This window comes from Bos grunniens, chromosome 19, assembly GCF_055505025.1.
Source record: "Bos grunniens cultivar Pamir isolate PY7600 chromosome 19, Bosgru_T2T1.0, whole genome shotgun sequence".
NCBI lineage: Eukaryota > Metazoa > Chordata > Mammalia > Artiodactyla > Bovidae > Bos > Bos grunniens.
In genome coordinates this window covers 7,685,477-7,797,210 of record NC_141183.1, presented here as the reverse complement: position 1 = coordinate 7,797,210, position 111,734 = coordinate 7,685,477, and the positions used below count along the sequence as shown (strand labels likewise).

The 111,734-nt window shown below is 51.3% G+C and overlaps 7 protein-coding genes, 1 long non-coding RNA gene, 1 other non-coding gene and 1 pseudogene across 52 annotated transcripts; 7 read left to right on the top strand and 3 right to left on the bottom strand.

Moving 5' to 3' along the window:
• Positions 1-762: 762 nt before the first annotated feature.
• EVPL (envoplakin) lies at positions 763-19,026 on the top strand. The gene is made up of 22 exons (XM_086356186.1): positions 763-1,092; positions 3,430-3,529; positions 4,118-4,272; positions 4,387-4,513; positions 5,509-5,634; positions 5,836-5,874; positions 5,976-6,137; positions 6,224-6,331; positions 6,507-6,602; positions 7,919-8,044; positions 8,926-9,072; positions 9,378-9,532; positions 9,698-9,795; positions 10,088-10,260; positions 11,518-11,696; positions 11,785-11,923; positions 12,052-12,245; positions 12,595-12,745; positions 13,909-13,992; positions 14,121-14,231; positions 14,330-14,422; positions 15,335-19,026. The coding sequence occupies exons 1-22, from the start codon at positions 995-997 to the stop codon at positions 18,773-18,775; spliced, it is 6,102 nt and encodes a 2,033-aa protein (XP_086212312.1). The 5' UTR covers positions 763-994; the 3' UTR covers positions 18,776-19,026.
• Positions 19,027-19,627: 601 nt separating this feature from the next.
• Positions 19,628-24,018, bottom strand: CDK3 (cyclin dependent kinase 3). 3 transcript variants are annotated; one of them, XM_086356230.1, is made up of 8 exons: positions 23,889-24,018; positions 23,129-23,259; positions 22,742-22,819; positions 22,541-22,661; positions 22,258-22,428; positions 22,073-22,174; positions 21,598-21,801; positions 19,628-20,353 (listed from the first exon to the last, which is right to left on the bottom strand). In XM_086356230.1, the coding sequence occupies exons 2-8, from the start codon at positions 23,242-23,244 to the stop codon at positions 20,228-20,230; spliced, it is 918 nt and encodes a 305-aa protein (XP_086212356.1). In that variant the 5' UTR covers positions 23,245-23,259; positions 23,889-24,018; the 3' UTR covers positions 19,628-20,227. The 3 variants fall into 3 exon arrangements, with proteins under 3 accessions (XP_086212356.1, XP_086212357.1, XP_086212358.1); XM_086356231.1 differs by lacking the exon at positions 23,889-24,018 and adding an exon at positions 23,476-23,543; XM_086356232.1 differs by lacking the exon at positions 23,889-24,018 and having other exon boundaries at positions 22,258-22,413; positions 23,129-23,391.
• TEN1 (TEN1 subunit of CST complex) lies at positions 23,990-44,472 on the bottom strand. 6 transcript variants are annotated; one of them, XM_086356237.1, is made up of 5 exons: positions 44,314-44,472; positions 39,459-39,516; positions 35,906-36,002; positions 32,223-32,380; positions 23,990-24,327 (listed from the first exon to the last, which is right to left on the bottom strand). In XM_086356237.1, exons 3-5 carry the CDS (start codon positions 35,992-35,994, stop codon positions 24,206-24,208), a joined length of 369 nt encoding a protein of 122 aa, XP_086212363.1. In that variant the 5' UTR covers positions 35,995-36,002; positions 39,459-39,516; positions 44,314-44,472; the 3' UTR covers positions 23,990-24,205. The 6 variants fall into 6 exon arrangements, with proteins under 6 accessions (XP_086212363.1, XP_086212362.1, XP_086212361.1 ...); XM_086356239.1 differs by lacking the exon at positions 23,990-24,327 and adding an exon at positions 30,477-30,669; XM_086356236.1 differs by lacking the exon at positions 39,459-39,516 and having other exon boundaries at positions 44,311-44,472.
• Positions 44,473-44,567: 95 nt separating this feature from the next.
• ACOX1 (acyl-CoA oxidase 1) lies at positions 44,568-68,611 on the top strand. 4 transcript variants are annotated; one of them, XM_086356223.1, is made up of 15 exons: positions 44,568-44,727; positions 45,019-45,178; positions 49,005-49,165; positions 55,660-55,820; positions 58,375-58,482; positions 59,818-59,937; positions 60,079-60,194; positions 60,600-60,769; positions 61,732-61,894; positions 62,418-62,608; positions 62,875-63,054; positions 63,186-63,291; positions 63,418-63,561; positions 63,732-63,938; positions 64,791-68,611. In XM_086356223.1, the coding sequence occupies exons 3-15, from the start codon at positions 49,101-49,103 to the stop codon at positions 64,836-64,838; spliced, it is 1,779 nt and encodes a 592-aa protein (XP_086212349.1). In that variant the 5' UTR covers positions 44,568-44,727; positions 45,019-45,178; positions 49,005-49,100; the 3' UTR covers positions 64,839-68,611. The 4 variants fall into 4 exon arrangements, with proteins under 4 accessions (XP_086212349.1, XP_086212347.1, XP_086212348.1 ...); XM_086356221.1 differs by lacking the exon at positions 49,005-49,165; XM_086356222.1 differs by lacking the exon at positions 55,660-55,820.
• On the bottom strand, positions 68,608-73,700 carry LOC147351100 (uncharacterized). Its single transcript, XR_015147179.1, has 3 exons — positions 73,130-73,700; positions 71,636-71,721; positions 68,608-70,121 (listed from the first exon to the last, which is right to left on the bottom strand). It is a non-coding gene; the product is annotated as an uncharacterized LOC147351100 (long non-coding RNA).
• FBF1 (Fas binding factor 1) lies at positions 69,712-91,038 on the top strand. 31 transcript variants are annotated; one of them, XM_086356206.1, is made up of 33 exons: positions 69,762-69,845; positions 70,246-70,311; positions 71,049-71,132; positions 72,171-72,198; positions 72,804-72,845; positions 74,354-74,447; positions 74,579-74,747; positions 75,073-75,133; positions 75,736-75,786; positions 76,403-76,541; positions 77,053-77,130; positions 77,692-77,811; positions 78,132-78,270; positions 78,388-78,521; positions 79,525-79,624; positions 80,833-81,282; positions 82,294-82,392; positions 82,736-82,824; positions 82,988-83,046; positions 83,821-83,961; positions 84,070-84,170; positions 84,286-84,492; positions 85,212-85,319; positions 85,409-85,548; positions 85,636-85,754; positions 86,688-86,810; positions 86,895-87,080; positions 87,500-87,676; positions 87,756-87,893; positions 87,996-88,113; positions 89,287-89,396; positions 89,469-89,562; positions 89,948-91,038. In XM_086356206.1, exons 9-33 carry the CDS (start codon positions 75,781-75,783, stop codon positions 89,968-89,970), a joined length of 3,198 nt encoding a protein of 1,065 aa, XP_086212332.1. In that variant the 5' UTR covers positions 69,762-69,845; positions 70,246-70,311; positions 71,049-71,132; positions 72,171-72,198; positions 72,804-72,845; positions 74,354-74,447; positions 74,579-74,747; positions 75,073-75,133; positions 75,736-75,780; the 3' UTR covers positions 89,971-91,038. The 31 variants fall into 31 exon arrangements, with proteins under 31 accessions (XP_086212322.1, XP_086212326.1, XP_086212325.1 ...); XM_086356196.1 differs by lacking the exon at positions 74,579-74,747 and having other exon boundaries at positions 69,712-69,845; XM_086356205.1 differs by having other exon boundaries at positions 74,579-75,133.
• Positions 86,066-86,168, top strand: LOC147351099 (U6 spliceosomal RNA). The gene has a single exon (XR_015148540.1). It is a non-coding gene; the product is annotated as a U6 spliceosomal RNA (small nuclear RNA).
• A 5,206-nt stretch (positions 91,039-96,244) lies between the features above and the next one.
• On the top strand, positions 96,245-100,790 carry MRPL38 (mitochondrial ribosomal protein L38). 2 transcript variants are annotated; one of them, XM_086356229.1, is made up of 9 exons: positions 96,245-96,340; positions 96,475-96,654; positions 97,599-97,733; positions 97,813-98,021; positions 98,515-98,587; positions 98,755-98,800; positions 99,700-99,858; positions 100,104-100,240; positions 100,451-100,790. In XM_086356229.1, the coding sequence occupies exons 1-9, from the start codon at positions 96,274-96,276 to the stop codon at positions 100,585-100,587; spliced, it is 1,143 nt and encodes a 380-aa protein (XP_086212355.1). In that variant the 5' UTR covers positions 96,245-96,273; the 3' UTR covers positions 100,588-100,790. The 2 variants fall into 2 exon arrangements, 1 of the variants encoding a protein (XP_086212355.1); XR_015147178.1 differs by lacking the exon at positions 98,755-98,800.
• Positions 100,791-102,225: 1,435 nt separating this feature from the next.
• TRIM65 (tripartite motif containing 65) lies at positions 102,226-107,163 on the top strand. Of its 3 annotated transcripts, none has more exons than XM_086356226.1 (6): positions 102,226-102,640; positions 103,628-103,723; positions 103,960-104,193; positions 104,279-104,453; positions 104,593-104,658; positions 105,236-107,163. In XM_086356226.1, the coding sequence occupies exons 1-6, from the start codon at positions 102,245-102,247 to the stop codon at positions 105,913-105,915; spliced, it is 1,647 nt and encodes a 548-aa protein (XP_086212352.1). In that variant the 5' UTR covers positions 102,226-102,244; the 3' UTR covers positions 105,916-107,163. The 3 variants fall into 3 exon arrangements, with proteins under 3 accessions (XP_086212352.1, XP_086212354.1, XP_086212353.1); XM_086356228.1 differs by having other exon boundaries at positions 104,593-104,695; XM_086356227.1 differs by lacking the exon at positions 104,593-104,658.
• Positions 107,164-109,942: 2,779 nt separating this feature from the next.
• LOC147351095 (small ribosomal subunit protein eS27 pseudogene) lies at positions 109,943-110,342 on the top strand (annotated as a pseudogene).
• Positions 110,343-111,734: the final 1,392 nt, after the last annotated feature.

Here is a 111,734-nt window from a genome sequence, read left to right as displayed (position 1 = left end):
CTAGAGAAAAGTCAGGTGGCAATGAAAACCAGCACAGCCAAAAATAAACAAAATTATTTTTTAAAAAGCAGTGGGTTCCCGGGAGGCTCCGCCAGACCCTGGACTCAGCAGCACCCGAAGGCTGGGTGCTGGGGCCCTTGGGGGAGTCCCGGCCCCTCTAGAGCTGGTCTGCAACTCTCTGAGGATCCCAGCAATGCACATCTGACTGCATCTGGCCTGGGAGCCACAGACAGATGGGAGAGCCAGCCGGCCAGGAGAAGCGTTCTGCAGTGCGGTGGGTGGGGCTCCAGGGAGCTGGCTGGGTGGTGTCCACGTTTAAAAGGTACTTGTGCCGGTGGTCCAGGGAGAATGCCCCCTGGCTGCCCCACCCCGTCAGTAGAGGACACAGAGCAGAGACCCAGACGCCCTGGGGGTGAGCAGAGAGCCCGGGGTCCCTCCGCCCACCCTGAGCTGGCAGGGAGCAGCCCCCCGGTGGAGAGTCCTGGGTGAAGAGGTGTGCCTGATAGCAGGGTGTTCATTAACCCCGAGCTCTAAAGCCCGGCCTCGATCTCTGAGCCTGCGTGTGCACACGCGCGTCCGTCTGTCTGGAGCCCTGTCTCCCCTGGGCCCGGCTATTTCCCCGTCTGGGCGTGATCACGGCTGGCTCCCTCTGGCTCTGGGCGTTGGGTGTAACAAGTCTGAACCTTCTCTGAGACTCAGGCAGGCTCGGGCGCCCCGCCCTCTGGGCTGTACCCTTTCCTCCCAAACTGGTTGTGCAGGAGCAGGCGAGAGTGTGGTGTGGGGAGTGGGGGTGCATGTGCGCAGCCCTGGCCCCCTCACCGCCTCACCTGCAGGGAGGACCCGCCCAGAAACTGCCCGCCTGGTGCCCAGCCGCCCCACCTCGCCAGAGCCCAGCTGAGCAGCCAGCGAAGACGCACGCCCGCTGCCCACTGCCCGCTGCCCACCCGCCCTCACTGGCCGAGCCCAGCCCGAGCCTGCGCCTGCCTTCAGGACCATGTTCAAGGGGTTGAGCAAAAGCTCTCAGGGGAAGGGGTCCCCCAAGGGCTCCCCGGCCAAAGGCTCCCCCAAGGGGTCCCCCAACAAGCACAGCAGGTGAGCGCGGCCGGGGGTGGGGGCCGGAGCCAGGATGGCTCCAGACCCAGGGGCTCCAGCCACCTGGAGGCAGCCGGCCAGAGCCGGGGACCAGCCCAGCGCTGGCATTTGGTGTCCTGAGGCTAAAGAGCCTGGGGGTGGACTCTCTTCCTGGCCCAGGCCCAGGTCCAGCCCTGGCAGGGGCCCAGGCATGGCCTGGAGCTCCCCATGTTCTGGGGGGTGCAGCCTGAGGGCTCTACAGACATGCTAGGCAGGGGCCTGAGCTTTCCTCCTCTGCTGGGAGGTGAGGAGGCTGGAGGGCACGGCTCTCCACCCACGGCTCTGCCCTCTAGGCTCCACTTATCCTGAGATGACCCATGGGACCTGGGCACAGGGTGGGCAGAAGGATTGAGGCCAGAGAAGCCAAGAGGTGGGCTGCGGAGTGCCCAGAGGCAGGGAGGCGGGGCTGTGCTGCTCCAGGTCCAGGCTGCGGCTTTCCCCACCGGCTGGCACCTTGGGCCTCGAGAGCTTTGTTACGGAGATGAGATGATTCCTTCACCGGGTGGGTGTGTGGAGGGGTGCTATGGGGAAGCAGTAGGGGCCCACGGATGTCTCAGAGCCTTCCTCAGTTCACCCAGCTCTCTGCAGGGTCCCCAGCCCGCCGCCCCCTCCCAGAGCCCCACGCTCTGCAGACAGGCTCGGGCAGCCTTCTTCCACTCACTGGCTGTCAGCCCCCTCTGCTAGGTGGAGGCAGCAGTTCGCCCGGGGTCCTGGGTGTGAAGGTGGGGGCCGAGATGAAAGGCCCAGCACCCGATAGGGATCAGGGCGAGGACACAGGCTGGGCTTCTGGGCGGACAGGAAAGATGGTGGCTAAGACTCTCACTGGAGTGACCTGTCCCCCCTGGGGCTTGGGCCCTGCCCAGGGCGGAGTGGGCTCCTCCCGGCGGGAGCAGCCCTCCCAGGATTCCGGACCTGGAGCTCCCAGCCCCAGGGCGGCTCCCGGTCATCTCCTTCCCCTCAGCCCTGTCCTCGGGCGGCGGCCCCAGGAGGGCACATCAGTCCCCTCCCGTGCAATCCATTTGTTCAGCACATATTTATGGAGCACCTACTGTGTGCCTATTTATGGAGCACCTACTGTGTGCTGGGGCTGCTCTAGGCCCTGCGGATGCCATCGTAAACAGAATGGACAGGTCCCAGCCTTCAGATCCCTTTAGAGGAGTAAAAACAAGCACTTAACGGGAGCTGACAGGACGCTAGTTTTCTTCACAGTCACACGGTGAGGAGGTGGATATACTAGAGCGTTGGCCTCTAGGTGAGGAGCCTTAGGCCCAGAGAGGTTAAGTAACTTGCCCAAGACCACACAGCTGCAGGGATAGAGGAAGATAAAAGCCAGGCTGCCGGTCAGAGTTCTTTCAGACTGTCTCTTTGTGGCACGGCCCTTCTGCTTGGAGGGGGCTTCTCCTTGGACCCCTGGTTCAAGGCCCAGCCCGTGTTGCCATCCCTCCGCAGGGACGGTGACCTCACAGGGTGCTGTGCTCCTGAGGCTTAGACCACATTCTTATTAGGTCTGCTTGCCCCTCTAGGCCCCAGAGAGTGAGCTGGAGCCCACAGCTGGCACCCTGTAGAGGCTGGGAGACGGCCCTGGGAAAGGACCCCGGTTCAGGCTCATCCTCTGCTCCTCCTGGCTGTGCCACCTGGAGCGAGTCAGGTCCAAGCTTGGGCTCTGAACCCCCGAATCTGGAAAGTGTTGGGGTTCCCTGGCAATCTCATGGCCCACCTCCTCCACCGGGTGCTGTGTGTCTCCTCTGCAAGCTTGCTAATCCCGGGCAGGCCCTGCAAAGCCTGGGGCAGTGGAGGGGGACGGGGCTGGCGTGGGAGGAAGCTGAGCCGGGGGACTTGGTGCTGTTCCCCTGCCCCCAGCCAGCTCACCCAGCCCTCCCAGGATCCAGCTGTCCGCCTCAGGTATTAGGGGCTGAGCCAGTGAGTCATGTGCTCCCCTGCGGGCTGCCTCCCCTCCAGCCTGAAGCAGCAGCAGAGAGCAGGGTGGGGTTGGGAGGCACTTCCTTGATGGGGGGAGATGGCAGCTCCACAGTGCCACCCACACTCAGGACCCTCATTTTCTGAACCCTCACTGAAGGCAGAGCTCCCCTGCCCAGGACTGTGTAGCTCACAGAGATTCCTACCGAGAGGCCAGGGCTCCCCAGGTCTTGACTCCACCCTCCTAGGCCACTGAGCTCAGCTGTAGGGCAGGACAGGGCGGGTGCAGGCAGGGGATCCCACCTAGGTGGGCAGACCTCTGCCCAAGGGAAACAGGGAACTTTGCCAACCAGGCTGCCCTCTGTCTCCACCCCTCATCAGAGCTGCCACTCAGGAGCTGGCCCTGCTGATCTCCCGCATGCAGGCCAACGCCGACCAGGTGGAGAGGGACATTCTGGAGACCCAGAAGAAGCTGCAGCAGGTGAAGCTGGGGAAGATGGCAGGGCGCGGGGGCGTGAGAGACTTGTTGCCATGCCTGGTGGTCCCAGAGGTGCCCACTCGCCTTGGTAAAGATACACAGACAGTCCTGTCCTTCCCTGGTCACTCCCCAAACACAGTGGAAGCGAGGGCTTGGCGCACCTTCTCTGGTGGGTTCCCACCGCCATGCCCTCCCCTGTCCCTTCATCGTCATCACGGCACCCCTTCTATAGTGACGTCAAAGCAGAGCTCTTCACCTGATGTTCCGGGGGCCCTTGACCTGGTTCTGCCTACCTGCTCAGTAAACCCCATTTTCCATTTCTCCCCAGGCTTTCTCTAGGCAGGAACATCTGTTCCTTTTTTCTGAAATGTGCTGTCCTCACCACTTCACCCCATCCCCCAAAGCCCTCCCACCTGCAGGAAGGCCTCCGTGATTGGTTCCTGCAGGGGGGTCAGAGGACCTCCCCTGTGTCCCTGAGTCCGCCTCACTGGTGCTCACACTTCGCTCTCTCCCGGTGTGGGCGCCAAGGTTGGCCAGGGTCCCTGGGATGGCAGGGGGGCTCGAGCAGCAAGGATGCCTTCCCTGCCTCAGGACCGGCAGCACAGCGAGCAGCGCCAGGCCCTGCAGCACCGGCAGGAGGTGGGCCGCAGCCTAAAGGAGGCCGAGGTGCTGCTGAAAGACCTCTTCCTGGATGTGGACAAGGCCCAGCGGCTCAAGCACCCACAGGCCGAGGAGATCGAGAAGGAGTGAGTGTGGGGCAGGGGGTGGCAGCAGCAGGAGCTGGGGTCCAGGATGGAGGCGCCGGGGGTCCCGGGGGAGCCCCAGACCCGGCTCCGACCTGCTGGCCACTTCCTTGGCAGCATCAAGCAGCTGCACGAGCGGGTGACCCAGGAGTGCGCCGAGTACCGCGCCCTGTACGAGAAGATGGTGCTGCCGCCCGATGTGGGGCCCAGGGTCGACTGGGCGAGGGTGCTGGAGCAGAAGCAGGTCAGGGGTCACCCAGCAGCCATCAGAGGGCGACACAGGGCTGCGTTTCGGCAGGGGCTGATGCATCCTTGGACCTGGGTGGGGGCTGGGTCTCTGAAAAGGGAGGGGGCAGAAGAGACCATGCAATCATGGAGGGCTTCCTGCAGGTGGGAGAGCTCGGTTGGGATGAGGTGAAGTGGTGAGGAAAGGATATTTCAGAAAAAAGGAACAGAGGCTCCTGCCTGGAGGAAGCCTGCGGTGTGATGGAAAAACGTCTTTTCTGGGCAGGGAGGGAGAACCAGGTCAAGGGCCCCCGGAACATCAGGTGAGGAACTGTGCTTTGCTGTCACGACAGAAGGGGTGCCGTGATGACAATGAAGGGAGAGTTCAGTTCAGTCGCTCAGTCGTGTCCAACTCTTTGGAGGGACAGGGGAGGGCATGGACAGGGCAGGGTGTGTGCAGGCTCAGGAGCCAGGCTGCAGGTGTCCAGGCAGGAGGCAGGGCAGAGCAGGGAGATTTTCAGAGCTGAGCCTTGAGACTGGGGACCAGTGGGATTCAGGATCCACAGTCACGTGACCCTGAGGCCTCAGCCAGGGTCACTGGAGACTAGCATGTTCCCCAGGGTGTCCCATGTGGGCTAGAGGTAAAGAACCCGCCTGCCAGTGCAGGAGACATAAGAGAGGCAGGTTCAGTCCCTGGGTCGGGAAGATCCCCTGGAGAAGGACATGGCAACCCACTCCAGTATTCTTGCCTGGAGAATTCCATGGACAGAGGAGCCTGGCGGGCTATAGTCCCTGGGGTCATACAGAGTCGGACACGACTGAAGTGACTTAGCACGTGCCCCAGGGTGAGCTGCAGCCATTCACCCAGGCAGTGCCTGGCCTGTCCACCTTCTGCCCAAATGACCAGCTCCATCCCCTGCTGATGGGGATGCTGGGTGGAGGGGGATGCTGGGTGCGTGCAGGGCTCCCCACCCCAGGCCCTGCGCCAGAGCTGAGTGGCCAGCTCTTCTGCAGAAGCAGGTCTGCGAGGGCCAGTACGGGCCGGGCATGGCGGAGCTGGAGCAGCAGGTCGCCGAACACAATATCCTGCAGAAGGAGATCGAGGCCTACGGGCAGCAGCTGCGGACCCTTGTAGGGCCGGTGGGTGAGCCGTCGGACACACGCCCCTGTTTGGCCCCAGCCCTGGTTCCCTTTCTCCCATCAGAGCCTGAGCGAGGTCTGGCTGGTCCTCGGGGACTGGGGATGGAGGAGGGGCAGGGGAGGCCCAGGGATGTGGGGTGCGTTCTCCCCTGCACCTCATCTCTCACTGGGCCTGTGTTTTCTCCCCCTTGGTCGAGACAGGACGCGGCCACCATCCGGAGCCAATACCGGGACCTCCTGGTGAGCCCCAGGGCGGGCTGGGTGGGCTGCCTGCACCGTTGACGAGGCCAGCCTTCCTGGGAGCAGCCTGACGGTGCCTCTCTCCCCACATCCGAGCGCAGAAGGCGGCCTCATGGCGAGGGCAGAGCCTGGGCAGCCTGTACACGCACCTGCAGGGCTGCACGCGCCAGCTGAACGCCCTGGCCCAGCAGCAGCAGCGCATCCTCCAGCAAGACTGGAGCGACCACCTGGCCGACCCCGCGGGCGTGCGGAGGGAGTACGAGGTCAGCGGGGGCGGGTGGGGGTGGGGTGGGGGGACAAGGCCAGCCTGGTCCTCACCGCCAGCGCCCCCGCCTTGATCCTCTCCCAGCACTTCAAGCAGCACGAGCTGCTGAGCCAGGAGCAGCGCGTGAACCAGCTGGAGGACGACGGGGAGCGCATGGTGGAGCTCGGGCATCCGGCCGTGGGGCCCATCCAGGTGCGAGGGCCGGACACTCCCCGCTGCCTTGGGGGCTCTCGGTCAGGGAGCTTCCCGGGGAGGCTGGGGATACCGGGCCGGGCCAGCAGGGGCAGTGGGCAGGGCCAGCTGAGTGGGTGGGCGGGTGGACGGACGATGTCGGGCGCGTCTGAGAGCTCCACACTGCTGCCCCCAGGCCCACCAGGAGGCCCTAAAGGTGGAGTGGCAGAACTTCCTGAACCTTTGCATCTGCCAGGAGAGCCAGCTGCAGCACATGGAGGACTACCGCAGGGTGAGCCGGGCGGGGCTGGGCAGGGCCGGGCGGGAAGGCACGATGGGCATCTCGGGGGCCAAGGCACCTCATAAAAACGACAGAGGTGCATCGTTGTGACTGGGTCCCAGAGGAAAACGATGTCACCCACGAATTCGCGACAGGGTGACGTCACTCCTGGGGGTGTGAATGTTTGTTCTTGAAAGTGAAAAAAAAAGAACTTTTTTTTTTCATAAAAAATAAGTCACAAATATGCATATGTAAATGATATACAGAATATCTGTGATATTAACATTTCATGTCAATGATGGGGAAAGTAAGGACAAAAAAAGGGAAAAGTTACTCAAAGGTACGTCTCTGGTGCCCCAGCAGTTAAGACTCTGCACTCCCAATGCAGGGGGCCCGGGGTTGACTTTCTGATCAGGGAACTATGTCTCATGCAAGTAAGAGTTCTAACGCTGCAACTAAAGATCCCACATGTACAACTAAGACCCACACAGCCAGATAAGTAAATTAATTTAAAAAAAAATTTTTTTTTAAAGCTCCTTAGAAGGTTCAATAATGAAACAAGGGTTGAGAAACATTGATATAACAGACTATAATAGACAACAGTCCTGTCTATAAAAAGACAATTTTTGGTTGTTTTGAAAACAAAAAATATTAAAAATATATATCCACAATGGGGACTTTTTTTTTTTTGGCTGTACCACACAGCTTGTGAGATCATAGTTCCCCAACAGGGATTGAACCCAGGTCCATGGCAGTGAAAGTGCTGAGACCTAAGCACTGGGCCGCCAGGGAATGCCCAGTAGGACTTTTTTTGGGGTTTTTTTGGTAGTTTCCAAGTAAAATGGTTTATAGACTTTGAGGAAAAAAGAAGCCAAAAGTTTTCCCTTTTTTCTTTTTTATTAAGGACATTTTCCTATATATCCACTATACGTTAGCACATCCACTGAGGAGAATCCCGTGGTGTCACCCAACTGTGGGCTGTCTCTTTAAAGCACACGCGTAGCTTCTGCTCAGAGACGCCCTGGGCACCCACCCCTGGATCCCAGCCAGGACTCCAGGTGCTGGAGCGAGTCCTCCAGGAGGGGCACTGCCCGTCATCTGTGCAGGAAGGACGAAAAACAACGTGTTTTACGACACTAAAAGAAATTAAGTTCAGTGACCCCCAAATACCTGATTTGCCGAGCGCTTCAGTTGGAAGGTCCCACTGCCTGGGTAGAAAGGCCGACGGCGAGTGGCACTTTGGGTTCAGCCAGTTTGGGTTTAGCTGGTTTGCAGGGTGGTGGGCAGTAAGTGCCCCAGCTCCGCCCCTGACCACCCACCGACCTCAGTTCCAGGAAGAGGCGGATTCTGTCAGCCAGACCCTGGCAAAGCTCAACTCCAGCCTGGACAGCCAGTACAGCCCTGCCCCGGAGGGCCCACCTGGTGCTCTAATGGAGATGCTGCGGCAGCTGGAGGTGAGATGGCCCCCGGCCCCTCCCCGTAGCCGCTCCTGGGCACCGGGCGGGCCTGGGTGTCTGGGCCTCATGCCTCCAGGGTGCTTAGTCCTGCCTGGATCCCCTGCCCTGAGGGCGGGAGGAGGGGCTTCACTGCAGCTGGAGGAGCCTGGTCTGTCAGCTGCAAGCCCTTCCCACCTCTGGATCTCAGTTTCCTCGCCTGTAACGTGACAGGGCTTCCCAGGTGGCGCTAGTGGTAAAGAAAGTGAAAGTCATTCAGTCGTGTCTGACTCTTCGTGACCCCAAGGACTATACAGTCCATGGAATTCTCCAGGCCAGAACAGTGGAGTGGGTAGCCTTTTCCTTCTCCAGGGGATCTTCCCAACCCAGGGATGGAACCCAGGTCTCCCGTATTGCAGGCAGATTCTTTACCAGCTGAGCCACCAGGGAAGCCCTCCTGCTTGCCAATGCAGGAGACATAAGAGATGTGGGTTCGATCCCTGGGTGGGGATGATCCCTTGGAGGAGGGCATGGCAACCTACTCCAGTATTCTTGCCTGGAGAATCCCGTGGACAGAGGAGCATGGCAGGCTACAGTCCACGGGGTCACACAGAGTCAGACACGATGAAGTGACTTCGCACGCATGCACACACAGTGTGGCAGGGACTGCCCAGAAGAGCTCCGACACCCCTCCAGTTCCCACTCTGCTGGCCTGGGGGTTGGTTGCTGGGCAGCCGCCTGCCCCACCCCAACCAGCAGACTCTAGGATCCTGGGTGCCTGGGGAGGGGCTCGCTTTACGTTGCTAAGAGACCCTGTCTTCATGACGGCCAGGACCCCTTCCTGGCCCTCCTGGGGGGCACAGGGGGGTTGGTCTGAGCCTCCACTGCCTGGGTCACTGCAGGCAGAGGAGAAGCAGCTGACCATGGCCGAAAAGACTCTCAAGGACCTGCAGCTGCAGAGCCAGGGGGTGGCCCCTCTGCCCCAGAGAAGGAACCTGCCCCTGCAGCCCCTGCGTGTGGACAGCATCTGTGACTGGGACTCAGGAGAAGTACAGTCTCCACTTGGATCCTCCGGGCCCACCTGCCCCACCCCTGCCACCCCCTCCCTCCCCTGCCCCCTCTTACCCACTCCAGCCAATGCCCTGCCCCACCCCTGCTCCAGCACCACCCGCTCCAAGCCCTGTCCAGCCCCTGGCCCGTCCCTGTCCTGACCCCGGCACTTCCTGTCCCTCCCTGGCCCCGTCCCTAGCCCCTACCCTACTGGCCTCTGCTGGGCCTCGATCCCTTCTCCAGCCTGGCCCCTAGGCCTGCATGGCCCCTCCCCCACCTCCCCGCCCCCTCCGTGCCCCAACAGGTGCAGCTGCTGCGGGGTGAGCAGTATACACTGGTGGACAACACTGACCCACACACCTGGGTGGTCCAGGGCCAGGCAGGCGAGCCCAAGCGGGCCCCAGCCGCCTGCTTCTGCATCCCAGCTCCGGACCCTGAAGCCGTGGCCAGGGCCTCCGGGTGGGTCCTCCTGGGGACCCAGGGGGGCAGGAGGCAGGCTGTGGACCCACCCAGACCAGGCCCTGCGGTTTGAGGCCGTCGCCTGCCCTTTGCCTAAATGTGTGACTGCGGGGGCTGGGGGAGAGCATGGAGGAATGTCCTTCTCTGACCGCCCCCTTGTTCCAGGCTTGCCTCGGAGCTGCAGGCACTGAAGCAGAAACTGACCGCAGTCCAGAGCCGCCTGAAGGCCAGTGCCAAGGAGCCCTTACGGCCCAGCCAGCAGGGTACTGAGGGATGGCCAGGGAAAGAGGGAGGCGTTGTTGAAATAGGAGTAGATGCCTACTCTGGTCACCCAGGGGCTGCCACGGGCAGGGGGTGACCCTGAATTAAAGGCTCTGATCTGGGGGTTCCATTCCCTGGGTTGGCAAGCCTGATGTCCCTCCCTCAGTGAGGCCCTGCCCACCACCCTCCCCCACCCGGGACCCTCTGCAGGGGCTCATGGAGGGGCCCAGCAGGCAGGCAGGCAGGCAGACACGAGGCAGGCCCTGGACCCTCAGAGGCACTCTCTTCCCCCAGCTCCAAGCAGCTCGGGCCCACCCGACCCACAGGCCCAGAAGCTCCTGACACAGATGACCCGGCTGGAGGAGGACCTGGGGCAGATAGAGAAGCAGCTGCTGGCTTGGGCACGGGCCCCGCTGAGCCGCACCACACCACTCGAGGACCTCGAGGGCCGCATCCAGAACCACCAGGTGGGTGAGCCAGGGCAGCTGGGATAAAAAATGGTCCAGCCCTGGGGAGGCAGCTGTGGGGGCAGCCGCAGGCCCCCGAGGTGGAAGAAGTGAGCAGACAGTCCAGGGCTCCCTCAGGCTCCTTCCCATCCTGGCTCTTCACCTGACCTGCTCTGTGACTCTGGGCAATTCGCTTAACCTCTCTGGGCCTTGGTTTCCTCATCCCTGAAAATGGGCTTGCAGCATCCTAGGGGCGGTATCTCCGGGGTGGCTGACGGGGAGCCTCCCTGGAGAGAGTGCAGGGGTGTAAACGCGGTCACAGAAGGACTCAGAAATGCTAGCGGTGAAAGCCACCCCTTCCCCACACCCGGGGGTGGGGGGTCGGGGGGAGAAGTTTGGGTTGTGTCCTTCCAAACCGGTTTCTACTCAGATATATTGTTTGGATTTGGCTTTTAAAATGTGAAGCATGTTGTTCATGATTGTGCACCTCGGTCTTCTTCACTCCGCCACGTTCTGGGGTGTTTTAGCTTGGTCAGGGGCCCGACCAGGGGAGGCAGGGCTCCAGAGGTGGGAGAGGTGTTTCAGCTGGGGTCCTGGGGGGCCAGGCAAGGAAGGAGGAGTGGCAGAAGGAGGCACTGTGGGGTGACAGCCTGGACAATACCTCTGCCCATGCTGGGCCCAGGTTACCACTACCCTGGGCAGGACCTTATTTCCCCGACCAGGGAGCGAACCCATGCCTTCTGCTGGGGAAGCGCAGTGTCTTAACCACTGGACTGCCAGGGAAGTCCCCGGTCCTTGGGTTTTGAAGGTCCTCTTCCACATCAGAGGTGTTGGGGGTCCAGTTAGCCTGGAAGGTGGGCAATATGTGGTGTGGAGCCAGCACTAATGGACCAGGGAATCGATGAGTGAATAACTGATAAAAGAATTGACAAAATCATAATCCCAAGTGGGTGGAGCTAGGGCTTTGCTGCTTGACTGGGGGGAGGGGGCAGGGAACTGAAGGTTTTGAGAACAGGACAGTGACGTGAAGACCAAGGTGGGCGGCAGCTCCTGACTCACAGGGTCTCATTTCATCCTCCCATCAAGCATTTGTAGATGAGGAGACTGAGGGTCAGAGAGGTTGACCTGCCTACGGTCATCTACCTGGAAACTGAGCCCGAGCATGTCCATACCACATTTTGGAGGCCTCGCAAGCAGAGTTAGGTTGACATAGCGGGAGGGCTGGATGGAAGCCACCTGCCCAGAACCAGAGATCCTGAGACCCCTGATGCACCCCAGGGCACGGCCCAGCGGCTGCAGAGTCTGGGAGCCGAGAAGGAGGCAGCCCAGCAGAAGTGTGAGGCGTTTCTGTCGGGGCAGCCCTCAGGGCCCACTGCCCTGCATCTGCCCGTGGTCCTCAACAGCGTCAAGAACAAATACAGGGATGTGCAGGTTCTCTGCAGCCTCTACGGGGAGAAGTGAGTGCTCTGGAGGTGGGGGCCGCTGGGCAAGGCCTCGGGGGTGCGGCCAAGGAGGTGTCCGACCCTGGGCCTCCTCTTGCGACAGAGCCAAGGCCGCCCTGGGTCTGGAGCGGCAGATCCGGGATGCAGACAAGGTCATCCGAGGCTTCGAGTCTGCCCTGGCACAGGAGGCCCCCATCCCCGCAGGCCCGGGTGCACTGCAGGAGAGGGTCAGCGAGCTGAAGGTGAGGCGCTGGGCGGCCTCCTGGCAGGAGTGGGGGTGCAGGCTGACCCAGGAGCTGGGGGGTAAGTGGAGGGTGGGCCTGGCATCCAACCGAACCACAAAGGTACGTTGTGTCCCCTCCTGCCTCAGCGCCGGCGGAGGGAGCTTCTGGAGCAGCAGGCCTGTGTGCTCGGGCTACACCGCCAGCTGAAGGCTGTCGAGCATATGTGCAGCGCACTGCAGAACAATTTCTGCGAGTTCTGCAAAGACCTGCCTCACCAGCAGCGCCAGGTGCGGGCCCTCACCGACCGCTACCACGCCGTGGGGGACCAGTTGGACCTGCGGTGAGTGGCCGGGCTGCTGGGGCTCACAGCACAGCCCTGCAGTGCGTGGTGGCCGTGGCTGACGAGCTGTGGGGCCTTAGACGGGTGAGCGCACCTCTCTGAGGCTCGGCTTCTTTCCTCTAAAATGGGATGATAATGGTGTCAGCCTCCCAGGTGGTGCCTGGTACAAAGTGTCGGCCCATCTCTGAATGGCCGGCTCCAGCCACCCAGCCAGAGTTGAGAGGATCAGCATGGCGAGTCAGTCAGGCCTTCCGACCTGTCCCAGGGACGGAGGAACTCACCAGCCTCCTCCGCACACCCCTCGCCTGCCCCCCGAGGGCCGCTCTCACCTCTGCTCCTCCTCCTGCAGGGAGAAGATGATGCAGGATGCTGGCCTCACCTACCAGCAGTTCAAGAACTGCACGGACAACCTGAACGCGTGGCTGGAGCGCCTGCCCCACAACAAGGTGCGGCCCAGCGACGGGCCCAGCCAGATCGCCTACAAGCTGCAGGCGCAGAAGGTGAGGAGCTGGGGCTGCAGGGGGTGTGGGCCGGCCTCTCCCCTTGCCTCTTACCCAGAGCTGAGCCCTCAAGCCAGGCCCAGTTCCCTGGCCGCCTTCCTAACAGGGAGAGCAGCCTGTGCGCGTGTGGCCCGCCCTCTAGTGGCCAGTGTTTTAATGACCTCAAAGCTCAGACCCCAGAGGCTTTGCTTCCTTCACCACCACCCGCGCCACTCAAAATGCTACACTTTGTCCACGGTGGCTCAGACAGTAACGGGTCTGCCTACAATGCGGGAGACCTGGGTTCAATCCCTGGGTCGGGAAGATCTCCTGGAGAAGGAAATGGCAACCCACTCCAGTATTCGTGCCTGGAAAATTCCATGGACGGAGAAGCCTGGTAGGCTACAGTCCATGGGGTCCCAAAGAGTTGGGCACGACTGAAAGACTTCACTTTCACTTTCACTTTGTCTAGGAAAACAGCCAGCCCTTCTCTGTTTGGCCCGAGGTGGGCAGTGGGCTTTGTGTTCCTGGAGGTACCAACTCCTAAGCATCCTCTTCCTCATACCTCCTTACTATTGCTGCTGCTGCTGCTCAGTCACTAAGCCATGTCTGGCTCTTTGTGACCCCGTGGACTGCAGCACGCCGGGCTTCCCTGTCCTTCTCTATCTCCTGGGGTTTGTTCAGACTCATGTCCATTGAGTCAGTGATGCTGTCCAACCAAATCATCCTCTGTTGTCCCGTTCTCCTCCTGCCTTCAGTCTTTCCCAGCATCATACATGCTGGTAATGAAAAGGGGCTGGGTACAGCCTGCCCTCAGGCAGCCTGCAGTTTTGGGGGGAGGCCAGTGCGTCTCAGGCCATGATGCTGATAAGTGCTTTGGTGGAGAAGCCAGTGCTGTGGGAGCCCTTTGTAAGGACACCCATGGGGTCAGGGCAAGTGGTCTGGAAGGAACTGACACTGAGCCTCAGGCCTAAGGCCTAAGTAGTGTGACCAGTATGTGTGTATTGGGGGTGAGATGTTTCGAGCAGAGGCTGCAGTGGGTCACGGCTGGGGGTGGGGGTGGGGTGGTGGAAGGCAGCTTCCCACAGAGCGCTTGCTGCCCCTGGGTGCTGTTTGCTGCCCGCGGGCCTGGAGGCGAGCCCAGGTGAGCGGGGGTCCCCTGACCCTCCCTCCTGCCCTGGCAGAGACTGCTGCAGGAGATCCAGGGCCGCAAGCAGGACAGGGCCACGGCGTCCCGCCTCTCCCAGCACCTGCAGGTGGCCCTCCAGGTAAGCAGTCCCTTCAGCTCCTCCCTCTTTATCTCCCCCTCCCCCTCCCTCCTTCCGCCAGTCCCCTACTCCCCCTCCCCTAGCTCCCCCCACTGACAGCCAGTCTATGTCCTTCCCCACCTGCTCAGGACTATGAGCTGCAGGCAGACACCTACCGAGGTTCCCTGGAGCCCACCCAGGTGGGATCAGCCCCCAAGAGACCCCGAGTTGCGCCCCTGCAGAACAGCATCCAAGCCCAGGTGAGCCGGGCTCTTTGTTCCTCATTCCCGGGCTGCCAGCTCTGCAGCCTCTGAGGGAGGAGCTGACGCTGGCGCACCCCCTCCCTTGGCCTCTCCAGGAGAAGAACCTGACGAAGGCCTACACTGAGGTGGCAGCTGCCCACCAGCAGCAACTGCACCAGCTGGAATTTGCCAGAAAGATTCTGGAGAAGGTATGGGGGTGATGCCCACCCTAGGCAGCCTGGGCGGGTGGTTGACCGGGCAGACTTTCCTACCTGCTCACACTCAGCCCCGGGACAGGCTCAGCGGCCTGAGGGAGGTGCGGCTCTCTGCCTCCCCCAGCAGCCCTTCCAGGCTGGCTTCCATCTCAGAGTTAGTACCAGGAGATGTCACTCAGTGTAGTCACAGCTTAGCCCCTGGGCAGCACCCCGGTGGGGACAGGAGAAAATCCCGCAGTCTTCAGCCTCAGAACCCAGCCCTCATGGGCAAGAGGCCACCTAGGTCTCCATCCCTGGGAGACCAGAAGCTGGGAGCTCTCCACGACTCTTGGTGAGTGGCCAAGGAACTGGCCAGCCTCCTCCCACCCAGAGGTGTATCCCAGGATGCCCCAGAGGAGCACAGGCCCATTTCTGGGAGCCTGGGAGGAAGGGGAGCAGGGAAAGGTTGGGAAGGGAGGATCTTCTTACTTTCACATTCTCGTGCAAATGCAGCCTAAACACTGCCTTATATCCTAGCACACTGGACATTGATGAAGCCTCGTAAAAATCCTACCTTCGAACACCTCAGATCTCAGTTCCACCTCCCAGGACCTACTGGGAAGTCTCAGAAAGCAGGGAAGGGTCCTGATCTCAGGAGGGTGGGGTGTTGTTGTTCAGTTGTTCAGTCGCTTAATATCGGACTCTTGGTGACCCTACGGACTGCAGCATGCCAGATTTCTCTGTCCTTCACCATCTCCTGGAGTTGGCTCAAATTCATGTCCATTGAATTGCTGATGCCATCCAGCCATCTCATCTTCTATCGCCCCTTCTCCTCCTGCCCTCAATCTTTCCCAGCGTCAGGGTCTTTGGGCAGGGGCTTATCCCTTTCCTCCCTTTACCCCAGGACTCTCCCCTCTTCCTCTGCAGAAAGAGCTCAATGAGGACATCCAGGTGACACCTAACGCCCAGCAGGGGTCTGAGAGCCCAGCCCGGGGGGGCAGGAAGTCAGAGGCCCTGAGGTCCCAGCTAGAGGAGGAGAGGAAGCGGGTGGCCCAGGTACAACGCGAGCTGGAGGAGCAGAGGAGCCAGTTGCTGCAGCTGAAGACCCAGCGGCCCGTGGAGAAACTGGAGGAGAAGGAAGTGGTGGAGTTCTACCGGGATCCCCAGCTGGAGAGCAACCTGTCCAGGGTGAAGTCCCAGGTGGAGGACGAGGGCAAGAAGCGGGCTGGCCTGCAGGCAGACCTGGAGGCAGTGGCCCAGAAGGTCATGCAGCTGGAGAGCCAGAGGAAGGCCACGGAACCTCACCTGCTGACCAAGGAGGTCACCCAGATCGAGAGGGACCCCGGCCTGGACAGCCAGGCAGCCCAGCTCAAGAGTGAGCTCCAGCTCCTGCAAGAGGAGAACACCGCCGTCTTGGCCCAGCTGGAGGCACTGAAGGCAGAGCTGCTGGCCCTTGAGCAGAAGGAGGTGAACGTGAAAGAGACAGTCGTGGTGAAAGAAGTGGTCAAGGTGGAGAAGGACCTGGAGATGCTCCAGGCAGCCCAGGCCCTGAGGCTGAAGATTCAGGAGGATGTGGCCCAGCGGAAAGGGGCGGAGGATGCCGTGGCCAAGCTGCAGGCTCGAGTCGTGGAGCTGGAGGCAGCAATCCGCACTGTGGAGCCCAAGGTGATTGTGAAGGAGGTGAAGAAGGTGGAACAGGACCCCAGGCTCCTCCAGGAGGCATCCAGGCTGAGGAGCCTCCTGGAGGTGCAGAGGAGTGAAAACGAGGTGCTGGCCAGGGAGCTGAAGGAGCTGCACAGCAAGCACAGCGCGGCGGAGAAGCAGAAGCCCCGGGTGGATCTGCAGGAGCGCGTACAGGAGACCTTCCGGGTGGACCCGGAGACAGAGCGGGAGATCGCACAGCTCCGGGCTGAGCTGCAGGAGACTGGCCGCAAGAGGAATGGCACGGAGCAGGAGGTGGAGCGACTGCTCTCTGAGCTGGTGGTGCTGCGGGCCCAGAAGCCCACCGTGGAGTACAAGGAGGTGACGCAGGAGCTGGTGCGGCACGAGAAGAACCCCGAGCTGCTGCGGGAGATCGACCGCCTGAAGGCCCAGCTCAATGAGCTGGTCAACGGCAGTGGACGGGCCCAGGAGCAGCTCATCCGGCTGCAGGGGGAGCGCGACGAGTGGCGGCGCGAACGCTCCAAGGTGGAGACCAAGACGGTGAACAAGGAGGTGGTGCGCCGTGAGAAGGACCCCGTCCTGGAGCAGGAAGCCCAGCGGCTGCGCCAGGAGGTGCGGGAGGCCACTCAGAAGCGGCGGGCGGCCGAGGACGCGGTCCACCAGCTGCAGAACAAGTACCTGCTGCTGGAGAGGCGGCGGCCTGAGGAGAGGGTGGTGGTGCAGGAGGTGGTGGTCACCCAGAAGGACCCGAAGCTCCATGAGGAGCACAGCCGGCTGAGCCAGAGCTTGGATGAGGAGGCTGGCCGGCGGCGGCAGCTGGAACGGGAGGTGCAGCAGCTGCGGGCCGCCGTGCAGGAGGACGAGGGCCGACTCAGCTTCCGGGAGGACCGTAGTAAGAAGCTGGCTGTGGAGAGGGAGCTGCGGCAGCTGACCCTGAAGCTCCAGGAGCTGGAGAAGCGGCCTCCAGCAGTGCAGGAGAAGATCATCATGGAGGAGGTAGTCCAGCTGGAGAAGGACCCGGACCTGGAGAAGTCCACGGCGGCCCTCCGGCAAGACCTGGCCCAGGAGAAGACCCAGGCGACCGAGGTGCATCGGGAGTGCAAGAACCTTCAGGTGCAGATCGACGTGCTCCAGAAGACGAAGCTGCAGGAGAAGACCATCTACAAGGAAGTGATCAGGGTGGAGAAGGACCCCATGCTGGAGGGAGAGCGTGCCCGGGTGTGGGAGGCGCTCAACCGGGAGCGCGCGGCCCGGGAGAGCCGGGAGGAGGAGGTGAGGCGCCTGCGGGAGCGGGTGGAGCGGGCCGAGGCGCTGGGGAGGACCTGGGCTCGGGAGGAGGCCGAGCTCCAGAAGACCCGGGACCGGGCAAGCCAGGAGTGCAGGCAGCTGCAGCAGGAGCTGCGGGAGCTGGAAAGGCAGAAGCAGCAGCGGGTGCTGCGCCTGCAGGAGGAGTCCAAGCTGCTCAGCCAGAAGACGGAGAGCGAGCGGCAGAGGGCAGCCCAGCGGGGCCAGGAACTCTCGCAGCTCGAGTCGGCCATCCTCCGCGAGAAGGACCGGATCTATGAGAAGGAGCGGACCCTGCGGGACCTCCACACCCAGGTGAGCCGGGAGGAGCTCAACCAGGAGACCCAGACACGAGAGACCAACATCTCCACCAAGATCTCCATCCTGGAGCCCGAGACGGGGAAGGACATGTCCCCGTACGAGGCCTACAAGAGGGGCGTCATTGACCGAAGCCAGTACCTCCAGCTGCAGGATCTCGAGTGTGACTGGGAGGAGGTCACCACCTCGGGCCCCCACGGGGAGGAGTCTGTGCTCCTGGACCGCAAGAGCGGGAAACAGTACTCCATCGAGGCCGCCCTGCGCAGCCGGCGCATCTCCAAAGAGGAGTACCATCTCTACAAGGATGGCCAGCTCCCCATCAGCGAATTCGCTCTGCTCGTGGCCGGGGAGACCAAGCCCTGCCCCTCCCTCTCCATCGGCGCCATCATCTCCAAGTCCCCGCTCGCCTCCCCGGCCTCCCAGAGCACCAGTCTCTTCTCCCCCAGCTTCTCTCTCGGGCTTAGCGAGGACAGCTTCCCCATCGCTGGCGTCTATGACACGACCACAGACAACAAGTGCACCATCAAGACGGCCGTGGCCAAGAACATGCTGGACCCCATCACCGGGCAGAAGCTGCTGGAGGCTCAGGCGGCCACAGGGGGCATCGTGGACCTCCTGAGCCGGGAGCGCTACTCCGTGCACAAGGCGGTGGAGCGGGGGCTGATCGAGAGCGGCTCAACCCAGAGGCTGCTCAACGCACAGAAGGCCTTCACGGGCATTGAGGACCCCGTGACCAAGAAGAGGCTGTCGGTGGGCGAGGCCGTCCAGAAGGGCTGGATGCCCCAGGAAAGCGTGCTCCCACACCTGCGGGTGCAGCACCTGACCGGGGGGCTCATCGACCCCAAGAAGACCGGCCGCATCCCCGTGGCTCAGGCTGTGCTCTCTGGCATGATCAGCGAGGAGCTGGCCCAGCTCCTGCAAGACGAGGCCAGTTACGAGAAGGACTTGACAGATCCCATTTCCAAGGAGCGACTGAGCTACAGGGAGGCCATGGGGCGTTGCCGGAAGGACCCCCTGAGCGGCCTGCTGCTCCTCCCAGCCTCGCTAGAGGGGTACCGCTGCTACCGCTCGGCCTCCCCCACTGTCCCGCGCTCCCTGCGTTGACGGGGGCCGAGCAGTCACGGGGAGTGATTGGGGATGGGGAGGGGAGGATGCACGCACCCCCGGCCCCCAGAGCAGCTTAACCCAGGGGAGTGGGTCTTCCCTCTGTCTCGTCGACGTTCTGTTTCTCAAACGTTCTTGGTGTTGGACTCCCTCCCGTAACTCTGGTATCCCCTGACCCATCCCCTGAGCCAGCAGCTCTGCTTTCCCGGCTCCTCCCTCACCCTGTGCTTCCAATAAACGAATTCTCCTGGTGTCTTTTTTTTTTATTCTCTTTTAGTAAATATGTAAAAGATAGTAAGATATGTTTATCAGTTATTATGTATTTATAGTAAATATGTAAAGAATAGTAAAAGATGTTTATCAGTTTTCACAATCAATAGCCAGATCAAAAAAAAGATAATTCCAATTGCAAGCCAACATTGAAACATGATTAACCTAAGGGTATAATATAATTACATACAATTTGAGGGGGTTGAGTGAGGTGGTAAGTGGAAGTACACATTTTCATCTGCCCGGTCAGTCTACATCTTTTGGCTGGTTTCTCCTGGTGTCTTGTTCTCGTTTGAGAACAGAGTCGATTTTTCTGGGGCGTGAGCAGGAGGGATGGCACTCCTAGGTGGGGAGTGGACACACCCAGCTGGCCCTGCTGGGAACGGGGACTTTCAGAGGACAGTGGCTCCTTTCACTCCGGGAAGGACCTGACAGGGGCACGTCTTGGAGGATCAGGGCCTCCCCACAGCCAGCTCAGGGCCACCCAGTTCAGGGCAGAAGCTGTCTCCAGCCCTCTGTCAACCTCCCCCTTGTTGGCACGTCCCCAGCGTCCCCCCAGAGCAGAGAGAAACACTAGAAAACTCAGGGATACATCACTTTTATTTTCTGTTCTTGAAGCCAGAGGCATACAAACATAAGCATATCCATGGTGAGAAGACAGCTACTTAGAACATCCGACCTCCCCTCGGGACAGGAAAAAGGCCTCTCCCCCTTGCTCCGCCTCCTGTTTTAACCTGGGACTCTTAACTGGAACTCAGCTCTTCCCCCATAACATTTTAAATCTAAAAAGAACAGCTGGCGGGGAACCCCTTCCTTGGGGGTCTTGCTCTGCAGCTGAGGGCAGGGCGGCCGAGGGGCACTAGGAGGGCCTTGCTGGCGGCCCAGGGAGGCTTTCTGCTCTCCTTGGCACCTGCCAGTCTGGTGCCCAGGGACCCCGCCTCTAACGGACCTCCTCAGGCAGGGGGCTTCTGTGCCCCTATCTTGAAAAGGGAAACCCAGCAAACAACACAGGAGCTTGCTAGCCTGCTGGCAGGACTAACCCAAACTCAGCCCTCGGACAGCTGATGCCAAACTGCTCTCTCCCCAGGTGTGTCCCCTTTCTTGGGGAGGGAATAGGGAGGCGGTGGGGGGGCGGGGGCAGCAGCTGCAGAGGGGCTTTGAGGCGGTGGGCCTCGCACGTTCTCAGCAGCAGAAACGCTCCAGCATACACTGGTGGGGCGCCGAGGAGGTCTCGGTGGACGAGAAGTAGGGGTGCGCCAGGGCGGCCTTGGCTGAGATCCGCCGGCTGGGGTCGTACTGCAGGAGTTGCTGTGGAGAGAGGAGGAGAGAGGCTGGGCCCCGGGTGTGGCCAGGGCCCCACAGCCCCAAAGCAGCTGCTTTCAAACCCAGAACCGCCCAAAGCCACTACCTCCCAGCTGGAGAACCAGTTCCAGACACTCCCGGAATCTGGGGACAAAGACTTTGTTCTAGTCCAGCCCTGTTGAGTCACCCCCTGTCTCCTTCATGCTACTGAGGCTGAGTCAGTCTCTCCTCGTCCTTAGAGAGCTTTCCAGGCTCCAGCCCACTTCTAGTCAAGACAGATCTAAGTTTCAGGAAGAGGGGCCAAGCACGTCCAGGAAGTACGCTTGAGAGTGGGGCAGAAACAAAAGTCCCTAAACCCAGCTGGGGGGTAGAAGGACCTCCCCACCTTAAAGCAGCCAGGATGGAGGGTGAGGAGTCTTGGTGGGAAGTCCACTCTGCCCCCCAGCACTGGGTTGGGAGGCGCACACAGCCCTCAGAAAAGCTGGGCACACAGCATGAAGATAAACTTGCTGCCCTGCCTTCCTGTGACCCAACATCAGACTCAAGAGAAAAACGTGCTCTGAGTCTTTGGGGGCAAGAATGGATGCCTGGACCCCTCTGGGCATCCTGACCTGGGCCAGCCCAAGGGGTCAAGACGGTACACCTGGAGTGGTGACCAAAGCCTGTGGCGGGGGCTGAGGAAGCGGGGAGGCAGCCCGCTTTGAATAATATCCACAGGAAAAAATTACCAAAACACAGGCCAACCAAGAGAAATGGCATATATCACAGTACAGGGCTTCCCAGCGGCAAAGAATCCGCCGGCCAGTGCAGGAGACGCGAGAGACCTGGGTTCAATCCCTGCGTTGGGACAATCCCCTAGAATAGGAAATGGCAACCCACTCCAACATTCTTGCCTGACGAATCCCATGGACACAGAAGCCTGGTGGCTACAATCCAAAGGGTCACAGAGAGATGGACACGACTGAGTGACTGAGCACACACATACATCACAGCGTAAAAACAAAGCTAACTGGAAGAGAGCAGTTTTAAAAAGGACGATGAACATTGGACTTATTGTGGGAGAGGCTTCCAGGTGCAACTGATACACACAGGGACAAGCCAACTGTGTACAGAAGTCAGAAAAGAGCCCGGTTTTGCCCCAGAAGGAGCCAGGGTTACATAAGAGGCTGGATGACAAAGCAGACACTTCTAGCGAGAGCAGCAGCTGGCATGAGGAAGCCTTGGCCTCCCTGCCGCCTACCTGTACCTACCAAGAGCAGGTCCTGGCCCTCGGGCTCCAGGTTGGGCACGACCTCCTCCAGCCCCTTACTGGTCCACTTGGGGAAACTGCCCTTATAATCAGGCAGCTGGGTGACTCCTGGCCACATGGCCTCACTGGGTGTCCCCAGGGTCCGAAAGATACGGAAGAGTTGGTCAATCTCAGAGTCGCCTGGAAACAGGGCTCTGCGGGTCACCTGGAATGGGGAAGGGGAGAAAGCGTGGGGTCTGTTCCCTTGTCATACAGAACCCAGTATCAGATGAGAAGCCAGACCAGGGAGGCACCTTCCAGACATTTTTCCCAGGGCTGTGCTAAAAATCCTGACCTTTTCTGGAAAAAGACCTTTAATGCAATCCCAAACACCCCTTAATCTACTTTTAATAGGAGATTCACAGCCCCCACGTCCCCCCACCCCAGGAGGACCCTGCCTGTGGCCTCCCTCTGGCCATGTTTATCCCTCTGTCTACCATCTCTGCAAAGATGCAACCGATGCTCCAGATATCCACAGCCGTGGAGTAGAACTTGCAGCCCAAGAGGATCTCAGGGGCACGATACCAGAGTGTCACCACCTGGGGGAACAAGAAAACAGTATCATTCAGGGTGGCTGGGTGCACAGGTGACCTCCCTTCCCTCCCACTCTGTCCCCTGGTACCTCATGGGTGTAGGTGCGCAGAGGCACCCCGAAGGCTCGAGCCAGTCCAAAGTCAGCCAGCTTGATGGTCCCCAACTCACTGATGAGCAGATTCTGGGGCTTCAAGTCTCGATGGATGACCCGATGCGTGTGGCAGAAGTTCACCCCCTGCAGCAGCTGGAAGAGGTAACTCTGGAACAGCGGGCAAGAGGAAGAAAGAGCTGGCAGAGCGGAGGTGGGCGGGGGCTGACTTGCTGGTCAAACAACGGCCCCCTTGCTGGTCAGCCCGTCCTTCTCCCGGTACCTTGACTAGGTGCAGGGGGAGCTCGGAGGCTGGGGTGGAGTCCATGTACTTCTTCAGGTCCTGGCTAAGGAACTCAAACACCAGGTAAAGCTTCTTCTCGCTGTGAACCACGTCCAGCAGCCTGGCCAAGCGGTACCAGTCAACACGCGGTTCCCAGTCGGGCTGGGACAGGCCCACTGCCCCATCCCCTGCCCACCTCACCTGACGATGTTGGGGTGCTTAAGCTCTTTGAGCAGGGAGATCTCCCTGATGGCAGTGCTTGGGACCCCCTCGGTCTCCCTGGAGGAGAGGAGGGTGCAGCAGTGGAGTGAGAAGCTGGGCAGGGTGCTTCTGCCAGCGGGCTGGGGAGGGTTGGGGGGCTGTTTTATATATAACATAAGGATGGCCCACCTCCTGGGCACGTACTTATCACCCCCAGAGGCCCGGGGCAAAGCCTGGGCAGGGTGAGGATGAATGAGGGCTGCACCCCCACTACGTGAGTGAGCAGCAGTCAGAAAAGGAGTCGAATACAAGACTCTGAGATGAGGGTCAGGCGGATAGCTGGGTCACTCCAAACCAGGGGGTCTCAGAGGCTACCCCAGCACTCACAAATCCAGCCTGATCTTCTTGAGGGCCACGAGCTGCCCGGTCTCCTTGTTCCTGGCCTTGTACACCACCCCATAGGTGCCCTCTCCGATCTTCTCCACCTTCTGGAACATGTCCATGTCCGCAGAGCTGCCCTGGAAACAGAGGGTGCCTGGGGCATTCCCCCCTGTGCCCAGCACCCCTGCTGCCCCTTCAGCCTCATGGCACACCCTTGCTGGGCCCCCCCACCCAGGCGCCCGGGGTTCCTGAGGCCTGTGGCCCCCAGGGCTCACCCTGCTCTGCCGGCCAGGCAGACCAGGTCCAGGCCCGGCTCCCACCCTTTACCCCAGCCCCAGCCCATCCCCAGGAACCTGTCATGGAGGGAGGCTGCAGCCCAGGCCAGGCAGGAACCCTCAGGCCCCAGGAAGCAGCTGCCCCAGAGCTGGGCTACAGAGCGCAGGAGGGTCCAAACTTCCCCTGCCCAGCACCCGCCCCTGCCTGGGTCCCGGCCCCAGGGTGGGAGGCTGCCCAGAGGGGCTGCCCTGGGGGGCCCAGGGTCAACTCGGGGCGGAGGTCAGGGGTCAGGAAGGGCTTCAGAAGTCACAGCGCCGCACTAGGCCGTGTGGCCAGGGTGAGGGGCTGAGCCCTGCCTGTTTGGAGATGCTCGGCCTCCTGAGGGCAGAACCTTGGCAGGAGCGGCCCCCGCTGAGTCCTGGGCCCCTCCACCCGGTCCTGGGCCACCCACCACAGCAGCCTCCCCTCAGGCCCTCAGCCCAGAATTCACCAGAAACCCTGCGATCCTGTGGCCTCTCTGCCAGGCAGGCTGCCTGCTCTGAGGCTCCCCCTCCTGGCCCTTGCCGGCACTGCACCACGTGCACACACTGCTCAGTCACACCACTAGGCTTTATTCACGGGGACATTCTGGAACTCTCCAGGACCCACACGAGGCCCAGCGCCCGGCCTCAGAGCTCTAGGCTGCCCTCCCCTCGTCTCTCCAGACAAAGGCTGTCACTCGGGGGACGCTCCTGCATCTTCTCTGCAGCAGCTCCAGCATCTGGCCGGGCGGGAAGGTGGCATTCCCAGGAGCTCCTGGTTTGCTCTCTACTGGCCGCTGTCCCTCTCTTGCTGGTACAGCCTCTGCTCCCGGATGGCTTGTTCTAACAAGGGGAGGTTCATTCCTTCCACACACGTCAGCACCCGGGCCTTCACCACGCAGCTTCCGTCTGAAACACACAGACATCAAGACTCAGGCAGGGTCAGCAACGCACCCTTCAGAGGCATTCTGTTTCTCCTCAATTTATCCTTGGTCCTGAGTTTTGACAGAGAGTCTGACAGGGCACAGCTGAGAAGGATGGATACTGGCAACTTGTCTACCTGGGCCTCAGAACTGTTGGGCCCGCCACAAACTACAGACATGGAACTTAGGTGGGTGGCCTGAAAAGTCCACTTCTCCTGGGAGAAGGCCCAGAAAGATGTGGCCGCTGCCCCCCTCTTTTGTCACGCTAACTCCCGCCAGCTTCTCTGCAGGGCTCAAAGGCCCAGATTGAGGAAGGGCGTCTATCACATCCTAGTCCTCCATTTGTACCAGAGGGCCCCTTGGCATCATGGGAATCGAGGCAAAGAGAACCCCACACTGAAAAACAAATTCACCTATTTATTTGGCTGCGCCGGGTCTTGGTTTCGGCACATGGGATCTTCTATCTTCTCTGCGGCGTGTAAACTCTTAGCTGCAGCATGTGGGATCTAGTTCCCTGACCAGGGATCGAACCCAGGCTCTCTGCATTGGGACCGTGAAGTCTTAGCCACTGGACCACCAGAGGAGTAGCCCCGTATTTTTGTTTTTTTTTTTTTAATGAATACAGTTCCCAACAAACACAGAAGACTTTTAATGATATTAATAAAGCTCCTTAAGTTGTTGTCCCCCTCCCCACCCCCAGCCATGTTGCACAGCATGTTGGATCTTAGTTCCCTGATTAGGGATCACACCTGCGCCCCCTGCATTGGGAGCATGGAGTCTTAACCACTGGACTTCCTGAGAACCCCATATTTAGTCAATCCAAGGGGAGAGTCTAGCCTAACAGGGGCAGATCATCCCACCCTGGACAAGCGGCAGTGGGTGCTTCTAGGAGATGCTGTGGTCACCCAGTGGAGAGGTTTGTCAACGTCCAGGTGACACCAAACAGGAAGGACATCTGGAGTTTGTCCTCCTAACAGTTTGTTTTTGTTTCCACTACGTTCTCTCTGCTCTCTGAGCACGTCAGTGAATACGATAAATGTTCTAGAACATTCTCCAGTCTTCTTTGATGCCGTTTTGAGATAGGAGCATTCTGTGGTTAGAGTCTATGCCTAACCTTCCTTCTAGTCTAGGCCACTTTATTGATTTAACACAGCCCGAGGGCAGAATTCAGAGGCTTCAACTGTCTACATTTCAAACTTTAACACAGTTAAACTGTGTTAGAGACGAACTCGTTTGAAACAAGAGGTTGCCTGTGTGTCATCAGCTTTTGTTGCCCCAGCACTTGGACTGCAAAGGCTGCTAAGCCTAGATCAGGTGGGCATGGGGCTGTCCATCTTTGAAAGGTCTATATAAATGGAATAAAAGAAGAGCATCTTAAGAGCAGGGGTGAGAGAAAGGAGCTGATGAACCCAAAGAAACAGTCATTTAGGGTAATCTCTTCTTGTAAAGATAAAAAGAACCCACAGCAAAGGAAAAGGGGCAGATAAAAAGAGCAACCAGAAGCCAGTGGGTTGAGGTGTGAGTCTGAGATAAGGAAGGGATGATATGGAAAAAACAGACCTTCTTTTAGGAAGTTTGACTGTGGAGGGAGGAGGGTCATAGCTAGGTAGATATAGAGCCAAACTTGATCGCTTATTGTTGTTGCTATTATTTTAATACAGAAGAGACTTAAGTGCTTTATATGCTGGAGGGAAGAACCAGTGGTAACAGGTTAAGGGTTCAGCTGAGAAAGCAAAGCCCCAGCAGGAGGGCCGGTGTTCATCACAGCACAGGGGCGCTGCGCCCCAGGCAGGAGGGAGCCCCCTCTCTCCCAGACTGGAGGAAAGGAGCTACTGATGGGTGCGGTTGTTGTTGTCCTTCAGTCACTAAGGCTCTTGGCAACCCTATGGACTGCAGCACACCAGGCTCCTCGTCCTCCACTGTCTTCCAAAGTCTGCTCACGTTCGTGATGCCATCTAACCATCTCAACCTCATGGCGCTGATGCATATAATTATAGGGAAGACTGCTGCTGTGGCCTCAGTTTAACGTGGGATGTAGGAGGTGAGGAGATGTACTGGAAAGGACCAGGGAGGTGATGATGTAGGGGTTCCTGTGTGACAGGTGAATGCCTAGAGTAGCTGTGGCCCACTGGGGGTTGGGTGGGGGGGGGTGGGGGGGGAAGGGGACTGATCACGACACGTGGAAGAAATTCTAGGCAGGTTCCAGCCAGAGGAGATAACAAACCTTGAAACCAGGGGAACCCCTGGAGCTTTGTGAACTTTCTACATCAACAGTTAGGTGGGACCTGAGACAGTGGCAATCAAATTGCCAACATCCGTTGGATCATTGAAAAAGCAAGAGAGCTCCAGAAAAACATCTACCTCTGTTTTATTGACTATGCCAAAGCCTTTGACAGTGTGGATCACAACAAACTGTGGAAAATTCTTAAAGAGATGGGAATACCAGACCACCTGACCAGCCTCCTGAGAAATCTGTATGCAGGTCAGGAAGCAACAATTAGAACTGGACATGGAACAACAGACTGGTTCCAAATTGGGAAAGGAGTACATCAAGGCTGTATATTGTCACCCTGCTTATTTAACTTATATGCAGAGTACATCATGAGAAACGCTGGGGTGGATGAAGCAGAAGTTGGAATCAAGATTGCTGGGATATCAATATCAATAATCTCAGACATGCAGATGACACCACCCTTATGGCAGAAAGCAAACAATAACTAAGCCTCTTGATGAAAGTGAAAGAGGAGAGTGAAAAAGTTGGCTTAAAACTCAACATTCAGAAAACTAAGATCATGGCATCTGGTCCCATCACTTCATGGTAAATAGATGGGGATACAGTTGAAACAGTGACAGACTTTACTTTTTTGGGCTCCAAAATCACTGCAGATGGTGACTGCAGCCGTGAAATTAAGACTCTTGCTCCTTGGAAGAATAGTTATGACCAACCTAGACAGCATATTAAAAAGCAGAGACATTACTTTGCCAACAAAGGTCTGTCTAGTCAAAGCTATGGTTTTTCCAGTAGTCAGGTATGGATGTGAGAGTTGGACTATAAAGAAAGCTGAGCGCTGAAAAATTGATGCTTTTGAACTGTGGTGTTGGAGAAGACTCTTGAGAGTCCCTTGGACAGCAAGGAGATCCAACCAGTCCATACTAAAGGAAATCAGTCCTGAACATTCATTGGAAGGACTGATGCTGAAGCTGAAACTCCAATACTTTGGCCACGTGATGTAAAGAACTGACTCATTTGAAAAGACCCTGATTCTGGGAAAGATTGAAGGTGGGAGAAGGGGACAACACAGGATGAAAAGGTTGGATGGCATCACCGACTCAATGGACCTGAGGCATTGGTGATGGACAGGGAGGCCTGGCATGCTGTGGTCCATGGGGTCGCAAAGAGTCGGACACGACTGAGCAACTGAACTGAACCGAACCAAGAGGGTGGAGACTGGGGCTTAATCAGGAAGGAGCAATAGAAGGTGAGGGGCTGGAACTTCTGCTAGGAAAGCGATTGAAATGATAGCAAGGTCCAGCTGGAAGGGAGAGGAGGTCGGAGAAAATGGAGTCCAAAGTCTTCAGGTCCTGGTGGTGACGAGGCAGAGGGCAGAAAGATACCAAGGGTGGAACCCAGTTTCAGATGGCACAGGCGGGTGGTTTTGGGTGTGGAGGAAGCATGGGGTAGAGGTGCTTGGAGGCAGAACTGGTCACCGCAGGGGCGGAGGGGGGAGGTGTCGGTGACAAACTTGAAGAGCTGGCTAGACTCTGGCCCTGCCTCTGGGTTTTGGGACACGGGAGACCTGGGAGGCTCCGCGTGGGAGGGGAACTGCTGTCTGGGACAAAAGCTAGGTTTCCGGAAAGTCCCAGAGAAGACAAGAGCATAGGAAAGGGGCTGGAAATAAAATAGTGACAATATAAAAAGCAGTAATTAATAAAGACAAAACAAAAATAGTAAAATATAAAAACAAACACATGCTTTATAGACCCTGGTAAAAAGATTTTTCAGCAAAGTGCAAACATGGAAAGCATTCCTCTCTTTAATTTGGTAATTCTTTACTGCGGAAGAGCTCAGAATGTCACTTGTGTCTTAAATAACAGAACTGGGTAACTGAGCAAGGAAACGTCATTTGGATTATAACATTACGAAGGTTCGAGAGGACACAAGAAAGGCCTACGAGGGGCAGGAAACCAGAAGAGGTGGGACTTATGATGAGAGCCCCAGGGCAGCCTGCGTCCTCACCCCTTAATCACTGGGCCAGAAGCCCTGAGCCCTGCAGGCTGTCCTGGCCTGCTCCAAGGGGCAGGCACTGGCATTTTCTCTCTTTTGCCCGCAAACATTTCAGAAAGATGACCTGAGGCAGCCTCCTATCTCTCCTCAGAACTGCAGACCTTGCCATGGGGCAGGGCCTGCGTCTGATTGACTTTTGTGTCCCCAGAGGACTTTGGACCTGGCTGGGGGGGCCAGACATGCCAACCCAGGCTGAAGGTCAGCGGCCACGGCAAAGCTCAGCCCACACTCTGCCCTCCCTCCTCACCGTTGTCTTTCTTCCCTGTGTCAGTCTCGAATGATGAGTCTGTATGCCTCAGAAATTAGAAACCGAGGGAAAATTTTTTTAGGAAAGAAAAAAAATATACAGATTGTGATGAAAAATGATGAGAAATGTGAAACTAGTTGGAGCCTAGGAAAAATGCTGCTGGATTATTGATTATAATATTGATTATTAGTCAAGCTGCTGGCTTGACTATTAAGCTTCCTGGGTTTGTTTGTTTTTGTCAAGCATACAGCCCAGCAAGGGACTTCCCTGGCAGTCCGGTGGTTGAGATTCCTCACTTTCAATGCGGGGGGCAGGGGTTTAATCCCTGGTTGGGGAACTAAGGTCTCTATGCCACATGGCATGGACAAAAAAATTTTTAGAAAGTAAAAAAAAAACAAAAACAAAAAATGAATACATCAGGGCGGTACTGTCTTTGTTCTCACCAGAGGTCCACAGTTGATGGGTCAGCTATTTGTAATGTTTGATCAGCAGGGCAGGCCCGACTCCTGTGCTACATTCCCCACAAACTTCCACTTACAGATTTGAGCAGCCAGTGATAACAACTGTCACCTGGGTTTATTCTTTCCTCAGGGCTAGAATTTAATGGTTTCTCCTTATTCACTGTGATACTTCACTAAAGAACTTTCCCTGAACTAAAATCCATTCAGAAATAGGCGGGATAAAATCAAAGGAAGGAGGAGCAGGTTTAATGCAAGGAGGAGGAAGCCAATGACTAATCCCAGACCCATGGTCTCCAATAAATGGCATTTAGAAAAATAAAAAAGAAAGTAAGACAGAACTGTTGTAAAGACCTGGGATATGTAACCCAAAGGCAATGCGTGGATTTTGTTCAGCTCCTGCTTTTCAACTTAACTTTTTCTAAAAAGCCATTTTGGGACCAAGGAGGGGAATGAACAGGGACAAGCTATGTCCTAGAGTATATTAAGGACTAGCTATTAATTTTGTTGGGCGCAATCATGATTTTGTTAGAGATACACACTGAAGTATTTATGGATAAATAAAACAATGTCAAATTTGCTCTAAAATACACCAGCAACATAAGCAGGTAAGAGACTTCCCCGGGGGTCCAGTAGTCACGCTCCCAACGCAAGGGGTGAGGGCTTAATCTTTGGCCTGGGAGCTAAGATCCTACATACATCACAACGCAGGGAAAAGAAGGAAATGGATGTGGGCGATGAAGACACAGACCAGTGGAATGCAGACCTCTGCTGAATCTGGGCGACAGGTACATGGAGGCTCATTCTACTTTTGTGTATGTTTGATTTGAAAATGTTAAATTTTAAAATGTTATTTGGGTTGAATTTGGACTTTCCAGTTTTTTCCATTTTTCTTTCCACAAATAATTCTAAATGTCCACTCCAGGCCCTGGTCCCACCTTTGTTTCAACCTCTATCTCTGTATCTGCAATCAGACCTTTGAGTTCCAACTCCTAAGAGCTCCCAGGACTCCCTGCTAGGGCAGCCTCGGGTGATGTGGGCTGAGGTCAAACTGGAAATCGTTTATTCCAGGTCCTTTGTCCTCAATTCCACCCCTTCTCCTGATACTTCGTTTCAAATCAATTAAGAGGGCAAGGACTCTGAGCTCAAAGGCTTAAGCCTGAATAAAGATTAACTTTTATTAAACCAAACATAATTAAAGTAAGCTCCATTTAATTGCTTTCTTCTAGTACATTTCATCCAGAGTTAAAAACCACTGAAACTTTCAGAAAGTAAGTTGGCAGTGTAAATCAAGAGACATATCCTTTAATGGAGCAATCCCACTTTTAGGAAACTACCCTGAAGAAATAATCAGAAAATGAACAAAAATTAGAACACAAGAGTATTAACTGTAGCGTTTTTAATATATATCGAAATAGATTTTTTTTAACTGGATTCCGCTCCCCCACCCCCGCCAGGCTATAAAGCAGTATATTTTCATTGTAAAATGCTAATAAAAGTATAGGGAATCCTACAGTTCTACCACCCAGACATAATTATTCTTAACATTTTGGTAAATGCTATTTCAAACTTTTGTATGTATAAAAATGTCCATCTAACAAAAGTGAGATCAAATGATACATGTTGTTTTATAAACTGCTTTTTCTTTAGTAAAATACTATGAACATCTTTTCATGTCAATAGATGTTTATAACATCATTTTTGGTGGTTGTATAATATTCTCCAACTGAATATACCATAGTTTTTTAATGAATTAATGTACAGTGTGCTTATAAGAGCAAGAAATGGAAACAACACTGATGTCTAATGTTTGTGTGAATTAGTGCATGCGTGTGTGCGTGTGTGTGCATTCGTGCTCAGTTGCGTCCTACTCTGCAACCCCATGGACTATGGCCCACCAGGCTCCTCTGTCCATGGGATTTCCCTAGCAAGAATACTGGAATGGGTTGCCCTTTCCTCCTCCAGGGGATTTTCCTGATCCAGGGGTTGAACCCAATTCTCCTGTGTCTCCTGCATTGGCTGGTAGATTCGTTACCACTGAGCCACCTGGGAAGCCCTGTGTGAATTAGTATATACATCTAATCTGATGCTGGGAGGGACTGGGGGTAGGAGGAGAAGGGGACGACAGGGGATGAGACGGCTGGATGGCATCACCGACTCGATGGACATGAGTTTGAGTGAACTCCGAGAGTTGGTGATGGACAGGGAGGCCTGGCGTGGTGTGATTCATGGGGTCGCAAAGGGTCGGACACGACTGAGCGACTGAACTGAACTGAATCTATAAAATATTATATAGCCATTAAATACTTTAGAAAAAATTTCAAGACACAGAGGAATCTTATGAAATAATGTTAAACTAGAATAACCAAATACAAGAGGTTATAGTTATATAAACCATAGGACAAAAATGGCACACGGACGGCCAGAGAGGGAGGCAAAGAATCCAAGTATCCAGGTTTTAAAGTTTTGCAACCTTCTACTCCCGATGCCATGGAGATTCTCCCAGGTTGCTTCTTTTCTATTTCTCTCACCCTGACTCCCTGGCCTCTTACTCTAGCCCCTCTTACTTCTTGGCTTCTTACTCCAACCTCTCTGGGTCTTGGTTTTCTCATCTATGAAATAGCCATAAGATAACTCAGATTAAGGGCTTGTGAGTAGATTCAAAAACTTTTAAGCAAACCACAAGCCTGGCACATTCTAGACCTTCAGAAATGAAGGCTTTCTCTCCCTGCTTTCTCGCTCCCCTATGGCAGGTCCACTGGAAAGGCAATCACATCTCTTTCCCTTGAGTCCCTACTGATATGGAAGGAATGTTAACCTCAGTGAGGGACCCACGCTGGGTTAGAAGCCAGGCCCAAGCACCCAAGAGCCTATGTGAGGTCAAGGCTTACCCTTCTGGTGCTCCAGTTCCCCAAGGACAGTGTAGAGGGAGCCCAGCTGGGCTTGGAACGGCTCCACCAACTTGGTACAGATGAGGATTGGGTGCTGGTCAGATCTGAGTTGAGCCATCAGGGTTACTTGGGACTGGGTCATGTCGTAGCTGCACAACCTGCAGGTCAGGGTACATGGGATCATTTCCATCCCTTGACAGAATCACCCCAAGGCTCAAAAGGTTCTGGGAGGCCAGGATGTCCATGGGAAAATGTTCAGCCCCGCTCGGATCAGAGAAATTAAAGTGGTAGCAACAGAAAACATTGTTTTGGCCCATATAATTGAAGTATAAATTACATTCATTAAAAGACATCTGTTTGAGACTTTCCTGGTGGTCTGGTGGCTAAGACTCCAAGTTCCCAATGCAGCGGCCCAGGTATCAATCCCTGGTCAGGGAACTAGATCCTACATGCCTCGACCAAGAGTTTGCATGCCATGACTAAAGATCCCGAGGGCCGCAACTAAGACTCAGTGCAGCCAAATACATAAAAATTATTTTAAAAAAAATTTAAGGGACTTGTTCATTGACTGTTGACAAAAGTATCCACTGTGCAAGGGAGAACCCCAATCTAGCTTTGGCACATTTCCATCACCCACCAAAATCCCCTTGTGCCCCTCTGAACTCAGTCTTCCCATCTCCCACATCAGGCAATCACTGATCTGTTCTTGGTCTCCACAGATGAGCTTTCCTGCTTAAGCATCTCATGTGAATGGAACCCAAAAGCATGTATCCTTCTGTGTCTAGCTTCTTTGATTCAGCATAATGGTTCTGAGACCCATCTATGTGTTTCATAAATCAGTAGCTTGCTCCTTTTTGTATTGCTTGTTAGCACTCTGTTGAATGGACTAATACATTATTATTATCCATTTACCAGCTGATTTAGTCAGCTTATGAACTTGTGCTGAACATGTTTTCATCTCTCGTGGGGAAATACCCAAGTGGCATTTCTGGGTTGCATGGTCAATCTGTTTAAAGGAAACTGCCAAATTATTTTTCAAAGTGGTGGTGTCACTTTACTTTCCCCCCAGCAATGTATGAGGGTTCTAGTTACTCCAAATCCTTGTCAGCACTTGATATGGTTCGTCTTTTAGCCACTCTAGTGAGCATGAGATGCCATATCATTGTCGTTTTAATTTGCATTTCCTTAATGACGCATGATGTTGAACAAATTTTCATGTGTTTATCTGTGATCTGGATATCTTCTCTGATAGTGCTTGTTGAAATCTTTTACCTATTTAAAAATTAAGTTATTTATTAGGAATTCCTTGGTGGTCCAACTGTTAGGACTCTGCACTTACACTGCTGAGGGCCTGGGTTCAATCCCTTGTTAGGGAAAAAAGATCCCACAAGCCACATGGTGTGGCCAACAAAATAAAAAATATATAAATAAAAATTAAGTTCTTTATGTTCTTATTATTGGATTATATGAGTTCTTCATATATTCTAAATACAAATCATTTGTTGAATATATACAATATACATACACACATCACTCCCAAACATCTCCCTGTTTGTGGCTTGCCTTTTAATCTTCTTGATGGTATCTTTTGATGAGAAGCTTTTAATTTTGTTGAAGTCCAAATTTATTCATTATTGCTCTTTTATGGCTTTTGTTTTCTGAGTCCAGGAAATCTTTGCCTGTCTCAAGGTGTATGTGAAGATCTTCTATTTTCTTCTAAACAATTTTATAGTTTTATCTTGTACATTGATGATCCAGTTAGAATAATTCATGTGTGTGTGTGCTGTGGGGTAGGGATCAAGTTTTCTTTAACCTCCATAAGAATAACCACTGGACCCACCAGAGAAGTCCCATTAATAAGTTTGGTATCCATGCTCCTAACCATCACTCTTCTTTGGGGCCACCCAGTCCCCAAAGTACTTCATGTACTCAAGCTCTTGGAGGTGGAGGCAGGGGGGAGGGTAGACTCCCATTTCCATACACCTGCTCTGATTCTGTGCTGTTGGAGAAGACTCTTGACTGCAAGGAGATCCAACCAGTCCATCCTAAAGGAAATCAGTCCTGAATATTCTTTGGAAGGACTGATGCTGAAGCTGAAATGCCAATACTTTGGCCACCTGATGGGAAGAACTGACTCATTTGAAAAGACCCTGATGCTGGGAAAGATTGAAGGTGGGAGGAGAAGGGGACGACAGAGGATGAGATGGTTGGATGGCATCACCGACTCAATGGACATTGAGTTTGAGTAAACTCTGGGAGTTGGTGATGGACAGGGAGGCCTGGAGTGCTGCAGTCCATGGGGTTGCAAGGAGTTGGACACGACTGAGCGACTGAACTGAACTGAACTTATATGTCTCCAAGACAGGCCCCAATGATTCTATTTTTTTTTTTTTTGGTCACACTAGGTCTTTGTTTCGGCACGTGGGCTCTTCCTTGTGGTTCTCAGGCTTAGTTGCCCTGCAACATGTGAGATCTTAGTTCCCCGCCCAGGGATCAAACCTGTGTCCCTGCATTGAAAAGTGGATTCTTAGCCACTGTACCACCAGGGAAATCCCTCCAGTGATTCTTATCTCCTGGCATGCACATCCCTGTGCAACCTCCTATCATCCTAACTAGTGCTGACTTGCGTGTAACCAATAAAACATTGCAGAGATGACTTAGAGTGATTTCTGAGATGAGGCCATTGATACTGTGGCTTTATCTTTGCTGGCTCTGTTGAGTTACTCCTTCTGGAGAAAGTCAGCTGCCAAATTATGAAGACCTTCAAGCAGCCATATACTGAAATCCATATTTTTGAGAAAGTGAGCCTGCGTGACGAGAGGCAGCACAAAACTGCCAAACATGTGACTAAGTCCCTGTAGAATCAGATCCTCTAGCTGCATGCCAGCCTTCAGATGCTGGCAGCCCTGGCCAACATCTCAATTATAATCTTCAAAGCCAGTCTGAGCCAGAATCACCCAACAAAGCCATTTCCTAATTCCTGACCCACGGTACATATGAAAAAGATAAACTTTTGTGGTCATTTGAAGCCACTAAGTTTTGGGGCGATTTGTTACCCAGCAATATGTGACTAGGGGCTTCCCTGGTGGCTCAGAAGGTAAAGAATCTGCCTGCAATGCAGGAGACCAGGGTTTGATCACTGGGTTGGGAAGATGCCTTGGAGAAGGGAATAGCTACCTAGACTAGTATTCTTGCCTAGAGAATTCCATGGACATAGGAGCCTGGTGGGCTACAGTTGCAAAGAGTCAGAAAGAGTCGGACATGAGTGAGTCACTAACACTGCACTGAAATATGTGACTAACACAGTATATATATTTATACACATATTGTGTGTATACACACCCACGTATACACATACATACACACATGAAAAAGCATATAATCAACAAAAGGTTAATGGTCGGTGATTTTTGCTGGCTTTCTTTACACGTTTACAGATTATCAACATTTCTTACATTGAATATACATTGATTTTTTTAGTATTTTTTAAATAATTAGATAAAATTATAAGAATTTTGCTTTTTAAAACAATTTTGAAACTATAATAAATTTAAAATATAAAATAAATCATTTAAAAATAATTAAAAACATATAATTTAAAAATAATTTTAAAACTATATTAAAAGACTCCATTTTTTTTTTAAACACTCCCCCCAACACCACATGAAGAAAAACATTCTCACCTGCCAAATGTCCTCAGTGTGTCCCCATCAGGAACCTGGCCAGCACTGACCTCCCAGGGGAAGAAATAGGTCCCGGGTTTGGGCAGCATTACTGCTCCTGTAACCAAATAGTTGACATAGACTTTTGAAGATAATGACAAACTAAGCGAACCATGAGATGGAGATTAACAGAAGTGAGACCAGCAACATGTGAAAAGCTAGTTCCAGGGGGAGGTGTTTCAAAATTTAAAAAGATTTTTTGATAGATCTGTGTGGAAAGTGTATTTGTTGTTGTTTAGCTGCTAAGCTGAGTCTGACTCTCTTGTCACCCCACGGACTGTAGCCAGCCAGGTTCCTCTGTCCATGAGATTTCCCAGGTAAGCATACTGGAGCAAGTTGCCACTTCCTTCTCCAAGGGATCTTCTCGACCCAGGGATAGATAGAAACTGTGTCTCCTGCATTGGCAGGAGGATTCTTTACCACTGAGCCACCTGGGAATTCAGAGAGTGTATTATTCCCACTCTAATTCCTATGCAACCGTTTCCCTCCTCAAGCCCCTAAAAGGGTCAGTAAAAGGCAGACAGTAATGTGACTTCTGTCACTACTGACCTCTGCCATCCTAGTATGAAAACTCTCGTAGCCAATACATAATGAATAAGTGTACTTTATTTCCTGCCAACTTGATTTACAAAAACATGCAATGGGTTGGCTTGGCCCATGCTGATGTTTGCCAATCTCTGCCAAGGTGAACCTGTTTTCATAAAATTTTTATCTTTTCATTATTCAAATAAAGACAAAGATGAGTGTATCTTTATTTCCCATCTATACTATAGTATACATGCTGTTCTTGATTTTTTTTCACTTAATATATTTTGACACTTTCATAGTTGTAATAAAGGGTGTCTTCACATTTTTAAAACAAACTTTTCATTTTTGAATGATTTTCATTTTTTTCAAAATGTTAGATAAGCGGGGATTCAGGACTAACTAAAGGCATCCTGACTAAAGGACTTCCCTGGTGGCTCAGATGGTAAAGCGTCTTCCTACAGTGAGGGAGACCCGGGTTCAATCCCTGGGTGGGGAAGATCTCCTGGAGAAGGAGATGGCAACCCACTCCAGTATTCTTGCCTGGAAAATCCCATGGACAGAGGAGCCTGGGAGGCTACAATCCATGGGGTCACAAAGAGTGGGACACAACTGAGCGACTTCACTTTCACTTTCAAAGGCATCCTGAAAGCGTTGGTCTTCAACTGTTTCTGGATTGGGCAAGCAAGTGGAGATCTGAGCCAAGAAAATAGTAAGTAAATAATTTCAAGATCCTTCTGAAAATCAGATGACACAGCTCTATTCCCCAAGTTTAATGTAATCTAGACTCTTGCACAAGTGTTTGCAATATCCTCTAGCAAGGCGGTCATAGGGGATGGTTGTTGACCCATGCTCCATGGTCATGTCAGTATCGTGTGCCAAGAATGAGTTTGGCCAGTGTAGCGGAGAAGCGACTTACTCAGGGGTTCCTCCAAACACAGACATCCTTCATAGCTGCGACCTTTGAGAGAGCTATCTGGCTACCAGAGACGGTCCCCTAATCATCTCTGGCCTGAGAGAGAAACAAAAAACAGAACCAAACCCCCAAAACAGTCAAGAGAAGGAAAAAATATAGTGGTTGCTGTTGTTGATAATGGGGACAATCCCACCCAATCTAGCAAAATGCTGAAACTTGAGAATCTTTTTTAAAGTAATTCTTCTACTCTCAAGTACCATGTATAAGTTAAACTATAATTAACTAGGTCATTAATTTTAATTTTTAAAATTACCATGCAGAAGCACTGATTACCATGGAATATGAATAATGGAATAATTACCATTATTAATGGTAATGGTAAATATGAATAATTACCGTGGAAATCTGAATAATAGTACAACGTGTACTTCAAGCCTTTTCATTCCTCAAGGTAAAATATCCACTTCTAGGAGAAAAATCCATGGTATGAAAAATATTCTTCTTTTTAAATGGTAATTATAGTTAAACTATAATTAACTAGGTCATTAATTTTTATTTTTAAAATTACCATGCAGGAGCACAGGCTCCAGGCATGTGGGCTTCAGCAGCTGCAGCACACAGGCTCAGCAGTTGTGGTTCCTGGGCTTAGTTGCTCCTCCTCAGGCGGAATCTTCCCAGACCAGGGGTCAAACCTGTGTCCCCTGCATTGGCAGGCAGATTCTTATCCACTGTACCATCAGGTAAGCCCTCTTTTGTACATTTTAACCTCAATTTTTTCCTTCAAACAAAAGTTGCTATGTGCTTATTCAGATATTTCTGTTGACTTAATAAGCACAGCTGGCTCCATAAATCATTATCCATATATTATCACACATTCAGGAACATTTCTGTGAAGATATATCAGAACAGGCTTCTCTCGTGGCTCAACTGGATTTCAAACAATCTCTCTAGAAATCTGAATAATGGTACAACCTGTACTTCAAGACTTTTCATTCCTCAAGGTAAAATATCCACTTCTAGGAGAAAAAATCCATGGTATGAAAAATATTCTTCTTTTTAACGACTGGGAGGTTTGAAAATACTGTTCAGGAAGGGTGGTGACCCAGTGACTGCTTCTGACTGCTTCTTTCATCTTTTCTGAAGGAACTGCCCAGGTTTCTTCAATGGGATTGAAGATCAGAAAAGAAACACTTATAACTAAGTTCATCATAGCTTTTGTCGGCTTAGGACTTGTTTCTTGTGGACAAGAAACTGTATCATACACGTTTACCACTCCACAATTAGAACAGGTTACTGGTTTATCACAAAAAGGTAAGGATATAACTCAGGAACAACCAAAAAGAAGAGTCGCATAGAACACAGGAGGCGGGGTGGGCTGTGGTGCTTCTATGCCCTTTCCTGTCACTTGCGCAGCCAAGCCCTGTGTTCACCAACCCAGAAGTCATTCATTCATGTGTTTACAGTTACAATTCTTTGTTAGTCTTATAATACACAATGAATCGCCATTGTTAAAACTCAAGTTACGTCACATGATTTGACCTATGGCCTCAAAAGATTCTATCACATGCGGATTACTTCCAATTTAAGTGTGATCTCAACTAAATGAATTTTACAGTGACAAAAGAAAATGACTACTTCACTATGCCTTTAAACGTTCTGCAATCACCAGAGTAGAAGTAAATTCAGGGAAGAATCATCAACGGATGTGAAAAGTTATTGGGTAAAAGTCTGAAGAACAGGTTATTCAGGGACTTCCCTGGTGTCCAATGGCTAAGACTCCACACTCCCCATGCTGGGGGTGCCAGTTCGATTCCTGGTCAGGGAACTAGGTCCCACGTGCTGCAACTAAGAGTTTGCGTGCCTCAACTAAACAGCCTGCAAACCGCAACAAAGACTGAGGATCCTGCGCACCGCAACCATGATCTGGTGCAGCCAAATAAATAACATCTTTTAAAAAGATAAAGAACAGGATATGTATGTGGTCTCAACATGTATCTCCCACAGACTACTTATTTATTAATTACAAAGGGGAAAATAGTCTAGTTCACAGTGAAGAAAGTGAGCAAATACAACCTTCATGTGCCTCCTGGATGTGACGCTCAGAGAAGGACACGTTGCTTCTGTGATATTCCTGTAGAAAATGCATAATCCGAATCTAATCATGAAGAAATATCAGACAAATCTGAATTGAGAGACTGTCCACAAAGCAAGTGTCAAAATCACGGAAGACAAATCACTCTGGTTAAAAGAGGCTCAAGTGATGTTAGATGGCATCACCGACCCGGCGGACATGAATTTGAGCAAACTCCAGAAGATAGTGAAGGACAGGGGAATTTGGCATGCTGCAGTTCACGGGGTCACAAAGAGTCAGACACAACTTAAACAACAACAACAAACTTTTGGACGACTGTTACAGGTAGAATTCCTGCCCCCGCACAAAAAAAAGTAAAGTTGAAGTCATAACCCCCAGGACCTCAGAATGTGACTTTCTATAGAGATTCTTCAGAGGTAACTACGTTAAAATGAGGTCATTCCTGAGGGCCTCATCCAGTATGACTGGTATCTTTCTAAAAAGGGAAAAGTCTGAACAGGGACGGATACCCACAAAGAGAGGAAGCCAGGTGAAGATGAAGTCAGAGATACTACACAAGCCAAGGAACACCGACGATTGCCAGCAAGCTATCAGAAGCTGAGAGGCATGGAGCAGGTACTCATTCACAGCCTCAGAAGGAACCACCCTGCTGACACCCTGACTGTAACTTCTGGCTTCCAGAATCCTGACACAACAAATCCCTGTTGATTAAGCCACTTGGTCTGTGGTGCTTTGTTATGGTAGTCCTAGCAAACTAATACAGCTAAATATAATTCATGATCCATGGACCTTGGTTGGGAGGAAAAAATTGTGATAAAGGACTTCATTGGACAATTATAAGTCTACAGAAAGGTTTGGAATAGTATTGTATCGACATTACATGTCCTTAATTTGATAACTGCCGTTTTCCTGTTCACTGTGACCATTTATGTCCTCTCCCAGGGAAAGGAAATAGACAAAAGAGGACAATGTTTCAACCAGAACCAAGTCCTATGGCTTTAATACTACCTACCAGCCACCCTCTCTATCTCTTAGAGCCCCTTTGTCTTCCATATGCTTAAGCCAGGAGTCATTCTTTTTGATATCTACTTATGTATTTATTTATTTATTTGGCTGCTCTGGGTCTTAGATGCCACATGGGATCTTTGCCGTGGCCTGTGGATCTAGTTCCCTGACCAGGGACCTGACCCAGGCTCCCTGCATGGGGAGCTTGGACTCTTAGTCACTGGACCACCTGGGAAGTCCCTTGTTGTTCAGTGGCGAAGCTGTCTCTGAATCTTTGCGATCTCATGGACTGTAGCATGCCAGGCGCCTCTGTCTTCCACCATCTCCCGGAGTTTGCTCAAATTCAAGTCCATTGAGTCCGCGATGCTATCTAACCATCTCATCCTCTGCCGCCTCCTTCTCCTTTGCCCTTTTCCAGTATAGGAGCTTTCCCAATAAGTTGGGTCTTTGCATCAGGTGGCCGAAGTATTGGAGCTTCAGCTTCAGCAAAAGTCCTTCCAATGAATATTCAGGGTTGATTTCCTTTAGGACTGACTGATTTGATCTCCTTGCAGTCCAAAGGACTCTCAAGAGTCTTTGCCAGCCAGTTTGAAAGCATCAGATCTTTGGTGCTCATCTTTCTTCATGGTCCAACTCTCACATCTGTACATGACTGGAAAAACCACAGCTTTAACTATATGGACCTTTGTCGGCAAAGTGAGGTCTTTGCTTTTTATTACGCTGTCTAGGTTTCTCATAGGATTCCTTCCAAGGAGCAAGCATCTTTTCATTTCAAGGCTGCAGTCACCGCCCTCAGTGATTTTGGAAGTCTCTTAACCACTTATTAGAACTGTTAAAATTACAAGTCTCCATTGGCCATAATGCCACGTGGGATCTGTGCCTGTTTTGCCATCACCCCTCCTCTAGCTCATCTTCACCTCAGAACTACACATTTGCTTTGTCGCAGACTTGAACAGGCTTCCCCAGACTTTCACGCGGCTGGGTCTCTCCCGTCCTCAGCTCTCAGGCTGTCTATCTCCTCGGCAAGACCAGCCCTGTCCACCTCATCTAAAATGGCATTCTCACCACCCCCAGTAACTCCATCCTCAGTGCAGTCCACTAAATAAAAGAATTTCAAATAATAAGATCTGTTTACTTGGTTAATGTTGACGTCTCCCACTAGCTTATCGGTTCCTTGAGGGCCATGACTCAGCATACTCCCCGGTATAGCCCCTGTGCCTGACAGTGTCTGGAAAATTATTAAATATTTATCAGATGGATGGATATATTCATGAAGAAGAGAGTGAAAACCAAAACCATTTACCTCCCCCTACAATCAGACCATTCACAGAGAACCCAAACTACATCTTACTGCCCACATTAACTTAACTTCGCGATGCTGGTTCTTCATCAGCATCTTTTACTATTCCCAACTGTCCAGTCCAGAAAGCGGGTTTGAATATCAACAACTAGCTTGTTCACTGAGATTTTTTGAGTTCCCCTGCCTTGCCCTTTCTGCTAATTTTGACTGTTGTGCAGTGGTTTGTATCAAGTCTTAATCAAAACCCTGAACTAAGAGACTCATCTTAAACCAAACTTCCAATTCTCAATAAATTGTGACCTTACTGTCTCTCTGAGGCACTGCCCAGGCTTTGCCAAGCAGCAGTCACCCTTACTGAGTAAGCAATCAACTCAGATTTGTTTAGTCAGCAGATTATGTTGGTGATATTAGACAGCCAGCTTTGTGTTTTTTTTTTAAATAATTTTATTTTTCTTTTAATTGGAGTATATTGGCTTTATAATGAAATGTTAGTTTCTGTTGCACAAGAGAGTCAGCTCTCATTTTTTTTTTAATTGGAGGCTGATTACTTTAAAATATTGTGGTGGTTTTTGCCATACATTGACATGAATCAGCCATGGGTGTACATGTGTTCCCCATCCTGAACCCCCGCTTCCCACCTCCCTCCCCATCCCATCCCTCAGGGTCATCCCAGTGCACCAGCCCTGAGCACCCTGTCTCATGCATCGAACCTGGACTGGTGATCTAGTTCACATTTGATAATACACATGTTTCAATGCTATTCTCTCAAACCATCCCACCCTCGCCTTCTCCCACAGAGTCCAAAAGTCTATTCTTTACATCTGTGTCTCTTTTGCTGTCTCGCATATAGGGTCATCGTTACTATCTTTCTAAATTCCATATATATGCACTAATATACTGTATTGGTGTTTTTCTTTCTGACCTAACCTGTCTAAAATAGGCTCCAGTTTCACCACCTCATTAGAACTGATTCAAATGCATTCTCTTCAATAGTTGAGTAATACTCCATTGTGTATATGTACCACAGCTTTCTTATCCATTTGTCTGCTGATGGACATCTAGGTTGCTTCCATGTCCTGGCTATTGTTAACAGTGCTGAGATGAACATTGGGGTACAAGTATCTCTTTCGATTCTTGTTTCCTGGGTATGTAGGCCCAGCAGTGGGATTGTTGGGTCGTATGGCAATTCTGTTTCCAGTTTTTAAGGAATCTCCACACTGTTCTCCATAGTGGCTTTGAGAGCCTGCTTTTACACAAAAGGAATACACAGTAGCCAGACTAAACAGTGTGATGCCTAGGGGCATAAAAAACAGCAGGGGTTATCTGAGACTTCTGCCCAGGTACATTGGAGTCTGAGATAAAAGGAACAATCAGTACTCAAGATCTTGTCTCTACTTAAAATTTTGCTATTTTACTCATCGCAGATTTTCCTACATTTTTATTTTTTTAATGTCTTATTATACTACTACTAACTGTGACTACGGAGCCATGAAATTAAAAGACGCTTACTCCTGGGAAGGAAAGTTATAACCAACCTAGACAACATATTAAAAAGCAGAGACATCACTTTGTCAACAAAGGTCCGTCTAGTCAAGGCTATGGTTTTCCCAGTGGTCATGTATGGATGTGAGAGTTGGACTATAAAGAAAGCTGAGAGCAGAAGAATTGATGCTTTTGAACTGTGGTGTTGCAGAAGACTCTTGAGAGTCCCTTGGACTCCAAGGAGATCAAACCAGTCAATCATAAAGGAAATCAACTCTGAATATTCATTGCAAGGACTGATGCTGAAGCTGAAGCTTCAATACTCTGGCCACCTGATGTGAAGAGTCAACTCATTGGAAAGGACCCTGATGCTGGGAAAGATAGAAGGCGGGAGAAGGGGAGGGCAGAGAATGAGATGGTTGGATGGAATCACCGACTGCATGGACATGAGTCCGAGCAAGCTCTGGGAGTTGGTGATGGACAGGGAAGGCTGGCGTGCTGCAGTCCATGGGGTCGCAAGGAGTCGGACAGGACTGAGCGACCGAACTGAAGCCCACACCCACAACCCATAATAAATGCGGGGTCGGGGGAGCGCTAGCTATCTCACACTCTGCTTCCCCGCCGCCTTCGCCTTTGGCAACAGAGATGCTATTATCTTAACAAGTGATGGCTGGAGCCTCTCCTCAGTGCGACCTTTTGTCCCCGTCCTTTTGGTTCCACTCTTGGAGGGTTTTGGGAAAAACCCTACAACCTCCCCGAGCCATCTCAAGAAGGCCCGGGTCACCCGCTGCAGCCCTGGAGACCCCCTCCCCCTCTCACGTCCCGGGAGGACACGGCGCGCGGACCCGGAAGCGACGGCGCGGGCGGGTCCCGGGGCGCAGGCGCAGTCGTCCTCAGACGCGTGGTCCCGCCCCTTCCCAACCCCCCGGCGAAGCTGTGTGGGCGCGCGGGTGGCCGCGGGCGGCCTTTTTCCCGCCCGTGGGACCGCCTGAGGAGGAAGGGCCGGGTTGCTGAGAGCGTCTCGGTTCCCCCCGCACCACCACCACCACCTGGGCAATTCCTTGACCTTCTTCCGGGGTCCGCTTGTCAAGGGGCTGCTCTGAGGCGCCACTGGCCGAGAATAGGGGACTCGCCCGCCCCGGCGGCGCCCACAGCGGCAAAGCCGCCGCCTCACGCCCTGTCCGCGGTCGGTCACGCGCCTTGGGGCCGCGGTGAAGGAGAAGGGGCGGGCCGAGGCGGCCAGGGGGCGGGGACCCGCCTTGTACTGGGGCGGCTCTTAGTGTCGGCCCCGCGCAGGAGCTGCGGACTCCTGCTGTCGCCGCTGCCACCTACACTGCCTCAGCCGCCCGTTACCATGAATCCAGACCTGCAGAAAGAGCGGGCCGGCGCCAGCTTCAACCCGGAGCTGCTCACGAATGTCCTGGACGGCAGCCCCGAGAACACTCGGCGCCGCCGAGAGATCGGTGAGGGCAGCTGGCCAGGCCTCCTCCCCGCCTTTCCCGAGCAGAGCTGGCGGTTCCCTCCGGGAGAAGTCGGGGGTGTGGGGGCTCTGTAGGGCCTAGGCCACAACCTCTGGCCCGGCTTTAGGGGAGCCGCGGGACCCCCGCACTTCCAGGGGAGGCTGTGGCGGGGGCAATCGCCCATCGCGAGGGAGGACCTGTGCCCGTGAGGCTGAAACCTGGTGTGATCCAGAGAGCTTTAACGGAGCCGTGAATTTTTTGTCTTCCTCTTGGTACCCTTTAACTCCCTACCAGAGAACCTCATTCTGAACGACCCAGACTTCCAGCATGAGAACTTGAATTTCCTCAGCCGTAGCCAGCGTTACGAGGTGGCTGTTAAGAAGAGTGCCATCATGGTGCAGAAGATGAGGAAGTTTGGCATCGCAGATCCTGCTGAAATCATGTGGTTTAAAAAGTAGGTATGCCTTAGCTTAAGAGCAAGGGCCTAAGCCTGAACCTTGAATTCGCCATCTGTGGTATCCTTTTTCATAGTGTTTCGCGTTTGAAGACTCAAATTCACATCTTTTCATGCCATTTTAAAGTTCTATGTGTGGACAATGATGTTTACTTTGATTTTTAAGCCTTTTAAAGGGCTGATGTTTGTAGAAAGCTTGTTGTGGAGATGCTGTAATTTTCTTTATCAAGAATCATACACATGCGGTCCAGACCTCTCAGTTTTGAGCGATTTAAATGCAGAATGACTTGCTTCTTCTAAGAAGGAGGCCTGCTAAATTCAGAAGCTGAATTTAGAAGGATGTTTTCCGTTGCAAAGACCAAACAAATATTTTGGAGCAGTAACAGATTGTATTTTCATATACTAATGTAGCTCTGGAGTTTAAAATAATGGAAAATATGAGGAAGAACTTTAGTCAAGCCTCAGAATGGATATGAAGTATTCTGAGAACCCCCAGCTTTGTTGAATCTGGTGAGGGTATTTAAATGGCCCTCCTGTGCATATGAGACTTCATAAAAATATGCCTTGGTCCTACTGCTGACAGAGTATGTTCTTTGTTCAGACCATCTTTTTGTTGTGTTTTTGGTTAGAAATAAGACACACACTTTTTTTTGTTTTTTTTGCCTTTATGTAAATATACACTATAATTATGTAATGTTAGTGTAAGATGCCTTTGACTTGCAGCGTTTCTTCTCATTTATTACTGGGCATTTCCTGTTTTAGGTCTCTACATTTTTTAAGAACGCCAATATTTTCATCAATAGAGGGTAAATTATTTGGATGGTACATGTTTAAGAGCCAAGAAAAATGAAACAATGAAACATGTTACAGGCTCTGTCTTTATGTTGCAATAGGCATTCCTCTCTTATACAACTGCCAACTGATATATTTGGTATCTATTTTCGAGTTTGACCTGGTTATTCTTGTCAGGAGGAAATTTACTCCAGCCCACACTCAGAACTTCTTTCCATTTTAGTTATAAAAATACAGTTAATTTGGTAGTCCAGAGTACTTACTAACTTCCAAATGCTCTTTTATTTTTTAAAATTTGTAACTTGTGGCTGTGAGGATATTGAGGTGGAGTAACTCCTAGAAAATTCTGTTTCTGATTTACCTGAATTGAGTTTGTGAACTTGTAAAGTTAGTAAAATTAGATTTTTCCTTAAAACAAGAGGTTTGTTTTGTTTTACTTTAAATGGCTGCGGCCGTGTGTTTCAGAGTTAGTTAGATTTCATAATCTGTGGTGGTGCGCAATGTGTAAATAGACTCCAGTGAAGTCACAGTGGCATAGAACACAGTCCTTCACGTCAGTTAAAAACCAGGGGACACCAGCCAGTTTTTTTGGTTTTTGGTGTTTTGTTTTGTTTTTTTTTTTCTTTTTTTTCTGTAATGTATTTTATGACTCAGACCTCACTATTTGGGAAAAAGACAAAATACAACCTGTGGCAGGCCCTTTGACATCCTTTCAGTATTTCTGGGCTATGACAGGAAGATCAATGTTTGTTAGAGAATGTTTCATTAGTCTTGGCAGTTACTGAACACTGTCGATTGTTACTCACATCTATGTTTTATGTATCACTAAAAAACTCAACTGTGACCTACCATTAATTGTCAGATACATTGAATGTCTTAAATGCTAAAATTGGCTTTGGGGTGAGGGATGCTATGATTAATGAAATATAGTAATATTTCTGGTCCCTTTTATATCCAGTTTCCCTATCACAAAATGAAACATGAGAATATTTTGAAACTGACTAAAATATTAGTAAAATACTTTGAGTTTTCTCAACTCAAGCAGTAGAAGAATTCTTCTCTCCATTCCTTGAGAAAGTAAGACTTTGCTGTTTGGGGAATATACAAATTCCTTTCCTGATCTCCTTTTCTGTAATGTTGTCTTTTAACTATACTGTTTGTTATGCAAAAACTAAAGTATTTTTAAAGTAACAAAATTCTAATGTGAACCAGTCATTTTTTTTTTTTTTAATCCTTCTTAGGTTTTTAAAGCTAGTTCCTTGAAAAGAGTCGTCGGGGAGGATTAAACATAACTTAAAACAAGTGCTCAGATATTGTTCTTTAGTTAACTTCAAGAGCCCTCAAAAAAAAAATCTCAGTATGTCAAAAACATAAGTATTTGACAGTCTTTATTTTGTGTTACATATTTTTTCCCTGTTGCTAGAATTAATTATTTTGTGTCAGCATCAGCACTTTACCAACCCAGAGCCTTCTCATTTCCCATAAGGGAATGGCTGTGTCTTGTATTGCTTCCGTTTTTAGCAAGTGAATTACTGCTTTTATTACTCAGAAAGTCTTGCAGGTTCATTTCCTCCTTCAATGAAAGTGACGTCGGTCAGTCGTGTCCGACTCTTTGCGACTCCATGGACTGTAGCCTACCACGCTCCTCCGTCCATGGGATTTTCCAGGCAAGAGTACTGGAGTGGGTTGCAATTTCCTTCTCCAGAGGATCTTCCCGACCCAGGGATTGAACCCGGGGCATTGCGGGCAGATGCTTTACCGTCTGAGCCACCAGGGAAGTCAATAAAGCGTGGCTGTTAGGGAGTGTTATGGTGCCCTTGCCTTTGAGAGGCCGGTTTTTATATTTACCTCCACATTATCCCACCATAATGAGATGGGTATGTTTTTTGCAAAATGTCTTACGTCTCTCTCTAGAACAGCTTCTGTGAGACTTACCTAGAAACTCACTCGACTCTTCTGTTCTCCGCCTCCTTTGCCCTCTTTCTCTCCTTGGAGTCTGAATTAACCTTTAGTATTTGTGTGAAAATCAGAGAACCTCAGGGTTAAAAAGCATTTTTGATGTTGGCTAGTCCAGGCACTCCTTGAATGTTTGAATCTGTCCTCAGCACCCCTAAAAGGTAGTGGAATGGTTTTAGGGCATCCCCAAAAGTGAGTTGGCAGCCTACCCCCTCTTTCTCTTGAATTTATGCTCTGCTTGTTCTACAAGCCAGGACAGGGTGGTGACGCTGCTTTCTGTCCATCCCTTGAAACATCATGAGGGTCAGTTAGATAATACTTTGTACCTTAAGCTGTTTATATAGATAGAGCTGACAGAATAGACCCTGTAAAATCTCTAACTTGGCATGGCTGAGGCTGACTAGTGTATATAACTTGTATTGACTACTTCACAGATTCTTTTAGGGGAAAATCATTAAAGACTGAATTTCATTAAAATTCCCTTAATCTGGACTAATTTTCAGAGACCCTTTGTGATTTTTAACATATTCACATTACCTGCTTTACCCATCTGTAAACTCTGAAGATCTTTATAGATTTGTGCTTTGGCCCTAGAATGTATACATACTATCCTGGACATTTGCTTTGGTTACTAGGGAAAAATAGTTTAAATTATTCTTCTTTAGGACATTTTGTTAACAGCTCAGCAAATGTAAATGTTCTGTGGAGTTTCTTTTGATTTTCAAGACAAGTAAAGCCTAAAAATAAAGCAAAAACACACACTCATGTTCCAAGAAATCAAACCAACAAAATAATAAACAAAAGAGGTCTGAGGCTAAAACATGGGTAGAATTTGCTTTCTGGATTAAGTGTGAAATTCAGAATCCTGGCCCTGACATGACTAGGAGGAGAAGAGATACCACTAGATTCTGCCGTTGGCTTTTTAGGTAGTGTATGATAAGTTTGAGTCTTAATTTCGTAAGAAAGGGGTTTAAATTTGTCTAACCTTCATCCTCAGGGCCAAATGTGTCTGGCGAGAATGGTGGTAGAATCCAGTTTCTAGAATAAGGCTGAGACCCTTTTCTTTTCTCTCCTGTAGACTACATTTGGTCAATTTTGTGGAACCTGTGGGCCTCAATTACTCCATGTTTATTCCTACCTTGCTGAATCAGGGCACCACTGCTCAGCAAGAGAAATGGCTGCATTCATCCAAAGGACTCGAGATAATTGGCACCTACGCCCAGACGGAAATGGGCCACGGTTAGTCCACATTTGAGGGTCAGTGGGTAGCCCAGTCAGGTCTTCATTTAACAAATCACTCTGGGCATTTGACCTTTTTTTTTACCCTCCTGCTACACGTTTGGAATTTTATTATTAAATTGATAAATCTTAAAATTCAACCTGTTTCTTCATAGTTTATTTCCCTATAAACTGGTCCAAGATTCTGGCCTGAAAGATGTATCATTGTTATTTTTTACCGTTGCTGTGTACACCCAGTTAAAATGGGTATCGAGCAGTTTGGAAAGGTGGGGTTGAAAATATGGCAAAGTGCTCCATTGTGTGGGTGTCTGATTTAAAAGACCTAGTTGGAAGTTCTTAAGAGGCTTCATGCCTCAGCAACACGTGGAAGATGCTTTGCTTTAATGAAGTTAAAAATGTGGATTTTAATGAGACAGGGGGTTAAAGTGGTGAAGGCTGCTAGGGGGTTTGGGAAAAAGTCCATGATGCTCTTCATTTCGTTTCTTTTTATTCATTTTTCTGTACCTGCCCATGGACTTTGAATTACCAGGAATTCTTGGTTAAATTGTTCTGAAAACCTTTAAAAAAGTTTTTGTGTTTGGTCTTGTGGAGCAAGTTTGTTTTCATAGACAAGGCCACTGATGGGCTTAAGGGTCTTGAATTTGAGCTGCCCCATGTCATTCCTAATTATCAAAATGTTTCCCTCGTGTAAATAAAGCAAAGCAAAGGAAGGAAGAAAGGATGCAGATTATCAGGGACATTCCTCTTTTGTGTTTCATTTGGTGCTTTTTGGCTTGTGAATTGGTTTAAGTAAATGTCCTTTCTCATAATGCCTATGGGCACTGCAGATCCTGGTCATGGGACAGTTTTATGAACACCCCACCAGGCACCCCAGGATGGTCAGACCTGAGGGAAGGTGTCCTAAGGGAAGAAAGATTGCATTCCAGCAGTGTTCCTCTCCTGGAGTGTGTGTGGGTGTTTTGTGATCTTGAAATAGCTTTGTGGTACAGAATCCTTTTTTGTTTGTTTGTTTTCAAATTCATCATTGAGTTGATTTGACTTTAAGAGGTATACTGTTCTCGGGAGACATTAGATGTAAACTATTGTGAAACTAAATGAGTCTGATCTGTTTATCTTTTGTTGGTCTGTCTTATCCTTCTGCCTCTATTTTTGAAGTATATTTCCCATGTATATTTGCAAGAAGAGAGGAAGAATTGAAGACTTAAACTTCATTGATTTGAGGAGTGCCGAGGGTTGGATTAAGGTCCTGTGCTGCTTTGGGCAAGATTGTATTTGTTAGTTTTCTTTCTCTTCTTCCTTCTAGTTTCCAAATTTTTCTTGTGTTTGAAACCAACTTTGTCTTGATCTCTATGGTTTTTTAGAGAACAGAGTTTTAAAATTAGGTCTTGTTTGTTGCTGGAACTTTGTCAGTTCATATTAGTTGTGTTTCGCTGAGTGCTATTCTTTTCCTAAAAAGCCAGTCTGTTGGCTAATTAACATCCAATGAGAGTATAATCTTATAGAGAATGTATAAAAAGTACTTCAGCATCAGCGGGACTGGAAATAGAGCAACTTGTACAGGATGACGATTTGACTACTTAAATTCTGAGACTTTGGAACATTGGTCAACAGTGATTATCTCACGTTCTTACAGAATTAGCTGTAACTTCCAGTTTGGGATTCTTTCACTTCTAGGAAGCCTCTGAGAAGTGAAGAAATTAAAAGTGCTCAGTCTTATTCCAGGATCCTCAAGAATCTTAAAATTCAACCACCTGCAGAAAGTCTAGCTCACCAGTGTTCTCTCTTCCCTCCTTTAAACACACTTCTGTCTGTACGGGCACACAAGCCCAACACATACTGGGTCTGTGGATCTGCGAGCCCTAATCAAAGGCAGAATCCTGGACCAAGGAGGGCACCCTCTACCCGGGGCTCCATTGTTAAAGAGACTGTCTGGGACATGGTCTAGGGTTAATTATCTCCAGACCATATGTCTCTCCAGGTCACAAAGCAGATAGTGTCTTGGTCATCATGGTTATTTGATCATTTCAAGTTCTAGCCACTTCATAGGGATTCTTTTTGCCTTTTCTGTTATTATAATTATTCAGGAAAATAGAGCTTCTGTAGTACATACTTATCATCTTTGAAGATGCTGCAGTATCATTGCAGATTCCCATCTCTAATACTAAACGGTGAAAATATTCTTCCTTTGAAGCTTGAAAAATAGGTCATGCACTTGATGTTGTAAGTCCCTAATCTTCCTCTTCCTGGATCTCACTGCTCTGTCTCTCCGATAGCCTCCCATCCTCTTTTTTCCCCAGAGTGATTCTCTTCCCTGTTGGCCTTCCCATGAGACTTGCTCCCTGGATATTCTAATTTCCCCACTGTTAGTAATAACAATATAAACGTCTACAAAAGCTGTGTTCTTTGGGTTATGCCTTTGAAATACCTTCCTCAGAGACGAATGACTACATTTGAAGAGAATGAGTACTTTATAGATGTTGTTGCATAAGACATGGAGTAGGTTTTGATGTATTTAGTGTACTCGTGTCTCCTTTGTCCCATCAACATAGTCACTTTGGTTTTTTGCTACTTTTATATCTAAGAATTAAAGTTTTCATTTACCAATGCTAATGAGCCTGGATATTACTCTCTGCATTTCATATGTATGAACTGGCATGTTCTCCTTTGAGTGTTGGATAAATAGAATCTGCGTGTTGATCTTAGAACATTATATTGTTTTTATTGGCTCTGTTTCATTAAATATTTTGGCCTCAGTGCATCTGTGTCTGACTAGGTATAAGTTTTCTTCTCATATCTTGGGTAATTAGCTTCCATTTTATTCCCATTTTTGTTTGTTGAATTTGTGTTTAATGTTTTTACTTGTGTATGATACAGTGATCAGTCTCACATACAGTATTCATGTTTATTAACTAATAGCTCTTTCACTTTATTACGTTCTTTCTAGTTTATCTTAGACTTTTGTAATAGTTTCAATTTATTTATGGAACCTTAAATATATTACATTAATTTGTTTCTTTCTGTTTTCTCTAACATCATAAGCTTTGGCTCATTGTTATTTTAAAGATAGTTAAAAATCTGATAGAAAAAAAAATCTGATAGGATAAACTTACTATTGTTACAGCCTGTGTTTCAAGATATTTGTATTTAGTGTTCTTGCATACTTATTCTTTTTGATAAATTCTGATCTCAATTTATCAAGTTCTAAAACATATTCTATAGGAATTTAAAACCTGTGTTACATTAAATCCCAATATTTTCTTGAGAAGTACTAATTTTCCTTCATACTGTGAGCTCAGAATTAGCAATTTCTTTTCTGTTACTTTGATCTTTCATTCATCCTAGTAGGTATTTATGTGTTTTCATAATTAAATATTTAATATTCTGAGCTAACTTATTTAAAATATAAAAATATTTTGTTGCTGTTATAAATCACCTTTCTCTTTAGTGGGATTTCTATTTGAATGGTTCTAATGGATAAGAATGAATGATTTTTTAAAGCCTATAGCTTTGCTAAGTTAATTTATGATTGATGGTGTTGGTGTTTTGTTGTTGATTTCCAAGGATTATAATCATGCTGTCCACTGAGTTGCTATTTTGATTTCTTCCTTTCTCAATATGTTGTTAATCTAATCATTTGTCCTCACTACTGGCCAGCCTTCCCTGCCCTGTATCATGTAGGAGATACAGGGAAAGCCTTTTGGTGTTGACGCTTTTGAAAGAATTGACTGCAGCTCCTTACCAAGTAAAATGTTGGTGCTTTGCAATTATAAAGTAAATTAATTTAAAATAATTTATGATCTTTATCATGCATAAAGGTTACAGCAAATATCAATACTTGATTTAAATCAAAAACTATCCAGGTAACTTTGTCCTTGTAACGTTTCTACATTTCCTTCACTTCTGAATAATCCTTACCCTAGTTACAAGAGACATTTTACTCCTGGGAACAACTTTCAGCTTCAGAACAGTTTGTGATGATAGTAGTTTTCCCCTTGCCCTTCTCAGTGTGCTCTGCGGTAACCCTTGGTATTGGCATTATTCCCTGATACACACCCGCCCACGATGAGTCTGAAGGGCGCCTCAGAGCGACCTCTCCTTCACCAGGAATTGCTCTGGTTTCTAGCCATGGAAAAGTAGGCTCTCGGCACTGACAGTGGTTGGCCTCAGGCCACAACTTTTGGCCGTAGTTCAGAGTTCTCTTCTTACAGCTCCTGCTGCTGCTGCTAAGTCGCTTCAGTCGTGTCCGACCCTGTGCGACCCCATAGATGGTAGCTCACCAGGTTCCCCCGTCCCTGGGATTCTCCAGGCAACACTGGAGTGGGTTGCCATTTCCTTCTCCAATGCATGAAAGTGAAAAGTGAAAGGGAAGTCGCTCAGTCGCGTCCGACTCCTAGCGACCCCATGGACTGCAGCCTACCAGGCTCCTCCGTCCATGGGATTTTCCAGGCAAGAGTACTGGAGTGGGGTGCCATTGCCTACTGGAGTGGGGTGCCATTGCCTTCTCTGAAAGTGCGCCCAGGAGAAGGCAATGGCACCCCACTCCAGTACTCTTGCCTGGAAAATCCCATGGACGGAGGAGCCTGGTAGGCTGCAGTCCATGGGGTCGCTAGGAGTCGGACTCGACTGAGCGACTTCCCTTTCACTTTTCACTTTCATGCATTGGAGAAGGAAATGGCAACCCACTCCAGTGTTCTTGCCTGGAGAATCCCAGGGACGGGGGAGCCTGGTGGGCTTCCATCTCTGGGGTTGCACAGGGTCAGACACGACTGAAGCGACGCAGCAACAGCAGCAGCAGACACACTTTAATTTTTCTTCCTGCACACCATTCCTTTAAAAACAGGACAGTTGGCATTTCTGTTTGTGAGTGAAAGGTACTCGCTCATCCCAGGAATGTTGTTTTTCCAAGGATTTTCACTATTTATAAAAAAAAAAAAAAACACTTTATTTTGAAATGACTATAGATTCATAGGAAGTTGCAAAAATAGCCCAGAAACATCCCATGGACCTTGCACTCAGTTGCCCCCAGTGGTAATATCTTACAGGATTTCCAGTTTGACGCTTCCAAATCTTAACTGATTTGGCAGGTCTTTCTAATGTCCCCACCGTCATCCTCAGCCCAGATCGCACTAGAAGACATGATTAGGCAATGAGATTCTTGTCCTTGTTTTGCCATGGTCTTTTTTTTTTGGCTGTGCTTTGAGGCCTGTGGGATCTTTAGTTTCCCAACTAGGAATGAACCTGTCCCCCTACCCTCATTGGAAGCTTGGAGTCCTAACCACTGGACCACCAGGGAAGTCCTGCCATTGTCTTTCTGACCTGAAAACACTTAATTCACCTCAGCTTTAATTTCTTTGTAAAATGAGGAAGTTATTCGTACATTTTTTGATTTTCATGTGATTGGTTAGCTGAAAGCTCAGCTCACCCCAACCCTTGTGGAAAGACAGTACAGATCAGCCCTCACCTACAGCACCCTCCCCCTGATTATTTTCTTCCTCAAGTGGAACAAATGGAGAAATTTTGAAACTGAAATGTTTAGGCTCATTTCTAAGATAAAGAACATAGTAAGAGCAATATAGAATTGATTAATTTAGAGCTGGAATTTAGATAAAAATGCCGGTAGCATGCAATATTACAAAGCTGTATAGCACTATTTCCTATTAGAAATAAATTCACATAAAAGTCTAGGGCACTTGCAAATTTTAAATGGAAAAGAATGACTTTAGAAATTGGATTTTAAATGACAGTTAACATGTTTATTATAATTTTGATAATTCCCATATGATTGTAATGGAGCGATTGTTATGCATGAATCTGTTATTTGTGAATATTATGATCTTCACTAAAAATTGCATGTCTTTTTATTTCTGAAATTAATTACTGGAGTGAAGAGCACCGTCAGTTTTTGTATTAAATTGTTTTAATAGCATGTGGCTGGATATTTTAATGAATCCAAATGAAATGACCAAAATTAGGTGAGGAATGTGGATTAACACTGGATGTTTTATAGACAAATAGAAAAGTTTTCCAACCCAGAAACATTAGTATTAGATCCTGGAAAAATTTTTTCCAAGAGAACTTTTGTGTTTTCCCGTCTCAACTTTTCATTAGAATATATGTCATTGTACAACTTCAATTTTCCATTCCATCAAGCCTCTTCAGAATTTTTATTTACCTTAATTGCAAGGCTGTAATCCTTTGCCTTGGTCACATAGTTTTGGTTGCACAGGCTTTGGAATCAGTTCCCAATCCCTGCCAAGTTATTTTAGAAATGAGTCGCATTAGAAAATACTTCTCACCAATTTAAGAAAAATGGAAGTAACCAAGAGTTATAATGTGATACAGAAAGGGGCAGTGCTCCCATCCATGATGAAGTCTGCTCAACTGATTCATACTTAACAGAAGGTATTTTTTTTCTCCTTTCCTTGCTGTTTGTTCAAATTGCTGATCTCACACCTGATGACTCTCAAATGCCCATCCTTGGTATTTCTTTGAAGCTTTGTGAATCGAGGGCGGCCTGGGCCTCTGGATCTTCACTTGGGCATGTTCCTGCCCACCTTGCTGCACCAGGCAACCGAGGAACAGCAGGAGCGCTTCTTCATGCCTGCCTGGAACTTGGAGATCATTGGCACTTATGCCCAAACAGAGATGGGTCATGGTACGGTGCATTCAGTCTACCTTCTGGGTTGGGTGGGGCTCTGCAAGCCTAGGGTACATGGAGCGTCCATCATGTGCCAGCGGTGGTGTTTCCACGTGCTGTGTGGGATCTGTTTAAATGCAGTCTTTCTGCAGCGCTCCAGGTTTTCACATGTGGAAGTCTTGGCGTAGACAGTGCCTTGGTCAGTGGAAATTAAAGCTCATGTTATCACAGATATACTGATTACTTATTCACGGTTCCCCTTCAGCAGATCAAGAATTAAGAGTTAGGTCTTACTTACTAAGTGGTTTTTCAGGTTCACTGCTTTTGTACAGAATTTGTATGGAGAGTCTGAACCCATCTCTTTTTCTTCATTACTATGATTCCCTTTTATACTGATACCTTAATGAACTTACACAGATTCCAAAAGAAATAGATGTTAATAGCATGTGTGCTAAAGGGAAGTGAGTGGCCTCTATAACCAAAACATGCAGGATTTTTTACCTTGACATTATTTGTGTTGATTCACTAAATTCAGTAGACTTCTAAAGGTGGCTTTGGCCAAAGTTTAGTAAAAATAAGATAAGTTGTACTTCCAGGTAATTGATTTCACATTCTGTATGTACCACTTTTCTTTTTTTCTTTGCATCCCCGACCTACCTTTCTCTGTGAACTGGATGGGGCTCAAGCTGGTGGCTATTCCTGGTAGCACGCGTTCTGTATTGGTATTTGTGTTTGAATGGTACCCATTCATCTACTTCTGGCTTCTGTTAGCCTAATCAGAGGTTTCAGAACAGCTGGTCTAGTGTGTATTTGCTTTTTGTTCCTTATTCCTGTAACAGCTTTATCTTAATTTGATTGCTCATTTGACTTTCAGCTTCAATGCTAAATAGTATTTTACAGGATGTTCCTAAGACACAAAGTGGAATACTGTTTGGTTCAGTTGTGCGTTTGAAAACGCTCTGTCATTACCTGTTCTATAAAAGTTTCTTCTTTGGTGAAAGGGGTCTCACTGTCTGATTCCTTGATTCCCATCTGGGGGAAGGTTGATCACCCATAAACTGGCCATTTCTGTTATTCAACTTGGAAGTTTCTGAATGTTTAACAATTAATTTTAAGTGGTGAATGAAATCTGGCATTTTCAAAGCAATCTGGTAAAAAGTTCTCATCATTGACTTCAGGATAGGGAGAGGGTCACATAGAACACTTTTCTGTAACTTTTTTCAAAGAATTTTGGCACATTTGTATTAGAATTTAAGGGCTTGCCTGATAGCTCAGTTGGTAAAGAATCTGCCTGCAATACAGGAGACCCCACTTCGATTCCTGGGTCGGGAAGATCCACTGAAGGGATCGGCTACCCACTCCAGTATTCTTGGGCTTCCGTTGTGGCTCAGCTAGTAAAGAATTTGCCTGCAATGCAGGAGACCTGGGTTTGATCCCTCCTAGAGAAGGCAATGGCAACCCACTCCGGTACTCTTGCCTGGAAAATCCCATGGATGGAGGGGCCTGGTAGGCTGCAGTCCATGGGGTCGCTAGGAGTCAGACATGACTGAGCGACTTCACTTTCACTTTTCACTTTCATGCATTGGAGAAGGAAATGGCAACCTACTCCAGTGTTCTTGCCTGGAGAATCCCAGGGACGGAGAGCCTGGTGGGCTGCCGTCTATGGGGTCGAACAGAGTCGGATACGACTGAAGCAACTTAGCAGCAGCAGAGAAGGAAAAGGCTACCCACTCCAGTATTCTGGCCTGGAGAATTCCATGGACTGTATAGTCCATGGGGTTGCAGAGTCAGACCCAACTGAGCAACTTTCACTTTTTCATTAGAGTTTAAAACACAAATCCCTGTCCATCTCCAATGAACATGAAAGTTGTGAACCAGTCAGGAATAAGTGAAAGCCTAGTGTTGGAAGCCTACAGGGTGAACTTGGACCTTATTGGGACTTTTAGAAATTTTTAAAAAGTCACCATTCCAGGTCTTCTTTTCCCTAAAATGGTTATAACTTTTAAAGTTTTAAAACTTGTTTTCCTTTCTAGCATTCATTCTGAAATAAATTCTCAGTTTACAAGAACTTTAGCTTCAGTCTCTTCTGTCATGTGTTATCTCGTTCTTTGTTATAATACAGAATTCCAGAATGTTGAATTGGTGTGGTGGACACAATACGAATGAGTTGAAATTAGCACACTAACAACTTAGAGATGATTTTAAAAGGGCAGTTAACTTCCATGTTAAAGTCATAGCCTGTGATCTCAGGCAACTATGATTCTTATCTGTCTTTACATTTTCTTTTGGTTGATGTAAATAAATGTTCCCTATCTACTGCTGTGCAGTAAATCAAATACAGAAATGGAACATGCTTGACATTTATATTTTCAGCTTAATACGAACTATCTGATTTAAGCATCAGAAATTCAGGATCTTGGTTATCAACCATTTGTAGCTCATCTACAGATGTTTTATTGTTAGATGTTGTTACTCTCTGAGATGCTAGTGCTTTAAAGGAACTGGGCAGATTTTACCCTATACCTGTTTTTTCCCATATTCTATCTGAAGTAGGTATAATTCATTTCCTTAGGAACCCATCTTCGAGGCTTGGAAACCACAGCCACTTATGACCCTGAAACCCAGGAGTTCATTCTCAACAGTCCTACTGTGACCTCCATCAAGTGGTGGCCTGGTGGACGTAAGTGAATTTTTTTAATAGTAACTGAATGTTTTGAAGACTTATAGAATATATAGCGTCTATGAGAATATAATTTTGAAATATAGAAAGAACTCTTAGGGCTTAAACTATGCTGAGCTTTTCACATTCTCTTGTGTTACCTGTTACAGATGTTTATACACTTGTAAAGTGCAGAGGACAGCTGTCAATTTTGCTGCTTTTCATAGATTTTTATCTTAGCATTCCATGTGTTAGCATAATTTCCATAATCATCATTTAAAGTAATTTAGTATACCTAGTTTGGTTAGTCATTTATGTATTGGAAAGTATTTGAGAGACATCCCTGGTGGTTCAGTGGCTAAGACTATACCCTCCCTATGCAGGGGGCCTGGGTGCAATCCCTGGTTAGGGAAATAGATCCCACATGCTTCAACTAAAGATCCCGTATGCTGTAACTAAGACTTGGCACAGCCAAATAAATAATCAAAACAGAAATAGAAATGAGTATTTTTTAAAAAAGAAAAGTATTTTAGTTTTTAAATTTTTGTTATAATAGCTTTGATGTGAAATTTATTTAATATTGTCTTCTATTCTGAATTATTGTTTTAGGATACATAAATTTCCAATGAAGGATTTTGTTATCCACATTATATATTTTAATATGTGGTATTACATTTTGATAAGGAAAAAAACTAGCATGCAATAAAATGGAAATATTTCTGGATGCATTAACCAAAAATCTCTTAAAGCAGCTGTATCCTATAGTACAGCTGAAGTATTCTGAATACCGAATACTGAAGTATGCAGAATACTGAAGTATTCTGCAGTGATGGAATATTCTCTGTCTTTGCCGTTCAGCGTGGTAGCCACTGGCCACCTGAACACTGGAAATGTAATTAGCTGACTGAGGAACTGAATCTTCTATTTTATTTCATTATAATTAATTTAAATGTAAATAGCCACATGTGGCTAGTAGCTACTGTTTTGGAAAGCCCTGCCTTAAGGGAGAAAAAGGAAGTAATTTAATGTTCTATGATTATCCTAAAAATGTCTTTATGTAAATGAATGAAAAATAAGTAAAACTATCTTCTTCTTTAAAATGCTATCAAATTAACATGTTGTCTACCCTAAACTTAGATAATGTTATATGTCAATTATACTCCAGTAAAAATACACACACACATATATATGTGTGTTTTTAAAATGAAGGCTTACTTTGCAAAAATTTAATGAATTTTGCTATTGATGGAATCTTAGTCTTATATTTAACATATGCTTTTCTCTCTTTTGTTTCTGTCTTTTGAAAATGTAAGAACATTTGCTCACTTTCCTCTCTCGTTCTCTTTTATGTTGCAGTTGGAAAAACTTCAAATCATGCTATCGTACTTGCCCAGCTCTTCACTCAGGGAAAATGCTATGGATTACATGCCTTCATTGTACCTATTCGTGAACTTGGGACCCATAAGCCTTTGCCAGGTTAGGATTATCTAATGTTGAGATGGAAAATTAAACCAGTCACTATCTTCTGCAAAAAGTATAATATGTAACTAAAGAAGAGGAGGGAGCCAGGAATCCCAGAACCTAAATACCCTGTGACTCCCCTTTCATCTGCGGCAGGTATTACTGTAGGAGACATTGGCCCCAAGTTTGGCTATGATGAGATGGATAATGGCTACTTGAAGATGGACAACTATCGTATTCCCAGAGAAAACATGCTGATGAAACATGCCCAGGTACAGTGAGATGGAAAATACGAGCAGGCGTGTCAGACATGGGGGTTTCAGTGGCCATTGATAATCGTAGGATTGGAATGGTCTGTTCGTTTAGAAGGTAATAACAGATTTTTTACTTCTGATGATGCTTTTATTGTGACCATGAAATCAGATGAGTTGACAGGTGTGAAGGGCATGTCTTGGTTTGCTAAACCAGTGGGGCTCCCACTTTAGCATACATTAGAGTCGCCTGGAAGGCTGCTAAAACCTAGATTACTTAGTGCCCAGAGTTTCTGATTTAGGAGGTCAGGGTGGGGACTGAGCATCAGGTGGTGCTGATGCTGCCTTTCTGGGGACCACACTTTGAGAATAAACTGCCACTTGGGTTTAACAGAAGGAAGCATCCATCTCATGTTCTTTTTCCAGGTGAAGCCTGATGGCACATACGTAAAACCCCTGAATAACAAGCTGACCTACGGGACCATGGTGTTCATCAGGTCCTTCCTCGTGGGAGAATCCGCTCGGAGTCTGTCTAAGGCATGCACCATTGCCGTCCGATACAGTGCTGTGAGGCATCAGTCTGAAATCAACCCAGGGTAAGGGTAAAGTCTGAGATGAGCTCAGTACTGAAGTCTGGCGTGAACCCCATCCAGGTATCAAAATTCCCAAATGTGATGTGGAGAAAGTGCATTTGTGATAAAATTAGCTAGAATGGCAGTGTACTGGGTCTGCTACTTAGAATCTAAACTTCCTTAAGTGGAAGGATGAGAATAAGCACCTAATTATTACTTTTAACCTTCTAAGAAAAATGATAATATTACTAGAGCTTTATAAGTGAAGTGTTCAAAACACTGAAGGTGTGGTGTGAAGGTTCTAATTGCTGCTAACAACTACAAATTGGGTATAGTGAAAGTGACATTAAACTCGGTTCCCTGTTGTGTTCCTGGGCATAGTTTGTTCTTATTTCCACCTACTAATTGGGCATGACTCTTTGATAAACTTTTTACTCTTAAAGAAGAAATAAAGAAATTGGTAAGAGCAGACTCTTTTGCATGCTCAGTGGACCTTCTTAGACTTTAAATATTAAACTTAGTACACTGGGTCTTCTCATATTAGTGGTCACAATATAGTTTATTCTACCAGCTACACCCTTTAACATTGCCTTCCTCCTGTGAAGTTAACGAAGTTTGGTTCTTTATGTTGCCATGAGATACTATTTTCATAGCCAGACTGGAAAGATTAAGAAAAATAGAAATGTCAACTAGAAAATCCTGTTCACGTGTTCAACAGGGTGGTTCAGAGTGTGGTCTTCTGTAGCCAAATAGCCTAGATTTCAATCAAGAATCTGCCACTTACTAGCTCTGTGACCCCGGGTAGGTTCTTAACCTCATTTTTCCCATCTGTAAAATAGAGCTATTAAAAATTACTTCACAGGGTCTTTGTGAGGATTAGATAAATTAATCTATCAAAGTGCTTAGTCCAGAATCTGGCACGTGAGCTCTGTATAGGGATTGATTGATTGATTTTTGTTTGTTTTTCCTTTTTTCATATACTTTAGTGAACCAGAACCACAGATTTTGGATTATCAAACCCAGCAATATAAACTTTTTCCCCTCCTGGCCACTGCCTATGCCTTCCAGTTTGTAGGCGCATACATGAAAGAGACCTATCTTCGGATTAATGAAGACATTGGCCATGGGGACCTGAGTGAGCTGCCTGAGGTCTGTGTCTGGTCTCTGTCCCTTGTGGGAACCCTTCTTGTTCATACTTCCCTGTGGGATCATGTGCAGAGAAAATTAAACATTGGGATACCTTGAAAAGAATCCATATTTTTATGGATTTATCCATGTTTTTAAATTTCAGAATTACTGTACTATGTTGGTCCTTTATTGAGCAAAAGAACCTAAGTGGTACATTTTTTTGCCACATAGAACAGTTCAGAAAGGAATGTGGTAATGTTACTAGTTTAGGCTAATTAGATGAGGATGCTTTTCAGTTTATATACATGGCAAGTGATTTTATTTGGTTTTCTTGGCCACACCAGGCTGCTTGCAGGATCTTAGTTTCCTAATCAGGGACCAAACCAGGCCCCTGGCAATGACAGCACAGAGCCCTAAGCACTGAGCACCTGCCACTTAACCCTGGCAAGTGCTTCTGCAAGTGACAGTCCTGTTCAGCGTGTCCACTTGGAATGCAGGCTGTCAGCACTGCAGACGTCCTGATGGCCTGTGCTTCCCCCTTCAGCTTCACGCGCTCACCGCTGGGCTGAAGGCTTTCACGTCCTGGACAACGAACACAGCTATTGAAGCCTGTCGGATGGCTTGTGGCGGACATGGCTATTCTCACTGCAGTGGACTTCCAAATATTTATGTCACTTTTACCCCAACCTGCACCTTCGAGGGGGAAAACACTGTCATGATGCTGCAGACAGCCAGGTTAGAGTCTAATTCATGATTTCTATCCTGTGTTCTCAGGAATGTCCAAGTCCTTTCCACTGATACCTGTTCCCGTGTGTTCTCTTCGCATTATGTTTGTTCCTGAAAGATGTCATTTTGCCTTCCATCCTGACGCAGGATGTTTATCTTGTGCTCAGACTAGTATGAAACCCCGTCACATAGTTTAAAGTCATTACAGGAATTCACTTTATTTCTGTTTCACGGGAAGCATAGTTACTGAAAGCATGTGTCCTGGTGACTTCTAGGTTCCTGATGAAAAGTTACGACCAGGTGCACTCAGGCAAGTTGGTGTGTGGCATGGTGTCCTACTTGAATGACCTGCCCAGCCAGCGCATCCAGCCACAGCAGGTGGCCGTGTGGCCAACTATGGTGGATATCAACAGCCCCGACAGCCTGACAGAGGCGTACAAGCTTCGAGCGGCCAGGTGAGTGCACGCACGAGAGCTGGGGCCGGCAGCTGCAGGGGCCCCAGGCCCAGGGCCTAGGTGGGAGGCACGAGTATTCACTGTCACCTTCTTGGGCTCCAGTTTTCTAGTTTTTTTTTTTTAAAAAACAGATTAGTAGAAATTGCTGCTAAAAACCTTCAGACTGAAGTGATTCACAGAAAAAGCAAGGAGGTAGCGTGGAACCTAACGTCCATTGACCTTGTTCGGGCAAGTGAGGTCAGTGATGGTTCTCCTCCCCTCCCCCGTCCTTCACCACCCCCCTCATTGTCTTAGTACAGAAACCTTATCACTGCTGAATCTTTTTCAGAGATTCTTACATTCTGGTGTTTTCCTTATATCTAGGCACATTGCCACTATGTGGTGGTTAAGCTCTTTACGGAAAAAGTCCTCCAGATTCAAGAGAAGTCCATCCAAGCTGTCCTAAGGCGTTTGTGTCTCTTGTATTCTTTGTATGGAATCAGTCAGAATGCAGGGGATTTTCTTCAGGTCAGGATTTTCTAAGTTTAAGTCCCTTTATTTAATTCTTAATTTTTTATAGAAAATAATTTTGGTTTACTTTGTAGTTGTGTATATGTGTGTGTCTATATATTCATAAACATCTGTTTGTATACGTACCTTATAACGTCTGTGCTTGCTTGCTCGTTTCTTCGCTTTAGGGGAGCATCATGACAGAGTCTCAGATCACCCAGGTGAATGGGCGCATCAAGGAGCTGCTGACTGCAATTCGCCCTGACGCGGTTGCTCTGGTGGATGCATTTGATTTTCAGGATGTGACACTGGGCTCTGTGCTTGGCCGCTATGATGGAAATGTGTACGAAAACTTGTTTGAATGGGCCAAGAAATCCCCACTGAACAAAACAGAGGTAAAAAAAAGAAAAAAGTGTCTTTCACATTTTGAAGTTATTCATTTAAATATTAAAGCAGGAAGGCCCTCAGAGAATGACCACCTGGGGAAGCTTTGAGAGCTCTCATGACCACTTCAGACAGTCCCTTTATTTGAGCAACAGGTTCTGAAGGGAACAAGACCTTTCCTATAGTATGTGGGCTTTTAGTTTCCTTAACTAACAACAATTGAAAAATTTCAAACATATACATAAATAGAACACTGCAGTGCATCTTCCTGTTCCCTTGATCGTGTTTCAACAACTGTCTGCTCATGACCAGTTGCATTTTATCTGAACCTCCCAACAGAATTATTTTGAAGCAAATCCAAGGTATCAGGTAATTTATTCATAAATATTTCAGTATGTATCTCTGAAAGATAAGGATTCCTTTTTTAAAAAAGCATAACTGCAGTACCATTCTCACACCTAAACAAATTAACAGTAATTCTTTCATACCATGAACTAGCCAGTGTCCAGATTTTTCCCCATTTAGCTCAATTCTCCCCCCACCCCCCTTTGATTTTTTTGAATCAGGATTCATATAAGGTTCAGATAATTTTTTGATTAAAAGTACGTTATTTTGGGACTTCCCTGGTGGGCTAGAGGTTAAGAATCCACCTTCCAATGCAGGAAACGGGGGTTTGATCCCTGGTTGGGATCCCATATCCCATGGGGCAACTAGAGAGCCCTCGTGCCACAGCTCGAGAAGCCCCTGCACCACAGCAAAGAGCCTCTGAGTCACAATAAAGAGCCAGTGCAGCAAAAAAAAAAAAAGCTATTTTAAATTGCAAGCTCCTTATCAGTAATGTTTTCTCTCTCCTTTCCCTGCAGGTCCATGAGTCTTACAAGCACCTAAAGTCGCTGCAGTCCAAGCTCTGACGTGGCTTGATGATAAGTGCAGTCTGCCCTGAAAGTAGCTGTTCTTACACCTGTCACACAAACTGCGTGGAATCTTGATCAAATTCGGAAAAGCTGTAGAGCAAGTGATAAATTGACCCTTTCCTCTTTTTATAAATGAAAAAAGAAAACAGATTTTGCAAATTAAAGGAGAAAACCAGATGTGTTTTACAAGTGCAATTAACACTGAAAGAGACTATTAAGCATTCAGAAAAAGTTTTAAGAAATGCAGTGCGACTTCCATCTATATTGCTGCTGATCCCAGGAGGCCAGGACTTTTGATAATTAGTAAAATTTAACTACTAAGTAGTTAATTATTTTCACATCTTAATTGCTAATCACTGGATATACAAGTGTTTTTAAGCAGAGGTGTTTTTTTAAGCAGGGTAGAACCCTTCCTAACTTTCTTGCTCATGTCCTAACACAGCTGCCAGGGGTCCCGGCTAGAAAGCAGGAGTGAAGAAGAGAAACTGGGGAAAAGAAACTAATCAGGAAACCTGTGAGTTCGTGCCTGACACACTGACGCCTCTCCTGCCTGCTTGCCCTCCTTAATTGATGTATTGCTCCTACCTTAAGTGTTCACAGTAGCGTCTTTCCAACCCAAAGATTTCTTGAGCACAGGCTTCTGCAGGGTCCCTGCCCTGTGTAATTCGGAACTAAGCTTCCGTTGGAGGCTTCCCTAAACTGTCCCTCTAGTAGCATTAGAGCTCCCTTTGCGTCAGCTTCTCGGGGAGAGGGAGGCGGCCAAGTCATCTCTACATATAACTTTTGGCAGCCGATGAGATCTCCACATCAGTGGTTTTGATCTCCCTCTCCTGAGAAAGACGCTAAAGAAAGGAGAAAAATAGTCACAGTTCCTTCTTAGAAGAATTAAGGGCGTGGAGAGCTATCAGTTAGGTTACTGTAACTTTGGTGACCATGGTAACTACATTTTCTAGAACAATCCAGATTTCCTATATTCTGGCACTCTGGCAGAAGCCATTAAAATGCTTGGAGGTCTGGCCTTAGAAAAATAAAAGCGTCACTCATTGCTTCTTACACCCAGGAAAGTCCTTTGACAAACCATGTGTTCTGATTTTTTAATCAGAAAATATAATCATTGAAACAGTGGCTAAAGGATAAATGGAAGCTCCATAGAATGTTTCTTACAGTATATCTGGTTTTATTTTCAGTATGTTTCTAGGAGCTTTATCTGACTTGCTAAATTGTCCTTTCAGCTGAAGTCTAATTTGTACAATCATTCTATATTTAAAAGCTAAACACGTATCTCATGATGAATTTTTTCTTCAAATCAATGTAAAACAAATCACTTAATTTTCTTGTTGTTGTTAACTGTATTTGTAACCTCTGTCTCACGAAGCCAGTTGTTCTAGAGTCAGTCTTGAGAATGTAGTATGTAATTCAGGGAACTGTAATTCCCTTCTTGGGACCTTACATAAAATCTATCCCAGTGAAACTAGTAATAGACTTTAAGGTCCAGCAGAAGAAATACTGCCTGTTGACAGAAGCCTTAATCTTTCCACCAGGAGAACTAATTGATAATTGTGTTAACATTGAAGTAAAAAATCACTCTGTAAATCTCGTATGGGTATCTCTTGGGACTAGATCAGATTCTGGGAAATAACAGTAAATTCAGATTGCTTGATATTAACCTGTTAAATATAGAATTGTTTCCAGTTAGTGGTTAAAAATCTTATTCACAGAGGGCTAACCCATGGCCAGGACATGAGGGTTTTTGAAATGACACCCACACAATCCAGCTTCATAGATCTGGGATCTAAGCAGTTTGAAACATGGTGGTGGACTCTGTCAGAGCCACCTTCAGTCCAGCACCTTGAGCTTTATATTTAAAAGCTAGATCTCATATTGATAGTATTTTTATTAACATTGGAATGTTTTGAACTTATTCACTGTAATTAAAGAATAAAGGTACCATAAGACCTCAAGAATTTGTCACTATCAAGATGGAAAGAATGTACCACATAAAATTAAACATAAATTTAAATTATGAAGAATTTTAAGATGTAGATTTAGGTAACACTGAACAAAAGAAGGAAGGAAGGAGTGAGACCTGCCTCAGCAGATAACCTGCCTCAGCAGATAGATGGTGCTGTCTTTGTAGAGTATTTGAGTGCTCTGTCCATGCAGGAATACAGATTTGTTGGTTTCTCATAAGGAAGCAGCAGACCCAGCTTGCTATCCTTTAGAAGCCAGACTTTGCCACAGATAAGGGTGGTTCTGTTGGGTTCTTTTGTGAGCCATTTTCATAAAGCGTACAGATAAATTTCAACCTCATCTCCAAAATGATGATAAACCTGAGCAGAATTATTGTTTCTATTAGATGATACTGACATAACCCTTTGAAAGATCCATGAGGTTTTTGCTGTTTGTAATGGATGAAGTTTGCTACATCCTGAAGTATTTGGATTTCTACTTCGTATCTACTCAGTAGACACTGAGGTGTACTTCAGTGTTGCACATAAGTGACCTCAAAGCACAGTTGGTCCCAAAGCCTTTTCGGGCCTTCCTGTTCTTGTCTTCAGAACATCATACCACTAAGTAGCAGCTTATCTTCAGAACATTCACTTAATTGCAACATTAACCATGTTCACATACTTTCTGAGAACTCACTGGTGGTAATTTCAGATAACATACACCTGGAGGCATTTAACCATTTGTAACATTAACATGTTATTAGAACTCAATTATTGGATTTTCTTCAGTGCAAGGCTTTGGTTGCGGAAATATATTGATTCATGATCCTTGAGTTCTCTAGGGAACAAAAATTCCTCTAATGACTGTTGCTCAGAGTCCTACCCCTTTCTGAGTTCTATCCATCTCAGTAAAAAGAAAACTAGATGCAGATGGCCTATAACACCCACTAACCATTTTGTGTACTGTGCAAGGTATGCCTGGAGTCATAGATTGTCCTCAAGCAGTAGCTGCTGCACCAACTAGAGAGGAACCTTGCCAGGAAACTGATGATTCTACTTGAGGCCAAGAATCTTCTGTTGAGTCTCCTGAAGGTTTGCATGGAAAAATGCAGAGATCAGCTAATTGAATATTTATTATTCCATTCCTGGAGGATTAGACCAAGTCACCGTAAATGAATAAAATGTCTTTTCATTTTAAAACACTGGTGGAGTTTTGCTTATAGCTCTCCAAACTCAAATTTTCATTACTATTCCTGTGGTCCATGATAGTAAATATAGAAACATAAGGAAATTTAGCCTTTGTAGACTGCAAATTCCTAGGTTTCAGAGAATTTTTTTATTTTTTCTTACATATAAGTGAGCCACTGATTATCTCGAGGAAAGTCATGGAACATTGGGAGGGATATTAAGAATTCTGAAGCAAAACAGTTTAACCACATTACTGTCGACTGTTTCACAGATTAGGTAACAACGTGATTCACCTGCATAATATTCCAACTGATGACTGCTTGTAAACATTTCCAATTGCTATGAATTCGAGGAAACTACTTTGGCGCATATAATTTGCTACCTTCTTACCCCTTTAACTGTCGTGGTTTGAGTTTGGTTCCTACCCGATGAAGTGTATTTAGCATGTATTGTTCCGCATGCCTGGCAGGACATGTCAGTGAAGGTGGGAGTACTTGAGGAGGTGCACAGGTCCAAAGACGGAGTCACGGTTGGACAGTGGTGACCCACCAACCTTCGAATAAGCCAAGCCACTAACCCCATCTTCCTTTGTAAAACTGAAGAACCCTTAATAAACTGTAATCAACACGAAAAGTGTTACTGTCTTTATTACGTGATGGTGTTAGGTTTCATCCTGGCTTCACAGCTTCGGCATTCATAATTGAAGGTCACAGCCACTTTCCTAGTCTTTATGGTTTCACTGCCCATCATTTTTCCACTCTCCATTTCTCATGCCCTCCACCTTTCCACCAGTCAGCCCTCAAAAGAATGTTGAAATAACCTTTTTTTTTTTTTCTTTTTTTCCCTTCTTGGCTGCACGGTAGAGCATGTTGGCTCTTACTTCCTAGACCAGGGATCGAACCCGTGCTCCCTGCAGTGGAAGTGCGGAGTTTTAATACTGGGCCACCAGGGAAGTTCCTGGAAGAACTGTAACTGGTTTGGAACCTAGGTGGGCTTTCTTTGTGGCTCAGCTGGTAAAGAATCCGCCCGCAATGCGGGAGCTGCTGCTGCCGCTAAGTCCTGTCCGACTCTGCGACCCCATAGACGGCAGCCCACCAGGTTCCCCTGTCCCTGGGATTCTCCAGGCAAGAACACTGAAGTGGGTTGCCATTTCCTTCTCCAATGCATGAAAGTGAAACTGAAGTCGCTCGGTCGTGTCTGACTCTTTAGCGACCCTATGGACTGCAGCCCACCAGGCTCCTCCGTCCATGGGATTTTCCAGGCAAGAGTACTGGAGTGGGGCGCCATTGCCTTCTCCGGCAATGCAGGAGACCTAGGTTCAATCCCTGGTTTGGGAAGATCCCCCGGAGAAGGGAAAGGCTACCCACTCAAGTATTCCGGCCTGGAGAATTCCATGGACTGTATAGTCCATGGGGTCGCAAAGAGTCAGACACGACTGACCGACTTTCACTTCACTTCACTTTGGAGCCCAGGTAGTGGTAGTTCTGCAGAAAACCGGGAGGAAGAAGCTCACCGGCCTCGGAACCCACGTACCGCCGGCTTAGCAAAGGGGCGTTCAGGCAGCTCCTAGCAACGCGCCCAGCGGCTACGACGCGGTGCGCCGACTAACGGCCGCGGAGGGGCACCCTAGGAAGTGTGGTTCATTCCAGCGCCCCAGACTCCCTTGGCTCTAGCAGGTGAGCGGGCTTAGGACTACAACCCCCAGGATGCTTCGCGCCTCTCCTTTCTTCCGGAGGCCGGGCGACCGAGAGATTGGCGTCTGTAGCGCTCCGAAGCTGGAGGCCTCTACTGAACCGGGCTGGAGTGGAGCCTGGACCGTCAGCTATGTCTGGGACACGTCCCAGGGGCTGCGCCTCCGAGGGGAATGGCACGTAACCGGGGGGCGGGGGGCAGGGAGCGTGGGGAGGATTTCAGGGGCTGGAAGGATCATACGCTGCGCTCGGGATCGAGATGGGCTGGGCGCGAGGACCGAGGGGATGACACCGGGAGGGCCCTAGCTAAGGGATCTTAAAACGCCTGGCACGGAGTTGGCTGTGCACAACGATGCGATGGTCCTTGTGGTCCTGAGGCCTTTGCAGCCTCCCTTAGAAATTCCCACGGTCTGCGAGGCTGGGACAGGATCACTGGGAAATGGGAGACGCTCCTAGATGTGAGGAGACAAAAACACGTTGGGTCGTGAACACTGCCATTACAGAGAAGGAGAAACTCAAGCATTCAGAGTGGCCCCTGTGCAGTAACCCCACATTAACTTTGCATTCTAATAACAGGACAGGCCGGCACCAGACAACTAGAGCTGCCCACCTCTTATTACTTTCTTCCAAGCTGTGCCAAAGGTCAGTTTGCATAACTTTTTGAGGAGCGGGCGGGAAAGAATGATAATTCTGGGGAAAACAGTTCACCACTAATGGAGTGAGTTGGATTTACAGTTAAAAGGGGAAATTTTCCACCGATAGTGAAAATACTATCAAGGAGTAACCAGCTTTCACATCCGTTCTGTGTGCTGATTGCTGCTGGGAAAGTAGACCTGAGTGTTGCCTGGAAAGGTGTATTGACCACAGAGCCAGACCCCCACCTCTTTTCTAAGATGAAAGTGAAGTCGCTCAGTCGTATCCGACTCTTTGGGACCCCGTGGACTGTAGCCTATCAGGCTCCTCCATTCGTGGGATTTTCCAGGCAAGAGTGCTGGAGTGGATTGCCATTTCCTTCTCCAGGGGATCTTCCCGACCCAGGAATCGAACCCGGGTCTCTCACATTGCAGGCAGACGCTTCACCATCTGAGTCACCAGGGAAGCCCATCTTTCTAAGATGGAGACCTGCTATTTTCTGTATCCTCTTTCAGAATAAGGAATGAGGACCACTGCACTTTTTTCAAATAATCTCCAAGCCTCATAAAGTTACCCAAAACACTTTGCCTCTCATCTGAATCACCCACCATAAGAAATTTTTAACTGATGGAAATAAGTTTTGACCTTTTGAATGAGTAAAGTGAGAGAAGGCTTTATCAGTCTTTGACTCAAGCACTGTTAAAGCCAAATTGTTTGTGAGCAGACACTTTAATTTTCTTCATTAGGGAGGATGAGCCTGACAGGCAGAATTCCAGTGAGCTGGACAGCACTGTGAAGGAGCTAGAAGCAGCCCCCAGAGCCTTGAGATGGTAAGCAGAATGCAGAGCAGTTTAGTTCAGTCGCTAAGTTGTGTCCGACTCCTTGCGACCCCATGGACTGCAGCACACCAGGCTTCCCTGTCCATCACCAATTCCCAGAGCTTACTCAAACTCAATGTCCATTGAGTCAATGATGCCATCCAACCATTTCATCTTCCCCTTCCTTTCCTGCCTTCAATTTTTCCCAGCATCAGGGTCTTTTCAAATGAGTCAGCTCTTCACATCAGGTGGCCAAAGTATTGGAGTTTCAGCTTCAGCATTAGTCCTTCCAATGAGTATTCAGGACTGATTTCCTTTAGGATTGACTGGTTGGATCTCCTTGCAGTCCAAGGGGCTCTCAAGAGTCTTCTCCAACAGCACAGAATCAGAGCAGGTGTGTGGAAATGGGAGTCTACCCTCCCCCCTGCCTCTACCTCCAAGAGCTTGACTGCATGAAGTACTTTGGGGACTGGGTGGCCCCAAAGAAGAGTGATGATTATGGATATCAAACTTACTAATGGGACTTCTCTGGCAGGTCCAGTGGTTAAGACTCTGTGCTTCCCAATGCAGGGGGCATGAGTTCGATCCCTGGTCCAGCAAGCTGTGTAGCATGGCATAAAAGAAAAAAAGCAATTTCTTATTAAACAGTAAGCAAGCATCTCTTTTGAGCCTCTGAATATCCATCTGGAAAGCATTTTTACGTGTCTGTCACTGATACTGAACAGTCAGGGACATGGATTAGAGGAAAACATTACATCCTGGGAGGGGTTGTATGTGGCATCTGGAAATCTGGGGGAAAGGAGAGACTTCCACCCACCAGATAGCACCCAATGTGGCATCCACTGCTGGTTGGGGGTGGCCCTTTTCATGCTCTGAATGAGTCTATTCTGAGAAGCTCTAAGAAAACCATAAAGGCCGTCTGTCCCCACATGTCACTGGTGCTCCTTGTCCCCATCTTTGCAAAAGGCAAAACAATTCATTCTGCATTCTGGGTTTTAGTACACATTCACTGTCTGATCTTGTTCATGAGATTTGTTTTTCCCTTTTTAGGCACCAAAAGCCAAGAAAAGAGTGAACGGTAAGTGGGGATGAAACATCACCCATAAGCCAAAAATAATTCCCCCGCCTTGGGTCCACATGACTTAGAAATGTCTGCCTGAATGTTCTCAGTGAATGTCTTTTTTTTTTTTAATATTTATTTGTGCCAAGTCTTAGTTTTGGCACTTGGAATCTTTAGTTGTAGGATCTAGCTAGTACCCTGGAAAATTCTATGGACAGAGGAGCCTGGAGGGCAACAAAGTCCATGGGGTCGCAAAAAATCAGATACAACGGAGCATGCAGTCACTAGTTCCCTGACCAGGGACTGAATCCAGGCCCCCTCCCTTGGGAGCATGGAGTCTTAGCCACTGGGCCACTAGGGAAGTCCCTTGGTGTGAGTCTTGCTGTTTTCCCTGTAATCCCAAAGGTAGCTTGTGCTTTCCTACGGAACTCCCTATGCTGCCTTGCTGGCCCTCAGAGTAATTCAGAAATAAACAACAGATGGGACTCAGGGAAAAATCCTTTTTGTTGGGCTCTGTATCCAGAAGTATCCAGGTGGGGTGTCCTGGATGAGGTCTCAAGCTATGAGGCCCTAAAGGACCCTTCTCTCCTCCTGAAGTCACGGTGGCCCTTTTCCTGTTCCAGACTCCATCGATGATGTCCTTGGTGACCTCCTGGGAGAGGAGGGTAAGTGCCCCTTCCCCAGAACTGCCTGATTCAGGCTTGCTCTCTCTCTTTTATTAACTGAGATATAATTCACATAAAGTTCAGTCTTTTATAAAGTGTACGGTTCAGCGACATGTAGTATATTGACAGAAGTGTGCAGTCACCACCACAGCCGAGTTTAGAACATTCTCGTCACCCTGTAAAGAAACTCCACACCATTAGCAGTCACTGCTCACTCTCCCCTCCTGCACCCCTAGGCAGCCACTTACTTAACTTTCTTTCTCTATGAATTTGCCTTATCTTACATTAAATGGAGTCATGCAGTATGAGGCTTTTGCATCCGGCTTCCTTTCACCTTCCCCGTGTTCGAGGTTCGTCCGCACTGTAACAGTCCTCTCTCCATTCCCTTCCATGGCTGGACAATATTCCATTGTTCTATGCGCCCCATTTGTTTGGCCATTCATCAGTTGATGGATGTTTGGGTGGTTTCCACATTTCAGCTAGGCTGTTATGAATAATGCTGTTATGAACAACCATATACAAGTTTTTGTGTGGGCTTATGTGTTCGGTTCTTTCGGGTGTAAACGCAGGCGTTGAATTACGGGATTATATGATAACTCTGTGTTTAAGTTTTTGAAGAACCCCCAAACTATTTCCCACAGGAACTGTACCAGTGTACCTTCCCATCAGCAGTGTAAGAGAGTTCCAATTTCCCCACATTCTTGCCAGTAATTGTTATTTTCTTTTTCATTATATCCATCCTGGAGAAGGAAATGGCAAGCCACTCCAGTATTCTTGCCTGGGAAATCCCATGGACAGAGGAGCCTGGCAGGCTCCAGTCCATGAGGTCACAGAAGAGTCGGACACAACTTAGCGACTAAACAAACGACAACAAATAGCCGTCTCAGTGGGTGTAAAGTTAAATCTCATTGTGATTTCAATGGGCATTTCCCTAATGACTAATGATGACTAATGACCTTGAACATCTCTTCATGTGTTTCCTGGCCATTTATATCTTTGAAGAAAGGTCTATTCAGATCTTTACCCAGTTTTCAAACTGAGTTATTTGCCTTTTTATTGCTGAGTTTGTAAGAGTTCTTTCTGTATTCTGGACACAAGTCCCTTGCCCTGTGTGTCCGTGTCTGCTGCCCTGAGAAACAGGGCTTTGGGGTCAGCAAAGCTCACCAGCCACAGGCGTGGCTGAGATTCCCCCCGCCTTGGCCCGGGAGCATGCACAAAGCAAGCCCGTGGGTGATGGAAGTGCGTTGTGTCCGCTTTCCTGGTCGGGGGTGGGAACAGCCTCTTGATTTGGCACCAGCTGGGTTGACTTCCTGCTTGGAAATATATGATGCCCTCCTCCATCCAGGTTTTTTAAGAGACCTGCCTCAAGGGTCAGTTTCCTTCCTCCAAAAAGGCCCCTCTCTCAGTAGGAAGATGTGGGAGACAGCTTGGTGGGCAAGGCGCAATCCTTTCCATCTTGACTCCAGTTCTCTGTGGCCGAATCACATCTTTTATTTTCTTTTTTTCAGTGACACCACCTGAGAAGCCCGTTAAACTTACGTCACGTGCCAGAGACACCCCAGGTGGAGCCCAGGTGCCCCCTCCCTCCGGGCCTAGACCAAAGTGAGCACATGGGGCCGCCCGGGCATCCAAGCCCCATTTCAGGCCGAATGCTCCTGCCCTTCCCTCCCTCTCCACTCACGGTGGGTCCTGCTTGTAGGGCCACGACCTTCCTGTCCTCCCTTCAACTCCAGGGCAACGGAGGACCCTGGAGGGGTGCGAAGGGAACTGAACTGGAGGTCAGAGGTTCCGGCTCCAGTCCTGCTTACTGTGTGACCTTGGGCAATTCCTGAAGCTCTCTGAGCCTCCGTTTTCTTACCCTCGGAATAAGAGGATTGGCCTAGATGCTTGACTCTCAAATTGGTGACTCGGATTGTTCTTCTGAACTTTCCCACAGTTGTGAGAAAGAAGGAGGCACTTTATGAGCACTCCACTCTCCACCTTCATTTTAGCCCAGATAGTTCTGTTTTTCTCTCCTACCTGTTGCTTTTAAAGGGACTGTACATTTTTAACAAACTTAAAAATCATCGCATTCGGTGACTTGTGAGATTCCATTCAGCAATTCTGTCCTTCTGGAGTCTGTCTAGGCTCACTTGGCCCCTCTAAGCTCCTTCTCCTTCCCTGAATCATCTAGTGCCCTGAGGACCGTGGGGGTGGGGGTGCTGGTATAGAGTCTGTTCCTTTGCAGGTCCCTCCTGGAAGACGATGCCTTCATCACCCAGGCAGGCCTGGTGGGAGCTGATGCCGAGGTGAGCCTGGCCTGTTCCCTCCTCGTCACCGGCTCTGCTCACCCCCAGAGACAGTGAGACGGCTGTTGTGTCCGAGGGACTGCCCACAGAAGGCTTAGAAGTCCCCACAAAGCCAGTTTGTTCTTAAAACAGTACCCAAGGGCTGCCAAGTGGACTCAGAGCAAATCCTTTTCATTCCTCCCGGTGAGATGAGCTGAAAGGAGAGCTCCGAGCAGCTGCTGGAGGCTCGACAGTTGCCCCTTCTTATGGCACTTCCCATAATAAACTCCACGCTGTCCGATCACGTGGAGGGAAAGTAGCTTAATCTGTTTTGTGATGGCTGTAGACTTCCTTTTGGGAGGACCCAAAAGCAGCAGCGCTTTGTGAGTGTCCACAGCTGGTCAGGTTTGACTTCATATGAGCACTGTGAGGGCAGAACCCTCCAAATTATGCTCCTCCCCCGCCCCCAGCTGTGCTCCTGCCCTAACAGGAGCCGGGTGATAAGGGTTATGCTCCTCCCCGCCCCCAGCTGTGCTCCTGCCCTAACAGGAGCCGGGTGATAAGGGTCCTGAGATTTGCTGGGCCTTGACCTGCATGTCTCTCCTGACCCTCCCATCATGTAGGTTTCAGACATCTCTGATGCAGACCCGCAGTCTCTGCTGCAGGCCATGAAGGTAAGGAAACAGCTTTGAGGAGATGGGCTGGGACACCATTTTACACCAAGCCTTCATTCTCCCTCTTGTTCCTTCATTTATTTATTTATGTATTCATTGGCTGCGCTTCACAGCATGTGGGATCTTAGTTCCCTGACCAGGGATCAAACCCACACCTTTCCCTGCAGTGGAAGGCAGATTCTAAACCCCTGGACCACCAGGGACGTCCCAACCTTGGGTAACCTTAAACCCCAGGACCCTGCTGTTTTGTTTCTACTGCAAACAGCTTCAGCATTTGCTAAGCTTTTGTGAGAAGCTGCTGAAAGCAAGTTTGAGGCTCCCTCCCATTCTCACCTCGAAGCGGCAGCTGCTCATGAGGGCTGGTGGGAGCACCAGCCGGAAACCTTTCGGGCTTATCTGAGACCGACTGTGTCTTTGGGTTTCGGCCTTTGGGTTTCGGCCCTGCCTCTGTCTTTGTCCTGTAACCTTGTTGGGATGGGTCCCCCACCCACGTCCCCATCTGTTCCACATGGAAGTTGGAGGCAGCATCCTTACCAGGCTTCTCAGAGCCTGGGGGTGTTTAGCACCTGCCAGCTGAGCACCTGTGGGGATTCCTTCCTCCTTCCTGCTTTTCCAGGACCTGGATGAAATGGATGCTGACCTCTTAGGGCTGAAGCCAAGTCTAGCCTCAAACAAAAGGCCTGCAAAGGGCTCTGGGAAAGAAGAGCCGCCTAGTCCCCTTAAAATTGCCGGTGTGTTAACCGCCAATGAGAAAGGTGAGTAGGACATAGCTCCTCGAATGAGAAGACACTGGGGATGTGGGAGATGCTTAGACAGAAGGCCTCGTGCCCTATGGGTTCTCTCTGCCTGGGAGGGGGAAGACCAGGATCTCAATGTGCACCTGTGTGTTGGAGCGTTTATGGTTGGGGAGGGAGATGGGTTGAGCTTCCCACCGCCCCCGCCCCCACTTCCTCAGACTCCTGGAGAATCCATTTGAGTTAAATTGCAGAATTTTATGGCAACTTTTGCATCAGCCCAACCCATGTTCCTGTTTGGAGCAACTTGTGAATAGAGGGCCGAAGGTCACTTCCAGACCGCATTTCCAGGCCAAAAGCCTGATTGAGATCCAGGGCGGTATAGACCTGTCCCACAGCTGTGTCCACGGCCACAAGCCCTCAGCCACCAGATGGAAATACACGGCAGCCTGGGGTCCCCATCACGGTGTGGCAGCATGTAGGCCAGAAGAGACCCAGGCCTGTGACCTTGGCTCCTCTTTGCTGCCTGTAGGAGATGCCATTCCCACCAAGAAGCTACCTCCATCTCCCTCCAGCTTTGGGCATCAGTACAGGAAGTTCTCCTTGGAAGGTACCACAGGCCTTCTAGGACGCTTCAGTTTCCATGGCTCCAGTTTCAATGCTCGTTTGCCCGAGGGCTGACAGACTGTCTGTCAGATGCGGAGCAGACAGCTGGTGCCGTTGATTTTGTTCCTCACGAATTGAGGGAGGGACTAATTGTGCCCCTCTGGCTGGGATATCTGGGCACTTATTTGCCCGGACTTGGAAGCCAGGGGTCAAACTGAAGATGATAAAGCGTGAGGGAAAGTCCCTTGTCCTTCATGCACTCCCTGACATTTTACTTGCCTTCTCAAGCCTCAGGGACGTTCCTAGAATGCTGGTGCAGACAGCAGAGCCTGGGGCAGTCACGCTGGAATGCGGGCCCTGGGGCCGCTCTCCCTGCTTCCTCTCCCCTGGCCCAGTCTGCCCTGTATCGGAGCCCCGCTACCCCAGGCCCCCAGATGCCGAGCGCCTTGCATAGGTGTCAGAGCAGCTACAGCTCTCAGGTCAATAACTCCCCCAGGGCAGTACAGCGCTGGTTTTCCTGAACGCGACATACAATCTGCCCTTTGCTTCCCCTTCTGCCCATGAGACTCAGAAGACCCCCTGGCAGGACTTCTCTCTGATGATGAGGAAGGAATCCCCAAGAAGCTGCCCTCCACGGAGACGAAAACCTCTTCCAAAAAGAACCCAGCCCCAGTCAGAGATCACGGTAGGGTGGGCTTGTTAGGTTCCTGGGGCTGCTGCAGTTGACTCACTGAACTTGCCAGTGCAGATCCAGAGACCCCACCAGGCAGGGACCAGAGGTCTTAGATCCTGGACCAAGAGGTCATCAGCCTCTGGGAAGAGGGAAGGGAGGGGGATGGGAGCGCCCAGGAGTCGGGCTGGGGGAGTCGGGTGCCAGGGTGGGACCAGACGCTGCTGTGCCTGCTGTTCCACTCAAAGGTAGAGAAACGCCCCCTCAGCCCATTCAAACCGCACAGTTGAGGACCAGAAGGCTGAGGCCACTGTGCCCTGTGTTCTGGTTCTCAGGGCCCTCTATCCCTCTAACTCCTGGGGACGCTCCAGTCCGAAAGAAGGAAGAGCTGCTCTTCGACGATGGGGACGACATCATGGCCACCCTGGGGTTTGGAGACAGCCCCAAGGCAGAGAAGAGGCAGGCGGGCGACCAGTAAGGGTCCCTGGGCGTGGAGAGTGCCACCAGGGAAAAGCGAGAGGGAGGGTACAGTGTGGCCCCCCTAGGAGCCCCTGGTGCTCACAGGTACCTGCCCCTTGTCCCTTCCTGCAGGGAAGGGCCCCTCCCTGCCCGCTCCAAGCTGGATGAGCTGCTGGGTCGGGGCCCTGCTGCCAAGCTCCTAGCCCGGCCAGGCACCGGCGAGCACAGGGAGTTCAAGTTGGACAAGAAGTACCAGCGGCCACAGGGTGAGGAGGCTTGTGGGGTGGGGGCAGAGGGACAGAACAGGTTTTTACCAGGAGCCATAATAAAAAATAAGCTTTATCTCATGACACACACACATTGTATTATTCATATTTATGAACTGGGTCAAAAGTGTCAGAAAATAACCGTCACTGTGTTTAAGTCTCTGTTGTTTTTTTTTTGTTTATATGCTCTTTGACTCGGAGAAGGCAATGGCAACCCACTCTAGTACTCTTGCCTGGAAAATCCCAAGGACGGAGGAGCCTGGTAGGCTGCAGTCCATGGGGTCGCTAAGAGTCGGACACAACTAAGCGACTTTACTTTCACTTTTCACTTTCATGCATTGGAGAAGGAAATGGCAACCCATTCCAGTGTTCTTGCCTGGAGAATCCCAGGGACAGGGGAGCCTGGTGGGCTGCCATCTATGGGGTCACACAGAGTTGGACACGACTGAAGTGACTTAGCAGCAGCAGCAGCAGCAGGAAATGGCATCCCACTCCAGTATTCTTGCCTGGAAAATCCCACTCGCAGAAGAGCCTGGCAGGCTACAGTCCATGGGGTCTCAAAGAGTTGGACACGACTGAGCAACTAAGCACTTTGACGATTAAATATATCGGTTGTAACTTACTAGTTTCCCAACCTGCTAATAGGCAGCAGCTCACGGTCTGAAAGACGCTGCTCTGGCCAGTGTTGCTCTCTTCAGAGCATCGGCCCACAGCCTGTCGGCTCGAAGCCCTTGTTGGGACACACGATCTCACCCGGCCTCACCCGCAGGGGTCGGGGCCGGGCTTCTCAGGTGCTCTTTTCACAGCTCACGGTGACGTTCTGTGTGCTGAGGCTAGAGGTGTAGACCGACGCCCAGCCCCTCACTCGGCTTCCTCCGACAACGCATTCCCATCACTCGTCTTACCCGTCAAGCTGCTAGCTCAGCCCTTTTCAAACCCAGCATTCTGCAGCACTCACAGGTCGACTCCGCCTGCTCTAGATCATGGGTTCCTTCATTCACAGACAAAGAAGACACCTGGGGTGATGAGGACTTCACCTTTGGGGCCTACCAGCCCACCGTGGGCTCCTCCGAGGGCCGCCAGTCCCGCCGGCAGTCTGTCAGGTAAGCCTGAGGCAGAGTTGCCTGCTGAGAAAGTGGGGGGCCCCCTCACCCCATCCCACCACCAGGCTTGTTTGGGAGGCACTAGACTCCGTGGACGCCAAAGGAGGGGAGTGGCCAGTGCCCAGCAGTCCAGGCCAAGGGGTCGGGACGGCCCCCCCAGCAGGAGTGGACCCTGGATTCTGCTCCCAGCCTCCTTGGAAGAGTAAGGAAGAGGTGGACTTGACTCAGCTGGAAGCCCTGGGGAACCGGAAACTGCTGTGACGTCAGCTGGTCTGCTTCTCCGTGAGGAACACCCAGACCCGGGGGAGCAAGAGGGAACCTCGGGCAGCAGCTTCTCAGACTCAACTCCCCGGAAGCCCGGCCCTGGGCTCTGCCTTGACCGTCCTGACAGTGGTCTCATCCCAGTTGGCAACAAAATGTTAAGCTAGTGCATAGATTTTTCTGAATTTGGAGATTTTTTTTTTTCTCCCAATATATATTTTAAACTTTATATTTTGAAATAATTTCAAACTGATAGAAGAGTTGTGAGAACAACTCCCTCCTATCCTTTCTCCAGGCTCCATGGTGTTAACGTTATGTCACGTCGGCTTCCTCAGCCTCTCTTTCCATCTCAGCAACCTTGCACACATGTGTGTCAACTCTTCCCTTAAACCTTGGAACCTGCTGCCGCCTGCCAGTTAACTCATAGAGTGAAGTGAAAGTCGCTCAGTTGTATCTGACTCTTTGTGACCGCATGGACTATATAGTCCATGGAATTCTCCATGCCAAAATACTGGAGTGGGTAGCCTTTTCCTTCTCCGGGGGATCTTCCCAAACCAGGGATCAAGCCCAGGTCTCCCACATTGCAGGCGGATTCTTTACCAGCTGAGCCACAAGAGACAATGGCCAAATGCATAAGTGAGTGACAGAATGACTGTTGACGGAAAGCCTAGAAGTGCTTGACCTGGCTGACTTTTCTCTGGGTGTGTGTGCCCGTGGTTGGTTCTGTTTACTGCAGATGGATTTGTCCCTGGTTTTCGTGACTGAATCAAGGTGTTTTGCAGACCTCACTTGGCTCGCCGTGGCTCTGGCTGAGCAGGGCCCCAGGCATCCTGACTTCTTACTGTGGGCCCCCTAGTCCCCCCAGGCAGTGAAGGGAAAGGCCCGTCAGGAGTTCTTGGGAAAGGCTGCTTGGCCTGCCTTAGACTCCCCTCTTCTCTGTCTTGAAGTAGGTTCTTAGATGGCGGCACAGACCCCAAGGGAGAAGCTGGCTCCAGGCAGAGCACCCCCGCAGCCTCCAGCCCTACCCCGCCCAGGAGGGGAGGCGCCGACTGGCTGGGTCTCAAGGACGATGGCTCGGACCTGCTCCCCAACTCCCCAGGCCGGGAGGCTCGAAGGGGTCCCCCTCCTGTGAGCCAGCATTCCGTCCCCGTCAGCCACCCTGCCCCGGCTGGGCTGCCCTCCTCCTTGGGGGCAAAAGCACCTGCCGAGGGTACCGGCCCTCCTGCCAGAGGCAGCCAGGCTGCGGAACCAGGAGCATCTGAGGAGGAGGCAGACGAGGACTGGCTGAGCCACGCCCTGTCCCGGAAGAAGGCCCAAGGTCTGGCCAGAGCGGAGCGCACCGCGACCTCTGAGGGCCAGCACTTGGCGGGGGCAGCCGGCCAGCCACGTTCCTGCAGGTAGGGCTCAGGCCGCCGTCTCTCCGGAGGGAGGACTCAGCGCCTCCGTCAGCAGCGCCCCCATTGTGCTGACTGTGGGCAGAGTGCAGTCTCTCAGCCGTGCTTCTCCCCATCTCTGGGCATGGGGAGAGCGTCTGGCTCCCCACCTTTGGGAGCTGGGGGGCTGCTGATGCTCACACCCTGCTGCCGTGGGGCCAGGCGCTGGCCTGGTTGGGCAGGAGACCCAGGGTGCCCTCATGTGGCTCACACAGCCTTCCTGGTGCCTCCGAGCAGGGCTCTGTCCACAGCGCCCTTGGGCTGGCGGGAAACCCTGTGTCCAGTGGCTCTGCTGACCAAACTAAAGCAGGTGACACGTGTGGGGGATCACTTGTGCTCTTGAGGAGTGTTCGAGAAGACAGTGGCTGCCAGGGGGCTCCTGGGGGAGGCTCTGGAATGTGAGGGAGGACAGGGAGCAGCCCCAGAGTGGGCTGGGACCATCCAGAGGAAGCTCTGCAGCCAGAGCAAAGGGGAGGCGAGGTGGGCAGTTGTGTGACAGGATGGGCATGTCACCCCACCCTGGGGTTGAGTAAGCAAGGAGGGCAGTCTGGACCTGGACCTGAAACCCAAGGGAAGGGAAAGCTTCCTCACTGGCCCCGAGAGCCAAGAACGGACAGGGAAGAGCGGACAGAGACGAGAGGAACCACGGGGCACTGGAGCCGGTGGGCGAGTGGGCAGGGCCTCAGTGGATGCTGCAGGCATGGCATGGACCAGAGCATGGCCATGGTGCCCGTGCAGGGCCACAGCTGCTCCTTAGACGTTACCAGGTGGTTGCCCCTGGGATGGCTGCAGAAGGCCAGGGGCTCAGACCGTGAGGAGGATTCCCAAGACGGGATGGTGGCAACAGGAGGAAGGTGGAGGGGGTCGGGAAGAGGGGCGGCCTTGCAGCTTCCCTCCTGGGCTTTGTCCCAGCCCGCCCTCGTCCAGCCTAACCCACACCTTCTCCTGCCTTCATACTGACAATTGCTTTCTCAGTCAGCCTGCTGCCAGCACCCAAGGGCTCGAGCCAGCAGCTGCTGGGGAGGTCCCAGGAATAGCAGCACAAGGGCCATGGTCCCCACCTGCCACCTCTGGGTACGTCCAGTCCGAGGCGGGGCTGCAGGCGGGTGAGGCGCAGGGGGCCAGCCCGAGCCCCCGTCCCTAGAACAGTGGGCGGTTGTGCTGGGCTCCATGTGGTCAGTGTGGTGTATGGGATCCAAGACCATGCACGAGACCCACTGAGTCAGGGGACCTGAAGCCAGATCCCTGTCCCCTTTTCCAGCTGAGACCCCACTCTTAGTAAGCTACCAGCCTTCAGGCCTTTCCAGTCTATGACTTGACCCTGGCCTTCGCCTTTCCTGCCAGACCAGCCCTCCCCTCCTCCCTGTATCCTTCACAGCAGGCTGCTCACCTTGCCACCCCCGCCCCATGTCCACAGGTCCCCCGTGACTTGGAACAAGGCCGCCTTGGCCCTCCATGCAGGTGACCCAAAAAGGGGAAGAGCCCCTGGAGACCACTCTGGCACAGGTGTGTGTTCTGCTTTGTTTGGGAGGTTAACTCTGGGTGGAGAGGCACTGAGAGCTTCCTTCGGAGGTCCCTGCAGGCAGACGTGAAGCCAGGCTCTCCCGAGCACACGCCTAGACCTCTGGCCTCCCTGCGCCTCCTCATTTCTGTGCTCTTGATTTTTCAGAGCCTGCAGTTGTTTTCCCGAATTCCCAGGAACCCTCAGGGCCTTCTGTGCCTGTTCAGGTAGGGAGGGTGAACAAACAGGCGGGCCCATGGGGCAGTTCTCCTGTGCTCAGAGGCAGCACCTGCCAAACTGCCAGGAGGAGCTCGTTGTCCTCTCAGCCGGCTCCCCTGTCTCCCCACCAGCACTCGCCTGCCTCTCCCGGACAGGGTTGGGTGCTCACTTGCCGGTACCAGTGGAGAACTGAGGTGGCCCCCAGGCAGAGGCAGCTGAGAATGCTTCACTCAGAGTGCAGGGCTCAGCTGTCCTGCTGCTCCATCCAGAAAACCTCCTCCACTGCCGTCCTCCCACCGCCCACACTGCCCAGGTGCAATAGCACCTGTGACCCCCAGGCCTGAGCAGGCCTGGCCCCACAGGAGCACCTGTGGAGTGCTTCCCGGGAACCCGGAAGCGCCTCTGCGATGGTGGGTGGGTAGTGGGCAGCCTGCAGGACCCAGAGCATCACTCTGCATTGGAACTTCAGGCCTGACAGCAGGGCCAGGGTCACCACCTTCTGTTGTAGCTGGAACTCTGCGGGGACCCGCTGTTTATGTGGAACCCCTGCTGGGAGGATGTTGTTCTGAGGGCATGGGGGAGACTCATTTTCCCCAACCTGACCTGAGAGGGGAGGACGGGGACCATATGACCCTCCAGGTCTCATCCTTGGCCTCTGGGTGTCATGACCCTGTCCCTGTCTCCAGCCACAGGTCAGGCGCAGAGCCTGGCAGGTCAGAGGTGAGCTCTGCTGGGGTCCTGTCCCCTACCTGATGGGGCACGTCTCTCCCCCTCTCCTCCAGTCCCTGGCCCGGAGCCTGCTGCCCGGCTCCGAGTACCAGCAGCAGCTCCTGGCGGCACAGGCTGAGCTTCAGAGTGGCACCGCTGAGCTCCAGGCCACCCTCCTGCAGAGTCAGGCCCGGCTGGCAGAGCTCGAGGCCCAGGTGAGGGGCAGAGGGGCAGTGGCTTCCAGGGCAGGGCTAGTGGGACGGCTTCCCCAGGCAGCCTGAGGGACTCTCCACTCCATCCCCTCCCTCCATGCCATGGCCCAGGTGCGGAAGCTGGAACTGGAGCGGACCCAGCACAAGCTGCTGCTGGAGAGTTTGCAGCAGCGGCACCAGGCAGACCTGGAGCTCATCGAGTGTGCTCACAGGTACCCGGCTCCTCCAGCCCGGGCTGCCCCTGGCTCAGGGCCAGCCCCAGCTCGGGTGCCCTAGGGCCCTCTGGCCTCCCCTTCTGAGCCTCACGGTTGGGTGTTCTGTTGGCAGGAGCCGAGTCAAGGTGCTAGAAACATTGTACCAGCAACGGGAAGAGCGGCTGCGGAGAGAGAACGAGGAGCTGTCTGCCCAGTATCTGTCACACTGCCAGGAGGCCGAGCAGGCCCGCGCTGAACTCACGGCCCAGCACCAGCGGCGCTTGGCGGCCGCCACACAGGAGAAAGACCAGGAGATGGAGCGGCTCCGGGAGCTGCAGCGGTGAGGAGGTGCCGGGGGCCGGCTTCAGGGCTCCCAGAGGAAGCCAATTGCCCTGAGACCCCAAGCCGTGGGCTCAGCAGCCTCTGTACCAAGGCTTGACCGCTTGCTTTCAGATGAGGACTAAGAACTGAGGCCCACCTCCCTGACCCATCTCACGTACCCTCCCACCCCTGGTGGGGATGCCCCCCACTCCTTCAGAGTAGCGAGGGCATCCCGGCAGGGCCCAAGGTCACTGGCTATTCAAGCAGGGCCTGGCAGCAGCAAGCAACCCAAGCACTAATTAAGCACAGGTGAACCAACCCATCAGCCGGACCACTCGAAGCTAGTGACTGCATCAGCCCTGGAAAAGGTTGTGCCTGGCCTGTGGATCTGATTGCCTTTCCAAAGGAGAGCAGAACTAAAGAAAAGGCACATGAGGGGGTCGGCCAAGGTGGGCTGAGTCGGCCTTTCCCCATGGCTCAGATTGGCTAGACACGAAAGGCTTGTCGGGCCCCCGTCAGGTGTCCTTGGCTGAATAACAAGGAATCTTCCCCCAGAGAGAGGATGTGGCATCGAGGCAGCAAGACAGATAAGAAGACGTAGGAGCCAGGGAAACGGAGGCAGTGCCTGGTGCCGGGGAGGAGAGGCCACAGAGCATGGACCGTCCAGAGCAGCCCCCTCCCGGACGGAGCCACCCAGGGTGTTCACTGCGCTGCCCTCCCCCCGACCCCATCCCCTAGGGCCTCCATCCTGGAGATGCGCAAGGACCACGAGGAGCAGTTGCAGCGGCTGAAGCTGCTGAAGGACCGGGAGATCGACGCCGTGACCAGCGCCACCTCCCACACACGGTAGGCTCGCCATCAGGCTCTGCTCCCCCAGCAGGACGGGGCTGGAGGACCAGGCCTTCATGACCCAAGCCCCGCCCCCTGCACCCCAGGTCCCTGAACGGCATCATCGAGCAGATGGAGACGTTCTCCAGCAGCCTGCACGAGCTGTCCTCCCGCCTGGAGGCCTCACACCTCAGCACCTCCCAGGAGTGGGAGCTGGGGATCCGGCAGCAGGACAAGCAGCTCCAAGGTACTGGGGCCCCGGGCTCCTCCGTCCTGTCCCTGCCGACGGGAAGGCAGGTGGGTGGGCAGTGAGCACCCTGTGGGCCACCTCCAGCGCTGCAGGAGAGGCTGAGCCAGCAGCAGCGGGACATGGAGGAAGAGCGGAGTCGGCTCCAGGAGGTCATCGGGAAAATGGAGGCACGCCTGGGCGAGCAGAGCCGGCTGCTGGAGCAGGTAGGGCCCATCCTCCTGCCCCTGCTTCGGGGCCTGTCTACCCGGCACTGGGCAGCTGTACTCTGCCCTGGCCTCCTCCGTGCTTTTCTTTGTCTCTTCTGCCCCTTCCTGCCTTTGCAGGGACTCCCACCTCCCCAGCCTCCAGAAGTGCCCCCAGCCCACCCCGTCCAGCCCCTACCTGCTCATCACTGATGCCATCACTGATGTGCCTTTGGGAGAAATGCTCTTGTCTCCTGAGCTGTCTTTAAACTTCCTTCATCTCTTGCATCTATAAGAGCAGGCTTTGTGCTTTTAAAAAATCATGCCCTTTTGTGCTTGTTTCAGCAGCACATGTGCTAAAATTGGAATGACATAGACAAGATTAGCATGGCCCAGTGCAAGGACAGGCAAATTGGATATAATCTAATAAGTGGTGAAAACAATTGGCTGCACTTGTGGGAAAAAAACAACTCCCATTGACCCCTACCAAACCAAAAAGCAATTCCTGAGAGAATTGATACAGTAAATATTTGATGAATTCAGAAATAGTAATAACCTTTTCTTTTTTTGTACAAAGTTCTAAGATGATACGTTTCATTGAAAAAATTAAAATAACTGGCAACAGTAAAGAAAAATTATCCAGTAGCCCGAGGTAGCCACTGATGACATCACAGATACCCTATAGACCTGTCAGTATGTGGACACAGATGTTTTTATATCCTGAACCATGTTTATTCAGCCCTGTCAGCGCTTGACTCAGTGCCTGCCTCAAACCAGTCCCCAGGCTCCTTCCCATTTTTACTGCTCAGGAAAGGCGGTGTTTGTGGCATAGCGTGGGAAAAGCCAGATGAGGGTGGTTTGCCCAGCTCCCCGAGGAGCATTCAGGCCTGTCTTGGGAGCTGGTGGAGCCTCCAGGGGCTGGAGCGCTCAGCCCTGACCCTGCCGGGCCTGCAGGAACGCTGGCGGGTGCATGCTGAGCAGTCCAAGGCCGAGGCGGCACAGCGCGCTCTGGAGGAGCAGAGGAAGGTCATGGTCCAGCAGATAGCCATGGAGCGGGAGGAGCTGGAGAGGGCCAAGGTGAGTCCAGATGCACCACGTTTGGCTGCGTCCCTGCCATCAGGCCCAGGGATGCTCACCGGGGCCCTCGCCCCCTCGCCCCAGAGTGCCTTGCTGGAGGAGCAGAAGTCTGTCATGCACAAGTGCGGGGAGGAGCGGCGGCGCCTGTCGGCCGAGTGGGCCGAGTTCTTCGCCCAACAGAAGCTGAGTAAGGAGCGGGCCGAGCGCGAGGCGGAGCGGGCGCTGCAGGTGGACACCCAGCGGGAGGGCACACTCATCAGCCTGGCCAAGGTAGGACCCAGAGCCTCCCAGACGGTGGGAACCCCGCATAGCCCTGCCTCTCTCCCCACCCTGGCCCTCACAGTCTGATCCTCCTCAGGATGGTCAGCTTCAGAAAGCACGCAGCGGTAATGAGTCACCACTGCAGAATTGAAACAACCACAATCATCATAGTAACAACTTGCTTTTACTGCTTCTTTATACTCATTTGCTCTTTTAATCCTCATCACGTTCCCATGACTTAGATATTCTAGAAATGAAGAAATGGATTCAGAGAAATTGAGCCTGGGGTTTGGCCCCAGGTCTCCCGCCACCTCCTCCCAGAGTCAGGGTGGAGTTCAGCCCCAGCAATGAGGCAGGGTGACCTGTGGGTCCCCAGAGCCCAGTTCAACTCCAGGAAGGAGAATGCAGCCAGGCTTTGCCATCTCCAGGAGCAGGCAGAGCTGAAGATCAGGGCCAGTGAGCTCCGGGCCAAAGAGGACCAGCTGGCAGCCGAGAGGGAGGCCCTCGAGCGGGAGCGGCAGGAGCTGCGTCTAGAGAAGGAGAGGGTCAGTGCCGCTGCCCAACGCATCAGGCTGCGTGCGGAGGAGGTGGAGAACATGAGCCAGGTGCCACGGTGCAGCCGGGGGGTGGGGGGCGGCATGCTGACCTCTGCCAGCCCAGCTGACCCAGCCGGGCTCCCCACAGGTGGCCTCGAAGAAGTACGAGGATGGGGAGCGGGCCCTGCGTGACGCCCGGCAGCTGCAGTCGGAGCAGCAGGCCCGGCTGCAGCTGGTGCAGGAGCAGCAAGAGCGGCTGCGGCAGCAGGAGCACCACATGCACCAGGCAAGGCGCCTCCCAGAGGCTCTGCCCCCAGCACCCCTCCCCAGGACCCCTCCCCCACCTTCTGCCCTCACTGCGGTGTCCTCCTCTCTGGGCCCGGGACAGGAGCATCTGAGTCTGGCCCAGCAGCGGCTGCAGCTGGATCGTGTCCGACAGGACCTGCCCTCCAGCCCAGTGGGGCTGCTCTCCAGGGCCCAGGATCCCGCAGCCTCCAGCCTGAGTGGTAAGTAACTCCGGGAGGAGGGGACATCGGCTCAGCCCGCCCACTGGGCAAAGCATGCCAGCCACATCCTGCCCAGCCTCCTGTGTGCTCAATATAGGAGGCAGCTGAGTTTGTTTTTTTAAAACCTAAGTTAGTTATTTTTATTTCATTTTTTTTTTTTTTTAATTTTGGCTCTGGTGGGTCTTTGTGACAGCACACAGGCTTAGTTGACCCGTGGTATGTGGGATCGTCCTGGACCAGGGATGGAGCCCATGTCCCCCGAATTGGAAGGCAGATTCTTGACCACTGGACCACCAGGGAAGTCCGCAGCTTAAAGTCATCTTGTTATTTCTTTTTTTATGCTAGTAATGCATGTTATAGAAAAATAGGTCAAAAATAGAAGAAGCGAAACTAGTTTTTAAAATATTTCCCTCAGGACTTCCCTGGCAGCCCAGTGTCCAAGACTCCAAGCTCCCAGTGCAGGGGGCCGGGGTTGAAACCATGGTCAGGGAGCTAGATCCCATGTTCTACAAATAAGACTCAGCACAGCCAAATAAGTTTTAAAATGGACCATGCTTATATTAAAAAAAAATACCTTCAACCCACTCTCTAGAACCACTTTATAAACATTTTGGTGCATAATATTCTAGACTGTTGTGTATATGTTTTTAAAAACAAAATTGAGTTCTTGAGGCGCTAGCCCATACCCCTTTTGCCTGGTAAAGAAATAAAGTTACTCTTTCTCCTCCATTAAAAAAAAAGAGAGAGATTGCATCATAGATTGTTTTGTACCTTTATTTTTTCCATTCAGAAATATTCAGATGGAACATATTTCATGTCAGTAATTACACATTTAACTCTTAATCCACATAATTTTCATTATGAGTTGTCCTATATTTTTACTAATTTCCTACTGATTTTTGTTGTTGTTGTTAAGGTAACTAGTACTTCAGTGGCAATCTTTGTATAATACATACATCTCTCCCCGATTATTTCCCTCAAATAAACTTTCAGAATTGGACTTAGCAGCTGAGATCCCATGAGCATTTTCCGAGGCTTTTGAAAGCTGGATGTGCCCGGAAGGTCGGTCAGGTCGCACCCACCCGCAGTGGTGAGAAGGCCCCAGGATCCAGCTGTGGCTGTCCTGGTCTCCCGCCACGCTGCCCTCTGATCCCGCCCTCCTCTGCCTTTCAGCCACGGTGGCACCTGCCCCCGCCGTTCCTCGGTGCAGCCAACCGCCGGTCAGCCTGGGTCCCTCACACCTCTACGCCAAGCTGGTGCTGCTGAAACACACAGCTGAGCAGGTAAGCGTCCTGGAGCAGAGGCCACCCAGGCCCACCCGCTGCCCTTGGACTCAGGGCTCCTCGTGTTCACAGTGGGGACAAGAAGCTCAGGCAGAGGAGGGAGAGCACAGCCTGGCCCCGGGGAGGGCCGAGCCCACCCCACTCCCGGCGGAGAGCAGCACGGCAGGTAAAGGCCAGGCCTCGCAGACGCTCGCGGTGTCACTGAGGGAGCCTTTCCTACCCGCCAGGCTCTGCGCTGAGCCTTGTGAGCCTCCCCTCGCACAGCCCTCCCTGGCAGGTACTGTAATTTTCTCCAGTCTGCAGACAGGCCGAGCGGGCCCATGTCATGTGCTGACACATGGCCTCCCCCGGAGGGAGAGCTGGTGCGTTCCCTGCCCTACCCCCTCGGATCCAGAGCCAGGCAGAGCCAGGACGTCAGCCGGGAGAGGACTGATCGATCCGCTGACCCCCAGGGTCCCCTCACGCCCAGTCCAGCAATCCACATCCCTGTCCACAGAAGCGGGTGCAGGAGGGAGCCGGAGGGCGATTGCTCACCCAGCTCTGCCTTTCAGGACCGCGACTTTCTGGAGAATGAACAGTTCTTCCTGGAGACCCTGAAGAAAGCCTCCTACAACATGGCGTCCCACTCAGCCTGAAGGCTCAGCTGCCTCCTCACCAGAGGCTTCAGACCCTGCAACAGACCCTTTGGCCGCCAGCTCATAGCAGGGGCGCCTGGGAGAGCCCCTCAATGCCCAGGGCCTAATTACAGCTCTTCCTGTGGACAGGGTGCCGGCGGGTTCTTTGCGAGCCCTCCAGCCCATGGCTGAGGCAGGTGGGTGCGCCCAGGCCTCTCAGACACCCCAGGAGGCAGCAGCCTCTGGGGAGATGCCGTCCTGAGGGCAGGCAGCCCCACAACACTGTCAGCGGCAGCTGTGGATCTGCTATCCACAGACTTCTACCTCAGGACCCAGGGTCTGACTGGGCTCTGTGGGCCCCTCAGCCCATGGATGGTTTTAGAATCTTTTCATCTGGGCCTCTCCTGAGGCCGGGGGCTTCTCTACCCCCTTGCCACAAGGAATGGCCGACAGAGAGCATGGGGTCTCCCCGCTTTGGGGATGTAGAGTCAGGCCACACATGTTACAGGGCCTCCTGGCCTCCTGGCTGACGAGGTGGGGATGCTGCAGGGACAAGGAGGGCGCCGTGCCTGGTGCTTTTACCTCGAGTTCTGACGTGCTCTTGGGGCTCAGCCAGCCCGTCCTGCTCTCAGGCTGGCACACAAAACCTGCGTCTCGTTCCCAGCTGCCAGAGCAGCCAGCTCACTGGCACAGACCCTGGGCTCATCGGCTTCTTCTGATACACTCCCCAGAGGGTGACGGGGTGCGGGGAAGGATGGAAGGCTTTTCTCCGTGCTGTTCACTGGCCGCAGAAGCCCAGCGGTGGGAATGAAGATGACAGAGCAAGCCCCTGTCTGGGAGTATACAGAGCGCTGGGGAACGGAAGGGGCCGCACCCTGGCTGCTGCCCGAGGTGGGGGGCTTTGCCCTTCTCCATGTACAGACAGTGGGCCAAGGCCTTCTAGAGGGGCACCAGGAGAGGGCTGAGGGGGTTGGTAGTTGTCTGCTGCAGACCCAAGGACTCAACTAATAAAATCGCAGTTATCAGAACTTCCCTGACAGTCTAGTGGTTAAGACCTGGCACTTCCACCGCAAGATGCGCAGGTTTGATCCCTGGTTGGGGAAAAAGAAAAATCATCAGTTACCTCAAGAGCGGCTTCTCTCACCTCCCATCAGAGAGAACTGTCCGAGGAGCAGGAAGGTGGAGGAGGGCAGTGCCGAGGGGATCGTGAGGGCCCAGGGGCGTCTCTGCTCTTTGAGATCAGCCTCCAGCAGGATCTTGTGTTATTTACAACCTTCTTCCTGGACCCACTGAACTGCTATATCCTTCATGACTGGGTTCGTAGAATTTGCCACGGCTCATCAGAGTTGGAACCTATTTTTCAGAAATGTTTGTTCTGTAGGGCTGTTATTTGCTCTAAAACTGACTGGCTGGGACCCTCCAGCCGCCCCTGCTCTCCTGGCTGGACCGCAGGCCAGAGGAGGTTGTGATTACCACCCTTACTTCACAGATGAAGGGACTGAGACTCAGGTTAAATAACCTGCTCAAGGCGGCAGCAAACAGCCAGACCTGGGTTTGAGCTGTCCTTGGGCAGTTTCCAAAGCCCAGGGCGCTCAGCCATATCACAGCTGCCTCCTAGAAAAGTGTGCTGTATCCAGAGCTTTTGTGAAGTAGAAGATCCCCTACTGCTGCTGGGGGTGGTGCCCACACCCAGGAGGGGAGCATCCATGTGCTATTCAAAGCCTTGTTGAAGCTTGGGAATTCAGTCCTCTCAACACTCTTAATGAGTTCCCACCTGTGTGGTGAGCTGGGGGCGTGGCCTAAGGTTGGGCGTGGCCTAGGAGAAGCTGGCATTTAAGCAAGCACTTGACAGATAGATACATGGGTGATCACAGGAGGGGATCACATATGATGACATGTTGGAGGCTGTGCAGAAGCCCACAGTGAATGAGCTTAGAATTAGGGGGCAGTTGATGAGGCTCTGAATACCTTGTTAAAGTTTGAGCTTTTACCTCCAGGGCAATGGGTATGCAATGAAGGATTTAAAACAGCATGGAACCATACTTGTGGGTTTTTTAAATTAATTTTTTGACTGTGCTGCTGAGTCTTCATTGCTGCGCGCAGGTTCTTCTCTGCTGTGGTTCATGGGCTTCTCCCTGCGGTGGCTCCTCTTGTTGCGGAGCCTGGGCTCTAGGGCGCAGGCTTAGTGGTTGTGGTACACAGGCTGAGTTGCCCCATGGCATGTGGCATCCTCCCAGCTCAGAGATCGAACCCGTGTCCCCTGCACTGGCAGGTGGATTCCCAACCACTGGACCACCAGGGAAATCAACCATATTCGCATTCATGTTTTAGAAAACCTGCTGTGGGTGGAGCCCAGACTGACTAGAGCGGGCAAGAGTGGGGACAGGAAGGCACTGCGCTGGACATGGCACGGGGACCCAGGGTCTGACATGGAGGGTCAGGAAGGAGACTATGCCAAGGAAGACCCCAGCTTCCTGGCCTGGGCAACTGGGTGCCCATGAAACAGCCACGTAGAGATGTTCCAGGGGCACTGAGTCATTCTGACTCACCCAGTGCCTGGAACTGCTCTGAATCACCGTCCCCAGCATTAAGGTGTGGCGGGTGGCTTGCTCATCCCCTTTTCATTAACGTTCTCCTAGGCCACAGGTGCGGAGAAGGCAATGGCACCTCACTCCAGTACTCTTGCCTGGAAAATCCCATGGATGGAGGAGCCTGGTGGGCTGCAGTCCATGGGGTCGCTAGGAGTCAGACATGACTGAGCGACTTCACTTTCACTTTTCACTTTCATGCATTGGAGAAGGAAATGGCAACCCACTCCAGTGTTCTTGTCTGGAGAATCCCAGGGACGGGGGAGCCTGGTGGGCTGCCATCTATGGGGTCGCACAGGGTCGGACACGACCGAAGCGACTTGGCAGCAGTAGGCCACAGGCGGGAGAAGGCTGCTCACAGGAGTGTTATGTATGTATGTGCTGATCTTTCTTTTTCCCTTCATAATGATAAACAGCTCCTCAAGGTCATAACCTAGATGTTCCCTGTAGAGAGAGAAATATTGGTAGAGAGTAACAGTGATAAAAGACACCGGTGGGGCTAATACTTCCGGTTTCAAGAGTTATTCATGTTTATTATTTGTTTCAAGTTGACGCAATTGGGAATCCCTGCTTGGGCTTTTGAATTAGAACCCAGTGAACCCCCTCTTAGAAGGTTCTAGGACAGTGAGAGAACAGAATGTTTTTCAAAAGTAAGGAATAATTGGAACTACCCTGTTGGTCCAGTGGTTAAGACTCCCAGCTTCCACTGCAGGGGCATGAGTTTGATCCCTGGTCAGGGAACTAAGATCCCCCATGCTGTGAGGTGTGCCCCCCCCCAAAAAAAAAGCAGAAATAAATCATCTTTTAAAAGAAAGTAAGGCATAATGGAGAAATAGGAGCTACCTGATTGACCAGCAAGCTCTGTGCCTCTGCCCCTGGAGGTCCCATGAGTCTTCAGTTCTAGAGGGTGGGCTGGGGGTGGGGGTGGGGGTTAGAGGCCAGTAGAAGAGGATTCAGAGCAAAAGTAAAAGATAAAATAGCAAAGGAGCCAGGTGTAAACACACAGGACACTAAGAAGGTAGGAACCCCTGTGTTCCTGGCCTGAGGCATGGTTCTGCTCTGTTTACAGAACCTTTGGCTATACTGTTGATCAGCTGCTGCTGCTGCTAAGTCGCTTCAGTCGTGTCCGACTCTGGGCGACCCTGCAGACGGCAACCCACCAGGCTCCCCCATCCCTGGGATTCTCCAGGCAAGAATACTGGAGTGGGTTGCCATTTCCTCCTCCTGTTGATCAGCAGGATTTCACAAATTAATAAGCAATGACTCCTTCAGGGCAGAACTGGGTCTTACTGGCCTTAACATACAGCAGCTGTGCACTGATGGTGAGTTCAGCTGTTCAGCTGCTGTTGATGAAAACCAAATTCAAGGTGTGGCCACTTCCTGCTGGATGAAGAGATCCCTCACACCATTTCTGTGTGAACATGAGGGTCAAGCTTCTGCTAGTACCAGAGCAACTGAATGGGTCACCAACCCTGGTTGGGACATCAGGGAAGCCTTCCTGGAGGGACAACTTCACTGGATCTAGGAGGTAACTTAGCAACAGGGGGGAAAGGTAAGGAGGGAAAGGCAGAAGGATCAGCACATGCAAAGGCCCTGTGCAGGGGAGAAAAGTGCTAAGTAATTGAAAAATGTGAAACCAAGTCCCCATAAAAACATGTTCCCTTATAAAGTTTATAATTAACCTCTCAGTCCAAAACTTTATTCCCTTTCCTTTACCTTCTGACCTCAATCCTCTGCTAACTGGACACTAATCAGAGTCAGATGACTAAAACTGCTGCTGTTGATAACATCGTTAATATACTAAGATTGCTACCAGAGATATCACCGTTAATGTGCAAACTCTGACTGTTTCTCCAGGACAAGATGAGGCAAAAGACCCCCTCAAGCCATGGACCACCTGGCTAGAGAGTCGTAAACCAGAAACATCCAGATACCCAAAACTTCAACTAAGAAATGTCATGGGGGGTGGGGTGGGGAAAAAGTCACAAAATGATGACCCCAGCTTCGTTCTAGCCTTAAAAAAAAAAAAAAAAAAAAAACCCTCCGAACTCAAAGACCAAGTTGAGGTAGATCTGAGGCTTGTCTCCCACTCCCCTCCTTGGTGTCTGGCAATAAGTCTTTACTTTGCCACAAACCAAACCCACTGTCAGAGTCTGGCTCTGCATCATGGGCACACGAGCCCTTTGCTGGGTTACCAAAGGGTTGGTGACATGGAAGCCTGAATTCCAGGACAGCGGAGCCAGAGCAGAAGCCACTCCAGGTCACCTTGGGTATCAAGTTTTATCTTGTTAGAACAGGATCCCAAGAACAACACAACTCTGAAAAGGTTTCAGTTCAGTTGCTCAGTCGTGTCTGACCCTTTACAACCCCATGGCCTGCAGCACGCCAGGCTTCCCAGTCCATCACCAACTCTCAGAGCTTGCGCAAACTCATGTCCACCAAGTCAGTGATACCATCCAACCATCTCATAGGGCAGAGGCAAAAAACTGGAGGTAATCAAAAGCTAACACATATACCACAGTTTTGGAGGAGGAAATGACAACCTATTCCATTATTCTTGCCTGGAAAATCACATGGACAGAGGAGCCTGGTGGGCTACAATCTACCAGGTCAGAAAGAGTCGGACACGACTAAGCAGCTGAGCACACATACCACAGTTTAGTCTTCCCTGGGGGCTCAGACAGTAAAGAATTCATCTGCAACACAGGAGACCCAGGTCCCACCCCTGGGTGGGGAAGATCACCTGAAGGAGGAAATGGGAGCCCACTCCGGTATTCTTTCCTGGGAAATCCCATGAAGAGAGGACACTGGCAGGCTACAGTTGGTAGGGTCACAAAGTGTAGGGCAGGACTGAGCGACTAACACTTTCATACCACAGGAAATGCTTTATGTTAATTCATTTAATCCTTAACACCCTCTAAGAGATAAGCACTACTACTACCAACTTTCTTTCCAAATGAGGAAAACTGCAAAGGCGAAGGGAAAGTCACATCCTAGAATATGAACCCAAGCAGGGGGACTCCTGAGTCCCTGCTCACAGCCCCTACTGCTGCTCGTGCTGCTACACCACTGCAGGGGCTGAGGACGCCACCTTCAGGAGTTAGATGACCCTTGAGAACAACACGTGTCCGACTTTGCGACGCCATGGACTATCCAGTCCATGGAATTCTCCAGGCCAGAATACTGAAGTGGGTGGCCTTTTCCTTCCCCAGGGGATCTTCCCAACCCATGGATTGAACCCAGTTCTCTCACACTGCAGGCGGATTCTTTACCAGCTGAGCCACCAGGGAAGCCCGAGAGCAACACCCAGAGCCCTGCAACGGGCGGACCTTCTCCAGCAGAGGCGGCTACAAGCCCGCCCGACCGCCCCCAGTCTGTGTCGCCCCCTGGTGGCCGACGGCAGGCATGGGGCGGGACCGCTCGCAGGTCCGCCCCGCCTCCCACTGGGTACTTCCGAAGCCGGGGAGCCGGATGCCCGCGGCCACCTCCAGGAAGAGGAGGACTTCGGGCCCAGGACGCGGGGGGCGGGGCTCCCAGGACGCGGGGGGCGGGGCTCCCAGGACGCGGGGGGCGGGGCTCCCAGGACGCGGGGGGCGGGGCCTGCGCTGTGCTCAGGCGCCGCTCCGGCCACCTCTGCGGGGTCCACAGAGCGGCGGCGCGCCGGCCTGAGGGAAGATGGCGGCGTCCTGGTGGCGGGTCGTGCTGAACGGGAGTCGGAGTTGGCGGGGCTTCAGCACCTCAGGTGAGGGCTCTGGGGGGTGAGGGGCTCTTGGAAGTCCCCGTCCAGCCGAACCCTGAGGCTCGAGCCGGCTCCCGCTCCGGGTCTCCGCGGGAGCCGGGCCGGGGCCAGCCTGATGTCCTGCTCTCCGCCCGCAGCCGCCCTGAGCCGCCGGGCCGCTCCTCTGGGGCCGATGCCCAACGAGGACATCGACGTGAGCAACCTGGAGCGGCTGAAGAAGTACCGCAGCTTCGACCGCTACCGGCGCCGTGCGGAGCGGGAGGCGCGGGACCCGCACTGGTGGCGAACGTACCGGGAGCATTTCGGAGAGGAGTCAGGTGGGGGTGTCCGGAGCTGGGCGGTGACCCCACCGCCTTGGGACTCGGAGGTTGCGGCGGGGGTGGATTCCGCCAGCTTGGATTCCCCGAGGTTGATGGAGAAGGCCTGCTCACGTTCCTGTGTGCACTGGTGGTGGCTTAGTCCCGCCAGCATTTTTCATATCTTTTGGTCCCCCTCCTTGGAAAATTCTCTTCCTTTATCATTAGATTTCCACCTTTGATGTTTCTACACCGAAAGTCTTTTCCTGACCAACTGCCCCCGTCCCAATTCTGGGTTGGAACGCCCCTCTGTGTTTCTGTAACACTGTTGATGTCGCCTTGGCCACACTGCATCCTGACTCTTCGCTGCTTCCCTCCCAGACTGTGAGCTCTCTAATAACGGGGATCCTGTCTGCCTTGACCACCACTAGATCTCTACACCTGCCACACATGACCAGTACTTTGCTGAGTTAAATTGAAAACCCTGGGGATGGTGACTCAGGGACCCTGCACGGCCAGCTGTGAACAGGCTTGAAGGTGATCCCAGCCATAATTAGGTCACCATCCGTCTGGGTTTCCCATGACCTAGACAAATAATGCTCTGGAGGAGGACATGGCAACCCACTCCAGTATTCTTGCCTGGAGAATCCCATGAACAGAGGAGCCTGCCAGGCTACATACAGTCCATGGGGTCGCACAGATACTACTGAGGTGACCTAGCACGCATGCACGCAGACAGATGTAACCTTGGTTAGGGATTAGAAAACAGAATCTCACGTTGTATCCAGTTTACTTAGTGACTGGAACAAGTCCAGATCTGTGAAGCTGACAGCACAGTATGTTTTAGTTTTGTGAATTAAAGGCTAAGCTTTAGTAGCAGAGTTTGCCCTGTGAAAGGAAAAGTATGGACAGGGAGCTTAGCGAAGCCCTGATTCCACTTTCTCCAACACATCTTCCCTCCGCAGATCCCAAAGACACGGTTGACATTGGCTTGCCTCCACCTAAGGTCTGCCGGACCCAACAGTTGCTGGAACGGAAACGGGTCCTGCGGGAGCTGCGGACCAGTGTGGAGGAGGAGCGGGCCTCTCGCCTCCGCACAGGTAAGCCTTCCTGAGGGAGGGGGTCCTGGGTGTGTCCCTGCCCCCACTGCGCATCCCCACTGGCATCATTCCTTTCCAGCGAGCATCCCCTTGGAGGCCGTGCGAGCCGAGTGGGAGAGAACCTGTGGCCCCTACCACAAGCAGCGTCTGGCCGAATACTATGGCCTCTATCGGGACCTCTTCCATGGGGCCACCTTCGTGCCCCGAGTCCCCCTGCATGTGGCCTATGCCATAGGCGAGGACGACTTGGTACCTGTGTACTATGGCAATGAAGTCACTCCAACTGAGGTAACTGTTGGCCTGTGCCCCTCCCTGCCCTGTGTGCACAGACACATCCCACATGGGGCCAGAGACAGCTCCTTTTTGAAAGCAGTTACAGAGGCGGTTTTTATGGTGGTCAAAGGCACAAGCACAGTGTCTGTGTAGGCTCACCTGGGGTTTTCTTGTTCTCTGTCTCTTTTTGATTTCCCAGTAAACAACACCATGATAAAGTAATCACAAAGAAGGGAATGTAAAATAAAAAGCTCCATCAGAGTGCCCTCCCAGCCCCTAGCCATTGGCCTTCTTGGGGTTCAGATCTCTGGACAGGCAGCTCAATAGGGCTCTTTTGATAAGTCTTTGCTCACTTGCCTCTCAAGGGGCTGTCCAGGGTACTTGGTCCAGAATGGGCTCTCCTTTCTCCGAGGCTCCCTCAGGCTCCTGCCCTCCAGAATAAAGGTCTATTTAGAACAGCTTGTCTGTCCCTGATGGGGTGACAGCGCCCTCGTTCTTTCCCCACCAGGCTGCCCAGCCCCCAGAGGTGACCTATGAGGCAGATGAGGGCTCCATGTGGACGCTGCTGCTCACCAACTTGGGTAAGGGTCTGGGGGCTCACGGGGATATCTGCCTCCCTCATCTCCCTGGGGAGGCCCTGGGGAGCTGGGGGAAGGGCTAGGTGGAAGCTCCAGCCCCAGCTCCTTCCAGGGGAGGAGAAGGGAGGGGGCGGCAATGCCCGCAGTCAGTGGGGTGTATTTGTGTGTAGATGGACACCTGCTGGAACCGGACGCCGAGTACGTGCACTGGCTGGTGTAAGTACTTGGGATCGGGGTGTGGCTCAGCTTTGGAGGAGGTTCCGGCATCCTAGAAAGAGCTGCACTTGAACTTGAGTCTTGGCTCCACCATGGATTAACCACCACCTCCCAGCCCTAGAGGTGGTCCCTCACCTCTGCTTCCTGAGGGTGTCAGGGGCCCTGAAGGATGATCAGGGGCTGACCCAGGGTACAGAAGCAAAGCAGGCGGTGGGTTCCGGCCCCTCCTGCAGGGCCCTCTGTCTCCCTGAACTCATTTCCTCACCTGTGAGACTAGGGTCGTGCCGCCACGTGCCTCAGCCACTCAGGGGCTCAGTGACAAGCAAGTGGGAAAGGAGACCATGAGAGGCCTCTGGCACCCATGGGCTGCCTTTTGTTTGCTCAGCGGCCCTTGGTTCTGAGCACCAGGCCTGGAGGCAGAGGTCATGCACTTTATTCGACTGCAGTTACCACTCTGTGCAGCAGGCCCTCTGGCGAGTTGTACCTGGGGCAGGTACAGTGGCCATCCCAGTGCCAGGCTGGGCAGACACTCCCTGACAAACCCAGAGCCTTCGGGACATCAGGAGAGAAGCCGTCCCAGGTGGCGTGGCTCTCCCGCCTGAGCGGCCCTGCCGCCCCACCAGCCCCCCGGCGCCAGGAAACCAGCTGCTCGAGCTTGCTCTCATCCTGACAGTTCCTGGGGCTCTTGGTGGCCTCTGAGCCCCTACTTTCCCTGTCCCCCACATGTTTGCTCTTCATCTGAGGGTGTACAAAGCTCTTCTTCCTACCTGACTGTGTAGTGGAGATCATCTTAGGGTCCTCCTGGAGAGTTGTAGCAGTCTCTAGGGAGCATTGGGTGGGGATGTTCCTACTGCTGCCTGCGGTGAGTGGCAATTAACAGATGCTTGTTCTCCCTCCAGCACCAACATCCCGGGCAGCAGGGTGGCTGAAGGAGAGGAGACGTGTCCCTACCTGCCCCCCTTTCCTGCCCGAGGCTCCGGCTTCCACCGCTTTGCCTTCCTTCTCTTCAAGCAGGACAAGCCAGTCGACTTCTCTGGGGACACCCGGCCCTCACCCTGGTAATCTGTGCCTCCCCACCCCTGGGCTCAGGCCAGCTTCCCCCTGGGCTCAGGCCAGCTTCCCAGTAATGGGCAGTCTTCCTCAGGTCTCCTCTCTCATCACTGGGGCCTTGAGGCGAGCAGAAGGGTAGTTGTGCTGTGCTAGGCAGACCCTAAGGGGCTTCTCAGCATTGCCTGTGGGACCAGAGGTGGGGTGTGGGGCTCTGGTCCCCCCACAACTCTCAAATGCTCACCTCCTCCTACAGCTACCAGCTTGCCCAGCGGACCTTCCACACTTTTGATTTCTACAAGAAACACCAAGATGCCATGACCCCAGCTGGCCTGGCCTTCTTCCAGTGCCGCTGGGATGACTCAGTCACCCACATCTTCCACCAGCTCCTGGGTAAGGGCAGAGTGGGCAAGGGGGAGGGGGCGGCTGGTCTGAGCGCACAGACCTCCCCTGACATGCCAGGAGAAGCGCCTGCAGGAGAGGGCCAGCAGCAGGCATGCTATTCCTGGGGTGGGCTGGCTGGGCAGTCCCCTGGAGCAGACAGACGGACGGGCTCAGGCCAACAGCAGTCCACACCTGTGTCTCTCCTTCACTCTTCTGCAGACATGCGAGAGCCTGTGTTTGAGTTTGTGCGGCCGCCCCCTTATCACCCTAAGCAGAAGTGCTTCCCTCACCGGCAGCCCCTGCGCTACCTGGACCGATACAGGGACAGTCACGAACCCACCTATGGCTTCTACTGAGTGACTGGAGTGCCCCCCACCTCAAAGAGTGAACGGGGCTTCTCAGGCCACCCTGCCAGGCTCTGCAGGCGGGGGCAATAGAGGGGCCAAGCAGTGGGGTTCTCCTGCCTAAGGCTGCCCTTTTGCCACCCTCCCAGCAGGCTCAGGGCTTGGGAGGGAAGAAGGCTTAGAGGGTAGGGTTTCCAATAAAGATTTTTGCTGTAGCTGGTCTGGGTTTGTGTTCTGGGCGCCCCCTGGTGGAAGTCTGTTGCTTTATTGGCTGGCAGAGGGCTGCCTCCCACCCTGGGAGGTGAACCCTCGGCTGTCAGAGGCCCTGTGGTCCAGTGGCTGAAGACAGGTACAGAAGAAACGCAGGTGGTGGCCCTGGCTGCTCCCACAGGCCTCGTGAAAGAAATTTGGCAGCCCTGGGCATTGTCCCCTTGCTGGCTTTCCTCATGCTCCCAGCCTCCATGTGCTTTGAAGGTTTGTCAGGTGGGGCACAGGCAGGTCTCTGGGCACACCGCCCTGCTCAGGGCCCTGGAAGCTCCTGCATGCTTGCTGGGTGGTTAGGGTATCTCTCTTCTCTAAAGGAGAATGCTTAGGAGCCAGTCGAGAGATCAGGAAGAAAAACTATACACATACTACAAAACAAGACAATATGAGGTTTGCTGCATCGAAGTGAGAGGATGTCCTGCCTCAAAATTAAACCAGCTGGGTCAGAAAGAAAGGAGAGAGTTAACCCTGCCTCTCGCACTGGCCCAGCACACTGCCCCAGGGACGGTGGGCTAGTGGCCAAGACCCCCTCTTGCTCGGCTGCAGGGGAACCAACTCTCTTAAGAAGTGGGGTTCCAGAACAGTTTGGACCTGCAAACCAGGGACTCTCACCGGCACAGTATTCTGATGCAGTTGAAGACTGCTTTGAGTTTCCATTAAAGGGGGTAGGAAGGAACCACTATTTTCTGGTCTCTGTCTCTTGGTAACCAGACATTTCCACCTGTTTACTTTAAAAGAACCAAAATTAGGCATGGCCCAGAGAAGGGAGACACCCTAGTCTGGCAAGTGCTGAAACTCAGCTCAAGGAAAAAAGTGCAGCAGAGCCCCATGGTCCAGAGGGCATTTAATGAGCACCAGCTGTGTGCCCCTTGCTCCTTGCCAGACACTCCCACGTGCTGTCCTGATTCATTTAATGGCCAAACCCCCTGGGAGGTAGATAACGTGTTGTCAGTGTTACTTGTATTAGATTTTCAGATGAGGGCTTCAGGAGAGGTTCTGGTGGAGGCCCTTGGCCAGGAGGAGGCTTGGAAGCCCAACGGTTTCCCAAGGCTCTAGTCTCCAGAACCTGGGGCCAGATCCCCTGCACGGGAGCTGTTGGACTGAGGATCTCGGGAAGCGGGATGAGGTCCCAGGGTGGGACCAGAGAGAGCTGGACCCCATCTCCCAGGCTGGGCAGTAGAAGGCAGGCAGGGCTGCCTCGGAGCCGGAGCCATCGGCGCTGGGCGGAACGGGCGTGCTGCAGCGGGCAGGCGCTGGGAGTGGCGGCTGGTCTGGTCGGTGGGGAAGAAAGGTTGTCATCCCAGCGGGTCCTCGCTCCGCCCGCTCCACCCACACCCCGGCGCCCGCGGTCCCTTTAAGAGGCCCCGGCCTTCCTTCCGCGCGCCCGGGGCCGCCCGCGGCAGCCATGGCCGCGCAGCAGCTGGAGGACAAGCTGACCTGCTCCATCTGCCTGGAGCTCTACAAGGAGCCGGTGACGCTGCTCTGCGGCCACAACTTCTGTGGGGCCTGCATCCGGGACTGGTGGGGCCTCTGCGAGAAGGTGTGCCCCGAGTGCCGGGAGCCCTTCCCGGACGGAGCCGAGCTGCGCCGCAACGTAGCTCTGAGTGGCGTGGTGGAGGAGCTGCGCGCCACGCCCGGCCCCGGCCCCGATCCCAGCCACGGCGCGCGCTGCCCCCGGCACGGCCAGCCGCTCGAGCTCTTCTGCCGCACCGAGGGCCTCTGCGTGTGCTGCGTGTGTACCGTGCGCGAGTGTCGCCTCCACGAGCGGGTGCTGCTGGACGCCGAGCGCCGGGCGCGCGAGGTGACTCGCCGGGGACCCGCACAGCTCTCTGCGCCCGGGCAGGGGCGGGCGGCTTCAGCCGCGGGCTTGGCCCTGTTTTGATTCCGGGTTGAGAGGAGGTGGCAGTCAGGACAGCTTGGAATAGAGGTGGCAGGGCCGGTGCCGGGTCTAGGGTGAGGATACGGGAGTGAGTAGCCGGGATGGAGTGAGGAGGTCAAGGAGCCCAGAGCCGAGTGCTGGAGCACAGACAATCCCCGCAGCTGCTGAGGACGCAGTCAGGACAAGAGGTTACTGCCTTGGGGGCTGAATACAGTGCAGGGGGTGTGGAAGTTTGCCGGGAGGACTAGGTGGTGCAGCTGGACGGCAGAAGCACTGAAGGAGCTAGAACTTGGCTAGCGAGAGGGGCAGTGATGCTGGAGTGTGAGGGTAGGACTGTGCGCCCTTGGGGGAGAGTCAGGGTGAACCAGGAAACTCTGCCCTGCCCCTTCCTACCTCCAGCACGTTGTACTGTGCTGGAGGCTCTGGCTCGGACCGAGACGCAAGCATTGCACTTGGGAAAATCCAGTGACCTGGCCAAGTTATGAACTTCCCTGACCTGCTTCCTCTTCTGTGAAGTGGGGATAACATGGGTCCCTCACTTCAGGGTGTCGCCGGGAGGAGCAGAAGCAAGACAGGCTCTTGACCAGGTGCAGGGCCCCAAGTCCTAGTGGGGGTGCCGTCCTGCAGTCCTGAGGGTATAGCAGCCGTCTTGCTCGTGTTCAGCCTGAGGTTTCTGTACCACCTGGGCACCACTCTGCTCCCCGCAGGGCAGGGGCTTTGTCCAGGCCTCCCTGGGACCCTGACCCAGTTCCCCCAGGGCTCAGAACCAAGACTGGTGCCCTGTGTGCGGGCCTCACCCGGGTGGCACAAGGGGAGGCTGAGCATCTGCAGGTGCTTGCTGACTGGCTGAGGGGGCTTCACAGCCAGTCCTGGCTCCCTCTTGTCACTTGTCCCCTGATGGGCCCACAGGCCCAGCTGAGAGCCACGCTGGAGGTCACCCAGCAGCAGGCCGCCCAGGCCCAGAGGCAGCTACAGGAGCTGCAGCAGCGAAGCAGCCAGATCCAGGTACCAGGCCTGTCCCCCCACCACCCCCAACGTGTTCTTGTGCTGTGTCCTTCAGGCGGCCACCGGCGGCCCCTGGGACACTGGGCAGTAGGTGTGAGCTACCTTGAAAATGCCTCCCGGCATCAGGAAATGAAGGGCCGGGGGGTGGGGGGCAGAGAGACCTTGGCTCCCCACCCCTCAGCCCAGTGGGCAGCCCAGGGCCCTAGCTGTCCTCAGCTCCTCCTGTGCCCACCCAGAACTCAGCCTGCACCCTGACCTCCGTGATCTCTGGCAAGTTCAGCTGCTTGCTGCAGGCCCTGGAGATGCGGCGGGTCAGGGCTCTGAGGGACATCAATGTGGCCAAGACCCAGGCCCTGGAGCAGGCCCAGCAGGAGAAACAGCGCCTGCAGGGCCACCTGGAGGCCGTGTCCTTCTGTGATCGAAGGATTCGCCACCTCCTAGAGCATCTGGATGACTGGACCTTCCTCCAGGTACCAGACCTCAGGGAGGCGGGCCGGGGGGCCGGTGCGCCTGCCCTTTGTGCCCAGGCTTACTGCAGCTGTCCCCTGCGCTCAGGAATCACAGCAACTGGTGCCCCCAGGCCCTCTCGGGCCACTGACTCTCCCACAGTGGGACGAAGATCAGCAGCTGGGCGGCCTGAAGGAGTCACTGAGCCAGCTGTGTGCCCTCCTCCTGGAAGAGGGGGCTCACTCCGGAGTACCAACCGAAGCCGCTGACTTGGGCTCTGTGGGTAAGGCTGATCCCAGACCTCTGCCTGCCCCTCTGGGCCCAGCTGTCCCTCCCACTGGGAGTGGGAAAGGAGTCAGTGGCCTGGCCCCCCATGAGCGCTCCTCCTGATGACTCCCCTAAAACCCTGGTTTGCTCCGTAGAGTCCCCAGGTCCCCTGGCACCAGTCCTGAGCCCAGTGTGTCCACTGAGGAGGAGACTCTGGCAGAGTAAGAAGGCCTAGAGCACACGTGTGTCTGCACCTGTGTGAGCATATGTGTGTGAGTGCATTGTATGCACACGTGGGTATGTGTGTGTTCATGTGTGCACTGTGAGCACATGTGTGTGTCCCTCTGTATGTGTCGGGGGGCACCTACTCTTTCCTGACTATTCTGTCCAGGAAACCTGTTTCACGCCCCTCCCTGGGGCCGGCCTGGCCCCGCCCCCCCATGTACCTGTTGCAGGGTGCACACCTCTTACACATGCTGCGAGTGTAGTGTTTAAGGAGATTCTGGGTGCACGAACCTGGGATCGACCACGATTCTTCCACTCACTATGAAGTTAGCTTTCTGAACCTCAGTTTTCTCATCTGTGAAATGAGGCCGATGGAAGGTTCCACCTCAGGGGTCGCGTGGAGGATCAGATGCTGAGAGGATGTCCGCGTTTGCTCAGCTTCCAGTGACCCCCGCAGATATCTGGGGGTCCGTCGATGGAAGTTCAGTTGCTGTCTGTCCCCTCTGACAACAGAGTGATGGCTAGACGCAGGCACCCTTGCTCAATCACCTTCCATCTGCCTCTGCCCAACAGATTATCGCAACCTGACCTTCGACCCTGTCAGCGCCAACCGCCACCTCTACCTGTCCCAGCAGGACCAGCGGGTAAAGCACCTTCTAAAGCCCCGGGGCCCAGACGGGCCCGGCAGCTTCGAGCTCTGGCAGGTGCAGTGTGCCCAGAGCTTCCAGGCCGGGCAGCACTACTGGGAGGTGCGTGCGTCCAGCCACTCGGTGACACTGGGCGTCGCCTACTCGGAACTGACGAGGCGCAGGCAGGGGCCCCACACGGACAACATCGGCCGCGGGCCCAGCTCCTGGGGGCTCTGCATTCAGGAGGACTGCACCCAGGCCTGGCACGACGGGAAGGCCCAGCGCCTCCCAGTCGTGTCAGGGCGGCTCCTGGGCGTGGATTTGAACCTGGCCTCTGGCTGCCTCACCTTCTACAGCCTGGAACCGAAGACCCAACCCCTGCACACCTTCCATGCCATCTTCACCCGGCCCCTCTACCCCATTTTCTGGCTCCTCGAGGGTCGGACCCTGACCTTGTGCCATCAGCCCGAGGCCACCCTTCCTCCAGGGCTCCAGGAAGAGGCCTCGGGGCTCAGCGGAGGAAGGCAGGGGACAAGTGCCACCCCGGTGGCCAGGTGCCACCATTCCCATGGGCCCCAGAACCGCCCCAGCTGCTCCCCTGGGGACCTGAGGCCACAGCTCTAGTGGGACCAGTTGTTGGCTGGAAGACCAGCTCAGGAGCTGGCTGGGCCACTTGGAGAGAGTTGGGAGGAAGCCTCCAAACTGGAGTTCACCTTCCCCTCCTCTCTGAAGGGGGTGAGCCTCAAGGGAGGAAGATGGGAGCCCAGTTCTAGGGCTGCCTGGACCTCAGAGACCAGCGCAGTGCCCAGGTCTTGCAGGAGCGCACGTGCAGGGCAGGACACACCATAGCGGGACAGAGTCACTTACAGGGCAACACCAGTTTACCTCCTACCAAGACAGTGTAGACCTCGGAACAGAGGATTCCTAGAGGCAGTCTTGAGAAGGTTGATTTTTACCTTCTCCCTCCTCATCTCTTTTCTATTTTCCTTCACATTTTGGTATATTTTCATCTTCTCTTTTACTTTGTACATCCTGTGCTCATATTCTATAAACAATTGTGTTTTTCTGCATCTTTTATTTAACATAAGCATTTTCCACATTGTTCAAATTTTCTCCCTGAATGACACAACATAAATGGTCATCCAGCCAAATTCTAATCAGAATTTGTTTACCCATTATTGGACTTCAAAATGTTTTATTTGGGGGCTATAAAAATATGGCCGTGATGACTTTTTGGGAGGAGGCCACACCCTGCAGCATGTGGGATCTTAGTTTCCCCAACCAGGGATCAAACCCTTGCCCCCTACAGTGGAGAGTTGGAGTCTTAACCACTGGGCCAGGGAAGTCTTGAGATGACGATTTTTGAGCCGGAAGTTTTGGCCATATTTATTACCCTGTACGTGGGCTGCATTCCCTACAGAGGAATCACTCAACAGAGACACAATGGAGACTTGAAGATTTTATTCTTATACAAGGGACCGAAATGAAGAAACCTTGCATCAGGCCAACTGACTCCTGCCCCCCAGGCCGCCAGCCAATCGTCACGGCAGAGCCTCAGCTGCCATCATTCTCCCCTCATCCCTACCCGGGTTGTGGGCATCAAGTGTAGGTGCCAGCACAGCTCCCACTCCTTTGATTTTGGATTTTGCCATTTAGAACATGTTTCCCTGCAGGTCCTTGTACATGTTTTATCTTGTGTTTCTGGAGATGAGGGTGCTGGGTCATTGGGGAGCAGTAATTTTGTACAAGAAAGTGCTTCTTGATCAGGGTAGTGGTCCCAAGGGTGTCTGCTTTCTAATTTTTTACACTGTACATGCATGTTTTATAGACTCGTGTGTATTTGACAATAAAAACTTTTTTAGAAAAGAATAACATGCAAAAACACTCCAAAACTTAGAAAATACTTTTGTATTTCTATAAGACAGATTTCCCTCCCCACATTGTCACTGGTCCCTGCTGGTGCCGCGGCTGCAGACTCCGCCTTGTGGCCTCACTCGTCAGGTCTCGGTTTAAGGGCAGGGCCAGGCCTCTCATCTGTGCAACCTGGGCAAGGAGCTTCCAGAAAGATTCCTAAGGTGGGGAGATCCCCAAACAGGGTAAGATGGTTCTGAGCCTGGACAGTCAGTGTGACAGTCTGACTGTGTGACAGTCTGACAGCTGGGTTAACAGCAGGAGTTGAAAGCCCCAGGAGGGTAGATACAGGATTGGGCTGGCCAGGTAGCCATTATCACTGGCTACCCCAAGCGGACAGATTCTAACCATCCCTCCTGATGCCAGAGCCCCTACACAAATGTCCAGCTAGCCAAGCCCACAGAAAAAGGGACAGAGACAGGAAGAACAGCCCCTTCTCTGCTTCCATAGTGCAGAGTGTCTTGGGTCATTTAATCTATGGATGTACTTTTTTATTGGGTTGTTGATCCTTTCCACATTGTCCTGTGGGAATGTTCTATACTGTGACCACTAACTTTTGTTTACATGACACTACTGCCTTTTTGGGGGGGAGGGCGAGTGCCATGCCATGTGGCATGAGGGACCCTAGTTCCCTGACCAGGGGTTGAACCCACTACCTGTACTGTGAGCTCAGAGTCTAAACCACTGGACCACCAGGGAAGTTCATATTTATATGAACTCCATCGAGTGCTGTGGAGCAGTGCTTCCCATGCCAGCGTGAGGGCGAGAATGAACTCTCCTGGACAGTTACTTCAGATTAAATTCTCTCAGCCCTGCTGATTCTAACAACTCTCCACCTCCTCACCAGGAAAAATGCCTTGGTGCAGAGGGAGAAAGAAACATGGACTCTGGGGCATAACATTTGTAAAGGGGACTCATCTGATGAGCCTGGGAGTGTTTCCAGCATCTCTGCTCCAGTCCTCACAGTTTCTGGGCATCTCTGAGGCAGAATCAGGAGGGTGGGTGCCGGGGTCCAGCCCCGGTGGATCCAGGGAATTTGAAGGGGGGGCAGCGTCGGCGATCAGGAAACAATAGCTTATTTAAATGTTAATTAAAGATACAAAGAGCGGTTAAATAGGGATAGCTCAGTGAAGAAATTCAGTGGAGAAAAGAGGCTGAATAACTTGGTTTACGTGGAAAACCAATAAAATTCCAAGACAAGGAATTTGCGCCACCTACATAGGCTGCAGGCGTCCTCCCGTTCTCCTGAAGGAGAGGAGACACTAAGGCCTCCCCGGTCAGATCTTAGAAGCCCAGGCAAAATTAGTAGGCTTGATGAGCCTCCACGCTCCAGATGGGAATTCAGCCAGAAGATGAGAGAAAGAACGACATGGGGAGACCAAGCTTCAGTGAGCAAGGCCCGTAGCTTTATTTTCAACAGGGGCTTTTATACCCTAAGTTGCACATAGAGGATAATAGGGAGTGTGAAATCATGCAAAGTCAGCAGTCTTTGATCCTTATCGAAACCAGGGTTTCTCTTCTGCAAACTTATCATATACAAATGGTTTAGGTGATTTACATCATCTTCTGGCCAGAAGGCCTGTTAACATTTTATGACTCTGATAAAGGTTTGTCAACCATAAGACTTACTTTCTCTAAGACTAATCATTTTAAAGTTTGGCGCCATCCTCTGAAGGTGTTAGAAAAGTTGCATTCCTATAGGGCAGAGGTGCAGTGGGTTTACAACAAAGGAAAGAATTTATTACCTTAAGATCTAAAGTTGTTAACACCAAGGCCACTACTTATTTTTTCTACATACCAACTATATTAATTAATACACTTCCAAGGATACAATACAGGAGATGTGGAAACTTGGCAGCAAGCATTGGCTCAACAATGAAATCTTCTACTAGTTCTATTCTGACAATTTCTAACTCTCCGAGAGGCTCCATACTATTTGAATATCTTACGCTTCCCGTGCCTCTCACGGTTGGGAGACTGTAAACAATCGTATGCATAGCTGTAGGAGCCCGGGTAAGCCTGTCAGGCAAGTTAGAGAGCCATCTGAGGGGTTTGGATTGAAACACTCCTATTACGCCCAGGAGGCTAATTAGCTAGAGCTCTAAGTTGATTTCCTTCAGAGAAAAGGTGGTCGGGGATAGCACCCCCCTGACCCGCCCCGTGACTGTCAGAGGAGTTGGTGAAAGTCATGAAGCAGTAAAACAGACAGACTCTGGTTTTGGGGTAGACGCTCAGGCAGACCCAGAGGGGCACCCCTCGAGTTCTGGCTCGCCTTGCCCACCAGAACTCTCCCACATAACCTTGTTATGGGTGGGGACTCCCGTGCTGGCTCCCGGCAGGTGTGCATAGGAACAGAACAAGAGAAGGGAAGGGCGGGAGAGATTTTAAAAGACAGGGACCTCTGGGGCTGGTGGATTGGAGGCCAGAGAGGGGAGGGGTAAAGAGACTCAGAGGCTATCCTGCCTGTGGAGGGAGGAACGGAAAGGAGCAGCGTGGTGACTAGGAAATGTGTCTTGAAGTAACGCAGGGCTGGAAACTAGAAGACAATGGAGCCAGGTCTTTGGGACTCTGAGGGAGGAAAGGATTTCTATTCAGAATTCCATACCCAGCCGAACTGTCAATCATGGGGAAGCCTGAACAAAGACATTTGCAGACACTTCCGCATCCATTACCAGGAAACTCCCAGAGGATGTAATTTTCAAAAATAAATAAATCAATGAAGGGAAGGGAAGCCCCGGGATCCAAGCAATGGGGAATTTAACATAAAGGAGAAATGATAAGGAATCAAGATCTTGCTTCCTGACAGTGACGACCTTGCCATGAGAACATGCCTCTTGCAAAGGATCTCCTTTGTCCCTCTCAAGAAGAGGAGAGGAAACCCCAGCAGAAGCACCTTGTGCAGAGCTCCAATTCCTATTTCATGGATGTGAGATGCCCAGGATGCTATAGAATCACCAACAGCTTTAGCCACGCACAAACAGTAGTTTTGTGTGCTGGTTGCTCCACTGTTCTCTGACCGCCTGCAGGAGGAAAAGCAAGCCTTCCAGGAGGATGCTCCTTCAGATAGAAGCAACACTGAAAGTACCCTGTATCAGAACGCATGGGAAAGCATCCCAATAAACACATTTTGGATATCAAAAAAAAAATCTGGATATCAAAATCTCCAGAAACACAAGCACAAACATCCAGATGTTCAAGCTCACACCCGTGTGCTTTAGACATATGGAGGTAAGTGCTAGAAGAGACAGGAGGGTTGAACCTAGTTGTCCATGGAACCCAGAATCTGAAAAAGGTGGGATACAGGACTGCAGTTTTTATTATACACCTCACTAAATTGTTTATTTTTCAGATACTCTAGATATATTATTTTGAAATAAATGCATATGTTTTAAAGTACATCAAAAAAAAGAAAAACAAAATAAAAATAACAACAAAAAAAATAAAGTACATCAGTAGCATAAAGAAGAAGTGCTGTTGTGGGATATGGCTTGGTTCCCATTTCCTTTTTCCATAGAGTCAAGCAAAGCTAAGCTTGGCTTGCTGAGTACTATTGTTTGTTCCACTGCCTTTGCAGTTTGTTTTTGTTTCTGCTTGACTTTTTTTTTTTTTTTTAAGCAATACTGCAGCCAGACACAGAGAAGGCAATGGCAACCCCACTCCAGTACTCTTGCCTGGAAAAATCCCATGGATGGAGGAGCCTGGTAGGCTGTAGGCCATGGGGTCACTAAGAGTCGGACACGACTAAGCAACTTCCCTTTCACTTTTCACTTTCATGCACTGGGGAAGGAAATGGCAACCCACTCCAGTGTTCTTGCCTGGAGAATCCCAGGGACAGGGGAGCCTGGTGGGCTTCCGTCTATGGGGTCGCACAGAGTTGGACACGACTGAATTGATTTAGCAGCAGCAGCAGCAGCAGCAGCAGCCAGACAGGGTCATTTATGAGGTTTAGGATTATTTTCAGGGTGCACGTTCTGGGTTTAAGTTCTGCCTCCTCTGCAAGACTAGGTGTGTGGCCTCTGGCAAGATACGTAACCTGTTGGAATTCCATTACCCCTCCTTCATGAGAGTCCTGGAGAGGACAGAGTGAGATGCAGCCGTGAGCAGAGTGTCAGTTACTTAAGAGCCAATTCATTTCACGAATAATGAATATAGGGCTTCCTTGGTGGCTCAGTGGTAAAGAATCCAGCTGCCAATGCAGAAGACACGAGCTTGATCCCTGATCCGGGAAGATCCCACATACCGCAGGGCAATTAAGCCCGAGTGCCGCAACTACTGAAGCCCAGGAACTCTAGAGCCCATGCTCCACAGCAAGAGAGTAGCCCCCGCTTGTGCAACTAGAGAAAAGCCTGCACAGCAACCAGCACAGCCACAAAAAGAATAATTAATATATTGGGCAACTTTAAAAGCTTCCATAATGGAGATGAGATATCAAAATGCCACCACCCTGACAAATCACATCTCCAGGCATTCCTGGAGGAGTACACCTTCCTGAACAGGCTGTGAGGTGGGGAGCGGAGGGCGGAACTTGTCCC

What these genes read in the sequence shown, in the direction of transcription:
- EVPL (XM_086356186.1), top strand. Translation starts at nt 995, where the DNA reads ATGTTCAAGGGGTTGAGCAAAAGCTCTCAGGGGAAGGGGTCCCCCAAG. An exon ending in AGATGCTGCGGCAGCTGGAG is followed by an intron (nt 8,045 to 8,925) that starts GTGAGATGGCCC and finishes GGGTCACTGCAG; the next exon opens with GCAGAGGAGAAGCAGCTGAC. An exon ending in GCCGCATCCAGAACCACCAG is followed by an intron (nt 10,261 to 11,517) that starts GTGGGTGAGCCA and finishes GATGCACCCCAG; the next exon opens with GGCACGGCCCAGCGGCTGCA.
- CDK3 (XM_086356230.1), bottom strand. Translation starts at nt 23,244, where the DNA reads ATGGACATGTTCCAGAAGGTGGAGAAGATCGGAGAGGGCACCTATGGG. An exon ending in AAGCACCCCAACATCGTCAG is followed by an intron (nt 22,662 to 22,741) that starts GTGAGGTGGGCA and finishes CCGCTTGGCCAG; the next exon opens with GCTGCTGGACGTGGTTCACA. An exon ending in TCCCCCTGCACCTAGTCAAG is followed by an intron (nt 22,429 to 22,540) that starts GTACCGGGAGAA and finishes CCGCTGTTCCAG; the next exon opens with AGTTACCTCTTCCAGCTGCT.
- TEN1 (XM_086356236.1), bottom strand. Translation starts at nt 35,994, where the DNA reads ATGCTGCCCAAACCCGGGACCTATTTCTTCCCCTGGGAGGTCAGTGCT. An exon ending in ACACTGAGGACATTTGGCAG is followed by an intron (nt 32,381 to 35,905) that starts GTGAGAATGTTT and finishes CCTGACCTGCAG; the next exon opens with GTTGTGCAGCTACGACATGA. An exon ending in GGAACTGGAGCACCAGAAGG is followed by an intron (nt 24,328 to 32,222) that starts GTAAGCCTTGAC and finishes TGTGTGTTTCAG; the next exon opens with ACGGAAGCTGCGTGGTGAAG.
- ACOX1 (XM_086356221.1), top strand. Translation starts at nt 44,619, where the DNA reads ATGAATCCAGACCTGCAGAAAGAGCGGGCCGGCGCCAGCTTCAACCCG. An exon ending in TACAAGCTTCGAGCGGCCAG is followed by an intron (nt 63,055 to 63,185) that starts GTGAGTGCACGC and finishes TTTAAAAAACAG; the next exon opens with ATTAGTAGAAATTGCTGCTA. An exon ending in ACCTTGTTCGGGCAAGTGAG is followed by an intron (nt 63,292 to 63,417) that starts GTCAGTGATGGT and finishes CCTTATATCTAG; the next exon opens with GCACATTGCCACTATGTGGT.
- FBF1 (XM_086356187.1), top strand. Translation starts at nt 69,803, where the DNA reads ATGTCTGGGACACGTCCCAGGGGCTGCGCCTCCGAGGGGAATG. An exon ending in TGACCTCCTGGGAGAGGAGG is followed by an intron (nt 72,846 to 74,353) that starts GTAAGTGCCCCT and finishes TCTTTTTTTCAG; the next exon opens with TGACACCACCTGAGAAGCCC. An exon ending in CCCTCCGGGCCTAGACCAAA is followed by an intron (nt 74,448 to 75,072) that starts GTGAGCACATGG and finishes GTTCCTTTGCAG; the next exon opens with GTCCCTCCTGGAAGACGATG.
- MRPL38 (XM_086356229.1), top strand. Translation starts at nt 96,274, where the DNA reads ATGGCGGCGTCCTGGTGGCGGGTCGTGCTGAACGGGAGTCGGAGTTGG. An exon ending in GGCCTCTCGCCTCCGCACAG is followed by an intron (nt 97,734 to 97,812) that starts GTAAGCCTTCCT and finishes ATTCCTTTCCAG; the next exon opens with CGAGCATCCCCTTGGAGGCC. An exon ending in ATGAAGTCACTCCAACTGAG is followed by an intron (nt 98,022 to 98,514) that starts GTAACTGTTGGC and finishes TTTCCCCACCAG; the next exon opens with GCTGCCCAGCCCCCAGAGGT.
- TRIM65 (XM_086356226.1), top strand. Translation starts at nt 102,245, where the DNA reads ATGGCCGCGCAGCAGCTGGAGGACAAGCTGACCTGCTCCATCTGCCTG. An exon ending in ATGACTGGACCTTCCTCCAG is followed by an intron (nt 104,194 to 104,278) that starts GTACCAGACCTC and finishes CCCTGCGCTCAG; the next exon opens with GAATCACAGCAACTGGTGCC. An exon ending in GAGGAGGAGACTCTGGCAGA is followed by an intron (nt 104,659 to 105,235) that starts GTAAGAAGGCCT and finishes TCTGCCCAACAG; the next exon opens with ATTATCGCAACCTGACCTTC.